At 42.4% G+C, this 121,041-nt stretch overlaps 6 protein-coding genes and 1 long non-coding RNA gene across 7 annotated transcripts; 6 read left to right on the top strand and 1 right to left on the bottom strand.

Moving 5' to 3' along the window:
• Positions 1–28,263: 28,263 nt before the first annotated feature.
• Positions 28,264–40,688, top strand: tex2 (testis expressed 2; the record flags this gene model as incomplete). Its single annotated transcript, XM_079233290.1, has 11 exons — positions 28,264–29,994; positions 31,465–31,665; positions 33,119–33,482; positions 34,194–34,486; positions 35,350–35,493; positions 35,664–35,763; positions 37,810–37,930; positions 38,518–38,634; positions 38,923–39,132; positions 39,693–39,813; positions 40,539–40,688. 11 exons carry the CDS (start codon positions 28,264–28,266, stop codon positions 40,686–40,688), a joined length of 3,552 nt encoding a protein of 1,183 aa, XP_079089416.1.
• A 2,026-nt stretch (positions 40,689–42,714) lies between these two features.
• On the bottom strand, positions 42,715–43,693 carry LOC306749924. The gene is made up of 4 exons (XR_013771187.1): positions 43,510–43,693; positions 43,316–43,422; positions 43,011–43,054; positions 42,715–42,842 (listed from the first exon to the last, which is right to left on the bottom strand). It is a non-coding gene; the product is annotated as an uncharacterized lncRNA (long non-coding RNA).
• Positions 43,694–44,036: 343 nt separating this feature from the next.
• On the top strand, positions 44,037–61,794 carry ern1 (endoplasmic reticulum to nucleus signaling 1; the record flags this gene model as incomplete). Its single annotated transcript, XM_079232974.1, has 22 exons — positions 44,037–44,114; positions 48,727–48,847; positions 50,999–51,032; positions 51,182–51,254; positions 51,461–51,533; positions 52,205–52,327; positions 52,866–52,967; positions 53,053–53,314; positions 53,816–53,894; positions 54,213–54,363; positions 55,061–55,176; positions 55,298–55,492; positions 55,672–55,927; positions 56,016–56,106; positions 56,203–56,392; positions 56,747–56,846; positions 56,934–57,133; positions 58,389–58,536; positions 59,055–59,182; positions 59,748–59,871; positions 60,254–60,321; positions 60,403–61,794. The coding sequence occupies 22 exons, from the start codon at positions 44,037–44,039 to the stop codon at positions 60,949–60,951; spliced, it is 3,261 nt and encodes a 1,086-aa protein (XP_079089100.1). The 3' UTR covers positions 60,952–61,794.
• A 4,105-nt stretch (positions 61,795–65,899) lies between these two features.
• Positions 65,900–86,613, top strand: LOC306750232 (sterile alpha motif domain-containing protein 9-like; the record flags this gene model as incomplete). Its single annotated transcript, XM_079233627.1, has 3 exons — positions 65,900–65,903; positions 66,896–71,714; positions 85,433–86,613. The coding sequence occupies 2 exons, from the start codon at positions 65,900–65,902 to the stop codon at positions 71,509–71,511; spliced, it is 4,620 nt and encodes a 1,539-aa protein (XP_079089753.1). The 3' UTR covers positions 71,512–71,714; positions 85,433–86,613.
• Positions 74,320–85,434, top strand: LOC306750233 (sterile alpha motif domain-containing protein 9-like; the record flags this gene model as incomplete). The annotated part of the gene is made up of 2 exons (XM_079233628.1): positions 74,320–74,458; positions 80,613–85,434. 2 exons carry the CDS (start codon positions 74,320–74,322, stop codon positions 85,226–85,228), a joined length of 4,755 nt encoding a protein of 1,584 aa, XP_079089754.1. The 3' UTR covers positions 85,229–85,434.
• Positions 86,614–87,715: 1,102 nt separating the features above from the next.
• gaa (alpha glucosidase) lies at positions 87,716–96,029 on the top strand (the record flags this gene model as incomplete). The annotated part of the gene is made up of 19 exons (XM_079233454.1): positions 87,716–88,237; positions 88,750–88,901; positions 89,612–89,777; positions 90,029–90,125; positions 90,267–90,386; positions 90,556–90,674; positions 90,896–91,027; positions 91,271–91,381; positions 91,470–91,583; positions 91,773–91,857; positions 92,066–92,183; positions 92,621–92,754; positions 92,914–93,065; positions 93,265–93,413; positions 93,517–93,658; positions 93,792–93,890; positions 94,319–94,483; positions 94,641–94,793; positions 94,983–96,029. 19 exons carry the CDS (start codon positions 87,716–87,718, stop codon positions 95,046–95,048), a joined length of 2,796 nt encoding a protein of 931 aa, XP_079089580.1. The 3' UTR covers positions 95,049–96,029.
• Positions 96,030–96,363: 334 nt separating this feature from the next.
• tbc1d16 (TBC1 domain family, member 16) lies at positions 96,364–119,256 on the top strand (the record flags this gene model as incomplete). The annotated part of the gene is made up of 13 exons (XM_079233332.1): positions 96,364–96,456; positions 101,550–101,762; positions 102,599–102,761; positions 103,250–103,555; positions 110,656–110,847; positions 111,094–111,241; positions 111,390–111,554; positions 112,097–112,245; positions 114,611–114,745; positions 115,770–115,956; positions 117,161–117,340; positions 118,192–118,338; positions 118,969–119,256. Exons 2-13 carry the CDS (start codon positions 101,582–101,584, stop codon positions 119,254–119,256), a joined length of 2,241 nt encoding a protein of 746 aa, XP_079089458.1. The 5' UTR covers positions 96,364–96,456; positions 101,550–101,581.
• Positions 119,257–121,041: the final 1,785 nt, after the last annotated feature.

Here is a 121,041-nt window from a genome sequence, read left to right on the forward strand (position 1 = left end):
ACAGATGCTCAGACAGGCACACAGGAATGGCAGAGCAGTGGATGCAGGAAAACAGGCAGAAAGTAGACTTATCAGCCGGCTGACTTGTCAGTCAGCCGGCTGATAAGTCAGGCAGCCAGACAAACATTTAGTACGGCTGTCAGTCAACCAGCAAACCAGCAAACCAGACACTGCCTGGAAAACATAGAATTGAAAAGACAAGCGAAACCAAAGACAGTGTCCGATGGCGGCTCCAACTTTGAGATGCCAAAGGAAACGACACTCTGTCACCCAACACTTTAATTACCAGTGCGTGTGCTGTGTGTGCCGCCACGTTATGTCTGTCTGTTTGTGTGTGTGTGTGTGTGTGTGTGTGTGTGTGTGTGTGTGTGTGTGTGTGTGTGTGTGTGTGTGTGTGTGTGTGTGTGTGTGTGTGTGTGTTGTTGGTCTGTCTGCAACAGTGCCAGACCTGTTTGGCCAGTTTGGACTGTCACCTCTCATCTTCTCAAATTAGTCCCCGTCTCCAAACACATTTCAGTGCAGCTTAAACTGACATTTGGCCCTTTTTTTGTTTGCAGGATTGTAAACATATCCTCTTTATCTTTAAAAAAACATATCTTTCTTCCATCTTTCACAAACACATTCTATAAAGGAACAAATGACAATCACATTCCATAAATGAATATATAACAATAACATTCTTTAAAGCATGCCAAAATCACATTTTATAAACGAACATAGAACAATCACATTCTATAAAGGAACATAGAACAATCACGTTCTATAAAGGAACAAACAACAATCACTTTCTTTAAAGGAACAAACAACAATCACATTCTATAAAGGAACAAACAACAATCACGTTCTATAAAGGAACATGGAACAATCACATTCTATAAAGGAACAAACAACAATCACGTTCTATAAAGGAACAAATAACAATCACTTTCTTTAAAGGAACACAGAAATAGCAATTTTTGATATGCGTGCAGTCTTCCGTGCACGGATTGTGCACGGATTGTGCACGGATCGTGCACGAGCGGGAGCTCCACCCTCTCTACGCACTTACAACTGCTCAACACTCGCTCATTTGTCATTTTGACTTTTAAGACTTTGGAGGCGGGGATGGAATAGACAGTAGCGGATGCCACCACTCCATAATGATCATCACGCACTAGCATGAACGCGACCACCTGAAATTATATTTCACACACTCACAAAAAATGGTCGCATAATGTTTTTTGGAGTTTGGGGAATGACTTCATGAATGAAACAGTTGCACTCCTCATTGTGTGTACTTTTTTTTGTACAGATACATTCTGAATATTATAAGTAAAGTGTTGACAATATTGTTGCTTACTTTTGGGTTTACCTCGATTTATTTAACAGTGTTTTAGAAACATCTTGCTTGACTCTTTGGATATCATTTCTCTGATCATCTAAACAATCTAGTTGTGTTCAGGACGTCCCAATGTTCCCAGATCTCCCATGCAATTACTTTTGTGAGTAGTTGTGATACCGCTATAGAAACACAGCCCAAATCTTCACTCCACTAATACTTCACTGGCTTCCTATAGTCTATATTGTTTATTTATTACACATCAGAAATATGCTTCCATCATCCCATCTCCAGTGGTCCCGTCGGTTTTCTCCAGCCATCGCTGCCCTCCTGACCCCTCACCTGCACATGCTGACTCAAGGTGTTCACTTACCCTCCTCGCTTTGCTCCCTTCCCCTCTGCCAAGTACAACTGATATGCACAAACACACACCTGCAGCCAACAATAGAGGCCTTATTCTGGGTGGGCACACTGCTGATTCAGCCGGCCCTCTATCAAGGACTGTGATCTGGACATGGACGGCTGCTATGCAAAGACCAAAGTGCCTCTGAGAGTTACTTAAATGTACTCCAGTACATTTTTTCCAGTTTTTCTTTTATCTGCGGCTTTAACAATGATCTCATCAGACAAAATAAGGATATTATATAAAGTGTGTCATGGCTTTGTCATGTTAACTGATGGTTTTCTCCAGCACTCTTCGAGCGAAAAAGGCTCAGTCTATGATATAACCGTCGACTGTCATTATATGTTGGATGTTCAAGCCAGGTTTAACCACTCCAAAGCCTGTGTTTCTCCCTCCTGGTGCTGCTCGGCCTCAGACATAACACAACATCCCCATGGCCATGACATCACTGTCTAAATAACATGCTTGTTAGGAATCTCCCTTGATGTCGGTTGCTGCACAGAGGGATGAAAGCGAGCCAATGAAAGAGAGGGCAAAAGCCATCAGATGCATCTTCACGAGCAGCCGCTGGCTTCAAAGGCAAACCTCAGGCGCCGTGACACAGAACAACAGCTGATGACGTCACAGAGGGCACAGGACATTTAACCAGACATCCTTGCTGCCCCAATGCGATTCTCGGAGCACAAAAGGAGAGGAAAAACAAAGATGCAGAAGAGGTTTGAGGTTTAATGAGGAAGAGAGAGAAAAACATAGAGATCCAGAGAGCACGAGGGTTCACAGGGGTCGGTGTGTGCACACATCAGGGTGGCAGGCGAGATCAGAGCCGCGGGGAGCGTTCCCGTGTTTGGGATAGGAGGGAAAGATAAATAAGCCATGATGGCTGCACAAAGAGAGGCAAGGAGAACATGGGAATGTTGAGATTCCAAAAAGGAAAATCTGTGTCTCTCTCCCTTACAAACACACACACATATGGGTTCAGATGGAGTGAACTTGTAAACAGACGTGTGTGTGTGTGTGTGTGTGTGTGTGTGTGTGTGTGTGTGTGTGTGTGTGTGTGTGTGTGTGTGTGTGTGTATGTGTTTTGTAACCATGGAACATGAGTTTTAGAAGTTTGTTATGGATTTGTTTTCAAAATGACAAGCTTTCACAACAACTCCCTTCCACTGATGCATGCCAGTAGGGAGCGTATGTTTTGCATCATGACTCTTAGTCTGCTGCCGCTGAGTAAAAAAATATGCTAACAGCAAAAGATCTGGCCATAATATATATATTTTAATACCCTTTCTTCCACAGGAATGCTTGGATGCCTGATGTTATCCTAAGGCTTACGTCTCGTTCCAGGAACTATGTCCATAGAAGTTGTTGCACTGTCCAATGCCAATTTATATTTTTATAGTTTCCAATGCGCTATTCGCCATTTAATTTTTTGCGTCGTCTGCCCTTTTACAATTTTTTTTAAATGTCCTCCTATTACCAACAAATCCCAGAATGCCTTGTAACATAACATTGCACAGTAAGAGAACCTGTGTGTGTGTATGATGTCTGCTCATAACCGCTGGATGCAAAGTGACTCTTCTAACGAGGTGTTGGATGTAAAAGGCGTCCTTGATCCTCCCGTTCAGTGATTTTGACACCTTCCCACTAACGGCTGATGTCGTCCGCTTCCGGATGGTCTCCGATGCCACGAAGGCCATGAGATAGAAACATCTAAAAGTAAGCTTGAGATTAGTTGAAGTGTGTTCCCCGGGTCAATAATGAACCTCCATGCTCAGCACCCATATGTTTATGATCTGATATCTTAGCTCCATACACAAACACGCGACATTCCTGTCAGCGCCAACAGAAATAGAAATCATCCTTTTTTTTGTGTGGAAAAATGTTAATTAGCACCTGCAGAAACCCCATTTACTTGAGCTGGGAGCCAGAAAGTAAAGAGAAGATATTGGAACCACACAATGGCCGTAAAAATCCAAAGTATCCCAAACAAACCTCATCACTCCCCTGCCGGCCTGTCCTCCCCTCTGATCTCTCCTCTTTCATCCTCCTCTGGTAAGGCCCCCCTCTTCCTCTCTCTCCGTTGTCCCAATTCTCACTCGCTTTTTCGTCTCTAGGCAACAAGGCAATGGAGGTCTGACTAGAGAGAGAGAGAGAGAAAAAAAAGTGAGAGAGACCGGCACACAGATAGTGAGCTGCTCTTGAAACTTTGGAGACAGCTATGCCAGGAATGCAGGTGCCTGCTGTGAGGACAACAAAGTGAGGAGGACCTCCGTAGGAGCGCAGCGTGGGCAAGCAGCACGTCGGTGTGAGGGAACCCAGCCCACATTTCAACTCTGCTCGCCTGCTTCTTATGCAAAGCAGTTGTTCAAAGTTGAGTTTCAAAGGTATGTCTGTCACTGTGTGAGGCTCAACATACTACGTGACAGCAGGACTGAAACCCCGGAGAAATAATTACATTGGTACCTATAATCATCCAGTAAGATAAGCATATTTACTGTGGAAAACATACTGCTTCGAACTGCAACGTCCTGTAAATGACATGCCCTCCTCGGACATGGTTGAGAGTGAGACATATTTTTGAAGCAAAGAACAGCAGGACGGGCTGCGTTGAGGCAAAGAAAAGGTAGAAACTGATTTTACCGCATTAAAAAGAAGTCTTGACTTTCTGTTTCTCTCACTGTCCACCTCTCTCTTTCTTAGTCTTTCTTTCTCTTAGCTGTCAACACTCTCCTTCTCTCTTTTTCTAGTCTGTGCTCAGCAGAAACAGAGAAGCCACATCACAGGGGGAGGACAGAAGAGAAGAAAAGAAGAGTTAAAAACAAAGTGTAGGACAGAGCTTGAGAGAGTGTCTGATGTGGCTGAGTAAAAGGACACAGATGACAGAGAATACTTGAGACACAGATATAAAAGAACATTATTTATTTAGTGGTGTTGTGTGTATGTGGGGAAAATATGTGTGTCCCTGCAAGTGCATGAAAGCAAGACTGTAAGAAAGGTGTATTGGCCTGTATGTGTTTTTTTTAGTGTGTATCCTATATGTGAAAACATGGTTGTATACTGAGTATGGTGTATCAGTGTTTGTGTCAAGAGTAGTGCACAAATGTGTGTGTGTGTGTGTGTGTGTGTGTGTGTGTGTGTGTGTGTGTGTGTGTGTGTGTGTGTGTGTGTGTATGTGTGTCTGTGTGTGTGTGTATGTGGGTGTGGGCAGCTGCCCATCTGCCTGGTGGAGTCTCGGGACCCCATGGCCCTCACAGCCATCGAATGATGTGATTTAGTGGTGGAGGTCAAAGGTCAAGAGCCCCTAGTCTCCATCTGCGCTTGAAGAAAAGGCCATCAGGAAGGAATTAGGTTGGAGTCAATGGTCCTGGTGACATGTCTGCCATCAGTTCTTTCACACACACACACACACACACACACACACACATGCACAAAATAGTGTTTTAGTAATACAATTAATATAGAAAATAGAATCCTACTGATTTTTATGAGAATTACATAAACTTGCTGGTGGTGCAACGGATCATAAAACTCACGATTCAGCTCGTATTCTGGATCGGAGTCACGGATCGGATCAGCACAAAAGAAGAAAGGGAGCAAATATTACTTTTAAAAATCCCTGATCAGGTTTTTTGCCACCGATGCTCATTGCCAATCATTGATGATCTATCCTTTTACTTTATTATAGTCATCTATAGTGTTTTTTTCTTCATAAAAACACACAATTCAAATGATAACGAAATAAAAGATTCCATTTGTATTGATTAAATCTGTTATTCAAATTATTTGTAGTTTTATTGAGCTGAGTGTAAACGGGTCATAATTCAAGTCTAATATATATGTATGTTGTTTTGAAAAGACCCCCTTTTTATTCATCCTACAGTCAGCGCATTGCTAGCAAGTTAGCTAGGTAACGGTAATGTGAGCTGCAAATCCTGCCGCTCGCCTCGGCTGGCAGGTTGTACACCTCCTCTTCTATTCTTCTTCGCTCATCCCTTCCTTTCTGTACATGTCGGAAAACTATGGTAGCTTTCAGGCAACATAAAAACGTGAAAGGCCTTCTTTAGAGCCCGTTTGGTTTGTCCGTTCTGGGACACTGTAGAAACATGGCAGACAAGTCCGTGAAGAAGAACTGCTCCGTATGTAGAAAACAAAATGAAAACTCAACAATTCTTTGTTTATACACATATGAAAACATAGTTATGAATATTATATTACATTTCTGCCAGTAAATCCCCATAAATCCGAAAGACTGGTTCTTCCATGTTAGTTTTGTATTAGCATGAGTGGTTCTGTATTAGCATTAAGAGATTGTAAGCCATATTTTTTTGAGAATTCAACAGTAAACTTGTATAGGCCTCATTTAATATCTCCATTTCAGTAGACAGCAGTGGCAACCTGAGCAAGGTGCTATTTATGAGGAGCTGTTTGACTGACAGACAGGCCTGCAATGGCTGAAGACAAGTGTGTTTGATGAAACATGGCAGGAGCCAAATCCCAGTCAGCCCTCGTATTGAACCTACTGAAGGAGGACTGTGTTGTGGAAAAGTTCCCCAAAGTGGCTCAGAAGAAGAGCCCATTTTTTTCCGCAGGTGAAGGGAAAACTGGCGAGTCGGGGGAATAATGTTTATGTATTAGATTTCAAACACTTCCTTCCCGTGAGGAAATCCAGATGTAACGGTATGTTCTTCTGCCTCAAGGATCTGACGGATTGCTTCTTCTGTTTTTTCAAGTATTTTCTTCTTCTTCTTGGTGTTGTGATGGAGTGACAGAGTTTGGCTCTCCATCATTCTCAGCACACAGAGGATGTTTGAGCTAAATATGCATGCAGGTCGCTACTGAATCTGTTGCCTGGCATTCTTTTTAAATGTGTCATGTGGGCAAAGTGTGTTTGCTCACAGAGCCTCAGACACCTTTAAGTTTGTGCGGTGGAATGTTAAAAAGAAATACCTACCATTAAAGGCAATATCAGTTAAAGGCGCTCCCTATAGACAAACCAATTGCTGGGTCTTTCAAGAAAAGAAGCCGGTTCTATGATGACGACAGAACTTTAGTCTTCAAACAAACCTTATCCAGCTCTAGTGGGTTTTTCTCACTGTCTTATCTTCTTGTGAGCCTTGTCGGTAGAGTGAATTTCTATATATTCTTACTTTCTTTGTCAGCATATATAAACAAACCCAAGACCTTCACAAATACGCACCTCCCCGCTTCCAAAAGTTCGATAAAGTCCTTTTCATTCTCTCTCCCGCTACTCAGAGAGGAAAAAAAAAACGGGTTGTTAGCTCTTTGAGCCGGCTATCAGAAAATCCGGGGGAAATTACGCTGAGCGCAGCAGCCGTACAGCAAAGGGTGATTACAAATTCAAATGGATGCTTTTACATCAATGGAAGGCTTTGAAGAACTCTTAATGAGCAGATAGCTGGAGTTAAACATTTGTGGAAGTGCCATCTTCGAAAGAGAAAAGGGGGGCAGAAGGAGAGAATAGGGGGAGACGGGGAAGGGTTTTTGATCCTGGCAGATATCTGCAGGGCAGCGCTGAGCTAACGTCTGTCTCGGACCAGTGGTTGTCTTTTGAGAGCGTGCTGTTCAAGGCTCTGTCTGGATCCAGGCTTTCTGAACAAACTTACACCAGGACAGCATCCCCGCTGCTGCGTACTGATCAATGTCCGTCACATGTGCGAGACTGGCATGTGTGATGAAAGCTGGATTGAGATGCAAAGCGGGTGAATGCAAGAACAAAAGGGCTGCAGAGAGCCGAATATACCGCCGGATCAAATATTGAAACTAGAATAAGACAAGGTGACAGGGCAAGAACAGGCAAAGAAGGAGAAGTTGAGGCGAAGGCTAAATACAAGTGAGGGGGTCTTCTCAAAGGAAAAGGGGGAGGAAGAATGAAGGAGGGATGCAATGAAAGGGAGATGGAAGCAGGAAGAGAAGAGATGGTGGAAAGAGAGCATAGCGAAGGATAAACAAACACAGGGAGGGAGAGAGAGCCGAAATTGTTGTTCCTCCGTCTCAGCAAAGCTGCGGGAGTCTAGTGGAGCTTTGAACTTGGCCCCCATTAGAGCCCTGATGACGGTTTGAAGTGAACGGTTGAAACGAACCGGAGCATTTTAGATGTTAATTTGTTTTTGTTGTGTGTGTGTGGGTGTATTTTTTCATCCTTTTCAGAACCTCCGAATCGTTCGTAGTCACACCCAATTTAACATAGCAGGATAAAATGCATCTTTTAGCTTTGTTGTTTTCTGCTCTTTGCCTTTTGTCTCTTTTCCTCTTACCTTTTTTTGGGGGGGTTTCAGGAAGGGAGAAAATGATTCATGGTTGTTCCAGCAGAACTTTCAGTTGATGTCAGCTGTTTTATGGAGTCTGTGGAGATGTTATCTTCATACTTGGATTATATTTTACCTTTTCCTCCTGTTTTTCCTCTGTCATCACTTTTAAAGCTGTACCTCCTTGTCCAAATCCTTATTGTGCTCACATTCTTCTGTTAACCATCCATAGCCAATAGTTTATCGTGTGGCGCTCTGAGAGGTTTGTAATTTGATGATGGTAATGATGTGAAAGTGCTTTATGAAAGATTACTCTCGCCCATGAAAGCACACGCTGGTGCTGGAATAATGATGCTTCTTAGTGGCGTGACTTCTGTAAGATTGAGCTCAGTAACCATGTAAGGTTCAGTGACTTAACATTCAATTCGCTGTAATTATACAACATTAAATCAAGCGTGTGTTTGGGGGGAGGGCGGCTGAGATGGTGCCAAGAGGAGGTCAGCTGACATATTTATGGCTTCTTTGACCTCCGACCTCTGGACGGATCTCCCATCAGGTCTGCGGCAGTCGGTCAGATCAGAGAGCCAGTCTGGCACCACCACCTCCAGGTTGACTCCCAGCCTTTTGTCCCCGAGCCTCCCCAGCCAGGGGGACAGATTCTGGGGGACACGGCTGGGGCAGAAGGGGAGTCTGGTTGTGTGTCTGGATGGGTCTGGTGTGTAAACACTGAGCGGTCTGTGATCTGATGACACATGAAAGGGGTCTGCCTGTGGGGTTGCCGGCCCATCGTCTATATGTCAACATCCCCCACAACGCGCGCGCACACACACACACACACACACACACACACACACACACACACACACACACACACACACACACACACACACTAATGCCTACACTGACACCAGATTTATGTATTTATGCATTGCGGCGGCAGAGCTCAAAGGGATATGGCTGGAGGGGGGTGGGAGGGACTAGATGGGGAGCGAGGCTGTTTGGGCTGCAGACAGAGACTGATGGGGTAGTGGGAGGGGGGTCTATAGGTGACAGGAGAGATTGAAGGGCAGGAGGAGACATCTGGTGAGCGATGGTGCTGATTCATAAATTGCTGCTTCAGTTCATCCAGAAGTTGTAGTAGTGTTGACGGATTACACATATTTATAACACCTAATTAAGTGAAATGTCATCATCATAATTTCACAAGTTATTTCTATTATTTCCTCTGTTTTGCTCTCTTAAGCTACGAGTCACCACTGAAGACGCGGTATGCTTAATATGTAGATTTCAGAAGATGTCAGTGTGTTTTCATTAGCACACTGTAGTCTGTGGCCTTTGATTTTACTCATTATTTACTCTAGTTTTCTGTACTTAAAATTGGACATTGCATCTTAAAATGTTTTAAATACAAATTGCTACTTGTTTCTGTGAAAAGAAACTTATTTATGTTGCTGTAGTTCAGATGAGTTAATGTGTAGTACCAAACGTCCAACACTAGAGGGTAGAGATATGTGCCTCTCCTTTGTTAAAAGAGGGTGAATACAAAAAAAGTTGAATTTTTATTTTTATGAACCAAACCTGGTTATACTTATTGTACTGTCTTGTTATTAGTAGTCAAGCATTCAAGTATGCTATCTTAATTTGTACTAGCTGGTATGAAAGGTGCTACGGATTGATTGGTTGACTATGTCAATCACAACCGCTGACTTTGCAGACAATATGTAAAAAGAAAAACAAGTAAACAAACCAAACACACATATATGAGTGTGTATATTGAGAGATGTTTTAGAGATGTCTGCTATATGCATCCTAGGGAGTTCACATAACACGTTTTATGATGATTTAGAAGAGCTGACGTGCCAGTCGTAATGCCTTTTTAAAAATTTCTCCTGTATTTGTCTGAGTTCTCGTGTTTAGAAATTAGAGCAATAACAACAACAAGTTTATCAAGAGTTTCCACATTCTCCCAAAACACATCAGAATGAATTGCATATTGCTTAATTAAAGGCTTCTGTTGGTGGTGACGTTGGTATTTTGACAACAAAAATAAACCTTGCTTGTGCATGAGTTGGATGTGACCTTAAACCTTTGACACCACTTGATGGGATTTCAGCCCAGACCAGATTTTGATGCTTTTGATGTATCACAAATATGTTTGCTATCGAAATATAATTTAGAGAGCGGTTTAGTTTTATTTTGGTGGAGACAAGGTTGGAGCTTTAGCACCAAGTTTAGGAATCACATTTTTTCTTTCCACAAAAATGATCATGTTATGACTCCAGCATCTGATCACACATTACATTATGATGCAGCTTCAAAGGCCTCCGCAGAGTCCCGCGGGTCCTTCTCATCCTCTTTCTCTCTTACTAAGATCGTCTTTCTTTCTTGTGTCCTTTTCTTATCGAGTCCTTTTTTTGCTGAAATGTTGCATTCTGATATTGTCTTTTTTTGAAGTGCTCAATGGATCAAAACAAGCACAACATGCTTAAATGTAATTTAAGTAAACTCCAAAAATATGAAAAGATGATTTCACACAACAAATCCCAGCTTAATTCAACTGAAATATTTCAAGGGAATCTCAGAGCCGTGGCTTCAATGTCAGACATTAAGGCTGAAAGGGACGTGAAGCGTCTAACAGTCATATCGTATTATGTTTGCCCAAAATCACAGATGGTATTTTCATCATAAAAATGAACACAAGATTCATTTCAGCCCCCAGAACAGTCTTTTACTCTTTTCTTGACTGGCAAACAGCTAAGCCTTCGAGAGTAAAGAGAGAGAGGGAGAGAAAAGGAGAGAAATAAAGGGGGGATGTCTGGGTAACTTCAATAGCCTCTCTGTGTCCATCTAATATGGAGGGCTAGCATGCTGGGAGTTGGCCCTTTCCATTCAGACAGACCACAAACTCATAAAGACCTCTTCTATGGCCCCCAACCTGAAACCCACCCACCAAAGCCCTCGCTGGTATAGGCCCCTTCCATGGGAACTTGCAATCTGCAACGTAATCCCACTTTGGCCCCTGGAGAAGCCTTTCCAAACAAACCATGTGAGTCCTAATACCCAGGGCTTCACAAGTGGCTCCTAGCTAGGCCTGAGTTCCACCACCACCAACAACTTGGCCCTCCTTCTTCTTTTTTTCTCATTCTCTCGCTTTTCTTCTTTCCACGGATAGACGACAAAAGAAAGGGATCTCCTTCTAATTGCTTCGAAGATTGAAAAGCTGAGAGGGGTGGTGGGCGGCTTCAGAGGGAAATGAGACGGAGGCTCTGGAGGCAGCGGGGGACTGTCAGTCTGGCTTTGCCCGCCCTGGGTGTGCGGTAGCTGGGATAAAGGAGCTGGCAGGACAGCCTCTGCTGCAGAGCCGGGCTGAGTGGATCAGAGCGGAGGCGGGCGACTCCCAGGGCCCGGCTTTACAACTCCGGCCAAACGGAGGACTCGGAGAATGTGGAGGAGCTGAAGCAGCTCTGCTGGAGGCCCTCTTCACTCATGGGAAAGGACGTCTGGTCTTCACAACTGGGATTCAGAAAAACATAGGCTGCTGAGAACACAGTGTTCAAGCCAAGAAGGAGTTTCTGACAGGGAGAAGGCAGAAACATTGTGTATTGGTCGCCATCCAAACCCTCCGCCCCGGATGAACAGTCCAGCCACTATTGATCAGTGTGGTGGTGGATGATGAAGTGTGTGAACACACAGTTGGGGTGGTCCGTGACCTTTGGATCTGTTGCTATGACATGCAGAGTTGCTAATAACACTCATATACACACACACACACACACACACACACACACACACACACACACACACACTCACACACACACACCTTGACCCCTGCAGCAAGCATACCATGCCTGGTTCTGTCGCTATGCCATCACCCAGCAGCAGCTCTGAAGCTGGGCGGAGGGGTTTTGCTCATCTGTTATTGTGAACCCTGAATGGTACAAAAAGGAAAGAAGTTGCATTGGTAATGATGAAAATCAAGATGACATTTCATTGCCAATTCCTTGCCTTTCAATGAGAGTAAAATTAATTTTGAGGAACACATGTCATCATCGTGTTGGGGTCAGAGTACTTAGCGCATCATGTTTAAGTTCAGAGATTGAATACAAAAGGGCTCCGCTCATCTGAATGTGCGGTGACATGAGATCCAAAGGATTTTGACCTTACGAGCTCCTGAAAGTTCCCTCAGTCTCCCCTCTCTGGCCTCCTTTCATCCCTCCATCCCTCCGCCTTTCTTCTTTTTAATACAAATCAGCCACTCGATGCCATGCACATGTTTTAGTGTTATTTGAACTCTGGCAGAGAACTTCAAACAGCTTTCAAAGTGAACTGAGTTTTTTCTTTTTTCTCTCACCTTGCTCTCTATCTTTTTCTCTTTTTGAGAGAACACAGCCGTGCTTCCAAGTACACCTGATCAGAAGGTCGAGAGATGGGGATTATGATATGCAAATGAGGCTTTGTTATCAGAGTTGACATTCATTAGAAAGCTGAACAGAGGAGAGGTTACATAAAAAGGTGGCAACTCACCCCCTTCTGCCCCTTTTAGCATAACCTCCCCTCTCAAACACATCGGCCTACCTAAGCCCCCTTTTTCATTTAGATCAAAAGGTTACACACAACAAAGAAAGGCCTGTGTCGAGAAGAAACACAAATACTTCTGTGTACTTTTACACAGTCAAGACTATTGATTGGTCAACTGCCCCAAAGGTGTGTGTGCACATCTGAACAGTATATATGTTTTAATGTCTGGATTGGACCGTGTCCTGATGAGGCTGTCATCTCTTGTGCTGTTTAGGCAGAACGGCGGTCTTTGCAATTACCAAACACTGTAGAAAGCCTTTCATGTCTCACCCCTGCTGTGACAGGGTAAGGACGAGGACACACTTACACACACATATGCACACACACATATACACGGAGAGATGGAGTCTTCCTCCTTTCAAATACACACAGAAACATGCATATGTTGGCCCCCCTGTATAATCTGCATACGGTTCAGTTCAAAGGAGTCCAAGCGAGGTGGCGGTCTGTGCTACTTTTCCAGCTATTAGCCGGGCCCGCCATATGCAGTGATCTATTGAGGAGTGGCTTTCATGAACTTCATAAAGGGATGGTTATTAGAGCTTCAGAGTGGAGATGGGCCGTCTGGCCTTTGAGTTGAGCAGCAGGGGTCCTGAGTGCTTTGATGTGAATCATACTGTTAGATAACTTTTGAGAGGTAGAGGGAGCTACTGAATCCTTACAAAAGACCAAGCCCGTTATATAAGTGATAATTGACCCAGTTTTCTTCTTTTTATTTATTTGTCTTTGACTTTTTACACCTCAACTACACAACAAAGACACTGAGACAGTCGAGGATGAATGAAGACGTACCCATTATGTAGACATCCTCATCACACTCTTATCTTTATTTGAGTATGACTTGTTTGCTCTCTCTCATAGAAACATAAAACACAAACGACATGATACAACTGTCACAATGTGTTTGATTATTTATTAATTTGAATGACAGGGACAGTGCACTGCGTCTGGGTGTACCAGTGTTAGCTATCAGCTCATTTACATCTGTCGTCCCTGAGCAGAAAACAGAATAACGTCTCTGTTAAGTAAATTCACACTGTAGTATAAAAACACAATGACAAGACACATATTCACAATACAACAACAACATCAGCAGCACCACAATAAACAACATAAGGGCAGCACAACAACAACCGATTTCACCACATTAAGACACATCATCATATAATACAGATGGAGTTGGCTCAGTTTCCAAGGTTTGAACATCAATATATCTCCTCAATAATCAATGATTTATGAATCAAGTAATACGGATTTCTGTGTCGTGTGATGTGATCGTGACCTCTTCAAGGTGCGAGGGGAGGATAGAAAGTTTCCGTTCACAACAGGGAAGTATCCTGCTCACACCAGGGTTGACTGCCAGCTCAGACAACAAATTGTGAAAGCTTCCTTCCCTAAAAAAACCTCCCAAAACGTGATACTTGATATTCACTCTCCCTTTCCATAGTCCATAAATCACATATAAAACACAACTGTGCTCAGTGTGTCCTGGAGGTGGTGCTGCTAATCCACATCCCAGACATGAATGGCCTCCCCAATGTCAGCAGCTCCTGCAGGTATTCAGGTGCTTTGCAATGCATCACTGCCTGTTACATGGATTTAGAAAGTCTCACCTGCTTGGTATTTTTCTACACAGTTGTAATACTACTGAAATGAAGGTTCCGCACATTCACTGGAACAAGAAGCTGAGAAAGTCAAAGTCAAAGTCAGCTTTATTGCCAATTCTTCAACATGTGCAAGCATACGGAAGATTTGAAAAAACGTTTCTCTCCTGTCCAACATAAAGTGAATACAGATGATAATAATAATAATAATAATAAAGTGCAAATAGATTTTTTTTAAAGAACATTGAGATAACATATATATTAAGAAAACTATCAGTCTGTATTATAGCAGCAGTCAGACAGATGAGTCTAAAAGAGGAGGGAGTGGGAGAGTGCAGGGAGATGATGATGATGATACAAGCAGAAATAAACCTTTTAGGTAAAAATACACAATAGTGTGCTACTATACTGCATGTGATTATCAAACAGCGCTATATATATATATATATATATATATATATATATATATATATATATATATATATAGAAATAGATAGAAAAGGCTCTATTTAAAGATTTGTAATAGAGCCTATAGAGAAATAGGAAACATTGTGAATACGGTCTACATGGAGAAAAGAGTAAGGCAAGCTTTATTTATAGCACATTTTATTCAAAGGGTCTAGAAACGAGGTGCTTTATGTGAAGAATCAGAAGAAAAATGTCTGTTCAGCAAATGTGAATGTTTTATGTTTCCTGTGTTAGTTGTGGCTGAAGCACCAATGTCCAGGAGATGGATCCCCTCACCACTCAGATGTGAAGATAATAAACCAGATCTTACAGGTGGCTGCTCCAGACGCCTCTGAGCTCTCTATGCAACAACCCCCTCAGCCCGCTAGGGGGCAGCCTGTTCAAGCTAATATTGTCAGAATAAACCGGACGGGTTTCGGATCTCCTGGCCACAGTAACACGGTGCTGCTGGTGGATCTGATCCAGGGGTAGGTTGTGTCTACAGTTTTTGCTTTAAAGTTGTTGTTTTTTTAAATGGCATCCATCTACAAAATGATAGCCTGTTTTTTTATTTGAGCAGTGGTGTTTTTTTTTTTACCTGCTGCTAATTGTCTCGGAGCCGTTATTAAAGATGCTGTTGGTGGAGGGGGATCCGCGTCTCACATATGCTGCAACGCCGTGACGCAATTCCCACTCTCCTGCTGCAACCCAACATAAACTATGAATCACCCGAGTGCCGACGATGGGACGCTTTCTCCGGGTGTAAATCTCGTTTAAATGTTGAGGAGGAGGGGGTGTGGCGCTGACGATCACCCATTCACCAAAATAACACGCGCGCAGAGCTCGTGCGTGTGCGGCGTGAAAAAAAAGAAGAAGAAAAAAAGAAGCCGCGCGGGGGATCGGGCTTGATCAGTGTCTGTCTGCTCCGGACTCTCTGCTGGGCGCACAGGCCAGCATCCCCTCGGCAGGGATCCTCATCGCATTACGCAGCTTCACAGCCTGGATGCAGAGCCTGCACCCGAAGATGCGATAACTACGGAAAGATTAAAGGTGCGTTTGCCCTCTTTTTTTTACCCCCCTCCCCTCGGTTTGTTTTGACTATCAGCTGTTAGTTATTGCATTTGCAGCCATAAACCAGCGCAGTCTGCGAGGAGGACAAAGGGGCGGATGGAGCCACAGGAGCCGCAGCTTTAAATGTTTTGGGATTCTTAGTGTTAATAATAGAAAAGCGTGAGCAGCGACCACACGAATTGAAGCTGTCAGGGAGCTACAGTTTGGCCCGGTGCGCTATTAAAGCACATGTCTGTGTCAGATGTAAAATCCTCAGGGTTTGCATAATGTTGTCTATCACAGCTGTGTGGACTTGTATAGGATCTGTGGCTCATGATAGCCTGCTGTGAACTGTAGAGGTCTTCCTTCACTCAACCCTCTCCTCTTGGTCCCCCTTCCAGTAGCAGGCCACAGCATCACAGCATCACAGCCACACCAGACATCATCGATCAGCCCAGACTTTTATCTGTGTGTCACCTAATTACGCCAAATCCCCTCTTTATTTCTAGGGATATGACCACCGTAGGCCTGGATAAGGTTGCTTAGCCTTCGGATCATTTAGAGGGAATTTCATGCTCAGTGTCCTCTAGCGAACTGGTTTCTTGAAGGAGTTGTAATGTGGCTTTTATTACAGGTGTGTAAATACATATGTTCTACTACATTATAGAAAAGTAATTGTACGATTTTCCTCTTATCGCCTACAACTTGTATGTCTCACTCACATCTGAAGTTGTGGCTGGTTCATGCGAGACACAAGTTCACAACATTAGCTAACATGTTGGTAATTCACAGTGAAACACCTTATTTGAAAGCAGTTAACCGTTAAATAAATGTGTCTGTCTCTGTTTTTCTAGGCATGTTAGCACCATGATGGCAGGTTGTGCTGCAAGAGGAGATTGAATGCCTCTAAAATCTCAAGGTGAGACTTCTCCTCTCCTGCTTTGACCGTGTGTGTGTGTGTGCATGTGTGCATGTGTGTGTGCGTGTGTGTGTGCAGGTGTGTGTGTGTGTGAGGTTGTAGTATTGCTGGAATTGATCCAAGGCCTTGAACAGCAGCTCCCTGCCTCACTTACGTCACCCTAATTATCCCTTCTTCATTTTGACTCAACCCCAAACCTCATTTACATCTGTAAATATGCACTGGGCTCTGTCTGAATGTCTGAGTGCAAAGACGTATGTCTGTATACATTTTCAAATTCTGATTTCATGACTTTTGTTTTTTCTTAAATTATAATATTTCTCACACTGATGGTGTGCTGGTAGATGAAGGGGGAGTCGAAAGGAAGAAAACAATTCTTCGGCTTAGTTACACAAATCGCTGTGAAGGAAAAAGCAAACAGTGGCAGCTAAAATAGTTTAGCTTGAGGGCGTCTGGAGAGCTAACTCTGAATCAGCGGCCGTCCCCTCTTTGTGGTTTGAACCAGTCCATCCCAACAGCAATCAATAAATCAAATTTGATGACATCAGAAACAAGGGACACAAGTGTGGTCAGAGCCAGACCGTCAAGCAAAGGGCTTGTATTGAAGGGAAGTGCACCCTTAGTAGAAGATGGGGGAATGAGAAGAATTGGTGACCAATATAGTGATATGTTTGAGAGGAAGGTACAAGAAGCTCTCTATCAGATTTCTACAATAGTAATAGTAATCACCAGGGGTATTCCTCCTACTCCGGTAGGATGTCCACTGATACAAAGCAGAGGCAGATAAAACACTTTGTGTGTGGACTCTGAGAGATACCCTGCAGGATGAATTAGACTAAAGAATGGGATAGATGTGCTCCTGTTTCGAGACGTGAATTGAGAGAATCTAGTGCGTTCATCTGCCTCTCTCAGAGAAAGCAGATCATTACACGATAAGACGAAGGGCGGAGCCGGCCGATAGCAATGTGGTGAGGAGACGTAGCACCACCAGCTTTGACTTGATGCGTTTTAACTGCTCTGACCCAAAGGTATGACGAGACATCTTTTCCGGATCCGTTTTTTATGGTTTGGTTTGTCCTCAGTCCCAATTAAATTGTAGTGGTGCAACATGTAGTGATATTTCAGCAAATTCAGAACTGCTCTCAGAACTTTGTGGCAATAGTTTTGGGAAGGCCGATCCTGTTTCAACATGACAATGTGTCAATGCACAAAGCATGACAAAGCACACTGTGACTGATATCAGTCTGATAGACACAAAGCTGCATCGGGTATCGGTGACTTTGGACCGATCTGGTATCGGATACCACAATAAATGATACATTTAGTACATTTATATTTATGTTCTTATTTGTTACACTTTCTTTCACAAAGTTAGGGGAGACATTTTAAGTCAAGCCTGATGTGGCCTTCCACATAAAGGAAGTATACTAGTCACTTCCACACAGTGAGGCATACAGCTTATTAATTAAGCTCTGGTATTGGATCGGTTCTCGTTATCGGTCAATACACAAAGCACTTATGGGTGTTCACATTCTTTTGGCCATGTGTGGTCTGAGTTGTGGTGAAAATGCAAACATGATCTGCAAAAGCCAAATGATGGTAGATGTGATACTGAGGCTGCAAGAATCGTGACTTTGCTTATGGATTGTGTGCAAGATAACTGACACACACAGCACTATTTTGACATGAAATGACTCACACACACACATGTACGAATGCATTCACACTGCATTCCAATGCTCCATAACCACACGCTCGGTGTTAAAAAGAAAAGGCCACTGGTGCTTGTCACTCTGACAAGCGGCCTCGGGGGTCACACAGCTAATGGATTCTGACGCTGCCATGGCTGTGTGTGTGTGTGTGTGTTGACCAGGATATGAATTCAATAAAGGCACACTGACGAAAGCACATGGTCGACTCAACAGAGAGAGAGAGAGAGAGAGAGAGAGAGAGAGAGAGAGAGTATTGCGGCTATCTTGTCAAACAGGAAGTTAACGTTAAATAGAAAGGAGGAAGTCTTTATTGACTAGATCACAAACAGATCTACACACTGAATACACACTTGTGCAAGCCATAGGTGTACTTGACCCGTGCCAAACCAAAACCAACAATTAATTGTACCGACAATATTGTTATTGTTATGTCTATGTAGCCAAAGGCGGATATATCTTATTCTGAAAGGCCGAAGAGCTCCATTGTTGTTCAAAAACTGTCAAATACATCGTAGAGTTGGGGTGTAATGACATTGATATATCAACTCAATGATCAACGGTCCAACATCCTCTGTGCAAAGTAAATACATTGACACATATTATCAACTTTAAGATATGCCTTTACTTTGACATTCCCATGGCAAGCTACTTCCTACACAGCCCAGTGATACAATTATGTGATATCACAGCGTTGCCAAGAGTCTAATTAACATCGTTTCGTGATGAAACTTGAGATTTCCACCGTGCTGGGCGACGGGTTCATTCATTACCACAAACAAGGGTTCTGTAGTTTATTTTTTAAGATTTACATCTTCAGTAGGAACTAATGGACTTGCAGCTGAGTGCCACAGACCGGTTAGTCAGAAAGACACATTGTAGGTTGTCGTCGTCTTTTCATGGGATCTTTTTAATATGACATTGTTGTGTCAACAATACTGTCTCCATCAGCCTGTTTTTAACACAGAGGATTCAAATATGATCTTTGAATATCCTGAGAATATACATTTATCATACACAGACACTAGAGGTATGGAAGGTGTCACTGCCTCCTAGTTATATACACTTATTGACAGCTAAAGTGCACGCTAACATAATGCTGTTGCATCTATTTCAGTTTAGTTTCCGTGAGATTCTGCGTGAGCAGCCTTATCTTGAAGGACCTAAGATGCTATCCGACACCTGTTTGATGGTTGTGCTCCTCTTAAGACGGAGAAAAGGATCCGTCTCTTACTTACCACCAGTACTGCTGCCTTTTGAGATCACAGACAGGGAAAGTTTGATACAGCAAAGATTACGGGTTTAGAAACACACCCTTTGTTATGTCATGTATCTCATACGCTAATTGTGCTCAGTGTCTGTGCTGATGCGTCTATTGTGTGGCAAATCACTGTTAAAAACGAGGGTGGAAATGAATGGATAGGATATTTTGAGCTGCTTTCGGTGGCCTTGAATCTTCTCATGATGCGCTCTCGAATGGCAGTGCTGCTTCTGGAAATTTAGCAGGAAGTACTTGTGGTAAATAAAGCATAAATGCACATATCATTTAACAATTTCTTTGTGGTTACACCATGATCGCTTGCAACAACTTTACGCAGTGATCCATGAATACTAATTTCAAATAAGATCATTTTACTTTATTCTCTTATTAGCCTCAGGCTATTATCTCTATATCCTCAATTTCACAGTCTGTCTTCGATGGCTTTCGATTACTGCACAGTATTCCCTGCACCCTCACAATTCTGAGAAACAGCACCACTAACAGTGACATGGCCCACTTATTCCTGGTGTTCAAAGAGGATGAAAGCATAAAAACATGTCTCATGTTAATACACTTGCTGTTGATTTTTCTCCTCTCTGTCTCTGCCCTCCACTCCGCCCTCCCTCCATCACTCCATTCATGATGTAAAAGGCGGGATTATGACTAATACCAAACCCTCCGGCTGTTTGCGGGCTGTCAAGCAGCTTTTACACAGATTATAAATTGCTTAATATGTTTGGATGCCTGTGTGTTTGTGTGTGTGTTCGGTCAGGACTTCACGTTCCTCCACCTTTTGATCTCTAAAGTGTCAAATTGGGGTTAGGCCGCACCAGACATCGATGTTCGATGGAAATCCGCTAATTATCGAGGCAAAGAGTTAAACCCGTATGGCATCAGTTGGGCAATTCAGCAGCTTGTGATGAAACAAGTGCATTTATGTCCTTCCCAGAGAAGAAGAGCCAACAGCTGATGATTTCAGGAGAAAGTGTATTGATGTCGACAACCATAATTACATAATTAGAGGTTATGGCGTCTCTGTGAAGGCGTTCCCAGGACGGCGATATGAGGAAAAAACACACTTTCTCTGTCTTTCACTCGCCTCAAAAAGGTAGATCTAAGCTTCTTACATTCTCTTTGGTGCTTTGGTTTAGCGCCTACGCATCCTACACACACACACACACACACACACACACACACACACACACACACAGAACCGTTCACTGAAGATTTGAACAAACACTGCACACGCTCCGAGGAGACCAGGTTTATAGAGTGAGGAGGAGCTGCCTTGACAAACAAAAGGACGCGGGGATAAGTGCGGAGCAAGATGAAAGCTTCGCTGTTGGCATGGCAACCACCAGACTATCTGCATGGCAAGGTTTGATGTTTGACGTGTTGACGGTGGATTCTGGGTTAGAGACAGAGAGGTGAAGAAAACCGGTTTGATCCAGCGAAACTGCGTGAGTGCTCTTTATCTCGCCGGCTGTTGTTTTATTGTTGTTTTCCTTCTCCGTTCGTTCCGAGATTCGGAGCCGCGGCGCTCTCCATCAAACCGCTGCTCAGTGCTGCCTCTGATGCTGCTCATGATGCTGTCAGTCGATGTGCACAGTTCGCGTGTTCATGTGTGCACTTGGAGGTTTGAGGTCTGTTGTTGTTACGCAAATCTATTGTTCCAACAGCATATTGACACATCACACAGCAACAGTGTCTATATGGAGTGATGGAGTGAGGGCTCCATCACAAACAGCCTGTAAAGCCTGCTGTGATTCTGATGTTAGTTTGTTTTTCCGTTGTTGTTGTTTTTCACTCTGGCGGAAATGTTGCTTTTGCTTATGTTGATATTAAATTATATTGAATGGAGCTGATACGACAAGTCAATTGGCAATTAGTAGGAAATGAATAGGAAATCATTTTAGAAGCAGACAATCTATTTTATTCCAAAAGAACAGTTCACTGGTTCCAGTTTCTCATATGTAAATATTTCTCGATTTTCGTCTTCTTTTGTTAGTTAAATTAATATATTTTGGGTTTTGGACTGAAAAAAAAACTATTTGAAAAGGTCCGAAATTGAGATCACTTTTTCACTATTTCCTGACATCTTATAGTACACTGGCTTGTGTGCGGCAGATACCGCTGTAGAAAGAGCAGTCCGGCTCAAAACGTTGTGCTTGCATCCCCTTTTCATCTGTTCCTAGAAAGTCAGTCATCTCCCTTGAGGCTCTGTCCTTTCCTCACGGTTTCTCTTCTCCATGCACATCCCTTTATTCCTCCATCTCTCTGTCCTTCAGCGAGAGCTTTAAGTGGCCAGCCAGATGTTATGGGACTAACCCCCCCTGACAGCCTCACAGAGCTTTTTTAAGAACTGCTGCTTGTGTTTGCTTCCTCGCCGTCAATCACGCCTGAGTTTCTGTGACTTCTGTGGCAAGTTAAAAGAGGACCTTAGATTATGGGGCAATGAACCTGAAATCCATGTTTAGCTCTTCTTTCTCAAGTGCCCCTTGTCTTGTCTCATTGTTTCTTTTTTTAGAAGATGTGAATAACCAGTAAAACTCTTATTGTCCTTCATAACAGCATACGGTGCATTCACAAATATAAGTGCTGCATATGGATGTGCTATAACCATGGTGCTGGTGATGACGGGGGCCAGTGTTCTCTGGAGAGAGCAGTGGAGCATGACAAAAGAGCCTGTGGTGTGTTAACCTGCATGCTCTCTGCTGTGTGTAGTGTGCTGAAAGACATGGGACCGTCCTCAGCCTTTGTGTCTTTTTCTCTCTCTCTTTCCTGCTTTAGGTGCTCTCTGCTCGTTACCTGGCTCCCCCCCCGGCTCCACCCTCCCTTTTGTGTCCCTTTTTGTTTGCATTCATACACATCCAGGCAGCTGCACACGTCATGTGACTATGGTGTGTGTGTGTGTGTGCTTGTTAGTGAGCTCATGTGGGTGTGTGTCTCTAGGCTGTTAGTGACAATCGACTGCTCCATCAGCCTCTCTCTTTTTGTGTGTGTGTGTGTGTGTGTGTGTGTGTGTGTGTGTGTGCATCCTGTGTTCATCTTGAATCTCTCTGTCTCACCCGATCCATCTCCCTGCTGTCACCCACCCCTTTTAATGCCTCGCCGACTCGTTCCTCACTTGACTCGCTCTCCATTTTCCTCCTGCCCCATTTCTCACACGGTCATCTGCTCAGTATGCTCCTGACGTCGGCCTTCACTTCTTTTTCCTCATTTTACTTTTCTGTTTGATCTTCCTTCTGTGGAAACTTGGCACGCTGACGTAACATCCTTCATTCTTCATCCTGTTACTTAAAGAGAATTATTCAGTAGTTTGGCACAGATTACGACGGCCTGAACTGGACATAATGTTGAAGTTCTCAATTGAACAAATACAGTAAGCAGGAATCCAACATAAACACCCGCAAAACATATTATAATGAGCAGCCCACATCGTTCTTTTCATTGCAAAGATGTGGATGTGTTATTTCCATCAGAGGCTTGAAAGCCAAGAAGCTTAGCACCTGCTGAAGTAACTGTTGAGTCATTTGTATTGATCCATGACTTACAATAAACCCCATGCATACAGATATATTGCAGCTATTTTGTACTAAAAGCCTAAAAGCGAAATGTCACAGATGATACACATCAATGTCTGTCTACAGGTGTTCAGGATTACCTCATATGTGGGAAAATAAGTTGTATGAAGCCTTTCGTGGCTCCAGAAGAAGCTGCATGATGTCTGATGAATATCCTCAGCTGGTGTGGTAAGCTTCGGTTTGAAAATGATAAAGAAACTTCTGCTGTGGAGTTAAAAAGAAGTGAGTGATGTATGTTGCTCGCTCCTCATCTCTGCTTGAGGCTAGCAGCTTGAGGCTACAATAGCTGCTACTGCCACAACACACCCAACATTTCAAACCAACTGGTTTTATTGTAGCCGATGTCGGCACCAAACTTAGACATGGAAGAGTAACGGAGATAGAATTGCTGCTTCTGCATCGTTTTTCTTTCGTTGTTTCTTTTACATCATGAGTCAGACTATGTGAGGAGCTCAATACTGCAGGACTCTTTTAATGCACCTTTAACTTATTTGGACATTTTTATTTTGATAATGTTCTTTAGTCTCCCATTTCTTCTCTTTCTCTCACTCCTTTCACCTCCTTCTCTCTATTAACTCAGTGAGGTCAACCTGTTTTTCACACAAAAGGAAACAGTCTCTACAATTTACTCATAATCAATAGACATGACCTCTTTTGCAGGTATTGAGCATGAACTATTGATCATAGAGACACTCACCGCACGGGAACAACCATTGGCACCACAATTTGCAACCAAGGACTAAAACAAACAAACTAAATAACTGTAGCAGCTAAAAACCTCAGATTTCAAAACAGTTACACTTGAACGGGAATATTAGTTTTAGAGACCAAATTATTTTCCAAAACTGTAAACATGTTAATTTCTGCTGTAAAGTTGTGCATTTGAACATGGAGATGAACTCGATTTTGGAGCCAAACTCATGCGGCCTTTTGAAGAAGTTTTTGGCACTTCTGCATACTTTCAAATTGCTTTAGCTTAACTTACAGAAAGAGTTGGCCTAAAACTGAAGTTTGGACAAAATGTTTGTTGCACACTTTGTTATAATACATGTCAGGACACACAGTTTTCCCATTCTTCAAATAAAAACATAGTTAGCTAACTGTAGCTTCCTACTTTACTGCACAGTATCAAGTATTCAGCTTCTCATCCAACTCTCCACCAGAAAGTGAAGCATATTTTCAAAAAATATCAAACTTTTGCTTTAAGTTCAATGCACCTCTCCCTCGCCACACGCCTCCTCAGGGCTTGATATTTGTCAGTGTCCAGAAGTATCTACCCATCCATCAAAAGCAGAGAGAGGAGAGGGAAACCCGGTGATACTCTGTCAAAAAAAAAGGGAAGAAAGAGAGACTGAAAAGAATGAATTTGCTGCTGCATCTTTCACACCCAGTGTATCAGCTAGCAGGCAGAAAATAAAGAAATGCACAGCTGGAATCTGTTAAATCAATTAAGAGTGCTTCTTGGCTCTTCAAAAATGGAGTAAATTGGTGGCTTTTCAGTGGTTCATTCAGCTGAGAGACACATTATGCTGAAGGCGGCACAAACTATTGACCATAAATACATCTCCATCTCTCTTTCAGCACCCACTCTGTCCCTCCCTCCTCTTCACTACTCATCCTCATCCTTTTCCCCTTCTGTGCCCAGTAATAAAGACGCATGTACATTTAAAAGGTGTCAATGTATTTTGAGTTGAAGCAGGAATGAATTACAGATTGTGGATAAGGAAATGCATACATTTTTAAATACCAAATATTACAACAAAATTCATTCATGTGGAAGTAGTTCACTGCACTATTTCTTCTATACTATTTACTGCTCTCCTCTCCAGTCCCCTTTGGTTACTTTGCATCCCCGTTATTTTTCTACTGTCTGTTCACCCTCTTATATCATTCTCACTCTACTGCTTTTAACCCCCTTCCCTTCTCTTTTCTCCCGGGGGGCGGGCCTTAGCTGATTAGAGTGGCCCTGCTTGCCTTGATTAATTGAATGAGTCTTGTCTCCGTGCCAGACTCCTCATCCTCATCCAGAAGCGACGAAAACAAACACAGGACTTTTTAATGGCAGTGGTGCACTGAGGAGAGAAAATAACTAAACTGTGGGTGTGTCAGCAAACATTGTGCAGGCTGCACTTTATTCTACCGGAAACTAGACATGTTTCCAATATGCCATCTATGTTTCAGCTCTTGTATAGCCTACGATTTGTTGGGCTGCATATGAGCCAAATTCATTCAAATTAATACAAATGGCTACATGTAACTTTTAAATGGTTATGAAAAAGTTTCAGATGGAAGTTAATGCCTCTATATGACCCACATAAGCACACAAGGCCATCCGTGAGAGGACTGGCTATTTCTATATTCTTAATGCTTGTCGGTGGGCCGGATGAAATCAGATGAAACTATTTACTGCACGCAGTCCAGACTCCTCCAGCGGGGCCACTGGCAGCAATCAGCCCACTGCAGTGCAGGCAGACCCTGATCCGGCTTTGTTGCCACCTTTGACCTGCAGTTGGAGCTGTGGTCGCTCCTCTTCCAACCGGGAGCAGAGCTTCCCCCGACACCATGCTGCTGGAGACCCATTATTGCTGGGCCTGCTGAAAGGTATGAGGTACGGGAGAACCAGGACTGACCGAGGTAGACTGATCGGCCCTTTTGCAGTAAAATGAGAGGTTCTCTAAACTTCTCTCTTTTCTGGTGCGCGAAAACACTCCTGCTTTTGTCCACTGGGCCCAAATCAACCCCACATGAAAGTGCCCCAAAGTAGCTTTCACTGTATTGAAATGTACAATGAAATAACAAGAAGTATCTCCAAATGTAGCGTAATGTAGAGAGCTAAGACAATTTAAAATGAACAATTATTTTCACTATTAATCTGGCAATTACTGTGTAATTATGTGATTTGATAGTTTCTTCACCTGCCACTCTGATGAGGGTCCTTTAGGCCGCAAGCTAAAATAAAGTGTACTCTGCATAGGTTTAACTGTGTGGATATTTATTCTATCAGTTTGCGATTTCGGGTACTTCCAGCACCTTATTTAAGACAAAGCCAGGTGGAGCGGTGGTTATCCTGGCGTTGACCAAATTTCTGCATTAAACAAACTGGAATCAGTGAATATTTGGCAGTTGTATGATCAAATATGATTTTTGAAAAATATGATCAAATATGATTTTTGTTTTCAATCAAAATCATTGTCTTGCCTTTTCAGTAGTGCATGCATGTGGATATTAAGGACACAACCAGAACAGTTTAAGAATATGAGGTGTATTCATCAGTGGTATGGGATGTGCATGATTCGGTGTCTTTTGGCTGCCTCCAGGAAAACTGGGAGCCATCCTTCTCTGCTCACCCTGCCGACCTTCACAATGCTTTAATCCGTCCTTCAGGCTCTGATGACGACAACACCCACTCTGTCTCCCCATTCATTTGTCTCCTCCCTCCTCTCGCCTGTTCCCCCAAGTCTGTGTCATCCTCCCCATTTTCTTTCTCTGTCTCTGCTTTCTTTAAAGTGAATCCCACTTCAGAAAAGCTTGTCTCTGAAAGGTCGTCTGCGGCCTCTACAGACCCCCCATGGGTCTCCAGCTTTCTTCCTTTTTGTTGCTCTCTTTTCTGTCCCTCTCTTTCCTTGTTTTTATTTCGATCTGCTGTGGCCCCGAGCACAGCCATGGCAGAAGCAACACACACGCAGAGCCCACTGTAGCACAGCCAACTGAAAGGCTGGCTGGGAAAGTTAAATGCTCTGTTATTTCATCCCAGCAAATACAATCTCTGGAGATGCAGCGCCAACCGGAGAGCCCCGAGGGACATTGGGGCTTTCTCAGAAATGCGGACAATCGTACAAGCTAACTGCTCTGTAGTTTCCCTCCTCCCCTCCTCTTTTCATTACCGGACATTTCTATCAACTATGCAGAGTGACTGTGTGTGTGTGTGTGTGTGTGTGTGTGTGTGTGTGTGTGTGTGTGCAAACAGTATGTGTGTGTGTCTTTCTTCTGTGTGTGCTTGTTTTGCCCTGCCTGTTTGATAACGCTAACCAGGGATGATGGACTCAATGCGATGTGGAAGAACAATTAGGCACAATAACTCAATAACAACTTGAGGCCTCATTCAGTGAAATCATTGCATGATGAATGACTTTGGTTCCGCTGTGTTGAGACTCAACAATTAACGACTTGTTCCTGTGATCACTAGAGCCCAACAGATGCTTTGTTGTGTGATTATGTCCTGCATATTGTGATGTGTGGGAGGGGGTGGAGGGTTTTGTTATATTTATGTGTATGTTTATGCTTTTTACGATCAGAAATAATGCAATACATGACAGTTATAGCCTCAGTAAATGATTCTATTTGAGGACTAAATGACGGACACGAGAAATTAAATGAGCAGTATCAGAACTCAGAAGCAGCACTCAATGAAAACTCATAGCTACATGCATAGCATCAAATAGCAGACAAAGTGGATATATTGGACTTCAATTATCCAGGTGGCCAGAAACATGACTGTTAATATTTCTCTAGACAAAATAATCAACTTTATGTTGTTTTCAGTTGTAATAACAATTTAATAATATGTTTTGCGTCAGAGAAGCAGCCTTCCTTTTGTTTTCTCCGGTCTCGTCTTCACCACCTCACAGCATTTAGCCAGCTGCAGTCTGCCTCCCGTGGAGGGGGGAGTTAAATACAGCTGAAATGCTGAAGACCCATCTCCTCCAGGCTCATGTGTTCTGAAGCCCATTAATCATGTTTCCATAGCGGGGGTTAGTGAGTAAGTAGGCTGCTGGTAAAACAGAGAGGCCAGGCCCGAGAGCAACTCTGTCTGTCAGCTAAAGCCTTGCATAATGAGGGCTAATGGATCATGGAGCATGGACATATACCTGTCCGGTCGACTCACATTAGGAACACTAGAAAGCTGCACGGCTGTTTTCTTCTGTCTGTATTTGTATGTGTGTGTTTGTGTGTGTGCATGGAGAGTGTGTAGTGGGAATCTCTGAAGTTATTTAATCATATTGCTGATTCGCACTGCAATTTTTCAACTTGCACCGATGTTTCATACCGATGTTTGTGTGCTTATTAACAGTGCACTGCTTCTGTCTCTGTGTCTATCGCAGGCTGTGAGCCTTGTGCAGGGTGGTGATGAGCACTCAGGGCAGCAGCAGCAGAGGAGGTGGCCAGCATGCTGACACTCCTCCCCTTCGTCACGCCCCTGGACCAAAGCTGCAGGTGCAGCGCTCCCTCTCGCGTGACACCATCACCATCCACTTCTCTGCTCTGGGGAAGGAGGAAGACGACGAGGAAGAGGAGCTCTACGGCGTACCTCTTGGATCTGCCGGGGCTGAATCTGAGCATGACGGCGCAGGGGGACTTCAAGGTCTGGAAGCTTCAGGGGCTGAGGAGCAGTCGGTCGCCACGGGCTTGGAGGCAAATGAGGAGCTGCTGTTTGAATCTGCTGGTGGTGAGACCTCCTCTGGAGCTGCTGTGCTCCCTGTTTCATCCACCATTTTGTCTGTGCAGCCCTCAGACGCACACGTACCCTCTCCAGCCATGACTATTATCCCCAGCGCCACGCAGCCCCAACTGAGCTGCACCCCTCCTGCCAGCTCCTCCTGGCCCTCTGAACGACCCTCAGCCAATCCTCCATCCTCCTCCCCTTGCAAGTCCACAGCGATGTCCTCCTCCAAGCCTTTCCTCAGCCTGGTTAGGTCATTGTCCAACGACGTTGAGTCTCGAGAAGCCACTCCTGCTGCCACAACTGTTGCGCCATCGCACGCACGGCACCGTCACTTAATGAAATCTTTTGTTAAGTCTCTTTCCACGGACACTTCGAAGGCGGAACATCAGGAAGGGCCTCTTCACCACTATCTCCATCACCCCCCTCATCAACAGCAGCAGGCGCAGACATCCCAGCGGCCTCCACCTCGCAACATGCAGCTGTTTAAACAGTTCTCCCAGCCCCGCTTATGCTCCAGCCCCGTCATTGTCACACAAGCAGGCGGAGACTCCAAAACAGCGCCCTCTTCCCCCATCATGTCCCCAGATGGCAGGTCTTTCTTCAAGGTCCAAGAGGTGGAGGCCAGGATAGAGGATACCAAGCGACGGCTGTCAGAGGTGATGTCAGACCCCCTGCAGCTTTTTAGTAAGATCATGGGGGATGAGTCTGGCGTGGGAGCGGTTGCCACTCATCGTGCCAAATCGCTGTCGTCCAGTGCGTCAGAGCTCAGCGGAGGGACAGCGGTAAACGGACACACAGAAGGTAACCACAAATATAGTATCAAGGAGGAGGAATGGGCAGAAGAGGAGAAAACTCCCACGGGGAAGGGCCCTGACTCTGTTTTTTTCTCCTTTCCGTCACTGGCACCAGCCCCAAGCCTCACCCACGCCTCCTCATTCACTTTCCCCAAGTCCCCATCCCTCACTCTGGGCCGCTGCTCTATGTCGGCCCTGGTAGCTCGACAGGAAGACGAGGACTTCTGTGAACTGTACAGTGAAGACTTTGAGTTATGTACCGATACAGAAACACCAGATGGGGACTGTCTCGTGTCCCGGCAGCCCCATACTGGTAGCACTGGGCTGTGTAGTGAACTTGACTCAGAGGAGGAGGAGAAAGAGGAGGAGGAGGAGTTGGAGTCTGTGCCAGTGACTGGCCTCATCCTCCTGACTCAGTTGGTCTACTGGTATATAGTCCTTCCAGTGCCACCATATGTATGTGCGGTGGTGCATGGGATAGTAGCTGGGTTCATGTTGGCCTTGCTGGTCCTCTGGCTGTCCTCTCCTCGACGCTCCCCATCAGTGAAGAGAAGAGGGACGCGAAGGATAAAGCCCTGGAATGTGGCCCAGCTGGATATCAAAGAACCCGGAACCTTCAAGGTGAGACAAAGCACCGCATAGTTTGTACCTGTCGCTCTATGACTTCAAAATGTAAACTCCTCAAAGATCATCGCTTTTGTAGATTCACTGGCTCTCGGACTCCTATCAAGGTTTCGCTCTGCAGCAACATAGTCATTTGCATATTTAAGAAGCATTCTTTGCACATATTTAAAGGAGAGTCACCAATTTGAAGGCAAACTTGCAAAAACACTGTGTTTTCTGACCAAGAGTCAAGATAACCAATAATAAAGTAAGATGTATGCTGCAGTCACACGGAAAGGTAGACTGCACACGTCATATCAATTTATTGGACAAGAGCAAGAAAGTAAAATTGTACACAGAACATAGCGACGTTCGTTCACTATCAAGCAGAAGTTGTTGTTGGTAGGATTGCTGTCCCAGTGAGCTTTTGTTTTGTATCTTTACACTACATTCACTTTTTGCACACATTTCCCCTGTTGTTTCAATTAAATTGGCTTTGCTCACAGAGCCTCCTCTGGGACTGATAAGGAGGGAGGTTGGATGAGAATTTAAGTCTGCACAGCCTCATGGGGACCAGCAGCAACATATTGGGGTTTTATTACATCTTTTCTCCAGTGGTGGTTACAGTTCTGCTTTGAACCAAACATTTGAATGAGAACAGCCACTGCGTTTGCCCTCTGTCCCCAGTTAACCTCACTCAGTGCTGCAGATACTCTGCTCCAAGAGAAATGTTTAGTAGTTGGAGGGAGTTATGTAAGCATGTGCACTTGTGTATGAGTGTGTGCTCGTGGGTACCACGCTGTTGCACACTCGTGCCTTATAGCTGAAGGGCACAGCTGTTCCAAAGAGGAGCTCTTCAGTTGTGCAGAACATGATACACACATTTGAATGATGGACCCCAGAGCACACACGTGCAGGGCAACAGCATCTTCCTCTTCCTCCGAGGATCAACAACAAGACAGTGTTTCAGTGCCCCACTTTATCTTTTGTTGTTTTGTGTGAACTTTGTGGCACCACAGCTCTGAGGGAGGGTTTGTTTTGAAATATACTGCTGTGTGATTTGATTAAGATTCTAGAGAAAATACTGCAAGGAGTGATGTTTATTAACAGTTGGCAGACAAAATCATTGTGTCCCTATTTTGTGAACCTAACAATACGTTGTGATATTAGGTAATCATAGATACATATTGGTTTGTGATTAATCCCAGCCTTAAACATCCAGTATCATTCAGGTTATATTTGTGAGTGGGGAGTTCAAAACAGCCAGCTCAGTTTTCTTTCCCTTCACACTTTCCTGCCTCTCACTTTTTGAATCCTCGAGGCAGGTTAAAGGATGCATTCTTCTGTCATCCCTCAGACAACATATGCACAATAAACATTTGACAAAGAACATTTAAATCTTCTGTGTTTGGCTAGAAGTCTGATGTGCGTATCTGAGTCACTGTCAACTAACACTCGTTCCCCTCTCCCCCACCTTCAATCTCTCAGGGCTGGATGAATGAGATCCACAGTTACGACCCGGAGATGTACCACGCCACCCTGACCCACTCCGTTTACGTCCGTCTAGAGGGTTCCGTCCTGCGTCTGTCTAAGCCCAACCGGAACATTTCCCGCCGTGCCACACACAACGAGCCTAAACCTGATGTCACCTACATCAGCCAGAAGATCTATGACCTGACGGACAGCAAGGTGTGTGCTGGTTGTGAGTGTACGTGGCTAATGAGAAATGCAAAAGAGGATCTGAAATGTGTGTGTGCGTGTGTGTGTGTGTGTGTGTGTGTCTCTGTCTTTGATGATAAGCCTAGCAGATAGTGACATCAAGCACACGTCCCCTCATATTTGGCTTTGCCTGAGTGCGTGTTTGCTAATAGGTCAAGTTCAGTGACAAAGCGACTCAATTTCAGTGTCACACAGTGTGTGTAAACATAGAGTGAATATCACAGGTCACTGACCCTGTACACACAACATTGCGTCTTGTGTGGTAGTGTGCTGACTCGGTGGTTTTGTACTTTTGATATCGTGGAGCAAAGGAGTCATTATGGCTGTCCTCATCATACAGCAACACTTCTCTCCTTCTCCTGCAACTGAATGGCTCCCGAAAGGGTCATTTCTCCATCATTATTGTGGATGTTTAGTCTGTCTTGAATGTTACCTGCATTTACAGAAGCTGGATTTCTTTTAACAGCGTCCCCAAACATGCATTTTTCTTCTCATAGTAAAGGTCTTATTTATTTACCCATTCTGAGATACAATACCTCCCCCATACCATAATACCACATGGCTACACCCTCCGGTTCTGAAAAGTGAAGCCATTGCTGTAAACATTGTAAACATGAGTTTATATTCTCCATCGATAGTTTCAAGTCTTCTTCAATACAGCATGATATTCATTTAGTAAATATTGGTCCCATTTACAGTAAAATAGACGATAGAGTGGGGTATGCTTTAGGGTGGGCTACCTTGTGATTGACGAGATGTATATGGCGTCTCAACGTTACTCCTCCACAGTCCAAACATGATCACTTCCGTTCACTGGTTGCAAAAATCCAAGATGGCGACGGACAAAATGCCAATCTCGAGGCTTCGAAACTGCCAAACAAACCTATCTCCACTTCTTATAGACTGTTTATGGGTTATCCCACCACCCACACCCCCAGATAGCATAACCATGCAGTGCTAACATTTTAGCAATGTTAATATATGTGTGAGAGTTGTGTTAAGCTGGAGCAGGTATTTCTTTTCCTTGAATAAATGTAAAACAAATATTAAAACATACTGTACAACACTGAATGATGGCAAATGCTAATTATTATGCAAGCTACTTTCATCATTAACAAAACAAAGGACATGATCTTACATTGCTGGTCAAAGGCAAATTGAACTTTGGGTTATACAAATATAAATACAGTACATAATAGATGAGTCATTTGTAAAGTTTCACGCCCCAGCTGCTGCCACTCACACCCTGGGGCAAGTCTGTCACATAATATTTATAGTTTCTACGTGCTCTACTAAGTTTTTTTTTGTTTGTCCTCATTTCAATGTGGGCATTCTACTGGCCCCCAAAACAACAACAACACACCATGACGTCATGGTCTTCATGTCTTTAATTGTATGAACTCAATCTATTTGCCCCTCACAGATCAACCTGGTGCCTCAAAGCCTGGCCAGGAAGAGAGTTTGGAACAAAAAGTACCCCATTTGCATTGAGTTGGCCAAGCAGGAGGACTTCATGTCTAAGACCCAGGGAGAGAAGCCCGAAGCTGGCGAGGAGAAACTAACGGGGCTGTGTGAGAAGCTGGAACGAACAGACAAATGCGAGAAAGTTGAGGTGTCAGGATCAGCAGAGGAACCCAAAAGGCCAACCTCTGGAGTGGGGGATCTGACAATCTACTTGTTTGGGAGGACGGGTCGGGAAAAGGAAGAGTGGTTCCGGAGATTTCTTCTGGCGTCCCGAATGAAGTCAGAGGGCAAAAGTGGAAGTCTGCCCGGCATCTGCAAGAGTGGTGAGTTTGACACTGAGCTATGTACAGTAGCACGCACCAAGCAAACCAAACAGCCATGCACAATATGTGAGTTTATCTGTCTCGAGCACCCTTTCCACGTACTGTATTTGCATCAACACTTCCAACAGTCCGAAGAACCATTCTCTTGAGTAACTGCACAGCCATCAGATCTGTGCATAAGCCCCGGCTTAGGGACTGACAATCCCCTCAACTAGCGAACAGATGAGTGTGAATGGGTCAGCAGGATTACATGCACAGAGAAGCTGCATATTACAGCGTTGGTCTCCACTGTGGGATATAAGCCGGTAAGGATAAGGCCCAATTCAAAGGGAAACACTAGCAGTGTGTAGGTCTAGTGATAAAAGGCAATGCAGGGTGAACAGGATTACTGGAAAGATGATTCAAATATCAAGCCTGTCTTGTGGATAAACATAGCAATTATGTTGAAAATGACTATTTCAGTGCTAAAATGAGTCAGAGAGAAGATCTCTCTGACTCATCTGTGTCATCTGTGAAAAGCACGCTGAGAGTGTTGCAGAAATGAATGAACAAATAGCTGCACACTATCCAAGGGCATGAGCATGCATTATGTATATGGAATATGATGCATTGATTTGTTTCACGAAAAATGTTGGTCATGCATAATTGTATCACATTAACCTCCCCTTATTCATCATATCCTGTACCCCCCCCACCCCCCTCCACTTTTAGCAGTCTTGTCCTCCCACAGCCGCAGTAGCAGCACCCAATCTGCTGGAGGCCTGGAGGCTGACAGCAGGAGCAGCAGCCGGGGAAGCCTGGAGGAGCTGTCTCAGGCTCGCCACAGAGAGAGCTCCTCTGCTCCCTCGTGTGGCTCCGCTGGAGGGATGAAGCAGAAGATGCTGTTGGACTATAGCATCTACATGGCCAAATATATCAACCCCCAGGCCACACAGAGAATCCCAACTGCCACTGACAGCCCTGGTCCACAAAGCCCCGAGAGCAGCCCCAAAACTACAAAAAAGGTAAGAGGTAGATGGACACAAGGCTGGAAAGAAATACACAACAACCAGGCCAAATAGTCTTTTGGGACTCTTGGTCATGTCACTTGATCATAGATCGTTTATAAATATTAGTAATTGTAGATTTTTTAGTGAAATAATAGCAATTAACTGTATTTCCCCTCAAGGTACCCTGTTTATTCTTTGACCACTAGTAGTACTATGGAGCAATGCTTTTTGAGTGGGCCCCGTTTTGTTTGTCTCGTTATCCTGCTGATTTGACAGTTGATGGTGGTAGCATACAAATGTAAACCCCTTGTGTTCACACTTGATCTGTATCTGGATATATTATCTGGATTGTGACATAACATCTTTGGTATCTGGCACGTCTCAGGTCAAGGAAAGCAATGCCATGGACGGGCCTCATTTTGCAAGGAAGAGTATAGCTACAACTATTATTTGAAGCTTTTGCCGGGATTGTTTTATTTATCATTCAACATTCTGGTCCTTTTTTCCCTTAAGAATGGGTTCACTCTGTAATAGATTGCATTGACACTTTGCATTAACATGCTCTTTTTTTCTTATCGGGGACAATTTATATATTTTTTTTATATTTCAGATGTAAACAAGACCTTTGATCCTGTGGCCATGTCATGTAGTGTGGTCTATCTAGTTTTCAGACCTTAATTATCTGAGTTAATATTGTGAATTTGTACCAGGTAGCTCATAAGGGCCCACCAACAGACTAATCCAGCCATGGAAATTCACGAGTATGCATCAACCCCAGGCTTCATATAGACTGTTATTTTACTTGACCAGAACCTTTTAGCTTAACGTTAGCTCAAGAAGATTAAAGCTACAGTACATACCTGTAATGTGCCCTTCAGGTACGCAGGACATCAGAGGAGCCTGTGGAGCCTGAGGCCTGGGTCAACGCTTTTGTGGGAAGGATATTCTGGGACTTCCTGGGAGAGAAATACTGGGCCAATGTAGTCTCCAAAAAGATCCAGATGAAGCTCAGTAAGATCAGGGTGGGTGCTGGTGCTCGTTTGCACAAACATACATCTACTATCAGAAAAAAATGTTGTCCAATGTGATCAGTTCAAGAGACAACTTGTGTCCCTCATGGTTGTATTTCATGTCTGTGTTTTGTCTAAGCTGTGAAGTAAAACATTTTTTTGAACTGTCTTCTGTGTTTCAGCTGCCATATGTTATGAACGAGCTGACTTTGACCGAGCTAGACATGGGCTTCTCCATTCCTAAGATCCTCCAGGCCTCCAAACCCTCTGTGGACCACCAAGGTAGGAAGAGAATGTTTTCCACACAGCTGGGGTCTGCTGCATTTTCTTATTTGCCTGCCATCCATCTTCTTCCTCTTTCTCTGCTGTCCTCCATCCTTCATCATAACCCAGGCTGTTCATCAGTTCTCCCTCTTGCCTTTGCGACAGAATAGTGAGACATGCTTTCATTTTTCTTTTCCCCTCAATTTATCAATTTGCTTCACCTCCCTCTCCCACCGTTCCTCCATCTTCCCTCAGCCTTGCTCCTCTTCTCTCTGGATTAAGACATTTCTCCTTCCCTCCAACCCTCTCTCCTCTGGATTCAAGCCCCTCTGCTTGCCTCGCTCTATTAATCCACAGTAATTAAACTTCACGTCTTCAGTCCCCCTCATCCATTACTGAGACACTGACTCACCCTGCCCGCCTGCCTTGAACCCTAGCAAAAGGATTGGCAAAATCAGAGACAAATCAGAGATGTAAGGCATGTTAGTTCCTACCGAGGTGGCAGGATTGGGGAGAAAATGAGAAAAGAGGATCTTAAGAAGGGGAAAAGAAGGGATGATGTTGTTGGAGTTGAGATTCACTCATCAGTGTTGCGTTAGCAGAGCGCAGAACAAAAGTGGACTTTTTTTCCCGAAAGAATGATATGTATGTAATGCGTAGATATGAAATCATCAGGTTTTGTCCAAAGACGGTTTGGTCTAATTTGATCTTTCGTGTAAAGATAACAATTCTCTTCATCATTCTCTTGTCAGCCACATTTCCACGGCTGAGTCTGCAATGCTCATTAATGTGTTGTGTCTGAACCTAAACACCCACAGAAGTCTACTCACGAGGCATAATCAGTTGATCCCGCCACATAATTAGTCCGTCAGAAGTGCTGCGCTGTAAACCTGCATGAACAGAACAGGATGCATTTGCTTGGATAGTAACATTCCTAATTTCATATCCTGTTGATATTTCTTTTCTCTTGTGATGATGATAAAAGGAGAGTGAGTGAGTGCTTCCTGACTCCTTAACGTTGAGAGGACATGATTTGATTTACAGTGTTTTCACTCTGCTCCCAGAACTACTAAATGATGCACACAAGCTTGTGTAGAACTTGGCATTTCTGATGTAATTAAATATATATGTGTTCAGTAACTAGATATTGATTAATCAGCTCTACTGAGCGACCCAATGGGGTTGGGTTGCTGTACAGCATGAACATCATCATGTTCAAGCACTATTACCATCTACGGTTAGCATGTCAACATTTGCTAGTTCACATTGTAGGAATGTCATTAGTTTTATATATTAGATATTTGGTCGTAAACCAAAGCATTGGACAGATTGACATTCATTTGATAATTGTGCTAGGTGAGAAGTCAGGGGATCACCAAAGTCCACAAAGACTCTGAATGTCTGCACCACACTGCATCCATCCGACAGTCAAGACCTTTCACTCTGATTGTAAGGCAGTCCCTACAATAGATCAGCTGTGTATGGCAATGACTTAGATTCAAGGCCATATATTGTCACTGTCATAGTGTCTTATAGTGTTACAGTCTCTCCCTCTTGTGTGTCTCGTTCCAGACAGAGACAATGTTCAACGTGTTCTGACTTCATGCTGTCATTTAGCTTCTCCTTGACACTGCTGCCACACTCGTACAGATCAATGAGCAGTTATGGGGGAAATAAAGAGGCGGAAGGAGCGAGGCAGAGGATTAATAAACAACACTTATAGGCGTTAGTAGTACTTATTGAGCAAACAGCGTCTAAATCGTCTCTCGAGAAGTGTAATGTGTAAACAGGAAGTAGCCTGATACATTAAGCCAATAAGGAGGCACCACTGCCCCAGCGCTGACCTTTTCAGTGTCTGCTAGAGGACGGGACTTCCTCCTGGCGGCTCTGCGGGGGACCTCACGACAATTAGACACCAGGCAGGAGGCTCATGTTTATTCACAGAAATAGCATTTAGGGTTGGTCACTTATTATGTTATGCTGCTGTGGTATCGTTGGGGATGTAAAGGGATTTTAATATGGAAACATACTATGTCTGTGTGGTTTCCCTCACTATCTGTCCAGGTCTGTGGTTTGATCTGGAGGTCTCCTACACGGGCTCCTTCCTCATGACACTGCAGACCAAGATGAACCTGGCCCGTCTGGGGAAGGAGGGCGAGGGTCTCGGGGAGCACGGGAAGGAGGGGTGAGGCTTTCAATCGCATTTAGCAGTGAAGCTGATTTTAAAATATCTTACAGAGTTGTTGTTTGTGTTTGTTTTTGTCATTGTCTTATAATACATTCTCAGTAACTATAGGCCAACATAGGATGATTGAAGGATTAGTTTTTTTTGCTACCAGTTCTGTGTTGGACGTTAACTGAGTAGATTTGCATTTATTAGTTGTCAAATCTGTTTTTTCATAATTCCCTACCATGTTTCTGTTGGATTTATTTTCCTTCCTTCTCTTGATATATGAATCCTCTCCCTGGACGCATACCACTGTGGATTTGTCCATTGGCTGGTGAGTTTGGGAGTATTTGCCCATAGATCTGGATTATAGTTTCCTTTCTTGAGTGAATCAATTGAGATTAAATTCCTGTGATTTAAATCAGTCGGTAAGCATTTAATAGGAATTAGTTCTAACAGTTAATAGTCCTGTGCAAAGCCAATACAGCCTATGTGTGTATGTGTGTGTGTTAATGTGTGTGTGTGTGTGTGTGTGTGTGTGTGTGTGTGTGTGTGTGTGTGTGTGTGTGTGTGTGTGTGTGTGTGTGTGTGTGTGATAGGCGCAGGCCACGGACATACTGTCTGGCAGACAGCGATGAGGAGTCGTCTAGCGCCGGTTCGTCGGATGAGGAGGACACCCCAGAACTTTTCAGTGACAAAGCCATTCTTCCTGGAGCCGAGGGGTGAGCGAATGTCTCTTTACAACAAGATCAGCACGTATCTGAGTTGAAAATGAGCAGAAACAGATTTGCACTGATGTGTTGAAGCAGACTGTTCTGCCCTTTCAGTCCACCCACCCACTCAGTCCCACACGTTGGAAAGCTGGCTGCTGATTTAACGTAGCACCCGGTCACTCCCCTCCGTCGTGGGCGCTGAGTAGCAAGAGATGCTGTTATGAATAAATAATGAACCTGACTCACTCCTTGCCTCCCCTCCTCCTCCTCCTCCGTTCCCATCCTCTGCTCACGTAGCTACGTGGGAGGCCACAGGCCGAGCAAGATTATGCGCTTTGTGGACAAGATAGCCAAGTCGAAATACTTCCAGAAAGCCACCGAGACGGAGTTCATCAAGAAGAAGATGGAGGAGGTGTCCAACACGCCGCTGCTGCTCACCGTGGAGGTGCAAGAGTTTCGAGGGACACTGGCTGTCAACATCCCGCCTCCCCCCACGGACAGGATATGGTACGTTCAGGTCCAGGGAGGAGTGCATTGAAGACTCAGCGCCCTCTGCTGGGCAAATACAGACATGAATACAATGAAAGAATAGACATGTTGAATCACTATTAAACTAAATATAGTTAATATTTACAATGAGGGCACAGAGGTGTGTATTTTTTTCATAACATCCTTGTGTGCTTTATAAGCTGAATTATAATGACCTCATAATGATGACCTTCATCAGCCGTGGTTTTCAACCTGCGAGTTGGAATCCTTGAAGGAGTACCAAGGTCAATCTGATAGGTCACCTGATGAGTAAAAGAATAAAAGAGCAAATCTATATTTCTGGTACACAAAATGATATATGTACTTTTTTTCTTGTGAATAATGGATACTTTCACCTCTTTAAGCCTCTAAAAATCTTTCTAATGAATGGTCAGAAGTTTACCACTGATCTACAGCATCACCCTGATCTTAATTTGTGTCACACATTTCCTCGATGTATTGAATTTAGTAAAATGCAGACTGCTATTCAGCTTGAGTGATGTAAGTTTTCAACATTAATGTTTCCTCTTGGCTGTCAGGTATGGTTTCCGGAGTCCGCCTCACCTAGAGCTGAAAGCACGGCCTAAACTCGGCGAGAGGGAGGTCACTTTAGTTCATGTGACAGACTGGATTGAGAAGAAACTGGACCAGGAATTCCAGGTAAACGCTGAGAAAAAGATCCAAATGCTTAGTCATGAATATAATTACTTAACATTGTTTATTTAATGAATCAGTGATGTCAAAAACCTCAGCTGCCTGGTGGAGAGGCTGAAAGTTCACTCCAGGGCAAAGACAATGTGCTAAACTTTAGAGGGAGAATTTAGGTAATAAAAGCCATAATTTATGGCTGGCCACCTACATGTACTTCAAATCAGTGTGCCTGTGGCTTTTCCACCTCTCATATGCCTGTATATAAATACACATATCCAAAGTAATGATACGCCTGCCTCTAGATAACTGCCCTGAGGTACACCTGCAAGCTACTGTCCCTGGCAGGTCTACCACACATCTACATTTATCCCTGCCAGACTCCTCTGGCGGTTATTATTATGTCCCATCCCACTAAACCATTCCTCCAGTAAAATACAGTGCTGGAGCGCTCACTGTTGTCATTTGTGAGTGAGTGTATTCATCTGGCTTTCAACAAATACCGAACTCCGACCTCAATGGTTTCCAGACAAAACATTGCGGTGTTGGATCCATGTGGGACGATGTATTCCAGGTCTTTTCTTGGAGGCAGATATACTCTAATGCCAATGTATTAATTTGGTTTATATTTTAGTTACAAAAGTATATTAATTTGTAGTCTTTGCTCCACTCGCTTTGCTTTGGTCTTATTATTTAAATTAAGACTTTGCTTTGTTGCTGTGCTTGTCCTCCCACAGAAAATATTTGTGATGCCAAACATGGATGATATATGGCTACCCATAATGCACTCTGCCATGGACGCACGTTCAAATGCCAACTCGGTTACTGTGACAAATGATGCCTTGAAGGACCCAGAACCCGAGGAGTCTGAGGTCTCTGACATGTGAAGACTGCTGTTCAAAGTGCATAATGGCGGACATTTTATCATCACGGTAATATGACAAGTCCCCACCCCGCTCAGAGACCCACGGGTGCAGCAACTCTTAAATATTTGTACCCATGTTCCAGTCCCAGTGTTGCACCACCGGTGAAGTGCTGGCGAGCTCGTCGTGATCATCTGTGGCAACTAAAAGCAGGAAAACGAATTGTCATCCAATCACACAGCTTTATTTATGTGACATCAAATGTTACGATTCATTCTGACAAAATACAATACAGAGACCGTTTAACGAATGTGTGTGGTGGCGGATCGACAAACAGCCATCGGATTCAACCAGAAGAACCATAATACCTGTGATGTACAGCTGCACCAAACATTTGCAGAGTGTAAATTCCTCAGCGACCTCTATAAGCGAGTGGTTTATCGTCGCTGTAACTCTACGAAAGCTTCGAGGCCACTGAGCGTGTGTGTCTGAGTGAGGAATAATCCTCAAATTTGGAGACGATCTTGCTTACAGCCCCTGCATCTATTGACACACATTTCACAGGGATATCAACTCACTGGTCAACCATCCACACTGCTGCCTGTGCCAGTCGCCCGGCACCTTTATGCAAACAGATCAATGGCACTGTGTCCATCGGAGACACTTGGTCAGTTTGAATCCACTATGGACACCGTCATAACATATGTGTGCTTTTAACCATGTGGTCGGGATTAGAGCTGAATCTGACTTTCGAGGGGCGAGTTAAAACATATCTGCAAACACAGCAGCTGAACGTGGCCTCAGTCTGATGAATGTATAAAGTAGGACTCGTTCATTCACTGACGACGTGCTTCTACTCAACATGCTTCAAGACTTCTTTTCGTGTTATATTCAGAGCTGAAGTAATAACTTTCTGTTTTTATTGCCAAAGCAATCTTTCAGCCTGAAGGCTACTGTATGATGGAAACAGTGAGAACTAAGCAATCGGTTGATTATCTATCCTGTGCTCCTATTGAGGCAACTCCAGTGATGTGCAGCACGAGACTGAAACCCTTTTAAGAATACAGTTACACATGCAACTAGTATGTGTGTAGAGTGGGACACACACCTACTCTTCCTGTTTTATTTGAATAAACATACTGGATATTAGCCATATTATTTAATGTTGTCAGAAGACATCCAGCTAATGAATGCTCTCTCGTTGAATTATTCATTGTTTGCTGTTTCTTTCTGTACGGTACACATTCAAGAGGAATAACGTTAAACTAGAACAGTAACTTTGTAATTGGCCAAGACGCCCAGCTGCTTTAAGGGGCGACTATTTTTTTTACATGTTTTATGTTCAAACGTGTGTGTTGGCAAAGTGTATGAGGCAGAAAGTGCCTTTAAAATAAACATTCCTCCGTAGTGAGCCGCCACATTTCAGTCGAGGATAGAAAGTGTTTGTGCCATTACTGTGTCTGTCAAGACATGCCCTTTGTTTCACAAGTTTCAGTGTTGTTCATTTGCACAGTGATGAAAATATCAAACATTGCTGTTGTGTTCAGTGATGTCACAGAATGTTACGGTTCTGATCGTTGTGGATCAATAAAACCTTTTGCTTGGAAAGAGAAGGCATCTATGGGTGTTCATCAAAATGCTTTACTTTGTTTAGATCTTTATTGGCCAATAAATAGCTACTTCTCAGAAACTTGCATGCCGTTATAAAAACACCATTATTTCATCAGGCTATAATTATAAAAGTCAGTCAACAGGGACTATTAATTCCTCAGCTGCATATTGATACAAAACAAATCTTTCATATAAGCAATTTCCTACATCTATGCATTGTTGCACTCAAAGTTATTGCTCGGAAGGTTCTGTGCCCTGCTTAAAAAGAGAACCGTGGGAAATTTGCCACGAAACCCCAGTTATAACATGACATCATTTGCTCTAGCACTACGCGTCACCTGTGTGAATGGCCAAGGGAAAGGCCATTCAGGTAGAAAGTAGTGCCCAAATTATATTTACAAAAATAACATGAAAAGTGGAATGAAAGAAACTGCAAGAATGTGCTTGTTGAATTTTTATTTATTGAAAACTGTTAAACACATAAGAAACCAAAAACATGTTAATTCTTGAGTCCTGGTGTCGCCTTGTAACTTACAGCAGCTTGTCCATTTCTTGAGCGTCAGAGAGCTGCAGAAGAAAACTACCATTAGTAAGCTTGGTTATTGAAACACCATCCATTAAATAACTTGTGAGTTAGGTCAGCTCAAGTTTGTCTTCAGGAAATCAGAAGTCTAACGCATGAGGATCATCATTCATAACTCTTAAAATCCACTTTGTGATGACTTAGACACTTACCATGTTGCTATTGAAGAGATTCATCCACACCAAACGCCATTGTCCTGTACATAGAACATACCAAGGTGAAAATGATATTTGAAACACAAATACACACGACTGCCGATTGTGGTTCAAGTCAGATAGAGTAGCCTTTGTGGGTTATGTCAGCTCAAGATTGTCTTCAGGAAATCAGAAGTCTAACGCATGAGGATTATCATTCATAACTTTTAAAATCCACTTTGTGAGGACTAAAGACACTGACCACGTTGCTATTGAAGAGATTCATCATTCATGAGCCAAACTGAAATGGTAGAATTACTCACCGTCATAAAGGGCCTCCTTCTGAAAGCACGCAACGTAGCTAGGCCGGCCACGTGTGGCGGTCCAAGCACCTCAGAAGGACCGCATGAATCCACGTTTATCCCCGGCCCTGATGAAAAACACAGGACATTGTAAGTTATATATACACACATATCAAATGTTCACTTAAACTTTGTAAAAAAACTTTTTTTTTTACCACATGTCCACGGCGTTGCGGCCTAGTCACCGCTCCAAAGGCACCATAATGCGATCAAATTGGGAGCAATTACTTCTGCAGATTTACGTCACCTATCATTATAAAGACTCAAAAATATAAAGGTGAATAAGCTTTTCTTAGCCATGCTGCATGCACCTATTTCCAGTCTGCCCGGTCGGACTGGCAAAAGCATGTTCTCAAGGAGTGGATATCCGCAGAAAATGTCGACCCGGATCTGATTTATAGCACATCCGGGTCCTCTGGGTCTTTTCTCATTGGCTCACAGCAACCCAACGTCTCCCCCTCCTCCACTCGTGTGGATATCTATCCCAAAGTCCAACCCCCATGCTTTTCATTTCAGGAAGAAGCGGATCCAACGTTGTATATTCTCCGCAGCTGGCTCTCACGTTACAGCTTTTAGATTCAAATATAATTTCATAACATCTGGTCGTGAGCCAAAACACGTTTTTCTATGTAGTCAACGGCCGTCAGGACCAACTGTCTACCCCGGTTTGAGACCAGAGACCATGGACTGGACAGTGAGCAGTCGGGCCCTGTTGTGGTGCATTTCGGCGTTGCTTTGCTGCGCCGGTCTCCCACAAAAGGTAAGAGAGGCTAACTGGATAAGCTAGCTTAAGTTGGATGACATTAGCTCGGAGTTAACCCACCAAACTACACTTTTCCCTTCAATGTTAGGCAGGTTTTCACTCATTCTGACTTGTGTGTCCTTCAGTGGAGCTTTAATTACGTCTCCATGTGATGCAAGTGAGCCAACATTAACGCTAGCTTGCTGGCTAAAAGCACTTTTTTAAATATTAATTTGCGGAAGCCCTAAAATGGACTTAAACCACCGTTATATTATGCACACCAGACTATTTCTATTGAACTTGTCCAGTGTCACAAATGAAGGAAACCTTCAGAGCATGAACATTAGATCTGTATCTGCTTTCAGATACACTTCATCGTGAAAGTTAAAGTAAGATCTCTCTATTAGGGTACAATGAGAATTTGCTATGTGTATTTTTTATTGTTTTGTTCTAAAGCTAGGATCTCCCCAAACTTAATTATCATGTCAGCATCTCCCCCCAAGTACCTCAAAATCATATTAGCAAATAAATGTCTCCAGACAGAGACCTTAGCTACCAAGCTAGTAAACCACTTGGGCTAAGAAGCAGATTAAATAAGGTTTATAATCCCCCATCATGTCTCAGGTTCTTCTTAGCCTGGTAGGATGTATGGTTGTGTAGCAAGGGTGACAAATGATGATGGCTATCTATAGATGGTGGCGTTTGTGTGTGTGCGTGTGAGAGAGGGAGTCAGAGAGAAAGAGATACAAATGATAGAAGGTGCGTTTGCGTCTAAAATGTAGCTCAATGTTTCGTTTTTTTGCGTTTTTACAATTCAGATTGAACGAAAAGAGGTTGATTTGCTCCAACAAGTAGTGATCTTATACTATCGTATCACAATCGGCTGTGCCTGGACGACAGCCAACACGTGACATCCGTCCCCACTGCAGCAACACCACTCAGAGAGCAGTTGTTATACTTTGTTGACAGAGGGTTGCTAAAAAGTGATCTCCAATATATTCTTAAATGTGAAACACAATGACTTTTGAACAGTCGTCGCCCCACGGCATATCTCCTCACCTGTCCTATTCTAATATAATTCAACTTTCTTACAAGTGCCTGTGACTGTTTAGGAAATCAAACACCCCCAAGCCTGTGTCGTCTTCATACAGCCGGAGGGAAAACTGAACCTCTAATTACTTTCATGGATGACTGATGGATCATCAGGATGTTCTTAATGCTGCCTCTGCCTCCATGTACACAAAGGGGTTTCTTAATTGACTTTCAAAAAGTATGCTTGTGTCGTCTTTTTGCACTACACCTCCCATGATAAGTTAAAAGGTGAGATAAGTATTTCTTGGTTCCTGTGGGGGTTTTTTTTTCTGCACCCAAGCAAGCTGCAAACAGACTGCTTATTACTGCAGACACGTCTGTGGTAGGAGTGTTCTACTTTTCAACAGAAAAACTGTGACTCAATAAACTTGTTTATATGTCAGACACCAATGACCAAGTTATTGTTTCCTTGTTAAAAACATTTCACAGAAGCCTCCTACATAATTGATCCTGCAAAAGCCGCTTCTTTAGAGCACATCTTATACCAATGTTATTTTTAGTCAAGTTTCCTTGCAACTGCTAATTTGAAAACTGACTAAATACATTCTCCGTTGTTTCTGGGTTTGCTTGCATCTTTAAATGATCGCATAAAAGCCTGAGTCAGAGGATACAAGAAAATCTTTGTTCGGCCACACAATTGTTGCTTGTGGAGCCATGCCATTAATGTCGCCTGTCTGTTTGTGGCAGGCACAGACCTTTTTAAGAGAGGCTGTAAGCAGCTGCCCAATGTAGCTTTCTGACATGTTACACTGTCGTATAATGCTGATGCATCCTAAAAGTGACACTCAGAAAGACTCTTTTCTTTCAGGACTCAGGGCAGCTATGATGGGATGACACTGGGTGCTCTACATTTGTTTGCCTCTTGTGTTTTTTTCCGAAGAAGTTTACCACACAACAATTCGTAGCGATGAACATAAGCTAATATAGATGGCTGCATGATTAGCTGGAGCATCTTCACCTACCTCTGCTCCTTGAGTTGTCCCCTCCCATTATGTGTCCTAGATGTGTCCAGTGTTTCTCCTATAAAGAAGCCATGTGTCTGTCTGACGCTTTGTCTTCTAAAATGAGTGATTGCATTTTTGCAGCTTTTGCCCAGGTGCTCTGGTTTTAAAACTTCAAGCAATTGGTTGGTGATGTAATACTTCACCATCTTGACTAGATGATAGGTCACAATGCAGGTGTGCTACTAAATGGCTGGTGGGAAAGCTGCCAATTACAGCGTGTCCTGTGTTCGGTTTGGTCTGCAATGCGAGAGGCTGTGAAGCACAGTGACAATCCTGTCCGCTACCAGTGATATCATGTGCAGTGTAGTCGGTGTCCCTTTTTAAGCGATGCCTGGTTCATTGAAGAGGAGAAAGTGAAGACATCAGAACCTGCCAAGACGTTGGTTTCGCCAGATTCTGTCGTTTTATGTAACTCGCTTATGCATCCGTCACCCTGAGCAGCCAGTAAACCCGATGCTCCCGAAACACTGTAGAATATTCAACACTCGCTGAATATCAGTGTCCGTCCAAAACGAGAGAGCAAAACAGATGTTAAGATGTTATTTGCTTGCGAAACCGAGAACCCTGAAAGAGATCACGGGGGGGCCCAAAAACAAGTTGGTTATGATTCTCCCAGTACAGTTGTGTGATGCTTGTGAGTTTGCAGCAGCTCAGTGGGAACCGTCACAGGTGCACAGTATTGACACACATGCCTGTATAGGATGTGAGACTACAGCAGGCGACCAGAAGGCAAATGTGGAGGAGGGCCCAGAACTCTCAGTCTATGGGGTTGTTTTGGCCTTGGTTTCTGTTTTGGACAGTTATAACTGAAGAAGAAGCTGAAGAATGCACAGGGTGAAAGTGATTATCATGCACTGGTCTTTTTTTTATAACGTTGGTTTTTGTGAGGAAATGCAAGCTTTGACCAAGGGGAATAACCTGTTAGTTTAATTTGCTCTCCATACCACAGCTCCTACCACTCAGGCCTGACTTACTGGTGGGTTGTTTGTGTCAAACGTCAAAGCACTTCAATCCCCACCATATCTTTTTGATAATCAGCTATTTGCACTGCCTTCAGGGAGCTGTTAAAGGGGATTAGTCAGGTGTTGATCAATGCTGCTTCTGTTCAGTAGAATGAGGTTTGTCTGCTCAGCTTTTCTCAGACTCTTGTGGTAAAGATGGTTAAGTGACATTCCCAGTTTGACCCTGATGACTGAAAAGTGCTGATAAACTGTCATGTAATAAGTCAATACAAGAAGTACATTTAAAAAGTGTGCCTGGCAGGACATTTGTCATGTCAGTAATCGGCTGAAATGTGAAACTTATTTGTTTAAAAAGAAAAGAAGAAGAAAAAGACTGAAATGTTGAGAAAGCTCATGTGTACAGAGACTGGTCGGTCGTGCTGAGTTCATACAGTCTACTCGGGTTTGGCAGGCAGTCCGAGCTCTAAAACGCCTCCACTGGACCTCTTCCTTCGCATTGGTGCCAAAAAACATAAGAAGCCCACGGCTTTATTAAGAGTGGCGTTTTTGAGAATTCCATAGTGGGTGAGGTGAGCACATGTCGCCCACAGCGCGGTTAATTCTGGCATAAGCCAAGTTATGAGGCCAGGTCATTCAGCTGCTGGTTATTGGTTTAATTGTTTTCACTGGATTTGCTGCATCTTTTTGTTTTCTCTTTCTTTATTGCCCTTTTTTTGGCCACCATGTCTACTTTCATCGTGCAATGAACCAAGTGTTGCCACGTCTGTTCATGTCGCCCATATTTCTGAGTGGGAGAAAAATATTCTGGTAAGAAGACTTCCCGTATGGCCCGTCAGCCCACTAGTCATCTGTGCAGAGAGAAGTTAAAGCAAGATCTTCACTCAGTTGATTGTTTAAAATCTATGAAAAAAAAGTCCAGTCAACTGTTTACGGTATGCTGGGAGGTTTAGAACGTGCACTTACCCACCCAGTTTGTTTACCTTTCTCCACGTTGCAACCCTCGGCTCCGGCTGTTACTTTGAACCCTCGGCAACGTGCCCTCAGTTACCTCTCTAGGCAGCCCCCTCCTAGTTTGCTCTTCAGCTGTCATTGTGCGGTATTGATTTGAAGTTCATTGATTTTGTCGAGTAGGTCAAGCTGCCACACTGCCTGGGGCAACCCGACCCCCTAACCCCCTCCAGCAAAACGCTACTAAACCGCAGTGATGAGGAAAACAGGCCCTATGCTGTAATGTTCGTCAGACAATGGACCATCTTCTGCCACCTTTCTTCATATTAGTGTGTGAATAAATTAACATTAGCATACGGTAATTTAATCAATGATGTTTGGTCCAGGTGTGTGTGAGGATGAGTAATATCAGAGTGATTAGTGAAGTCATTATTCACAAGCTCAATGCATAGGGCACTCATTTTGACCTAACCCGTGGGTCAAAAGTGGGAGCAGGCATGTTTATACATGCCTGCGTGATAATGTCTTAGTTTGATACGCTATGACTTTGACTCATTTGCATTATAAATGAACAGATGTGTTTCTTTAGGACATCACCTTGATTTTTGTGTCTGGTTTCTGTAGGGGTTTTGCAGCGCCAGCACCGTTTCCCTTCCTGAAAGCCTGCTCTTTGTGTCCACGCTGGATGGAAACCTGCACGCTGTCAGCAAGAAATCCGGCTCCATCAAATGGACTCTGAAGGAAGGTAAGAAAAGAGGACAAGAGTGAAGTGGATTTTTTATTTTATTTTATGCGTATCTCAGACAGTAGTTTACATTTGCATTAACAAAGTGCTCTTGTGGTGTTGCCACAGAGAAAACAATGAGATCCCACTGATGGGGCTTTTGTTTTTTTCAGTGTGAGAATATAGAAAAATATAACAAAAATGGGTTTAATCATCAAAATAATGTGAGACTTTGATGTCATATCAATGCTGTGCCACTTTTTATTTTATTTTATTGTTAGCTTAATTTGTCTTAATTAATTTAATTTAAAAGTATTCTCTGTGATCTTAATGTGAACATTTATTTGAATGCATACACCCAAAAAAGAAGAAGAAATCCTGAAAGGGCTTTTTTAAATTTGTATTGTTGACTTTTGGAAATGTTTACTGGGATTAAGCTGAGGAAACGCTGTTCCGTTAGGCATGGAAACAGGGTAATTATTAACAGAGAGGGGCAGAAATAGCCTGTAATCAAGGTCAGCATGGGCAACGGTAAGCAACTTTGCTGTAGTGTCACCTGCACACACAGCGTGCACTATGGTTACCATGTTAATGCAGGCACTCTACACCTGGGAATTACATTAGATAAGGTGCACTGATGGGTTACCGGAGAACTTGTGCTGAAGACCAAGTAGTCTATCTTGCTTAGAATAAGAGACAATTTAAGACTCTTACAGACGGAGATATATTGTCTCACAATTATTTAGGATCACAAGATTTTACGAGATATTGAATCGACTGTGGTTTGAACCCACATGTCCTGGTTAGGTCCACCTAATACCCAAGTCATTAATAACCGCAGCCACTGGCTGCTTCCTCCGCACCATCTGTTTTTTCTGGAAGAGCTGTTGAATATAGATTCGACCAGTTCTCTACCGGGCTCAGAACACACCTGTTGTTGTGCTCCAGACAGGTAACGGTACACCCACAAAATGAGGGAGAAGCAGAAATCTTTTCCTCAGACCGAGACAGTACACTGCAGCCCACGTGCTCGTCCTCTCACTGTTTGCTTGTCCCTCCCTGTTCAGCCTTGCAAACATGCATTTGTATATCAGCCAACGGAAGTTATCTTATTTTCCTAAAACACGTTTCTCACCACCTTCTGCAATTACACAAATGCTGATGCTTCTTGAGCACAAGAGTCAATGACCACCTTCAGGTAATCCCCCTCTATTGTTGACCCCTTCAGGCACCTCCGCAGAGATCCGCGCCATCTGGTCTACGCCCTGTATGTTCACACTGTAGGGAGGTGTGTGTTTGTCTAGTAACAATAGAGTTTAGGGCCTCACACTATTGTAATGTTTTAACCAACCACATTATTGCTGATCATGTTTTAAATCGATAGATTATTACAAACTAATTAAATATAACATATAAATATACTATATCGTATTATAGATGATAATACATTATTCACTTGCAGTGACTTTAAACTGCACTTTTCTTAGTCTACACTACAACACAACAGTAATATAACTTTGACAGAAAGGTAGACATGACTTTCAATGTGATGGATCACATTCAGATTTGTATTCTCTGCTGAATGGAAGCTAATAGCCCAGAAGGTATGACAAATGTATGAAACTTGTCGTAGATGCATGCATAAACTTATCCCTGGGAGGCATTTGGGCGAGAAAAACATTTTTTTTTTACCCATTTATTTCCACTATTTAAAAACAGTGAAAATGTTTTTTTTTTTTTTTTTTACCTGTACCAGAGTAAATGCCTTTACACACCAGGAGTGTGATGAATAAACAAACCGTAAAATGCCCGCTGCTTTAATCAGTCTGCTGGATGGATACTTGGTCGAGGCTCGACAGGTTAATATGTTCTGGAACCTTTTTAGAGGATATGATCTAATGAGTTCATTAAATAATCATATTTTTTGGGGTGTTACATTCTTGACTGCTATGGAGAAAGCTGTTGGCAAACCGTCATGTCTGACGGTTTTCGTTTCATGTTTTCTCGAGGGGAATCTGTTTTCATTTGGACTTTGTGTTCCGTGCGGTTGTTTTGTCACCAAAGTTCCGATCATTCTCTTTTTCTCAACAGCTTTGAGCCACAATCTCCGCTGTGGCTTGATATTCCTGTCGGTCTTGACTTTGTGTGTTGTCTCCTTTTCTCTCCTCACAGATCCAGTTCTTCAGGTCCCCACACATGTGGCAGAGTAAGTATCTTTTGAGTCTGTGTACTCCACCTGTCTATAACAAAAGACGATGTATGCAAATGGTTCTGGTAACCCGTTGAGCTTGTCTTGCGTGTCACTCCTTTTACTGCTCTCGAGATGTGATGCTTCTTCTTCAATCTTTACTCCAGACCAGCCTTTCTGCCCGACCCCAACGATGGCAGCCTGTACTCTCTGGGAGGAAAGAACAAGGAAGGCCTTACAGTAAGAGGAAATACGTTTTTATCACAAACCATAATCTCCCCTACAGTGTGAAACGCACTGTTCACTTCCATATTCTACAGAAGATGTGTATACAACTAATGCGACCTCATTCTGAAGTTGCAACTGTGGTGGTGAATGAATGTCCTGTCACAGGACACGCAGCGTGTTATTCCTCTAATGTGCATTCGTTCATTTTGATCAAACAGAAGTTACCGTTCACTATCCCCGAGTTGGTCCAAGCTTCTCCCTGTCGCAGCTCTGATGGTGTCCTTTACATGGGTAAGGCTAGTTCTCAGATGGGAATCACATTTTGTCTTTTGATTCAAGACATTGTTGTGTAGTTTTCTTATTCATAATTGTGTGCGGTCTGTGTCTCCTCACCTACATTTTCTGGATATCTTCCAGCGCCTTTCAGTTCCACTCAACCACAGGTCGTAGTTCACACAGGGATGGTGCTAATCTGCCAGAGTGACTGTGTCATTGTTGAAAGGGAAACGGTTGACATTATCCTCCCACAGACCTCATCAGTGACTCTTTTGTTTTCATTCAACCGAAGCTGCTGCTGGAACAAAAAATTATTGATATTATTTATTGGCAAAGATGCCGGTACAAAGAGGCCATGATGGGTTGGTCGTTTAATGACAATGGTGACACCCATCATTGGGAAGGTTAATAGGCTGCATGCTATTCTGCTTGTCTAGACTTGCACAGGCAATTTCCTGTACATGATCAATTCAGTTTTCCTGAAAAAAGGCTCAAATCCAAAATGAGTGTTTGATACTTTTAGAATTGGACCCTTGATTTGGACAAAAAATAAAATAAATTACAGAACATACTCTTGAAGTAACTATTAAATACAATAAGGGAAGTAGTTGTTAGACATGATTTATGATTTGAACGATGTAATCAGGTAATTAATGTTGTCCGTCTGTGTATGTGCCTATGTACAGGTAAGAAGCAGGACTTGTGGTATGTGGTGGACCTGCTGACTGGTGAGAAGCAGCAGACTCTGACTTCCTCCTTTGCTGAGATGCTGTGTCCCTCTTCATCGCTTCTCTATCTGGGACGCACAGGTAAAACAAAAAAAGCATCACAAGTTTAGCTATTTGTTTTCCCCTAAATTGGCTAGCATTATCTTAGTTATATTATCATTGCAGCCCATCCCATTTAGTTGTTGATTTTAATCTGGCTAATCAACAGGCCTATTTGTTTTGGACGCTCTAATCCCAAAGTTGTTGTTCAAATCCTTATTTACCATCTCTGCTGCTATCCCCACCCTCACCTCCACAACACCAACTATCCCTGACCTGCTAATTGTAGACAAGAGCTGAGAGCATCTGATCCCTGCAAATTGAATACTTGCTATCAATCCATCCGTAACTTGGTGTCGAGTCAAAGCTCACTTTGTCACTAAACAACGTGTATGCAGGATTTTGTTTCGGTGTGTCTCAACATTTCCCTTTTTTTTTTTTTTTTTTAAACAAATGAAATTCAACACCACTTTGCTTTTACACCCAGAAATTGATACTCAAAGCCTGGCTTTTGTGTATCAGAAGAAAAGAAAAGCAATACAAATGTTTTTTTTTCCTATGTTGTTCATCTCCCTGTTAGAGTACACCATCACCATGTATGACACCAAGAGCAGAGAGTTGCGCTGGAATGCCACTTATTCTGACTACGCCTCCACCCTTCCTGATGATGAAACCAAATACAGTAAGTCTCTCGGACGCGAAGGCTCTTTTTATTTAGTTTCTGACAGACGGTGCTAACCACTCGTCCGCTCTCTGGTTCCCCACAGAGGTGGCTCATTTTGTGTCCAACGGTGACGGCCTCGTGGTGACCGTGGACAGCGAATCGGGAGACGTTCAGTGGGTGCAGAACTACAACTCTCCGGTGGTGGCCATGTACATCTGGCAGCGCGAAGGTCTCCGCAAAGTTCCCCATACTAATGTAGCTGTGGAAACCCTGCGTTACCTCACTTTCATGTCGGGAGAGGTTGGCCGCATCACACAGTGGAAATACCCATTTCCCAAAGAGAATAAGCCCAAGAACAAGTTCATGTAAGCAGACTGAAAGTAATGATTCCTGCGATTGTTACGTCTTTGACATTTCCATTTGGATACTTTTTTAAGAAAAGATGTCTTACTCTGTTTATAAACATGCTGGAACCTTTAGTTTCTATCAATCATAGGGACATAACTTAATTAAATGTTCATCATGTTCTTTTGTAAAATGTGCAATTGATTAATGTTGAGATGTCTAAAAATGTTATATCTAGCAAGTGTGTGCTGCTGAGCCTAGTTTCAGCTTTGGTTTCACTGCAGCCCTGTTTTTATTTTTGTATTATGGTCACACCTGCTTCTGCTGGAAAGGACAAGCAGGACTTTCAGTGGTTAAGACGCTGTGAAGCCTGTTTAGGGAGATGATGGAGAACTCTTCTTCTCCACTTTGAACCTGTAAATACACTCCAGATGTTTTCTTCAAGATCGTATTCTGTCGCACCTATTTAGCATGAAATGGACACTGCATTTGTTTTGACTTTGCTCTTTTTCCTTCTTCAGGGCCACTTTGTATGTGGGTAAATACTCCTCCAGTCTCTATGCCTCTCCCTCCCTGGTGCACGATGGAGTCACTGTGGTGGTGAGTGACCGTTACGTGTGATCTACATCTTTTCATTTAGGCAAAACGCAATCCTTATCGGTGAGACATGAAATATGTAAATTTACCATATCCATTTATCCAAGCAGTGGTTTAGTTTTCATAGTCAGTCTTAATTTTTGGTTAATGGTTTCCAGGTATGCAGGGGGAAGGGTTGTATGAGTACATCCTGTTCCAGTTGTGTCTTAGCTTGCCCCAGCTGAAGTCACTTTGCCCCACTGCTTTTCTTGTGCAATCATGTGAGGTATTTGATGGGAAATTCATCTGAATCCCTCACATGTTTTTTGTGTGTACGCACAGCCTCGTGGCAGCACCTTCCCTATGCTGGAGGGTCCTGACAGTCAGGAGACCGACGAGTGTGTCATCACACCAAGCACCAGTGTCAAGTTCAACGCTGCGCTTCGGGAGCGAAACCGCATCAACTTCATGAGGAACTACCTGCTCCTCATAGGTACTACGTCAGTGCACAAATCACAAAGTCATATGTTCGTCTATAGCCACTCTGGTTAATCTGACTTCCTGGTCCAGTGAGAGAGAGGGTTTCAGCACCACCACCTGATAAGGAATGAAATCTTAGTTTCACTAACAGTTTATGGACTAGGGCTAGGAGTTCTGGAAGATAAAAATACGTTCAGTTGAGATCGACTGAGAAAAATCTTAATTGGTTAAACAATACATACATTTTTAGGCAAATCAGTTCCGTCAGACTGGGACCTGAGTTGCAACTTGTACTTTTTGACAATGTCAATTTGTGACATATTGTGTAAAAAACTTGTGTAAAAAAAGGAGGGAGTTGCGAGACTAAATTTTGAACAAGGTAGAGATTTATACACAGATGTGTATAGACTGTATGGTCATGAAAGTCATGTGGTCATGGAAATGTATTTGTTAGAAATGCTTATGAACCCTGCTGTAGGTTGAAAGGTTTCACTTGTAGTATTGTTCACCACATTTTGAAGTCCAAGGCCTTGAATGGTTCACTGCGCTTTGAGTGACTATTGCACTGAGAGTGCCCTCTACTGGATGATAAAATGAATAACCTTATATTGTGTTTTCTTACCTATACTAACTATAAATACTATTATCATCACAACTGCAATCAGTGTTTTTTGATAATGATGATTAAACAGATCACTCTGGCTTTTCAGGTCATCATGAGACTCCTCCTGAAGCTCACAACAAGATCCTCGAGAAGTTCCCAGACAGCTTTCCTCGCAACCAAGGCAACGTCATCCCACCTACTACTGACAAGAAAGTTGAGGAGGTGTGTGTGTCAGTGTGTGAACCAAGAGATATTTTGTTTTGAAGATTTTTATGATATCAAAACATTCATGCAGATTTTCTCACTCTCTTCGCCTCTGTCCTCACCTCCCACATTCCCCTAGAAGGTGAATGATAGTGGTATGGATGATGGCCCCACTGCTCCTCCGCCTGAAACATCTATCCAAGAACCTGGGATCAGTGGTCGCACTGCACGTCCAGAGGCCCCAGTGGACTCTATGCTCAAAGACATGGCCACCATCATCTTCTCCACTTTCCTCTTGGCCGGCTGGGTGGCCTTTGTGATTACCTACCCCAAAGTAAGTCAAACAACACCACCTAGTGGACGGTTGAGTGCCTGCAACTAAGTAGTGATGACAGAAAATCTTTCATATGTAAAAAGAGCACTGATAGGTCTCGAATCCGCCAGTGGACAGAAGTGCTGAATACACTTTTGTTTTCCTTAGAGCCTCAAACATAGTCTCCTCTCTCCCCACAGAGTGTCCACAAGCAACAGCAGCTGCAGCACCAGGAGTTCCAGAGACAGATGGAGGAGAAGTTGGAGCAGCTCCAGAGACAGCACCCGTTCCCCCCTGCGGACGTGGGCCTGGGCTTGGCCCCAGACAGCGACTATCTGGAGGTGGCCCACACATGCTCGGACCACAGCAGCCCCAATGTCACCCCCCGCGCCTCCAACCACTCCAACCTGTCTGTGTCTGAGCTGGGAAGCTCAGCCAATGAGCACGAAGATGGAGGTAAGGGCTGAGGATTTAGGATTGATTGCAAACGGTTTGTATCAGAGTTTTCATTGTCTGAAATGAAATGATGTATTTGTCTTTTCAGAGGAGGACTCTAATGTTGTCAGAGTGGGCAACATAACTTTCCGCCCCAAAGAGGTCCTGGGTCATGGCGCTGAGGGCACCATTGTGTACAAGTAAGTCTAAACAACCAGTCAACAATTATTCATGATAACCTTTTGTTTAATTTTTTTAAATATATCAACATTGCATTTCCATTGTTTCTCCACAAGGGGTCAGTTTGACAACCGTGCAGTGGCGGTTAAGAGAATTCTCCCAGAGTGCTTCAGCTTTGCAGACCGGGAAGTCCAGCTGCTCAGGGAGTCCGACGAGCACCCAAATGTCATCCGCTACTTCTGCACCGAGCGAGACCGTCAGTTCCAGTACATCGCAATCGAGCTGTGTGCTGCCTCACTTCAGGAGGTAATTAATGGCATAAAGATCACTTGAGCACTCAAGTTAACTTTGTGTTGTTCCTTAGGAACACTTATCAAGTATTTTGCTCATAACGACCCAGTTTTAGCTTAATTTTCCTGAATAATGCACTACTTTTTGTGTCATTACGATGCAACTCCTATTGGGAGTGTCAGTGTACTATATGATAAAGTTTGGCAGTAAGTGGAGGAAAAAAACAGGCTTCTTTGTCTCTGTCATTATTCATAGAGCACGAAAAGAAATGCTAAAATGAATTTGTTGCCTTACACATCTTCAAGCTATGAGAAAATGAGACATCTTGTTCTAATTATTGGACCACACTGACTGTGGTCATCTCTCTAGTATGTGGAGAAGAAGGATTTTGACCGCCGTGGACTGGAGCCAGTGATTCTTCTTCAGCAGACCATGTCAGGACTGGCCCATCTGCACTCTCTCAACATAGGTATCCACTCTTATTACAGCCCGTTTTGTTTTCCAAAACAACATTTACATCACTAAAGTAACTGACATCTTCATACTTTTCCTTTAGTTCACAGAGACCTGAAACCTCACAACATCCTGGTGTCCATGCCCAACGCCCATGGTCGGGTCCGGGCCATGATCTCAGACTTTGGCTTGTGTAAGAAGCTGGCGGTGGGCCGCCACAGTTTCAGTAGAAGGTCTGGGGTACCAGGCACTGAGGGCTGGATCGCCCCCGAGATTCTCAGTGAGGACTGCAAAGACAACCCGGTGAGTCGGGGAGAAAAGCAGTGTCTCTCTCATGGTGGTTCGAAGTAATGTTTGTTGTCAGAATTCACAAAATAGATTATTTAAAGAAAAAACGATGGGAGCCCGACCCAAAAGTTCAAATTTTGACGGAACCAAACACTAAAAACTGTCAAAAGGGTGAATGTGAGACCCAAAGGTGCATTAATTAAGCAATAAGGTACTCGAGGCAGTACTGTGTTGTGCAATAATGTACTGTTCAAGGGAGTTGTTAGGCCCTCCGCTGCGCGTCGGGCCTAACAACTCCCTTGAACAGTACATTATTGTAGACACAGTACTGCCTCGAGTACCTTATTGCTTTTATAATACGGGTACCTGCGACTTTATAAATAGTAATACTAAGCTCCCTTTCAGCACAAAATAGTTGTAGCCACCAAACGTTGTGTATCGCATTTCAGCGACAGAGAAAATAGTCCCAGTACGGGACGCAAATACGGGACTATAAAACCTACTGAATCGCAGATTTACTGACCAGGCCGGTTGGAAGCAGGTGGAGGATGACACGCAGCCACCGATGTAAAGAAGTGCTCTCGCTGCTTCTGTCCGTCTTTTCGCCGTCATTTTTCTTCTCCATGATGTTTAGAGAACTTGCCTCGCGTCGGGAAATTACCGACGTAATTATCTCTCACTGGAAATCATCACGATTTTGTGGTCAAACCCTTTTCATTCCTCATCTCATTTTAGGGAGGAAGTGACGTGTGTGTTGTCATTCGTTATGCTAGTGTGGGGGATGCTACGTGAGCTTGTTAGCTTTTCCGTTTGAGCTAACGTTACTGTTAGCGAAGAGCCCCGTTGCAATACTGTGAACACTCAAGCAATACACCTGCAAGTTAAGGAAACCAACGTCTGAGTCGTTACTGCGGACGTTACAATATCAAAGTTTACACCACCATGTTTGGTAACTGTCAAGCTTGAAATGACAACTAACGGTCGCGCAATTTAAATCTACCTGTTGTTTTTAAGTGCGCACTGATATGGAACGCTCTAAATGTAAACAGGCTGTACAGTACTTTATGGCTGAATAAACTACACCTCGTGACTCACTCTCAACCAATCAGAATGCTTGATTTGATCTACCCGTTTTATAAATATCCTATATAAACCAACACAAGCATACATACCTTGATACTGCATACAAATATTGTTGGTGGTACATGAGTGTTTCACTCCATGCCACATTGTGACCTCCTCTATTCTTCCCTTCTCTCGTCTCCTGCAGACCTGCGCTGTCGATATCTTCTCTGCTGGTTGTGTGTTTTTCTACGTGGTGTCTCAGGGAAGCCACCCTTTTGGCAAGTCTCTGCAGCGGCAAGCAAACATCCTACTGGGCACATACAGCCTCGACCATCTGCAAACTGACAAACACGGTGAGTACTATAGTAATAACAGTAGTTATGTGGTTGGTGGTTAATGTAGATTAGTAAGGGCAGGTAGGGGTGGTTGGTTGGAGGATTTAGGTGATATAAGTGTATAGTACAGACATGGGGATTGTTATTTGGAGGCAAAAATGTATGATATGAAAAATTAGAAAAAAGTACAGTTTGTTAAAGATACTGTGAGGAACTTGTAACTGCTCATTAAACAGTTTAATTTAAACTTGATGCCTTTTTAGATGACCAACATATATATTTCTATATAGTTATTCTCAATGCTTGTCATTGGTGGAGGGAAGGGAGACATAGGTGAACCAGCATTGGGTTTAGCAGACTGTCAGCAACTGCTGCAGTAAAATGATTGGCTTTCTAAAGAGACTCTGGTGTTTGAAAACACTTGTCAGCCAAAATCAACACAAAATGAAAATTCATTGTAACTTTAAGTAAAAAAAACAACAACTTGTTTTTAACAATGTATGCCGTGTAATCACACCCTTGTGTCGTTATTTCAGAGGACATAGTAGCCAGAGGGCTAATAGAGCAGATGTTGAGCATGGAGCCCCATCACAGGCCTTCAGCTGAGAGCGTTCTCAAACACCCGTTCTTCTGGAGCCTGGAGAAGGAGCTGCAGTTCTTTCAGGTCAGCTGTTTACTTATCTCTGCTTATTGTAAAGATTACATGTATTAGGCTGTTTACTGTGTATTAATGTATTACAGCCTCAGGTGTCTTCAAAGTTGTATAAATCCTCATGCATGTTGTGTGTGGATTCATTAATAATATACTTCTTCGTAAATGCAAACATGCGGGCTACTTTAATGTGATTTGGGCAGTAATGGCAGGTTATCTGTATTTGACTGCATAAAGAGCTTATTATATTTTTTCTTATATATATTTTATTTTATTTTTTTTTCTCTTCTCCACGTGCTTGTAGGATGTATGAAAGCACTGTATGAAAGCACTTCTCCACATGCTTGTAGGATGTATGAAAACTAGCCTTTTCAGTTAACCAAGTCCTTACGTTCACATATCAACCATCAGAACTTCATTAATGTGCAATATAATATTTGTCTTTTTTGGTCACTCATTGAAAAACAATAACCAAAGCCTGTCCCAGGCAGCTAAAACACACTTTGTCTAATCAGGGCCCAAAGCTGCCTGCTATATTAGTTAATATTACTGACCGTTTTTCTGTGGTTGCTTGCAGGATGTGAGCGACAGAATAGAAAAGGAACCGCTGGACGGACCAATCGTGAGACAGCTGGAGAGAGGAGGGAGGGCTGTTGTCAAGAGTGACTGGCGAGAGCATATCACAGTGCCACTGCAAACTGGTATGAAACTGGCTTTACACGTTTCAAATATAAGCTCCTGGTGCCCCCTGTGGTAAAGGAGCCTTTTTGTTTCTGGTCTAGCTTCAAACGAAGGCTTAAAGTGTCGCACTATCTACTTGGGTAGTACTTCAGTTCAGAGCTAGTTGACGTGCATGATATAAATGTTCATAGTTACACTAAATGCTGTTTCCTGTCACCGCATAATATTTTAGTGGGTGGTAAATTAAGAGAGTGTGCCTTCCTGTCAGCATTGTCCCCCGCTCTGTATCAAAACCCACAAATGTATCATTTCCTGTTTCCGGTTCTTTGTTGTATAATGATCAGGGATTCCTTCTGTGCTTGATGCATGTTTTTTTGTTTTTTTCCTCTTCTCCTTTGGCAGATCTGCGGAAATTTCGCTCCTATAAGGGCGGGTCAGTCAGAGACCTGCTGCGTGCAATGAGAAACAAGGTAGGAATGTATTCTCATGCTTTTGTATTTAAAAGAAACCGTTTCTACTGTCTGACTTAACGCTTGGCCATCCTTCAACAGAAACATCATTACCGAGAGTTGCCTGCTGAGGTGCAGGAGACTCTGGGCTCCATCCCTGATGAGTTTGTCTCCTACTTCACCTCCCGCTTCCCCCACCTGCTAATGCACATATACCTGGCCATGTGGACCTGTGCGTCAGAGAGGCCATTCCTGCCTTACTACACTGCAGAGCAGCTTGCAAAAACACAGGCCCAGTACACACACCTCGGGCCACATAGACTAAATGAGCCATGCACTCAAAACCTGCGGACACACGCATCATCACAGTCCTCACAGCCGGTGCAGGTCCCTCACGCAACACCTGCGGATTCAGCGCCCGCCACTTCACCAGATGAGCCTGCAAATGTACCTCCACATTTGCCAGTTCAGACAGTGCAGCCAGCAGAGCCAGCACAGTCCACACAAACTGACTTGCACAGTCAAACATTGAACCCCACACTTGCCTCGGAATCGCCTCCAGATCCTCTCGGGCAAAGAGAATCCAGTCCAATCCAACCTGAGATGCACACACCGCCAGGTCCTCCCACACTGGATAATGAACCAGTGTGAGCTGAACCAGAGTCGGGCGGACCAAGCACCGATGGGAGCACTGCCTTCAAGAGTGGACACCAAGTGGGAGTTAGTTGCTGCACCGTGAGCTGGTGAGGACCAGGCCTGCAGTGCCTGGGATCCACTGCTCGGCGCAGCGGCTGCACCCATAATTAAGTGCCTTCTGCTCACCTGAGTAAAATTGTTCCTAAACAGAACCGTCCACAAATCCGTCTCTGCCTTGAGGAAGTCAGATAACCAACAGGCGGCTGTTGGTCATTATCTTGTAGCTGGACTGAGCAAAGAGAATATTTTATTTTATAACAGCATGTCCAAAAAAAGTGTTTGTCCCAAAAACATCTGGCCTCTATTGCGGGAAAAATGTCTGGATGTTGTTTTTGAGGTGGTTTTATAGTGCAATGTTGTATTTCTGAGTGAGCCTGTTCACTGCACAGATACGGTATGTATATTTTTGTATAGACTGATTCAGAAATTGGATCATTGATGATTAATCATTTAATGTGGCCAATGTGCCTTTTCTTTCTTTTCTTTTTTTATATCACTGTGCTGCATTGGTACAGATCTTTAAAATTGACCGTGCTAAATGTGCTTGATTCCAGTTAATGCTGCTAAACTGCTTCTCTTTTGTCAATCAAGACTATTGACTCAGTTAGAGTGGACTGTTCCAAAGGGTGTTCAGGGTGGCTTCTGAATACAGTAGGTCATTTTATTCTCATGTGATTATGTAGTAAAATCAATCAAATGAGTTTTAGAAGTCAGGCTGCAGAACTAGCATAAATAACTTTTCCAGGATGTCAAAGTGAAGTTAATGACTTGCACATTAAATTCTATTTTTTTTTAATACTAAGATTGTTCTTGTTGATTGATCTTGCTGTATCTCAAGATGGCTATCAGGGAAAATATATATATTTAACAACGATCGGTGCCTAAAAGAAGCTTGACACATTTGTATTCAGGTACTCCACTGCACTGAATTGTCAGTCGGCTATCGCTACAGTTTACATTCTTTAGCGTAGCCTCCGGTGTAACTTTCCTCTGTCTCAGCATTTACGCAGCAGATATTTAACTGTAAGCAAATTAAGCATGCCTCTTCCAAAAAGGAGTAATACAGTAACACAGAGCGAGTACTGAGCCGCTGAGTGACTCACCGAGACCAAATCACACCCTTATGTATTGACATAGGAGTGTGTATAAGTGGTCCAGTTACCTGGCGAGGATGTCCCACTGCTCTTTCACGCTCAAGCACATGGGGCTGGTTTGTCCTGGTGAAATATTATATTGAAATAATATATCATACCACACCATTTATCATCACATTAAATAACTTGTGTTGAGTCACACCCCGACATTAACCTTTCCATTGTTAATGCGGGGTGTGACTCAACACAGTTATTTAATGTGATGTTAAATGCTGCAGCTCCGTTCAAACAGGTGATCTTTGCCTTTTTTTAAATTGGGCACATTTACAGTATATCTGCCGTTATTGTACATACATTAATTATTTCTTCACAAACCCATTTCACTATTGGGACCAGAGTTGTTCTGCTATTGAATACATACTGCCGGAGCTTAAACCAGAGCAGAAACGGCTTGTAGCTATTTTAAAACAAGTTCGTCTTTTTTTCCCCGTCTGCCTCCTTCTTGAGGAGGGGCGGAGGGGGTTTAATGTGTTTTACTGGGAAACGAAACCTGGTGATCTGCGCAGACGCAGTGGGTGCAGCCCAGTAGAAAGAGGGCGATAGATCACGTTACAGCAAGTCCTCCTGCGCACGTCTTAAAAACCTCCCGGAGAATAAAATGTTTTCTGTCAGTATCGATCCAAGGTAAGAACCCTGGTCGGCTTCATTTACTTAGTTGCTTGTGTTTAGATTTTTTTTCTTTTCAATATTCATGGGTGTGCTGCGTATTTCATACATGCTCATAGTATAATGCTGGCGTACAAAAAGTTATGATCTGGTATCTCCATATGTGGCTCGAGGTTAACCAGCGATGTGCACGCGGGCTGTTGGGTGTCGTGGAGGTCCAGGTCAGTTTAGACGGGTACCGATTGAGAAAAAGCGGAAACAAAATCTGGGGATGCTCTTTTCTTCTTTTTCTCATGCACTTTTACGCAGTTTATTGCGCTTTCTCTGGTCTATTAACAGTATATTTCTGTAGACAATTAGGCCTCTATTTTCACAAGATTCATGTTAAAAACGTCACTTTTTCCGCCGTTTAAAAGCAGTATAAAGCGCCATTTTTATGACGTTTTTCTTATGGTCATGAGCCAACTTCCTTTGTTTTGCAGAGTCAGTGAGCCCAACGTTTCTGTAACCAATCGGTCACGAGCAAAGCCAAACCAAAGCAATGCAAGTGTCTGCCATTGTTAGGACGGGCTCTGAAGTCTTTGTGAATTTCACAGTATTCAGATAATGAAATGGTAATTTGCCTGATAATATCATCTCCTTGGCACGTTCATTGTCTTTTAAAGTGATTCATTGTGGTATATATAGGGTTGTGTCACTGCAAAAGGTTGGCACTCAGGCTATAACATTGTCTTCATTCACTGCCAGATGATTGAGGATTGTACAGTTCGGTCTATCAAATGTTGATTTGCCTGAGAATATGATCACAAATTACGTATATTAATCTTTTGAATTTAATGAAGTAACTTTTCACAACTGTCTTTTTAATTAAATTTAAGAAAGCGTAATGGCTATTACAATAGGTTAGCGAGTTCAGGACTGACTTTTACAATTATAACTTTTTTTTTTTTGCTCTAGAAACGCTTTTGATTAATTGTAAGGTTGATTATTCCACAAGATGAAACTATATGGAGTGTAAGTGTAAGTACATTTTATTTGACAATATCTGTTTATGTAAATCTGACTCACCTCTTGCAGTGACAGAACCCACAAGTTATATTTACACTACAATTATTGGAAAAATAACTGTTTTCAGTAGGGCTGAATGTTTAACATTTATGGTCTGAGAGGGCACCGGGGAGTATTCCTCTCCAAACACAGATAACCACAGGAACCTCTATATCCTATGAACCTATGGCTCTTCCGGTGACGGCATATGGCTCACGAGCCATATATGGCTCTTCCGGTGACGGTATATGGCTCGCGAGCCATATATGGCTCTTCCGGTGACGGCATATGGCTCTTCCGGTGACGGCATATGGCTCCCAGACAATTTTGAGTTGGAAAAAAAATAATCAGTTTGGAACTGATTTTAAAATACTAGTTTTGAAGATAAATTTCACGGGTCACGGGCAGTGTTCCCTCTAAACTGCGCGCGTGCGCCAGTCGAAGTGGCCGCGCAAACAATTTTTTTTCAGGAGTTAATCTTTTTTGCGCCAGTGTTTCTGAGATAGGAGTGAGCCATCTTCACAATAATAAGATATTTGACGTGTCGAGTTTTCTTGGCCAATCAGCGTCCTGTTTCTCGACATGCGCTCTCTGTACCTCTGCTAGCGCTCTGCCTCCGTTAGCACCCCTCACCCCCCGCTGTCCTCCTCCGGGCGCCAGGAGTGAAGCTCGCCTAGAGCGCCACATGAGCTAGGGCCGGCACTGTTTAGGCTCCTCTTGGCGGGCCCTGCTCCAGCAGTTATAGGCTACCATGGCGAAAAGAAAGGCAGAGCAGGCGCCCCAGAAAAAGGTCTGCCTAATGGTCAAACATGAGTGGCTAGATGAAATAGTCCAAACTGACACAGGTAGGATGAAACTTTCAGACATTTAAATATGAAGAATATGAAGTTATTAAATTGTTTATATAGGCTACCTTTAGGAAAAATGACACCATGTCAATTTAATAGGCCTATAATTATTGTTAAGCACTGCATTAGCATTTTTCTTTAAATGTTGTACCTGCTGAGAAATGACTAAACACCTTTGATGCTTTTATTTTTTATATATATCTATCAGTCATAGCCAGTGAACCAGTCATAACCTCCCCTTATTGAAGTTCAACAAAGATCCTTTAAGTTCAACTAAACTGACTGGTAAAACACCATCATTAAAATGTTCCCAAAGTCCAGCCATTATAAAGGATATTGAATAAATATCAACCTTGTATACATATTGATGCATTTGCTGTCATCTCAAAGCACCCTCAAAGTGCTCAACCTCACCACGTATGAACCAGACTACAAGGACATCAGCAAAACCATGCAGCACCAGAAGTCGCATTAAAAGTAAGACATATTTAATTTATTTTATGGCTCTCAATGAAATATATTTGGCCTTTATGGCTCTCCCAGTCAAAAAGGTTCCTGACCCCTGCTCTATATGAAGAATAACACATCTGCACATCTACAGAAAGACAGTCAAGATTTAGCAAAATAAGAAGGGAGCTGGGTCAAGTCGGGCCAAACCTCCACCACCCCCTCCTGGCATGAAGTGTTTAAAGGACCGAAGCAGAGACAACACCTTTGAGTAGAAACTTAGAAACATGTGTGATTTCAACTCTGCTCCTTCTTACAAGAATACATTACCTGATTAATGATTTCACACTTGGTGTAGAGTAGAATTTTTCTAACAACAATGATACAAAATTACCATTTTAAAAGAAAATGAAGGCCGGCAATGTGATTATTTTATCAGGCAAATAACTGTAATTCTCAAATATTCACAAAGACATCGTGGATCCCGTCCTACAATGGCAGACAGTTGCAGCACTTGCATTGCTTTGGTCTGGCTTTACTCTTGACCGATTGGTTACAGAAACTTTGGGCTTATTGACTATTAAATGCTATTAAACGGCGTAAAAAGCGATGTTTTTAAACATAAATTGTGTGGAAATAGAGCCGTTCACAACAATACTAGTGGAAACAAGATTCCAAACTGAAGCAGACCACCAGATTTCATCTACACATGTCAAGATGATAATGGATTTAAAGTAACTGTAAATGTTTTCTCATGCAGATGGAAGGTGATAATGTGTTGAAGTAAGGCGAAAGAAAATCATGGGTGAGTGGAAAGATGAGTCCTTTTTTCTGAGCTGTCCTTCCTTTTTATTGTACAAGGGTGTGCAGTATTTTGTTCTGTTTATAGTGAAATGTATCTTTTCCTATTTTGCTTTTAAAGTGTTAATACCTAAAATATTACCGTGGCACCACAGTTTGGCTCTACCATCTACTGTTATGTATATATTATTAACATTATAACATTAATATATATTTTCATAATAACGAGTCAAATTATGTGTAAAATGGTGGCCAACCCACATTTATTATTCAACTCTGCCGTTCGCCTCATCTCTATAGGGCATTTAGGACTTTTTCAGCACATTGTTTTGGTTCTACAGAGCACAAAGATGTCTTGGTTCAATTGCATTGCTTCGTTTTATTGACCTTATTCTCAGCCGTTGTCGCCAAAAAAAAACATTTATATTACAGAGTTCCAGACTAATGTTTTACATTGGTGCAATCATACATTTTAAGCATTACCATTTTTGTCAGTTCTCATACACATTGATAATTTCTTAGCACATTTTGCAAATAGGATCAAAATAGTTTCCCGAACTGGAAATTCATTCTCAGTGTGACTCATACTTGAGTAAGTAATGAATCAGCCGACGCTGGAAAGCAGATTGATTAAGTCGTGAGACTGTGTCAGGAAGGGAAACAGTCCATTCATATTCAAACATACAAGTGATTGGCGTAGAGTGATACCATATGATCAATGGTCAATATGCCCTGGCCGCCACGTAGGGCAATCCCCAAAGGTTCAATGGCTAAGTCGAAAAGCTACATTTTGTAAACAGATGTTTCCGCTGCTATAAAGAGCCCCCCAAAAAATTGTATTACTGGATTAAAGATATCAAGTTGGAAAATAAAAAATATTATTGACCACGCTTCTCTAAATTAGCAAATCGCATGTGCCTGAAGTGTGGCAGAGAAACGAAGTGCTTCTGATTCATAATCAAAACTATTTTTTTTTTCTCTCTTCCCACTATACAGCTGACAAACTTGAGCAGCCACCCAAGGGTTGGACTGAATCTCAAGTAAGCGACTGGCTAAGATTAATTGGAGTGAAGGAGCAGTACATAGAAAAGATCTATGAGGAAGAGGTAGATGGACAAATCCTTCTGTCACTGAATGAAGACTTTTTGAAGTCAAAGATTGGCATGAAATTAGGGCCTGCTCATTTGATTATTCAAAAGAGAGATGAGCTCATCAACTCCAAGAAAAAGCCTCAAGAGAAGAAAAAGACATCCAGTGGCAAAAAAAAACAGTTGGAACAAGAAAACATTGATAAAAACACAACAAGTGAAGGTACACCGGCACAGATTCCTGAGAAAGATCAAGCTGTCGTAAAGGACAGAGAAGCAGCTCAGGAACAAAATGTGTTCACTTCAAAGGAAGACTGCAGACCACGACCATTTGATCAAGAAGGGATTGATTTCATATATGTAAAGCACAGAGTCCTGCAACCTGAATCGGGTGCTTTTAATCTGATATCTCCATGCCATGAATTCAAGTCTTTAGCTGTAGCTGCTGCGTTGGATCGCACAAGACTCCAAGCTAAATTTGCCAAAGAGGTCTTTAAATTTGCAACTGGCTGTATGAATATCAGATCAAATGGCACAATACACTTTGGTGTGATGGACAGCAAGGAGGATACAGGAAATGTGCATGGTGAGATAATTGGTATCCCTATTCAAGAGAAAGACATTTATGTAGATGCTTTGGACCACATTGAAAAAAGTTTCTCTTCTGCCAAAGAGCATGTACGCCAGTGTGTGCGGCCACCGAGGTTCATTGAGGTTATGGATCGCGAAAGTACAGAAAAGAGGTATGTGGTTGAGGTTGACATTGTGCCTTCAATAAGTATTGTGAAGAACAAAGTGTATAAAGTTGGTCTGCCAAACTTCAAAGAGTCATCAAACAAAGTAGAATTTGAGAAAGAAACAATTCTGCGGCGGGTGGGTTCAAAGACAGAACCGGTGCTTGACAAAGACATAAGTGATTTTTACGAGCGAGTCAAAGATCGGGACGCTCAAAGAGAAGAAGCAGAAAAAAATATGTTCCTCGGTGCCCCCGACTTCTGCCAAGACTTGGGAAGGAAACTGAAAATGCTAATGGCTTGTGGGAAGAAATTCATCGACAAGGAGAAATGGTTCATACTTGTCACTAACAAATTCAACCCTGATGACCTTTGCAACCTTGACTGGCTGCTTAACATGACCATGTTCTGTGTGTTTGACTTTGACCCAGACTCAAAGATATCAGGTCTTTGCAGTAAGTACCTTGAGCATCACGTTGCAAACATTCATTCATTGCAGAGCTATAGGATATCCGGTGACATGAGCATCAAAGAATTCACGAGCCAATTGCATCTGTTTGAGCAAACTAGCTGGATCTTTTGTCACGGCCGCACTGACTTCAAAGGAAATGACAGTCCATGTGATGAAATGACTTGGATCAAGACAAAAATGACTGTCCTGCGGGAATCTGTGTCTTTGATCTGTAAACAGATCTTGCCAAAAGGGACATTCCAAGTCGTTTTTCTTCTCACATCACCAGTTGAGAAACCACTCTTGCACACCTTTAATGAGTTCTTCACAGACATGGAAGGCCATGAAGACATCATCTGCATTTGTGAATCACAGAAAAACTTCCAGAAGTGGCAAAGCTTTGCAGAGGGGTCATGTGGAACAGAAACTGTGAACAATTCCAGTGTGGTTGGGATGAAAATGAGTCACATTAATGCAACTCTACAGCAAATACAATCTGTCAACGCATGCGCCAAAAAACACCTGCCAGTCTTCGTGAAGGGGACATGTCTTCTTGAAACACACGAAGAGGAAAAGATGTATTCTCTGGAAATTCTGACGGTCGATCATTGTGACGAAACAAGCAAAGACTTCATTGACGAAGAGAAAGAAAACATTGACCAGCAGTTCTACCGTGGTGGTAGAATTAACTGGTTGAATTTCTGGCTTGCTGAGCACAATTATGTTGGAGAGGTAATTGAAAGAGATGCTTATCAGGAGGTCTCCAATTCTGTCAATGACACTTTGAAGTGGAATGCAGATCAAACTCCAGTGAACAGTATAAACATCTACCATCATCCAGGAAGTGGTGGAAGCACAGTGGCAAGACAAGTGCTGTGGAACAACAGGAAAAGTCTCAGGTGTGCAGTTGTGAAGCCTTCATACTCTGCTGCTGGTGTTGCGCAACATGCAGTTGAACTGAGAGAATATGAGGAAAAAGATCCACAGAGGTGTCTTACTGTGCTGCTCCTCATTGAAGACTCAGACAAAGAGTACCTTGATGATCTCAGAAACGAACTGGAGGTTGCCACGAACACCAAAAGAATCCTGAATGGAACTCTATGTTTCATTTTGTTGAGCTGCAGACGATCCCATGATCCAGAGAAAAAATGCAAGGAGTCTCCGTTACAGAACGTGTCCGTCACTCACAAACTGTCTGCTCAAGAGAAGAGAAAGTTTGCTGGAAAACGAAAGGTGCTTGAGGCACAATATGAACCTGAATTCCTCCTGACATTTGTTCTGATGAGTGAAGGATTCGATGAGAAGTATGTTCAACAGTTCGTGGAACATTTGCTCCAAGGCATTGACAGTAAATCTGTTGTCACTAGCCTCATTCTCTATGTGGCACTGCTGAACACTTATGTTCAAAACTCTTTCATCTCTCAGTCCCATTGTCAAGCGTTGCTTGCCTTAACCATTCTCTTTGAAAGGTTTCGCCAACATGAGTTTGAGAAATCCCTCGGTGAACAGGCTAAACTAGTCTTCTTGCACCTTAGAGATGATAAGACGCACATTGAATCAATCAGAATCATCCACCCGCTCATTGCAAAGGAAATTCTCCAACAACTTTTGGGGGACAAACAGACCCAAAGCAGTTTGGCAATGGATTTGCTCTGCAACAGCGTGCTTTTTGAGCACAGATTTGGAAGGGATGAATATCTGTCATTTTTGAAAGCACTGTTGATAAGGCGATCCAGAATAAACAAAGGTGACAAATATGACAGTTTTTTCTCTCCTCTGATTGAGCATGTGTGTGAAAAGGAAAAAAGTCCAGACAAAGCAATTGAGTTACTCAAGGAAGCGTTCCAGCGTTTCCATAACAATGCATTCTTTGCACAACACCTTGCTCGTCTTCATTACACTTACGAAAAGTTCGAAGAGGCCAAATACTGGGCAGAGACAGCAGCCAAACAGCAGCCCAACAACTCGTACATTCTCGACACAAAAGGGCAGGTGTACAAGAAATGGTTCCAAGCTAAGTGCAAAGTTATTGAGAATGCCAATGTACCAAAGACACCCCAGAATATAGCAGATGCTGTGGAGACTGCACTGAAAGCCCTGGATTGCTTTCAAGAATGTGAGAAAGCCGCTGAAGCAGATACGGAACACAGTAATAGCTCAGGGTTTTTCTCTGAAGTTGAGGTTGGATGCAGCCTGCTCAAACTGATCTCTTCAACGCAAGTGTTTGCACACAGAGCCAATGGCCATTCAGAGTGCATGAAGTACCTGTCAACACCTGAGTATATTCCCAAGGAAGTTGAAGACGCCTGGGCACCATTTCATGGCCGTTTGAAAAAACTCAACAAGACAATGCAAGATGCCCTCGAATGGATTTCAGAAGACCTCAGTTACTTCCAGACAGACATTGGTTTCGATGAAGAGACCCCTGAAAGACCTGAGGAGAAGATAAGCCATCCACTGAAATGGTTGGCAAAAAAATCTTCAGAGTATGGGAAATATTTCAGTGAAACTTATTTTAATGAGCTTCAAGGGGCATCAATCCCAACAAATCTGACTCCTTTCCAAAAACGCATGATCATCTATCATCTTGGTGGGGGAAACATGACATCTATCCTCTTCAACCTAACTGACCAGAAGGATGCAGTGCCTCTCCTCGAGACCATCCTTTCTCTCTACCCCAGCAATCCAAAAATGGCCAAATTTGGTCAAAAGGATATTGTCAATTACATAATGGCCCACCTTACTCTGAACTGCCTGTCACCACAGATCAAAAAGGTCGCTCCTCTGAAAGAGCTGCAGGACCTTTGTTATCAGTTCCCAACTGACAAAAGGAAATGTTTACCAAGTGCCCTGTTTTTGCTTACCTTGCTATTCTGGCCAGAGGATCATGACACAAATAATGAGAAAGAAACCAAATATGAAATTGTGCAAGCGGCTGTTGAACAGCTAAAAAAAGACTACTTGACCAAGATGAAGGACATTCCTCAGAGGAAAAGAAGGCTATACACCCATTTCTTTCTGGGCAGTGGGAACGGACTGGATAAATTTGTCCACAAGAGAAAGTTTGAAAGAGTCATAAAGGTGTTCTCAATTTCCGAGAAACGCATGAAGTGGTTCAGGGGTGAGGCATGGAAAAAGCCTGAGATTGCCACGATGCTGAATCGCGTTTCTGGATGGACTGAAGATGGAGTGGTGTACCTTGAAGGCCCTCGAAAAAAGAAGTTCAATATCCTGCCTCTTCATGTACCATCAGTGCCTCATAGTAATGAAAACATCACGTTCTACCTGGGGTTCACATTCAGAGGGCCCGTTGCCTGCAACATCCTTGTGAAACCATAGTTTGTCTTTGAACAATGATCCTGTCACGTATGGATGTACGCCATCTTCCTGAAGCATGGGTTTAATATCCACCTCAATTCCAAGAGCAAGGACCGATATAAAAAGAAGAAAGATCTCGTCAAAACAAAACAAAAAGAGTCTATCTGCAATTTGTCAAGTATATTGAAGCATATGGTACAAATTGCAATTCTTTTTTTCAGATAGTTTGAGATCTATAATTTTCATTTGTCTCCTTTTATACTTGTTTTATACTAGATGTAGAGGCTCAAACCTTTATTCATTTAAGTATTGGAGCCACTAGAGGGGCAAACGGGAGAACATGTTCGGACGCGTGTTCTGCCACAAACAAATCCCCTGTCCAGTGCGCTGTGTCTCTTTGATCCATTTATTAATCAGCAATGTCCAATATACTTGAATTAAATTAGTCTTACATGTTGCAGCACAAGATACCACAAGACAGGATACAGCACTACCACGTTGACACGACCACGGTCAAAAACTATTTTGCTTCCCATCCACACACACACACCTGTTCCCATTACCTGGCACTTCCCTATATGCCCTTTTGAAGTTAATGTGCCACTCTGTGTTCAAATGAAGGAACTACATGTCCCCATTCACCCTGTGTTTCCCTCAAACAATAAACACCATTTTGGCTCCAACAATAGATATATAAGTGTACTGAAAAATAGAGCAGTGTCCAGTTTTGTATGTATATAAACATGTACTATGATGACATGATTGGCTCTGGATTCCCAGGGTAATAACAATGTAAACTGAAATTCCTACTCTACAGTTCAATGCTTCTCAAATAAGAACTTAAAGTCCCTGTTTAGACCTTAATCTAGTATCCTGTTATTGTCATATTGTTTGTAGATCCAGTTCAGAAGGACTGCAGTTCACACCTGGCATCAAAATGCATTTTGAATGCATCTCAAGTGAGCATGTGTGCCTGGATTTTTCTAACTAGTTCACGTTTGGTGTTATCCTTTGGAAACTGAATTAGACCGCTGTTAGACAGAAAAGAAACTGAGTAGATGAATTGTGGTTCATAGCTTGAACCGTTCCTAAACATCTGGGCTTCTAGTAGATCATGATAGCTACGAACTCTTCTATATCTTCCATGATACAATGTAGAAAGCAGTGGAATTAAATGCAACTACATTCATTGGAATTGTAGCAGCAGCATTATGTACATTTGGAGAAGAACGTGTTGATCATATATTAATGTGCAACAGAAAAATAAGTGTCATAAAATGTAAAATTATGGAACATTTCAAATTGAACTACAAATTATGTCAGTACCTGTGGCTATACTTTTCTATTTTATACACTTATACTGAATTAATTGTTTTCTATAGTAACATGAATAAATACTTGACTCTGTAAACATTAGTGTTCTGAAATATATAAAACATGTCTTGATACAATAAACTGTTTTCTTCAATTTGAGTTTGTTTTATGTTGTCAATCCTACTACAATGACCTTTGCAGTTCAACTCATAGTGATAGACCTTTTAGAATATATTAATTCATATTATAAGAGCTTAGCCTGTTAATATCGTCATTGTGATCCCCACTACACATGTTGGCGCTAAGCCATGTACCTTTTAGAAATGATAAAATGTTTTATAAAATAACCCAACACCAACTTTTCCGACATGGTGCGAAGACGAGAATAATACATGTTTACCAAGTTACCAGTTGTGGTTTTGATAGTTGCACACAATTATTTAATTAATGTGTAGTCATCATATTTACAGGTACTCACAAACATGTTTTTGACATATCACATAGTTTTAATTGGTAAATGGCACATATTTCTGCAATATATGCACTTTCTTTTTAATTGGGACTTGATCATCAGAGTTTTTTTATTTTTAAAGGGACCCTTCTCAAAAATAAATCAATTACACATTGTTTCTTTTACCTGTAGTGCTATGAATAAATCTAGATTGTTTTGGTGTCAGTTACCTTGTTATGGGCAGTTTACTTCCATATAGTCACATTATATTCGACACAAAGCTGAAAAATATACTTTTGATGTGGACTGTCCCTTAAAGTCTGAAGCGATGAAAATCTAACTACATTATTGTGATTAGGAAACAACATGTTAAGAATCTTGATTTAAATAACTTTTGACAGCAGTTGGTTTACAATATATTTTATTTCCTTTAGTGAAACTTTTATGACTGACATGACATTGCTGTTTTCATTCATTCACAACAGATAGAAGAGGCGGAGGAGCACCAGTGGTAGTTTTGAACACTTTTGTCCCACTGCGCTTGCCCTAGTTCAGTGTTAGCCTGCACTTCGCTTCCTCCTCTACACACATAGCATTTCTTCGTAGATAACTTATACTCGTCGAATTTTGCGTGTCCGCTCCTTTGCAACACAAGTTGTTTTCTGCCACTACTCGCACGTTACTTGTTTGGAGAGAAATGTTAAATAATAGCTCTGACCGAACTGACGCGCTTCTCCAGTGAGGGTTATGGGTCTGCTGTCTCACCTCACGGCAGCTGTGCTCCTCGTCTTTACGCTGTCAGCATGTTTGTTCATCAACCACTTGTGTGTTCACCAGACCACGCTGGTGAGATCAGACTATGCAAAGCGAAATACAACAAAAGCACATGATAGACTTGGTGGTAATCCAATAAAACTTGGCCCCAGAGAGCCGGTTTGATTGTGCCAGAGACAGGTTTCTGAGCCAGAGGAGGTGTGAAGAGAGGGGATGCTGCTACGAGCCTCTGCCTCACTCTGCAGGACCTCCTTGGTGCTTCTGTAGCCAGTTTGTACCCTGGCTACAGAATGGGTGCCCTCTCTCCCACCCTGCGAGGCCAGGAGGCCACCCTGACCTGTGCCACCCACTCGCATCTCCCCAGGGAGATCCCCATTGCACACCTAGAAGTCACAGGAGAGACTGCAGGCTGCTTCCATCTCACTGTGAGTAACGCTGTGTGCAGGAGGCCCATCTTGATTTCCCTGTTGATTTCAATGACTGTGATGTAGTTTGAAGGGAACATGTATTTAAAGAGTAAAATGTGTGTCTTTTGGCCATTGAGGTTGTTAAAAACATTGAGGAAAACAGATTGTGTGAACTGTGTGATTTGGGAGGACGTGGAAAGTGATTCCCATTTTCTTTTGTATTGTACGTATTATGAGGATTCAGGAGAGTTTATTTTTCATGAAACAAAAATCCTGAAATATGGTGCAGAGGTAATCAACTTTACAGTGGCCGTTATGTTTATTTTGACTAACTGTCTCAAAAGAAGGCAAGATGGACTATTTAATTAGTATTTACTCATATTTTGTAGTTGGGTTGTCAGTAGAAGATCTCATTGTCAATGTTGCTGGAGTTGATTTTTCTGAATAGTTTTGTTTGAAAATATATTTGCAGCACTCTGAATCTGACTCATACTAATGTGTGGTGTGTTGTAAGCCACAGTGGGCTGGACATTGTTGTGTGACTACCTCAATAATTAAAAACACAAATCTTGACTTCATAAATATGAATAAATAAAGAGATTAGACCTTCTGATATCCTATACACGGCTTATTACTGTGTGCTGCTAAAACTGAACGGATGCTTATTTTATCTCAAGTTAAAGGACCCGTCATCTCAGAGATATGAAGTCAAACTTCTAGCTGGTGGTTCCTCAGAGCAAAGCTGATACTCAAGATGCCCTCCTTCTCCATTCAGGGCGGAAAATGTCCGCTCGACAGTGGCAGTCAATATTAGGATCGTCACCGCCAAACATGCCTGTACTGTTCTCCCTATGTGTTTTACTTCCAAAGTGTTAACATAAATAAACAGCCAGCCAAATTCCTTTTCAAGAGCCAGGAATGCGAGCGTACTTGCTCCTTTATTGACTTCCAACATCAAATCATCTTGACAACGTTGAATCGGAGTAAAACTAGAAAAGAAAATACAAAACATCTTAATTGAATAGCAGATAAATATTAACAGCTTTATGTTCACAATTCACCTTGACATGCTAACAAAAGTCACTATTCCTAATTGTACAATACATGAAGAATATAAAACACTTACAGTCATTGCTTTCTGAGGAATACAGGCGAAGGATTACTGTGGATTAAACATGGGGTGCCACACAGCCATGACCATGCTCCCTGCAGTTTACGGCACTTAACTTCCTACTTCCTGTTTCTCACTTCCTGCTTCATTACAGGTGTCAAAATAAAAGCGCTACACCCAATTATACATGAAACAATGAAAACGCATAACAGTTAACTTAAACACTTCTTTAACATATGCAGGGCAGAACAATGCCCGTAAACCTCTGTGCGAAAGGCGTCATCAGTAAATCCACTAGCAAGGCCGTTTCTCCTCCTCCTTCAGTCATTGAGTGTTAAAAAACAAACTAACAATGTCTTAACTTCTCTGACTACTACTGAGTTTTGCTAGCACCTAGGTAGCTTTCTGTTGACAGAAGTCACGCTGGCCCACTGACCAATCATACATAAAGAATACGCCCAGCATGTCAAACTAAAGATCTGATTTGTTGAAGACTATGACAATCAACAATAACGTTCACTCTCCGTGTACTTTAACCTGCAAAGGCCAGCTTGAAACGCTCTGCTTCCATAGAGACATTGAGGTGAAATCTGATTGGATAAAAGCTCTCCTTAAAAAAAGCTTCAGGTGCTGCAGGCTGGATGCAGAGCAACAGAGGAAGACAGGAGCTGTGCAATGAGAAAATAAGCTAATAGGGAAACATAATTATAATACATGTAGTGTATTTGTGAAAAACTATTAAATGATATAGCTATAACTTTGTGATTCTGTTTAGTCCAGAAGAGAAGGCTTAGCTGGCCCTGACGACCCATCACTGTATAAATGTCATCATAGCAACACTCTGTTTAGTTATACTTATCCTTCAATTCAATTCAGTTTATTTTGTATAACCCAGAATCACAAATTACAAATTTGCCTCGGAGGGATTTACAATCTGTACACATACGACATCCCTGTCCCCCCAAAAAACAGAAGAAAAAAACTTTCACAGGGAAAAAAACGAAGAAACCTTCAGGAGAACAACAGAGGAGGATCCCTCTCCTCGGATAGACAGAAACAATAGATGTCATGTGTACAGAATGAACAATGTAACAGAGTTACAGCACATTCAATGAATATGACAGAAATTATTCTTATAATGAGTAGTAGAAGGTTTATAAGGAGAAACCGTTGAAGACAATTGGTCGAGGCTGATGGGAGGAACAGGGCCCACAGCCGCCTCCAAGGCTGCTTCACCTGAGGATAGACCGGCAGTGGCTGAGGGCAGGAGATCACCAATCCTGCCTCTAATAGCCAGCTATCGCTAGTTTAATTTTTTTAGCATACAGCAACAGCAGAAAATTGACGGCAAGCAAATGAAGCATGCCTCTTCTAAAAAGGAGTAATATAATAACACAGAGCGAGTACTGAGCCGGTGTGTGAATCACTGAGACCACATCACACACTTATTTATCAGTGTGTGTAAAACTTTGCTCCAAGACACAGTAGTGAGTATAAGAGGTCCAGGTACCTGGCGAGGATGCTCCCTTCATGTGGTATCTGGAACAGGTTCATAAAATGTATTTATCATTAAAACTAATAACCTACTGGGCTGGTTTGTTCTGGTGTAATATTATGTCTGGAACTCCCACGCCACACCCCGGCATTAACAATGGAAAGGGGTGTGACTCAACCAAGGTATTTGTTTAAACGAAACCTGATGATCTGCGCGCAGACGCAGTGGGTGCAGCCCAGTAGACTGAGGGAGATAGTTCACGTTACAGCAGTCCTCCTGCGCACGTCCAAAAAAACCTCCCAGAGAATAAAAGGTTAACTGTGAATTTCTGTCAGTATCAATCGAAGGTAAGAACCCTGGTCGGCTTTATTTACTTAGTTACTTGTGTTCAGGTTTTTTTGTGTGCATATTCATGGGTGTGCTGCGTATTACATACATGTTCATAGTATAATGCTGACGTACAAAAAGTTATGATCTGCTATCTCCATATGTGGCTCGAGGTTAATCCGCGATGTGCACGCGGGCTATTGGGTGTCGTGGAGGTCCAGGTCAGTTTAGACGGTTACCATGTGAGAAAAAGCGGAAACAAAATCTGGGGATTCTTTTTTTTTTTTTTTTTCATGCACTTTTACGCAGTTTATTGTGCTTTCTCTGGTCTATTAACAACATATTTCTGTAGACAATTATACCTTTATTTTCACATGATTCATGTTAAGAATGACACTTTTTTCACCGTTTAAAAGCAGTATAAAGCACCATTTTTATGAGGTTTTTCTTATGGTCATTCCTGGACTTCCTTTGTTTTGCAGAATCAGTGAGTCCAAAGTTCACTGACTCTGATCGGTCACGAGCAAAGCCAGACCAAAGCAATGCAAGTGTCTGCCATTCTTAGGACGGGCTTTGTGAAGTCTTTGTGAATTTCACAGTATTCAGATAATTAAATGGTCATTTGCCTGATAATATCATCACCTTGGCGGTGTTCATTGTCTTTTAAAGTGAACTCTTGTTATTCATTGTGGTGTAAATATAGGGTTGTGTCACTGCCAAAGGTTTGCACTCAGGGTATAAACATCACGTTACAGCAGTCCTCCTGCGCATGTCCTCCTGCGCACGTCCAAAAACACGTCATTTTTGGGGGGATTATTCCACAAGATAAAACTATATGGAGTGTAATTTTGGGTACATTTTATTTGCCAATAATATCTGTTTATGGAAATCTGACATTAATGGAAATGAATAGTTTTCAATTCTCAATCATCAGTGAATGAAGACAAGTACATGGCCTAAGTACCCACCGCTTGCAGTAAGAGAACCCAAGTTATATTTACATTACAATTTTTGGAAAAACAACAGTTTTTAGGGCTGAATGTTTAACATTTATGGTCTGAGGGGGACACCAGGGAGTATTCCGCTCCAAACGCAGATAAGAGGTGGATTACAGGAACTTAGGTGAAGGATAACACATTGGCTTCTCTGGAATGCTGGAGAAAGAAGAAGCCCCCACAGAAAGACAGTCAAGCAAGATTTTAGCAAGATTAGGAGGAAGCTGGGCCAAGTCGGGCCAAACCCCCAGCAAGGCCGACCTCCTCCTTGTGGCACTGGCATCACAATGGCAAGCGTTTGGCAGACGTCAGTCAAGTGTCAGGACTGTGTCTCTGACTACTGGTGACAAGTCTCTGACTAGTCATGGCTCTCCTGTGACAACGACTGGCACTGGCAGCTCGTGGCACCTACCGACTACATATAAGGAGAGGACAAGTGGAGATATTATTCAACTTGTATTTAAAAACGTTTTGATAAGTAGCTTTAAATTATATTAAAAAGGATGATTTATTTTTATTATTTTAGCCAATTGTTGTAAATGACTATACAAGTAATTATTTGGAAAGAGTATATTTTGTTCCTTTTTGTTTCAAAACCAGCGAAATCGTACATGAATAAAATTAATGATGAACAAAAAAGGACAACGAGGTTGCTTGCAGGATGTATGCAGAGAACGGGGGTTCAGTTGACTGAACTAAAATCATAAATAGGATTTACGGCAGCTGACCTGTCTTAACAACAATGGGTGTTCCCAGGAAATGTGGTTCCACCCACTCAGCTTGGCAGCTTCTTTTTTTAATTTTTTTTATTCTTTATTCAACAATTGCACATGTACAATTTCATAAAATGTCAATAAGAGACGACAAAATAAATTTAAATAAATTTAAACTAACATGCCAGGGGTGCCGAACGAGTGACGTATGTTTGCCGCTGTCCTGGCACCTGACTGACGCCTGCCACAGACTTGCCACTATCAGTAAGGGCACTCGCTGTCTCTCCCAAACCTTACAACAATGCACTAGCGGAAACAAGATTCCAAACTGAAGCAGATCACCAGATTTCATCCACACATGTCAAGATGATAATGGGTTTAAAGTAACTGTAAATGTTTTCTCATGCAGATGCAAAGTGAAAATAGGAGAAGCCAAAGTTGATAATGTGACGAAGTAAGGAGAAAGAAAATCATGGGTGAGTGGAAAGAAGAGTCCTTTTTTCTGAGATGTCTTTCCTTTTTTCAGTACAAGGGTGTGCAGTATTTTCTTCTGTTTGTAGTGAAATGCATCTTCTTTTCCTTTTTAAAATGTTAATACCTCAAATATTACCGTAGCACAACAGGTTGGCTCTACTATCAGTTGACCATCTACTGTTATTTATATATTATTTACATTATGACATTAATATGTATTTTCATAATGAGTCAAATGAGTATGCGTAAAATCATGGCCAACCCACATTTATAAATTATATATCAACCAACTGCAGTTCCCCTCATCTCATTGGGGCATTTTGTACTCTTTCAGCACATTGTTTTGGTTATACAGAGCACAAATAAACTGTTTTGTTTCAATTGCATTCCTCAGTTTTATTGAACTTATTCTCAGCCACAGCAGACAGCTGTTTTCAGCAACAACACAAATTGATAGTACAGAGTTCCAGACTAATGTTTTACATTGGTTGCAATGATGCATTTTAAGCATTACCATTTTGCCAGTTCTCATTCATATTGATAATTTCTTCACACATTATGCAAACGGGATCCAAATCTTTTTCTGAACTGGAAAATAATTCTCATTGTGACTTTTTTGATAGTTGAGTAAGTAATAAATCACTCTCTGCTGGAAAGCAGATTGATTAAGTCGTGAGGTTATGTAGGGAAGGGAAACAGTCCATTCATATTCAAACATACAGGTCATTGGCATATAGTGATACCATATGATCAATGGTCAATATGCCCTGGCCGCCACGTAGGGCAATCCCTAGAAGTTCAAAGTCGAAAAGCTGCATTTAGTAAACGATTGTTTCCACTGCCACAAAGATCCCCCCTAAAAAATGTCTATTACTGGATTAAAGATTAAAGTCTTAGATATCAATTTATTGGTAAGGGAAATGAAGTTGGAAAATTATAAATAATATTGACCAACCTTCTCTAAATTAGCAAATTGCATGTGCCTGAAGTGTGGCAGAGAAACAAAGTGCTTCTCTGATTCATAATCAAAACTATTTTTTTTCTCTCTTCTCACTATACAGCTGACGAACTTGAGCAGTCACCCAAGGGTTGGACTGAATCTCAAGTAAGCGACTGGCTAAGATTAATTGGAGTGAAGGAGCAGTACATAGAAAAGCTCTATGAGGAAGAGGTAGATGGACAAATCCTTCTGTCACTGAATGAGAACTTTTTGAAGTCAAAGATTGGCATGAAATTAGGGCCTGCTCATTTGATTATTCAAAAGAGAGACGAGCTCATCAACACCAAGAAAAAGTCCCAAGAGAAGAAAAAGACATCCAGTGGCAAAAAAAAACAGTTGGAACAAGAAAACATTGATGAAAACACAACAAGTGAAGGTACACCGGCACAGATTCCTGAGAAAGATCAAGCTGTCGTAAAGGACAGAGAAGCAGCTCAGGAACAAAATGTGTTCACTTCAAAAGAAGACTGCAGACCACGACCATTTGATCAAGAAGGGATTGATTTCATATATGTAAAGCACAGAGTCCTGCAACCTGAGTCAGGTGCTTTTAATCTGATATCTCCATGCCATGAATTCAAGTCTTTAGCTGTAGCTGCTGCGTTGGATCGCACAAGACTCCAAGCTAAATTTGCCAAAGAGGTCCTTAAATTTGCAACTGGCTGTATGAATATCAGATCAAATGGCACAATACACTTTGGTGTGATGGACAGCAAGGAGGATACAGGGAATGTGCATGGTGAGATAATTGGTATCCCTATTCAAGAGAAAGACATTTATGTAGATGCTTTGGACCACATTGAAAGGAGTTTCTCTTCTGCCAAAGAGCATGTACGCCAGTGTGTGCGGCCACCGAGGTTCATTGAGGTTATGGATCGCGAAAGTACAGAAAAGAGGTATGTGGTTGAGGTTGACATTGTGCCTTCAATAAGTATTGTGAAGAACAAAGTGTATAAAGTTGGTCTGCCAAGCTTCATAGAGTCATCAAACAAAGTAGTATTTGAGAAAGAAACTATTCTGCGGCGGGTGGGTTCAAAGACAGAACCGGTGCTTGACAAAGACATAAGTGATTTTTACGAGCGAGTCAAAGATCGGGACGCTCAAAGAGAAGAAGCAGAAAAAAATCTGTTCTTCGGTGCCCCCGACTTCTGCCAAGACCTCGGAAAGAAACTGAAAATGCTAATGGCTTCTGGGAAGAAATTCATCGACAAGGACAAATGGTTCATACTCGTCACTAACAAATTCAACCCTGATGACCTTTGCAACCTTAACTGGCTGCTTAACATGACCATGTTCTGTGTGTTTGACTTTGACCCAGACTCAAAGATATCAGGTCTTTGCAGTAAGTACCTTCAGCATCACGTTGCAAACATTCATTCTCTGCAGAGCTATAGGATATCCGGTGACATGAGCATCAAAGAATTCACGAGCCAATTGCATCTGTTTGAGCAAACTAGCTGGATCTTTTGTCACGGCCGCACTGACTTCAAAGGAAATGACAGTCCATGTGATGAAATGACTTGGATCAAGACAAAAATGACTGTCCTGCGGGAATCTGTGTCTTTGATCTGTAAACAGATCTTGCCAAAAGGGACATTCCAAGTCGTTTTTCTTCTCACATCACCAGTTGAGAAACCACTCTTGCACACCTTTAATGAGTTTTTCACAGACATGGAAGGCCATGAAGACATCATCTGCATCTGTGAATCACAGAAAAACTTCCAGAAGTGGCAAAGCTTTGCAGAGGGGTCATGTGGAACAGAAACTGTGAACAATTCCAGTGTGGTTGGGATGAAAATGAGTCACATTAATGCAACTCTACAGCAAATACAATCTGTCAACGCATGCGCCAAAAAACACCTGCCAGTCTTCGTGAAGGGGACATGTCTTCTTGAAACACACGAAGAGGAAAAGATGTATTCTCTGGAAATTCTGACGGTCGATCATTGTGACGAAACAAGCAAAGACTTCATTGACGAGGAGAAAGAGAAGATTGACCAGCAGTTCTACCGTGGTGGTAGAATAAACTGGTTGAATTTCTGGCTTGCTGAGCACAATTATGTTGGAGAGGTAATTGAAAGAGATGCTTATCAGGAGGTCTCCAATTCTGTCAATGACACTTTGAAGTGGAATGCAGATCAAACTCCAGTGAACAGTATAAACATCTACCATCATCCAGGAAGTGGTGGAAGCACAGTGGCAAGACAAGTGCTGTGGAACAACAGGAAAAGTCTCAGGTGTGCAGTTGTGAAGCCTTCATACTCTGCTGCTGGTGTTGCGCAACATGCAGTTGAACTGAGAGAATATGAGGAAAAAGATCCACAGAGGTGTCTTACTGTGCTGCTCCTCATTGAAGACTCAGACAAAGAGTACCTTGATGATCTCAGGCACGAACTGGAGGTTGCCACGAACACCAAACGAATCCTGTATGGAACTCTATGTTTCATTTTGTTGAGCTGCAGACGATCCCATGATCCAGAGAAAAGATGCAGGGAGTCTCCTTTACAGAACGTGTCCGTCACTCACAAACTGTCTGATCAAGAGAAGAGAAAGTTTGCTGGAAAACGAAAGGTGCTTGAGGCACAATATGAACCTGAATTCCTCCTGACATTTGTTCTGATGAGTGAAGGATTCGATGAGAAGTATGTTCAACACTTTGTGGAACATTTGCTCCAAGGCATTGACAGTAAACCTGTTGTCACTAGCCTCATTCTCTATGTGGCACTGCTGAACACTTATGTTCAAAACTCTTTCATCTCTCGGTCCCATTGTCAAGCGTTGCTTGCCTTAACTATTCACCTGGAAAGGTTTCGCCAACATGAGTTTGAGAACTCACTCGGTGACCAGGCTAGACTAGTCTTCTTGCATCTTAGAGATGACAAGACACACATTGAATCAATCAGAATCATCCACCCGCTCATTGCAAGGGAAATTCTCCAACAACTTTTGGGGGGAAAACAAACCCAAAGCAGTTTGGCAATGGATTTGCTCTGCAACAGCGTGCTTTTTGAGCACAGATTTGGAAGGGATGAATATCTGTCATTTTTGAAAGCCCTGTTCATAAGGCGATCCAGAATAAGCAAAGGGGACAAATATGACAGTTTGTTCTCTCCTCTGATTGAGCATGTGTGTGAAAAGGAAAAAAGTCCAGACAAAGCAATTGAGTTACTCAAGGAAGCGTTCCAGCGTTTCCATAACAATGCATTCTTTGCACAACAACTTGCTCGTCTTCATTACACTTACGAAAAGTTTGAAGAGGCCAAATACTGGGCAGAGACAGCAGCCAAACAGCAGCCCAACAACTCGTACATTCTCGACACAAAAGGACAGGTGTACAGGAAATGGTTCCAAGCTAAGTGCAAAGCTATTGAGAATGCCAATGTACCAAAGACACCCCAGAATATAGCAGATGCTGTGGAGACTGCACTGACAGCCCTGGATTGCTTTCAAGAATGTGAGAAAGCCGCTGAAGCAGATATGGAAAACAGTAATAGCTCAGGGTTTTTCTCTGAAGTTGAGGTTGGATGCAGCCTGCTCAAACTGATCTCTTCAACGCAAGTGTTTGCAAACAGAGCCAATGGCCATTCAGAGTGTATGAAGTACCTGTCAACGCCTGAGTACATTCCCGAGGAAGTTGAAGACGCCTGGAGACCATTTCATGGCCGTTTAAAAAAACTCAACAAGACAATGCAAGATGCCCTCGAATGGATTTCAGAAGACCTCAGTTACTTCCAGACAGACATTGGTTTCGATGAAGAGACCCCTGAAAGTCCTGAGGAGAAGATAAGCCATCCACTGAAATGGTTGGCAAAAAAATCTTCAGAGTATGGGAAATATTTCAGTGAAACTTATTTTAATGCGCTTCAAGGGGAATCAATCCCAACCAATCTGACTCCTTTCAAAAAGCGCATGATCATCTATTATCTTGGTGGAGGAAACATGACATCCATCCTCTTCAACCTAACTGACCAAAAGGATGCAGTACCTCTCCTCGAGACCATCCTTTCTCTCTACCCCAGCAATCCAAAAATGGCCAAATTTGGTCAAAAGGATATTGTCAATTACATAATGGCCCACCTTACTCTGAACTGCTTGTCACCACAGATCAAAAAGGTCGCTCCTCTGAAAGAGCTGCAGGACCTTTGTTATCAGTTCCCAACTGACAAAAGGAAATGTTTACCAAGTGCCCTGTTCTTGCTTACCTTGCTATTCTGGCCAGAGGATCATGACACAAATAATGAGAAAGAAACCAAATATGAAATTGTGCAAGCGGCTGTTGAACACCTAAAAAAAGACTACTTGACCAAGATGAAGGACATTCCTCAGAGGAAAAGAAGGCTGTACACCCATTTCTTTCTGGGCAGTGGGAACGGACTGGATAAATTTGTCCACAAGAGAAAGTTTGAAAGTGTCACAAAGGTGTTCTCAATTACTGAGAAACGCATGAAGTGGTTCAGGGGTGAAGCATGGAAAAAGCCTGAGATTGCCACGATGCTGAATCGCGTTTCTGGATGGACTGAAGATGGAATGGTGTACCTTGAAGGCCCTCGGAAAAAGAAGTTCAATATCCTGCCTCTTCATGTACCATCAGTGCCTCATAGTAATGAAAACATCACGTTCTACCTGGGGTTCACATTCAGAGGGCCCGTTGCCTGCAACATCCTTGTGAAACAATAGTTTGTCTTTGAACAATGATCCTGTCACGTATGGCTGTACGCCATCTTCCTGAAGCATGGGTTTAATATCCACCTCAGTTCCGAGAGCAAGAACAGATATAAAAAGAAGAAGGATCTCATCAAAACAAAACAAAAATAGTCTATCTCCAATTTGTCAAGTATATTGAAGCATATGGTACAAATTGCAATTCTTTTTTTCAGATAGTTTGATATCTATAATTTTCATTTGTCTCCTTTTATACTTGTTTTATACTAGATGTAGAGGCTCAAACCTTAATCCATTTAAGTATTGGAGCCACTAGAGGGGCAAACGGGAGAACATGTTCGGACGCGTGTTCTGCCACAAACAAATCCCCTGTCCAGTGCGCTGTGTCTCTTTGATCCATTTATTAATCAGCAATGTCCAATATACTTGAATTAAATTAGTCTTACATGTTGCAGCACAAGATACCACAAGACAGGATACAGCACTACCACGTTGACACGACCACGGTCAAAAACTATTTTGCTTCCCATCCACACACACACACCTGTTACCATTACCTGGCACTTCCCTATATGCCCTTTTGAAGTTAATGTGCCACTCTGTGTTCAAATGAAGGAACTACATGTCCCCATTCACCCTGTGTTTCCCTCAAACAATAAACACCATTTTGGCTCCAACAATAGATATATAAGTGTACTGAAAAATAGAGTAGTGTTTTTTTTTAAAGTGTTTGTATGTATATACACATGTACTATGATAACATGATTGGCTCTGGATTCCCAGGGTAATAACAATGTAAACTGAAATTCCTACTCTACAGCTCAATGCTTCTCAAATAGGAACTTAAAGTCCCTGTTTAGACCTTAATCTAGTATCCTGTTATTGTCATATTGTTTGTAGATCCAGTTCAGAAGGACTGCAGTTCACAGCTGGCATCAAAATGCATTTTGAATGTATCTCAAGTGAGCATGTGTGCCTGGATTTTTCTAACTGGTTCACGTTTGGTGTTATCCTTTGGAAACTGAATTCTGTTAGACAGAAAAAAAGCTGAGTAGATGAATTGTGGTTCATAGCTTGAACCGTTCCTAAACATCTGGGCTTCTAGTAGATCATGATAGCTACAAACTCTTCTATATCTTCCAGGATACAATGTAGAAAGCAGTGGAATTAAATGCAACTACATTCATTGGAATTGTAGCAGCAGCATTATGTACATTTGGAGAAGAACGTGTCGATCATATATTAGTGTGCAACAGAAAAATAAGTGTCATAAAATGTAAAATTATGGAACATTTCAAATTGAACTACAAATTATGTCAGTACCTGTGGCTATACTTTTCTATTTTATACACGTATACTGAATTAATTGTTTTTGATAGTAACATGAAGAAATATTCTGTTCTGAAATATATAAAACATGTCTTGATACAATAAACTGTTTTCTTCAATTTGAGTTTGTTTTATGTTGTCAATCCTACTACAATGACCTTTGCAGTTCAACTCATAGTGATAGACCTTTTAGGAGATGCTCATTTATATTGTAAGAGCTTTGCCTGTTAATCTCTTCATTGCGATCCCCACTACACATGTTGGCGCTAAACCATGTACTGCAGAAATGATCAAATGTGTTATAATATAACCTGAACACCAACTTTTCCGATATGGTGCGAAGACGAGAATAAAAAATGTTTACCAAGTTACCAGTTGTGGTTTTGATAGTAGTTGCACACAAAGGTAAATGTATTATTTAATTAGTGTGTAGTCATCAGATGTACAGGTACTACAACATGTGTTTAACATATAAAATAGTTTTAATTGGTAAATGGCGCATATTTCTGCAATATATGCACTTTCTTTTTAACTAGGACTTGATCATCAGAGATATTTTTTTTAAAGGGACAGTTCACAAAAAAAATTACACATTGATTAATAGCACTACAGGTAAAATAAACAATCTTGATTGTTTTGGTGTCAGTTACCTTGTTATGGGCAGTTTATTTCCATATAGTCACATTATATTCGACACAAAGCTGAAATATTATTTTTGATTTTGAGGTGGACTGTCCCTTAAAGTCTGAAGCGATGAAAATCTAACTACATTATTGTGATTAGGAAACGAAACATATTAAGGGTCTTAATTTAAATCACTTTTGACAGCAGTTGGTTTACAATATGTTTTATTTGCTTTAGTGAAACTTTTATTTTATGACTGCCATGACATCGCTGTTGTTTTCGTTAATTCACCAGATAGAAGAGGCGAAGGCGCACCAGTGGTAGTTTTGAACACTTTTGTCCCACTGCGCTTGCCCTAGTTCAGTGCCTGCACTTCGCTTCCTCCTCTACACACATAGCATTTCTTCGTAGATAACTTATGCTCGTCAAGTTCTGCGTGTCCGCTCCTTTGCAACACAACTTGTTTTTCACTACTCGCACGTTACTTGTTTGGAGAGAAATGTTAAATAATAGCTCTGACCGAACTGACGCGCTTCTCCAGTGAGGGTTATGGGTCTGCTGTCTCACCTCACGGCAGCTGTGCTCCTCGTCTTTGCGCTGTCAGCATGTTTGTTCATCAACCACTTGTGTGTCCACCAGACCACGCTGGTGAGATCAGACTATGCAAAGCGAAATACAACAAAAGCACATGAAAGACTTGGTGGTAATCCAATACAACTGCGGAATAATACAACGGAAACGAGGGGAGTGCGCCCAGAAAGCTCGAAAGAGACCGATGATAAATGCACCATGGCCCCAGAGAGCCGGTTTGACTGTGCCAGGGACAGGCTTCTGAGCCAGAGGGGGTGTGAAGAGAGGGGATGCTGCTACGACCCTCTGCCTCACTCTGCAGGTCCTCCTTGGTGCTTCTACCCCAGTTTGTACCCTGGCTATAGAATGGGTCCCCTCACTCCCACCCTGCAAGGCCAGGAGGCCACCCTGACCCGTGCCACCCCGTCGCATCTCCCCAGGGAGATCCCCACTGCACACCTAGAAGTCACAGGAGAGGCTGCAGGCTGCTTCCATCTCACTGTGAGTAACGCTGTGGGCAGGAGGCCCATCTTGAATTCCTGTTATGTAGTTTGAAGGGAACATGTATTTATTAAAGAGTAAAATGTGTCTTTCTTTTGGCCATTGAGGTTGTTAAAAACATTGAGGAGGAAAACAGATTGTGTGAACTGTGTGATTTGGGAGGACGTGGAAAGTGATTCCCATTTTCTTTCATGTTACGTAGTATGAGGATTCAGGAGAGTTCATTTTTCATGAAACAAAAACCTGAAATATGGTGTAGAGGTAATCAACTTTAGAGTGGCTGTTATGTTTATTTTGACGAAGGCAAGATGGATTATTTAATTAATATTGACTATATTTTTTTGTAAATGTGTTGTCAGTAGAATATCTCATTGTCAATGTTGCTGAAGTTGATTTTTCTGAATAGTTTTGTCTGAAAATATATTTGCAGCAATCAAGAGATTATTCCTTCTGATAGCCTATTCACGGCTCATTACTGTGTGCTGCTAAAACTGAATTTATTGTCTCTCAAGTTAAAGGACCCGTCATCTCAGAGATATGAAGTCAAACTTCCAGCTGGTGTTCCTCAGAGCGAAGCTGATAATCAAGATGCCCTCTATTCCACTGAATACCAGTCTGACCCGTTTGGCTTCATATTGCGGCGCAAATCCAATGGAAGGGTGATGTGAGTAGCTTTGTTCAATTATTTACAATTGCAATTATATAAATGGCATCATAGCAACACTCTGAGTTATACTTATCGTTCTAATCCATCAACAAGTGAGATAGTGCCTTCTCCTTCTGTTATAATCCCATTATCTACTTGCACTGTGTTCACTTTCTTTTAATTTTACATTTATAATTATATTTAAATGCCTATAAGTTATATATACAGTGTGTGTGTGTATATATATATATATATATATATATATATATATTAAATTCTGCGCTTTGAAACTTTTTGTAGTTTTTTTTTTACTACTTTTACTTCCTTACTTATTTTATTTCGCTATTTATCTATAAACAGTATATTTTTTATATTTACAAAAACTATTTTATTAGCAACACATGCAAACTCTAATGCAATCCAATCCATCAGCTTTTACAAAGATAATAACGTTTTGAGTGACTATCAGAGTTGTGACTGTCAGAATGACTCAGAATGTTTTTGCATTAGATTGTATACAGTAGATGAGACACACTGAGACATGAGAGTGTATGTATTTCCCTATATTTATTGAGGTTTTTGTGCCCAAGATGCTCAAGCTCCGAGTTCATCTCACGAGGATAGATAAGACAACTGCATGAAAAGAGTGATGTGAGGATATTCTTTATCATTATCATCATGTAGTTTAATCATATGTGTGTTTGTTCCCTGTGTCCTGCCTTGTCCAGCATGAACACCACAGTCGCTCCTCTGCTGTTTGCTGACCAGTACCTGCAGCTGTCCACCGCACTAGCATCCTCCCTTGTGTCTGGTCTCGGGGAGCATTACACCTCCCTCCTCCTGGACCTTAACTGGACTTCTCTGACTCTCTGGAACAGAGACATGGCACCTCATGTGAGTCTTTTGCAGTGGCTCCAAATATCAGGGTCAGGAGCCCTAAAAGGGGTCACAAGAAAAATCTGAAGGGTTAAAAAGATAATCTGAAACAGGGGGAAAATGTATTCATGCTGCACAAAACATGTGGGATGTCCATCATGTCAATTATAATCATCCTCTCCTTTTAATTCATAGCACATTAAAACCTCTCAACTTAAAACCTTTAAATCTAAATTTAAATTCTATGCTCTCTCCGCTTGTCTCTGCAGGCTGATGCTAACCTCTATGGCTCCCACCCATTCTACATAGTACAGGAGGAGGATGGCTTGGCACATGGAGTTTTCCTTCTTAACAGCAATGCCATCGGTACCAAGCTATCTTTTCCTATAAGACACACACAGCATCCCACTGTCATGTTTTTGTCCTTACTTTCCATATGTAATCATTATTTTACTTTCATGTGAGAATACCTATTAACCCTGAATATATTTCCAAATGTTTCTACAGAAGTGATGTTGCAGCCGACCCCTGCTCTCACCTGGGTGGCCATCGGTGGAATCCTGGACCTTTACGTTTTCTTGGGTCCTGACCCTCAAAGTGTGATACGACAGTACCTTCAGGTCATTGGTATGTATTTATAGGTCGCAAGAGGAATAGGTGCATATACATGTGTGGTTTTTAAGTTTTGGAAAACCTGTGAATCCTTGTCTACTTACTATTTGAAGAAGCCCTAAGGCAACCTGATAAAGAGTGGATGTGTTTATATGTTTCTCTTTTGCACTGTCTTTATCCCCAGGCTATCCCATGATGCCTCCCTATTGGTCATTGGGTTTTCATCTGTGTCGCTGGGGTTACACAACCACTATTACTACCCGACATGTGGCACAGCGCATGCACAATGCAACGTTTCCCATGGTAAAGGAAGTACTCACAAAGCTCTATCAATGGTTTTTACAGCTCATATTTTTCCCTACATATGTGCATTTATTATGTACACATTTTTGTAGATGTGTGAAAATTGTCAGTATTAATTAAACACTTGGCAACACACAAAATGGTGTTGTTTCATCTTCAGATACTTTATGTTATCATTAACATTGCGCAATAATGAGATGAAATTGACTTTTTTTCACCAGGATGTGCAGTGGAATGATCTGGATTATGCAAATAAGGACAGAGTATTCACCTTTGACCCCTGGAGATTTGGAGACCTCCCAGAGATGGTGGAGGACTTCCATGAAAGAGGCATGAAGTACATCCTGATCCTGGTGTGACATCTTTTAGTTTTAATAGACCTCACAAACTGCTTATGCTGATTTAACGATCATTTTAGTAATTTAGCATTTAATTGAAAAAGTTAAGAACACAAGCATCAATTGTTTAAATTGTTTTATATAGAGTGTAGTTCTCTAAATTAGCACAAGTAATTATTGACAGTTACGATGTCTTTCCAGTAGATGGCAGCAGAACTTTCTTAACTTGTGACTGATGCCCTCTGGTTTGTGTCTAAGGACCCTGGGATCAGCGGCGCCAGTCCCCCTGGAACTTACTCGCCCTTTGATGATGGACTGAAACGAGACGTCTTCATTAAAAATGCTACAGGACAAATCCTGATAGGAAAGGTGAGACTTTTTTTCCCCGAGGGATGTATTTTTTTCTGTCTCACTGTGATGTGTGTATGTCATGCACATATCCGTGCTTTGTATCTAGGTTTGGCCGGGGCCAACTGCCTTCCCCGACTTCACCAACCCAGAGACCAGGCGCTGGTGGGAGGACTGCATCAGAGAGTTTCATTCTAAAGTTCCTGTGGATGGTCTGTGGATTGTGAGTATTTAAACACAGAGCACGGCTTATGTAACAACAGATACTATTATGAAGACATGAGACATCAGGTATGTCCGGTGTTTTTGTTCTGAGTTGTGTACATAACTTGTTGTATTTAGTTTGTGTGCACCTTAAAACCACATAAAGAGTAACTTATCCTCTGATGTCTTTCTCCCATGCACCCTCCAGGATATGAATGAACCAGCCAGTTTTGTGCAGGGCTCAGTGGAGGGCTGTCCTGACAGTGATCTTGAGAACCCGCCCTACACACCCAGTAAGCGTATTGGATTAGTGTTGCACGTTACTAGTCATACAAACATTATTGGTTTTACATTTGTTCTCAGTTTCTGCGTTAAAGTACAGATATGGAAATTGTACAAGATACTATGTAAGTGACTATAGATGCATAACTGATCTGTTCATCGCTACATATGTTGCACTCATGTGTAACCTTTGTGTGTGTCTGGCCGTCATACAAACAGAGGTGGTTGGAGGCAAGTTGAACTCGGGAACTCTTTGTATGTCGGCTCAGCAGAAGCTGTCCACCCACTACAACCTGCACAATATGTACGGACTGACTGAAGCCTATGCCACGCACAGGTTAGACCAAGCAGCGATGCAGATTTCAGATCATGTTTATTTTACTGTGAGCAGCAGAATTAAAAAAGTTAATAGCAGCAGGTAGCAAAAGAAAATGACCGGTGATAACACATGTAGCAAAGGCAAATCTTTTCCCTTTTTTTGACAGGAAATCCATGCATGTTCTCACCTAGTCTAGTTTAAAAGTGCATCAACAATGTGTCACATGAATAAAACATAGTAGTGGTATAATTCATTGAAATGTATGGTTGCCAGTGAACTATGTTAAGATGAAACAATAGAAAGACAGACTTTTTTTGAGGACATGCAGATTTACATTTTTTATTGCGTATACTGGAGGCCAATGTGACATCCCAGAATATACGGGCCGAGTTGTTTGGCTTTTTATTATTTTCATTGTATACTGCATTCCTCTCGGTGTTGGTTGCCATCTTCAGTGCTCTCGTGAAGGTACGAGGGAAGAGACCCTTCGTCCTGTCTCGCTCCTCCTTCCCTGGCATCGGACGCTTCTCTGGAGTGTGGACAGGAGACGTCAGGAGTGACTGGGAGCAGCTTCGATACTCCATCCCTGGTGAAGAAATATCATAACACTGTGTTTGGCTTGAGATGGCTCTAGTTTTTAACCGATCTACATGTATATGTGGTAGAATTTCCAAAAACATAATTTTTGAAATGGCCACAGACCATTTAATGTTTTTAAACTGACCTTTTGCACCCTTCTCACCTGCAGCGGTGCTGCAATTCGGCCTGTTCGGCGTGCCCCTTGTGGGGGCGGATATCTGTGGCTTCGGAGGGAACACTACCGAGGAACTGTGTGTGCGTTGGATGCAGCTTGGGGCCTTCTACCCGTTTATGAGAAACCACAACGACAAGTCGAACGCTGTGAGACAGAGACACTGTTTGTGTGTGTACTGCATGTGCTAATTTGTGTGATTAAATGAGTTACAGTAGTTTTTTAGGACGTCAGGGTCCTCCCTGTATGTTTTTTCCACTGCGCTTAGAGCAGCATCTGTTTAATGTATTATGAATAGAGGTAACTTTATATCTTGTCATTGTCTACGTGTTTCTCTGTGTCCTTCAGCCTCAGGAGCCCTATGTATTTGGGCAGAAGGCCCAGGCAGCCATGAGGAGTGCATTGAACCTCCGTTACTCCCTTCTTCCTTTCCTCTACACACTCTTCCATCATGCACACACTTCTGCTGCCACCGTGGCCAGGCCTCTCTTCATGGAGTATGTGTCTTCTCTATCCTCTATAGTCCTATGGAAATTAAATGACTTAGGCCACGTGTTTTACTTTCTATAACATAGACTTTTTCTGATCCATCCCTCTTAGATTTCCCACTGACGATAACTGTCAGGACATAGACCGACAGTTCCTGTGGGGGAGTTCGCTTCTCATCAGCCCCGCCTTAGAGCGAGGGGCAGTAGAGCTGGCTGCGTACCTGCCCTCTGGCACTTGGTATAGCCTGCACAATGTGAGCCAAACTCTAATCCATTTGTTTTGTCCCTGTTAAAGGCAGCCATGTTTGAGGCTTTTTGTAGTAACACATTACTGAAGTGTCCACCTGTTTCCCCTTGAGGTCGGCTCACCTGTGCTCTGCTCACTAGGGTCAGCCTTTCTACAGTAAGGGTCAGTACCTGCTCCTGCCAGCCCCTCTGGACGCCATCAACGTTCATGTGAGGGAAGGACATATTATCCCCCAGCAGGTGGGTGTCTGCTGCCAACATGCAGCTCATTTTACTGACGTTTGGTTCAGGGGGAGACAATACGTGGTAGATTAATTATTGATCAAATATTCGAAGGTGGAGAAATCCCCCCCATAAATCAATGCTGTTAAAACCCAGAATCAAATACTCAGAATTCCTATTGTAATATAATAGGAATTATAAATGATGGTATAAATAATATTATTAATTGCTACCTATCTCTACGCAGAAACGTTAGTTTTGAGTATAATGAAAGTGACGTTAACGTGTATGATCAAACGTTGTATCAGGTTGTTTTGAACTTTAACTATCATGAAATCCTGACTGACGTCTTACATCTGAAAACTAGCCGAAACACTGAAGGGAGGAGAGTGCATTTCATATCATTTCATCATCATGTTTTCTTTGATGTGCCTTTTCTTGTGAAGGAGCCTGCTTTGACAACCGCAGCCTCACGCAGAAACCCTTTCTTCCTGACCGTGGCACTGTCAGCGGGCGGCTGGGCCCGGGGCGACTTGTTCTGGGATGACGGGGAAAAACTTCAGACTTTCGAAATGGGAAATTATTGTTACGTTATCTTCACTGCTGGCCAGGTAAGAAAGAGATGAGTGATATATGCATTGGGAAAGCTGCAGAGACAATGTTTAGCATTTTACTGCACTACTACTTTTCTTTTCTGAATGATGCACTTGTGTTTAAATGCTTAAAACCCTTGATCTTGACCTCATAAATAGTCCCTTCATGCTTCAGTCTCAGGTGTTGAGTGATCCTCTCAGGATGAATGGGGCCCTGGACGGTCTGGTGCTGGGAGGGCTGCAGGTGTTCGGGGTGCCCTCACCACCTCGATATGTATTAGCCAATGGGGACAAAGTCAGGGATTTCACGTACCACAGTGACACCAAGGTGAGTTCTGTGTGATTCAGCACTACTTCATCAGCAAGATAATGATATCATTCTGCAGATAAGTGTCTGTATGTCTCCTCCTGTATATAAAATGTATTTTCCATGTATTAGTTTTTACTGCCACTTGTCTTTGTGACAAAGAATATAACCATTAACTCAAACTCTGTTGGTGTCTTTCTCTTGCCGCAGGTTTTGACAGTGACCAGCCTGGCCTTGCCAATGTCAGAGGTGTTTACAGTCCAATGGGCTCTCTGATGCACTGAACCGTATTATCCCAGAACTATAGGCAGCCAATGCATTTACTGCTGTGAAGATCAGCTGCATTTTCCTGCACTCACACAAGCTGATTTCTTTGAGCCATCCCGATCATCCTGGGGCTCGAGATGCACGTTATGCTGGCTTTGCCTCTTTTTCCAAATGAGATGCTCTGTAAGCATATTTTTTAAAACAAAGGGAGCCATCATCTTGATGTGTCTGATTTTCTTGGGGACGTCATTCTTTCTGCTAATGGCTACACTGAATCAAGACCATGTTATGTTTTGTATATGTATATAACATCTAAGACTGTTTTATTAATATTAAATCGTGTTTATATGTATTTGTGTGTGTGCACTATACAAAAAATATGTCTGCAGCGCTGCATGTGAGGGCTTATCAGAAAGTTTAATTTGCATATTGTTAACTATGATTCTCTTAAGATGTTGCATACACTGTTTCATGCTGTCTCTGAAATGAGACCCACAATACCAACTTTGTCATTACTTTTTCTCTTCATAGTACAACATGAAAATGCAGCAGCATTTGCGTGTACCGCCATAATTGTACATGTTTTTGGTATATATAAACAATGTATTGTACATGATGTACACATTTACAAAATGTATCAGTTGAAGGCACTACATTATGTATTATTTTAGCAAGGGGATAAATGATGCATTGCCTGAACTAAAAACGTGTTTGAATGGACAAGTGACGCCTCCAGCAGTGGTGTGAAGAGATGCTCTGGCTCCATCTCTGGTCCTGATGGTGAACCAACTGCATTCAAGCTTTTGCCAGTGACCTTTAAAACGTCACTTGTGATGAAAGAGTATCAGATCTTTTAAGGAGGGTTGGTCGGATGATGACTTTGGTGAATGTAAATTACATTTAATTTTCATTTTAAAGTGCAGACATGCCGCGGTGAACCTCCGTGATTTCAATCTAATGTCTAAACGTAACGGTTTTTCGTAACTGATTAATAAAGCCTTCACGTCCCGGAAGCAGTGGAATTTGGGAGATTGGTCTGGAGCTGTGGAGTCAAGTTAGACATTCATGACCAAGTATATACCGGAAGTAAGACCCCTTTAGCTCACAAATTAAAGCGTCACAAATTGCCCTGAAGCGTCAGCACCGTGTTCTTTAAAAAAGCCGATTTTACTTTGAAAGTTACAACCGGAAGTGGATTTTATTTTTTTGTTACTGTAGAAAGAGCAGCAGTTAAACGTGTGGTGTCACTGTCGGAAAACACGGGGATACAAACAAACGTTAAGACTCCGTTAACAGCAGAGCTAAATCCGGAAGAAAAAGGCGGAGAAGAGACGCCGGTACGTGCTGCTCGGTCCCCGGCTGCCCCGGAGAGATGGACGTCCGACGTGGGGTGTAGACTTCTGCGGCGGGACTGAAGGTGAGCGCTCAGCCGCCTGCTGGCCCCGGTTCTGCCGCTCGGTCATTTCTCCTGCTGGAACAGGTGCACATTCAGACTTGCAAAGCAAGGACACACGTTGTCTTTGGCTTAAAACAAACTTTAAAGTTGCCTGTAAACGCAGGGCGCCGTGACATGCAAAGTAGCAGGATACCGGCCATGGTCGAGGCAGCTGGAATAAAATATTCATGCTCAAGATGGTACCGTTACAGATAGCCGTTAGGGCAATAAAATACACCGATGTATGTTTATTGCGGGCCTGTTTGTTAGTGCTGTGCTGGTCCTATCCTCCTGTCAGGCGGATGCTGCCTGTCAGTGTTATCATAGCTGATGAAGCCCTCGACATCACGGCACGCCTCTGCTACACCGGCTGTTACACACGGAGGCTTTCCCACTCCGTCTGGCCCCAGTCCGGACAGGGAGAGGCCACCGACCGTCAACCGGCGTGTTTATCACGGTAGACAGGAGTCACACCACTGTGGGTCTCACGCAAACGCCTTTAACCGAAATTCACCTTATTCAGAGACTGAGCAGTGAAAGATAAATCCCTGTAAATCAGTAGATCATAAACACTTATAATGGCATGTAGTAGGATTTGTTTTATTCAGTTATACATACAATACAATAAGTAAAGCCACAATCTAATATACAAAAAAATAAAGACTGAAGAAGGTATAGGTAGAAGCATATTCATATCCCAAATTCTTATACATTTAGATCAAATAAGATAATGAATTTGATTCAAAGAAAACATATGTGTGTGTATGTATGTGTATGTGTGTGTGTGTGTGTGTGTGTGTGTATGTATGTATATATATATATATATATATATATATATATATATATATATATATACATACACACACATTTTACTTGTAACCCTCAAAAATAGTTTTTATAAACAATCCTTTTGAAAACCAAAAATGAGTTGATCGTTCTTACATTCATATTAGCGTTGTTCCATAATTGAACTAGTTTGTGGTGTTTTTGTGTTGGATTTTGTATTTTATTTTTTACCTCTTCTCATGTTTCTCTACTACATATGAAAAATAAGAGGACAATTATTGAAAACACCCTTCAGTAAAATGCAGTTTTAAACTAGAGAGGTGCAGCTCTCCACTAGGTGTGTCTGCAATGACCACTGCCGTATTGTGTAATTGGATGAAAACTACCCACAATTGGCTAACCACTAATTAGACACTAATAGGTTTTAGGGCAAGCAGGGTTGAATGCAGGCAATCTGGTCAAGTCTTTGTATAAGACGCGTCATACAATGCCAGCTTATCAGCGGCTAAGTTTTGGTGAGGCACAGCAAGGTGTGTACTGGTAGTTATGGTAATTAGCCAAACACACTGCAAACTAATACCCCCTTACTGTACGCACATAACAGACGATGCACTTAGATGGGTTATCACTTGAGGCCCCAACCAGCTGGGGGCCAGTTACGAGTAGTGATAGAGGAGTCAGCAGGCGGTCGATGGATATATAATGAAATGGGCAATAAAAGGTCTTTTGAGAAAGTATGTGGCCTAATTTTTTAAAGCGGATAAAGATATTAATTTTTGAGAGTTTTAAAAATGCTACTGCCTGATATTCTTTATATTTTCTTTTGACATTAACGATGTGTACTGAGTAGGACATTTTATGGTTGTAAATAAACTTGCCAGGGCTGTCTGCTATGCAATTTATGTCATGTGGTGCCGTTTCTAAACTACGTCAATCATCTATTGAATTTCTATACTGCCATTCCTTGTTGCTTATCTGTTGAGTAATATGCTGATATCAATATATCTGAGATAAGCTAATATCGGCCGACATATCCGCCCGGTAAATTCATCCACCAGGAAGCTGTGTAAAAATATTATTGCGTGATGTTCAATCACAACTTTAAGCACAATTTAACGGTTTTCCGAGTACCGAAGTAAGTAATCACTTTTCTTTACTGATTAAAATCAATAAAGTCTAGCCGTAAGGTTTAGCTCGTGATTGCCGAGGTTATGTTTTTTTTAAGACTTATTTCTTATAAAGTGTGACCCCTTTCAAAATGAGTGCATTTACATTTTTAGGGCACACACGTTGTAATACTTTACATGAAACTCATTAAAACACTTTTCCTGAAAGAGAAAAGAGCTTCCCATGCTCCCACTGAGTCACCCATAAAGTTCTCTCATAATTTACCCAGCCCTTTCAGAGTCCACAAGAACCTTGTTTTTCCGGCCTTGTGGTCTCCTTTCAATGGCTGCAGGCATGTTGGTATACAGCGCCGATGTAAAGGGGTTTTCAGAATTGGCGCCGCTATTCAAAAGTCAGCGTGACAACTTAATTAATGTAGCCCAGAGGTGAGAAGCTGAGACCCAGGCTGCTTCTTTTCCCGCAGCTGAATTTCCATGGTGTCGGTTTCAAGTTCTTATTAAAAGCTCTATTTTTAGAAAGCAATCTGCTAAAAGTTTGTAAAAAAAGTACTCTGCAGGTGAGAATGGGACTAGACAAGAGCTTAGAGTGTCCCCAGGATGTGAATCATTTGATAAAACAGGGAAAGGTCAGAGAGGAGAGGCCTCGTGTGAGCGCACTGAGGTGTTGAAGGGCATAAAAGAGCAGCGTGAGAGGACTAGACTGAACATGCACTATCAAACTGACCTGAGTGGCCCTGTAATCACACACAGACCAAAATAACCAACGGAGAGCTGCACATTATTGCTGCTGTTATGAGGCCACCGGGAACCGCTGTGTGTGTGGCATGTTTGAGATCGCAGCCTGTCATTATGTTCAGGTAGCATGTTTTTCAGGAGTGTGTGTCTTGCAGGAATGCAGAGATAGATTATGTTGACACTTCTTTGGTCCATTGGTGTAGTTGTACTATTTGAAGCAGTTATCATGTAAATATTCAGTGGTCTACTATTGTGGCTGGCAAATAGAGGAATGCTGACTTGCCAAGTGGATATTTGGTCCTCCTGTTTTAGATTATTATCCAGCATATTAGAGTCCTACTTCTATGAAATGTGCAATATAAATAAAAGGTTATCATGCTTTACTTTTTCTCAGGCTGCATACATATAAAACTAGAAAGGAGCCCTCAGTAAAGGCAAGTGTCTCTGCAAATACCTCTGCTGTAATGTTTGATTCATTGAATACAACGCATAATTTACTAACCCCCCTACCCCCCTTTTCTAGATTGCCAGTGTGTCTGAGGTGTTTTTTACTCCCACAACAGATGCGATGTCAGACCGTTTCTGTGCCACAGGCATAACTGCGACTTAATGCGTTTATTTAGGCTTCACACACACACACGCACACGCACACGCACACACACACACACACACACACACACACACACACACACACACACACACACACACACACACACACACACACACACAGTGTGTACTGCTAGTTCCGTTAGCGGTTAGCTGTTCAAATACAATGAAAGTGAGCAAACATTTCCCCCCCACTGTGGCTGTGTTCAAAATGGCAAACTAAGAATACTTTTCATACTAAGTATGATGTCAAATTGAGCATACTGCGTTCACACTGCATTAGTATGGATATGTTGTGTATGCAAGATAGGCCTGTAGACTACATTACTGCACATACTGCTCCACAATGCATTGCTTGTGGGGGCCTTGAGTCAGTCTAGTGAGATTTTGAGCAATGGCAGGCTAAAACCTGTTGATATGTCACTTTACTGTATTACATTTTTAATATGTTTTAATGCAAGAAAATAACCGTTTAGATTCCCAACCTGTGGTTAGTTTATAATAACACCTGTTCGGAAATTTGCTGCTGTTGTTTTTGTAGACGTGAGAGCTGCTGGCGAGGTCCGTTGAAACCGGCCCGGCTGTCTGTTGAGCATACATCCGTCTGCTGGTAAATTCATACTTAATCATTCGTTTAGTAGGAAGTATGCAGTTAATTTTTTGTGTATCTTTTAGATAAAATTAGATTATTATCCGAAAGAAATAGCGGCACCTTTTTTTATTTTTTTATTTTTACAGGATGTACTGGTATATACAAATGGTAAAATGCCCCACGTACCTCACACTCCACATTTTTAAAATGTAAACCAAATAATGCCCAACAGTAAGCCTCCTCTCGGAGGTCATGCCTGGATTTCGTGCCAGTAGACTTCCTGTCTGGGCCCTGGCATCAGGAAGTGGGGTGCTTGCCTAATCAGGCAGAGGTAAACATGCCCTCTGAGGAAAAAGAAGGGAACATTCCTCAGATGGAGCTCGGAGCATATGTCAATGTTCAGCCAACAAGAAAACAAGGTTGCACTCTTGAAGTGGGTCCAAAGATACACATCCACATGTCAAAGCAAAGAGAAAACAAATGAATCAATGAGTTCTGTGTGGTGATCAAACAGGAGCAAAAAAACAGAAGAGTTAGATTTTATTTCCTTTGAGCCTGAAAAGTAAGATTACTTCAAGTATTTTTAAAGAATGAAGCCTTCCACAACAACACACCATCCTGCAACATCAAAAAAGCTGTGTCACTTTTTGCTGGACTCAATGTTTGTCTCATCTATCGAGACTTTCTGTCTGAAGCAGACAAGTGAAACACTGGTGGAGTGGCACGCTGATCCCGCTTCAGTGCTTCTGTTGATGACATCTGTTGGATACTGATATCTGCTAGGAATTTCACACGGCTGGAGTGAAGTGTGTTTGCACACTTCTTTGTGTGTGTGTGTGTGTGTGTTGTTTACAGAAGGTGGGACCTGTTTGGTTACACACTGTATCCACAGATCCTGTGAATGTATTTGTGTTAGTAGGCGCAGGCAGCTGCAAAGAAAATGCTGAACAGGTACAGAGGGGAAAGGGGCATGTGGGGTTGAGCGCTGCAGAGAGGACACTGCAGTAAATGCAGGGACACGTGTGACGGAGGAGGTGAAGTGTAGGTGAGGAGGATGTGTGCAGTCCTCTCCTATAGTGCCACGCTGTGTCACACTGTCCTTAAAATGCATTTTCTTTCCTTCTCTCATGCCTTTTGATTTTCCCGCTCTTCACCACTCACACATGTCTATCATGGACTGACCTCCCCTCCTTTGCCTAAAACTCCCCTTTCTTCTCCCAAATATCCAGACGATGGGCCCAGTGTCTCTGTGCTTCAGGAGATGTCTCTGGGTCGGCTCCTGCGACGTGCCTCCTCCAAGGCCTCCGACTTCCTGACCTTTAACCCCGGGGCGGGGGGCTCATCGCTGCGCTCGGGCTTGGACGGCGAGATCATCTTCTCCAAAAATAATGTTTGCGTGCACCCTGCAGAGCCCCTGCCTGGCCTGGCAGAGCATCACCCAGGTGAGGCTTCTGACCGACTTTCCTATCCGCTGTTATTAATGCAGCGACCCTGCGGATCCTTGAAAAGTCTGAAAAAGTACTTCATTTGATTTTAAAGTGCAGCAGCCCTTTTAATGGGACATGAAGTAAGGGGAGGAATCATTCGATGTCTCGAATTTTAAATTCGTAGTGCAGTGATAATGTCACAATCCCTCAGTGTCTCACCCGCCTTTTTATATACAGAATTACTAATCCATTTCAACTGGCATATATTGTACACAATACACGTGTATTATACACAAGCCATGGGAAGTTTAAATGTATAGTGTCTTTAAACAACGAGGTCATTCAGACTGCTTACCATTAGATATAAAAAGGCATTAAGACGAGATAGAAAAGAAACACAAGGCAATATAAAAAGACTAATACAATAGGTTTAAAACCAGTAAAATGGAACATAAATATAGACTTAATAAAAGGCACAGAAGTTGGCACTAGGCCTCTCACTGCAAATATACAGGAGAATGGGTTTGCTTATTATTTGACCATAAAATACCAGTCGAGCTTTCTTAAAGCAAGGAGTCTAAAACGCATTGCATATTTACAGCTGTTGACCAGATGTCCTTCTGTCAGCACTACACAGGCTTTTATAGAGCTGTTCACTTTTACTACTGGCGTCTCAGGGTGTGTCCTTATCTCTTTGTGTGTTTTATCTCCTCTCAGGTTTCATGTTTGTCTTTTGTGTTGCAGCTTCCTGCAACTTATCAAAAAGGTTTTGTCATTTTCTCTTTATGTTACCCGGATTTGTTTCCAAACGTTAATATATTTTTGTCTGTGGTTTATGTTGCCCCCTTCAGGCTACCTGTGCGTCCACACGGAGAAGGATGAGAGCCTCGGCACCACTCTGATTCTGACCTGGGTGCCCAACTCCCGCATCCAGAGGCAGGACGAGGAGGCGTTGCGCTACATCACACCCGAGAGCTCCCCAGTACGCAGGAATGCACGGCGTCGAGGCCGACGGTAAAGTCACTTCTTAAAATGTGTGTCCTTAAGGCCTTTAAAAAGTCTTGGTGTGTTATTATAACATAGTCTGTTTAGAAGAAGTGGACTATCGTTTTGAAGCCTTGAGTTTGTCATTCTGGACGTCGCCATCTTGTTTTTTTGCAACCAGAAGTGACACGTGAGGGTAGAGTTAGTACAACTGAACCCTGAATATGATTTTTTTTTTTTAGCCAACCAAATGTTACAATTCATTCATGTTAGATTGAGACTATAAACTCATGTTTTACAATGTTGTGCTGAGGTAATAAATCAGGAGAGAGGAGTCGCCCCCTGCTGGATGTTAGAAAGTATAAATTGCTTCTGCTATGGCTTCACTGAAAATAAAAGTTAGATCTATTAAAGAACAACTTAAGATATTCAATTAGTTAAAGTATTACGCAGAGATTTAGAAACATTATCAGTATTACACATGCTATTGATAATTTTAAACCACCCTTCCCCTCCAGACCCCACTCCCGTCACCCAGCAGCCCAGGAGGAAGATGAGGATGAGGAGCGGAACATCACCAGCAGCACCTCCGCAGAGAGCCACAGCCTGGTGGTGGAGGCCTCGCACCAGCAACAGCTGCCCTCGACAGGGGAGGAGGGCGACGAGGGCTCCTGCGAGCTGTCGGACGAAGTGAGTCGGGACAGCACCATGGGGTCGGACTCGGACACTTTCTCCTCCCCGTTCTGCCTGTCGCCCGTCAGCGAGGCCCTCTGCGAGGCCCTCTGCGAAAGCAGCGGCTCCGTCTTCCTGGACAGTGAAAGCAGGTTAGTTAGTTAGGTTGAATTGGGCTTCGTTCATGATCTGTATTGTTATTTTTACGTTTATTCTTTGTCATTCAGCAGTGTGAAAATAAGTATTTGTTATGGTCATGTCCCACTATCAAAAATTGGGTGTTTTAGGCACCCTGGTAGCCGAATAGTAAAGGTGCTTGGTAAATTACCGGAATACCACCTGGGACATTTTTTGTCACATCCTTCTCTCTCAAACCTCAATTCCTGCCCACCTTTAAAGCTTTTCAGTGAGTTAGTGTTTTTATTGCTCTGAAATGGTCAGAAAAGTCTTTTTGTTGGTTAATTCTACTATGTGGTACTTTTCTAACTTGTATTTAGTGGTATTGTTTAATAAACATCCAGTAGATGGTGCTTGTGAGAGTTTACCTTTGTGACTGCTATTCCTCTTTGCCTGTGAGATTTTCCTATGCTTTTTTTTTTCTTACATTATAATTTCTATAACAACATCTCATAATTTGACAATTTTTGTAAGTGATGACCAGCATCTGAGGCTATCTGGTGTCTGCACCTCTTTATGTTGCTTTGGAGATTCGTTAAAGTGCCACATTAGTTCTGGTGGAGCTAAAAAAGGATGCTGTCAGCAGTATTTTGTGATGGCATCGTATTGCCTTCAGTATTACGTGTATTTAATATCCAGGGATCTCTCTGTTGGGATCTGCTCTGTGGCCTTTTGGGGTTTAATTGTGTTCAATGCCACCTACGGTTAAAGAGCAGATAAAATTCAAAGTCTACCGTCCTGATGTTTAATCGGACCGGCAGAGATAAGAGCATGTGTAGGACAGAGTAGTTTAATATAATTTACTGTTTGTAATTGTTTAAAAAAAAAAGTAATTTACAAGCCTTTGTTAAAGATTACTTAAAAAAAAAAAAAAAAATGTATTCAGGTAACACCCACTTTTCAGTCCCAATACCGATACCTGGTCTTTGGGTATTTGATTGACATCAAGTGTCGATCCAATACCAATATTTAATGAATAAGTAGTAAAGCATGTTGGCGAACTACAGGGATTTTATGGTGCATTCAGGTGTTCCTCGTAAACTCTGAGCAACTTAAGCTGTCGTTGTAAAGTACCCTCCTGTCATCTACTAGTCGATCTTCTTTGTGTTGTGTTGGAATTGTTTGTTCCCAATTCACTGGTAAAATAAATTATTACATATTAAATACATTATTTAAATTTGACGTTATGGCTAATTATAGTCTAAAAATGTCATAGCCGTCAGTGCTGAAAAAAATAAAATTTAATCATGACCTTTTATAAAAAGTCAACCAATCATGAATTTGGAGACCCATATAAACAAGTACATGGATATAAAATTTACTGAATTGTTTAAAATAATTGTATTGTCTTTTATCACTGATACCCGATCCATCTATTTGAGTTGGTATCAGGCCAATATAAATATTTGTTTCTCTATGCATTATTTAAACATATTTCTACATTATTAAAATCAATTTATTTTGTACAGCCCAAAATCATAAATAACAAATTTGCTTAAGAGGGTTTTACAATCTGTACAACATACGACGTCCTCTGTTCCATGACCCTCACTTAGGCACAGGGAAACCTCCCCCAAAAAACCTTTAATGGGGAGAAAAAAAGGAAGAAAACCTTCTGGAGAGCAACAGAGGATGGACAGAAGTACAATATATGTCATGTGTACAAAATGAACAACACAGAGTTACAACACATTCAATGAATATGACATAAATTATTCATATAATGACAGTAGTAGGCAGAATAATGATGGACAATTTGTGACTAATAACGGCAGCAGTGGATATAATAATGATCATAAAAGCAGTAATGGTATCGGCAATAGTAAATAGCAATGCGACTAATAATAATAATAATAATAATAATAATAATAATAATAATAATAATAATAATAATAATAGTAGTGGGTCACCCTGCATTTAGGGAGCGCAGCCTTCTAGTGGGGTAATATGGTACTTTAAGATCCTTCAGATATGATGGTGCCTCACCAATTAAGGATTTTAAATTCAGGGAGCCAGTTCAGAGAAGCTACTACAGGAGTAATATGATCTCCTTTCCTTGTGTATATAAACACACAAACAAACAATTTAGTTCACATTCAGTAAGATTTGATCCAAAACTTCAACCGTCTCTCATTAAGCTGTTTAGTTGTTTTTGTTGGTCTGAATGCAATGCAATGTAACTATGTTGTGTTAAAAACATGGAATCAGTCAGCAAAATGCTCTATATACTTACTGCATGTAAGTTGTTATGTAAAATTGTAAACCCAATTAATAATCCAGAGGACATGGCCTCATGCAAAGCTATACAGTAGTGCTCTCTATGAGGACAGAGCCAATCTGTGAAAATGATTTAGGGGCTATGGAAGAAAAATAAATCCTCAGTGTGCTGTAGAATAATTTAAGGATGTGTGTGTTTGAGTGTCTGTCTGTGTGTTATTCCTGCAGTCCCTTCATTCCTACACTTATTATATAATAATTATACTCCATACTACTCTCTCAGTTGATATTTTTATGTGGAATTTATCAATCAGAATCAGCTTTATTGGCCATGTGTGTGTACACATACATGGAATTTGACTCCGGTTACACATTGCTCTCGCCATACATATGATATACAAATAAACAAGAGAAATCTAAAAAAAGACATTAAAGATAACAGAGTAGAACACAGAAACTAAGCATCAACATTAACAAACGGTCACATAAGTTTGTATTTACATCTGCTCTGAGCTGCATCGCTCTGAGGACAGGATGTTTAGACACGAAATGTCAGCAGTTTCCATCTGAGGAACTCTGAATGACGAGCTGTTGACAAGCTGTCATAGCGAATGTATTGCACAGTAATGCAGATGGCCATTTGTTACACATGCAGTTACCCTGAACTACCACAAGGTGGAGCCAAAAAATAAAATAATAGTGATAATTTACCTTCGGTGGCCACATGGTGGCTTCCTGTATGTGCCATTGAGGGTTAAATCAGGTATGACTTCTATCAGGGGGCATGACATGTTTACAACGTTTAAGATGGGCTCCTTCTCTTGAAGCTGCTGTCAATCTGAATGCCTTATAATGTCACAGATGGCCCAAAATAGTTCCCCAAATCCTAAAAACCTCCAACCTCAGTGCTTGCAGACACTGCTATCTAATCAAGAGAGCCATCTGGACAGTGATCGTGTTGCTGTTCGGACCTCACGGCCGCTTGACTTCACCATTCCCTCCGTGCTCGTTTCCTCAAGCAGCTATTTGGCCCGACTTGTTGCCCAGAATGTGTGCGCCTGTGTCAGTGTGTGTGTTTAGGCCTTTTTAACCACTCTCAGACCCCAGCTTGCTGTAAGTGCAGTCAGTGTGTGACTTGGCAGCGCGCTCCGTTTCACAGCTTCTAACCTTCACGCTGTCCTTCTCTTCCTCTGTGCTGTTAGTGTGTCTCCTCTGCTCTCTGGCACTCCATCCTCTTCGCTGCCTGTTTTTTTTTTTTCCTGCTCCAGGGCTTCTCCTCCCTCCGTCCATTCCTTCCACTCTTTATTTTGCATCCTGTCCTCTTGCTCATTCTCTCTCTGTTTTTCTCAATATTGTTTCTTTCTGTATTGCCCACCTCTCAAATATCTTGCCCCCCCCCACCCCCCACCCCTCTCTTACTCCCCTTCCCTTACCAAAGTCTGTGTGAAGCCCTTTGATTCCCAGTGCTCCCGGGGTTGTTGTGCTGGGCTGAATGTCAGCTCTCCGGATTAGAGGACTGAAGAGAGTGCAGCAGCAGCCAAAACCTTGGAACCCACTCAATCTTTCTTTCTCTCTCTCTTGCTTTAATTGACACTGTTAAGGGGCCAGGAACTGGAAACATGTCACTTGGAATCATTCAAAGAGAAAGAGCCGTGTATGGGAGAGCGAGAGCGGATGAAAGGGGGGAGGGAGGGGGGAGAGGGGAAAAAGAGAAATCCACAGCAATCTCTGTCAAGCCGCATAACAAGTTCCTTTAAAGTTTAACAGTAGTTTATGAAACCGCTGTTGACTGTCGATGTACAGGGCTTTAGCATGAGATTATGTCTGATAAGTGGTTTCCAATGTGTTTTGGCTTGTGGTGCCTGAAGCAACAATCATTTATATATATTTATATATATTTATATGTACGTGTTGCAGTCGTGACCACAGTTTTATTCCAATTTAATAATGTTTAGGGTACTGAACACATAAATGTCTCCCATTTAAAGACATTGAATAATTAATTAAAAACATTATTATGTATTAAATATGGCTTTGTATTTCCTTTTTTATTATTTACTAGACCTATCCTTGGAAGTGTTCATCTAGTTGTTTTACAACATTACAGTTCAGCCCCCCCCAAAAAAAGAAATACACATTTTGCCTCTTACCATTGCTATTTATCAGTCTAGATTGTTTTGGTGTGAGTTCCCTTGTTTTGGAGTTATTGGCTGTAGACAAGTCTGCCTTCATTCCAATATAATCAAACTATATGGCACTCGGCTTGTGGCGCTGAAATCGGCAAAAAAAAAAATTACATTTGTAAAAACTCAAAAGCAATGTTACTTTCCAGAAAGAAAAAAAAACTCACAACAAACTCTGTTGGGTTATCTTGAGTAACTGGGTCATTATTTTTGGAAAGAGACATTGCTTTTAAAGTTTTTCAGATGGTTTTTTTGGGCTGCTTTGGTAAAAGGAGGGAAAATATGTATTTTAGATTTTGCGCTAAACTGTCACTTTGAATTATAGGAGACACGGATGAACAGAATAAGACACTTAAATGTCTAAGTGAAAACAGATCTCTGCCGTAGATCTAAATAATTTATAAATAGAACACACTACATTAGTCAAGGAGTTTGAACTGATTGCAGGTATCTGGAATCAATGTTGTAAAGAGTGAACACTGATAATCTCAGGGCCGTCACATTATGCTTGCAGCCCCCTTTCTATGTAGAAGGTCCTACATCTGACTTGAATGTGAGCTGTGCTGGGATTAATAGAATACCACATAATTCATAAATAAGACAAACGTCAGATGTTTTGCTCCGAACTTCAAACCGTGCTGACCACTTTCCAGTGTTGGCACTGCAGAGATCCCCCCTCCCCCTTCACCCTCCCTCATCTCTCCGGGGATTAGCTGAAGGGCCTGGGAGTCCCTGCAGGCTTGAAGCACTTGGTCCTGGTTCTCAGGGTGACCTGGCAGCACCTTCCCCCAGGGTACAGTTTTGTGTATGTGGAGAGAGGTGTTATGGAGGGCCTCAGGGCAGTTTTGATCTCGCCCCGGCCTGGTGGGACATGCTGCTGCAGCAGCCTGATACCATCAAAACATCTTGTTTACATAATGTACTCTCTGTACAGTTTACGGCCTGGCTGCTGCCTGCATTCGCGGCCTGCAGCACATGAACTGAATCCGGCCGTTGACACTGACAGACGTTGTTAATCAGTCGCTGAGTTCCCGCTTGAATGCAGCACTGTGGAGGATCCGGGCTATAATGCCAAGAATCATGTGCTTTCTCGCCACATTTTCCATGGTTTTTGCACTTTTATTCATATTATAGTGTATTGTACTGAAAGCGTGCAAGAAGACTGAAGGAAACGTTGGCTGTAAATGGGCTTGTATGCCTTGTTAACAACTTGAGCTTGACAGCCATCAGACTTATGAAGAAGCGAGGACAGTAGTCCTTTAAAGTATATTTCTGATGGCTTCACTTCCTTACTAGAGCTGCCTGTGTTTCCCAGTCTCCTTGTATTCCACAGGCTGGTTAGTGGCATGATACATGAGACAGAGAGCAGTAAATCACTAGATAGCAGAGGAAACTGTGCAGCTTGGATTGATCAGCCTTGTTATTTTCCCATCTGCTTACGGGGAAATGATTAGCCGGACATGATTGATTCAGGGAGTACTAGATTAGACTCGGCCCACCTCCCTCGTCTTTTCAAAGAACTACCAACATGCCACTTGTTGGTAGTACTGTACCTGTAACAATGGTGTAAATAGATAGTAGTTTTCTTTGTAATTGTTTACTTAATTTATAACAAAAAGATACTTTTAAATTCACACATGCATTCAAACAAAAAAGATAAACAGTTATTGTTGCATTTTATTTATAGTCACATTCTTTCAATTCTTTTAATTCTTTCAATAAATATGTATGAGTGTTTTTGATAGCTAGTGGTCAGAAAATAACTTCATGTAGATGACTACTTCTCAAATGTCAGTGGGTTTAACACATTTCTGTTTCTCAGCATTAGCATGTGTCGAGACGTGTTTGAGAGTGCATTAAGGTCATTAGCTTGTGTGTGTGTGTGTGTGTGTGCGTGTGTGTGTGTGTGTGTGTGCGTGTGTGCGTGTGTAGCCGAAATAAATGCATCAAGTCGCAGTTATGCCTGTGGCACAGAACCGGTCTGACATCGCATCTGTTGTGGGAGTAAAAAACACCTCAGACACACTGGCAATCTAGAAAGGGGGGGTAGGGGGTTTAGTAAATTATGCGTTGTATTCAATGAATCAAACATTACAGCAGAGGTATTTGCAGAGACACATTGAGAACACATTGAACATGCTAGCAGCCACCGATTTTTAGTATTAAAACACGTGTGTGTTTGCTGTGGTGCAGGATGAGGATTTGTGTTTGTCACATACACAGCTGTGTGTGTGTGTGTGTCCGTGTGTCCGTGTGTCCGTGTGTCCTCCTGCAGCAGAGGAACCCTCGGCTCAGGTTTCAGTGCCAGGAACAACATGCTGGCCAAGGGGGAATGACAGGGGAAATTGGACGGCAGACAGTGTGATTCGTGTCCGTGTGTAGATTTTCCTATGTGTGTGTGTGTGTGTGTGTGTGTGTGTGTGTGTGTGTGTCTCCTCAGAAGCCTCCATGCATTCCTCCCATTCTCAGCCTCTTGGTTGAACCATACTGAGACACAAACATCAGGGCTGCACTATATGTCTGCACAATTATTGCGGGGCTAAACACTGCTGGCAGCTGTCTGCACAATATGTATTATTAATGTTCCTCGTAGAAGAATGGCTCCGTTTCTGAATAAGAAGCACAAGAATGGCGAGATTTTTTTAATTATTTGTTCTTTATTTATTTTTTGCCAGGGAGCTATGTGAGGAGTCGATGACCCACTCCGCGAGCTCCGCCTCCAGCCTGGACAGCCACGCCCCCTCTGAGAGCAGTGGCCAGTTCCATGGCGTGCGGTGGGAGGAGCAGAAGGTGCTGGTTCTGGAGCAGTTGTGTGGCGTTTTCAGGGTGGACCTGGGTCACATGCGGTCGCTGAGACTCTTCTTCTGGTCAGTGGGGAGTGCCAAGTTTACAGGGATGAAGGTCATGAAGGGGTCACCTTGTGCACGATGTGTTGTAGGTTCCAGGACCGAGTCGATTTGTTTTAATATAAGAAATGAACAATGTGTTTTGAGATATAATTAGAGATAAGTAAGGAGCGAAAAGTGGTTTACGCCTGCTTTAATAAATACATTATCTATTCATCTTAATTTTGTGTTTTTATCTTCTATTTATTCTTTTTTTATGTCGTTTAGCGATGAGGCGTGTACCAGTGGCCAGCTGGTGATTGCCAGCCGAGAGAGCCAATATAAGATTCTCCACTTCCATCATGCTGGCCTAGACAAGCTGGCTGAGGTCTTCCAACAGTGGAAGTGCTGCAGGGAAACGCAGCTTAAAGACCAGGTCGGGTTGCAATCCAAAATCCGGTTTGGCATCTATTGTTTATAGAAACAAAGACATTTTTCAGCTTCCCCCTCCCCCCACACTTTTCTACCCAAATATTGGTTCTGTGTCCCACAATTTCCAGCTCAATTTATTCTCTTTCCGTCAGGTATCTGATGAGAAATCCTGCATGCAGTTTTCCATCCAGAGGCCCACCCTGCCGTCCGCTGAGACTCACCCAGAGGAGAAGCTTTATCGGCGGCTTGATGTCACCACCTGGCTACGTCACCTCAACCACAACGGGCAGGTGGAGGAGGAGTACAAGCTACGCAAGGTATGTCTGTGCATGTTTTTACAATCCCGTTTTGAAAAGTCTCACCTGCTGCTTTGCACACAGTCAAGCTTTACATTTTCTTGCATTTGTTTATCTCAACCACACATACCAAAAGTCATTTTGAAAGCAAAACCCACAGAGTATAACTCTCAGTTTGAATCAGCTGAGAGGACTGGACTTGGCCAATATCCCCGCGTGAGTCATTTGAGTTCTCTTAGTTGACTCGGATGAAGGTTTAGCATCTTACTTAAATGAGTCAGTGGCAGTTAGAATGTGACCAAAAACATTTCCTCTGTCAACATGCAACTGCAGGAACAGAAGAGCACTGTTATGCTGGACGCACAGATTATACAGTGTTTGTTTTTTTGGGGAGTTTTTCAGTGTGTCTTGCAACACCCGTGACTACTGTAGTCCAGTCAGATGATGGTTGAGTGCAAGCTTTGTTATCACAACTGTCTGAATGCAGTTTGATATCTTCTTATAACGGAAGTGATCCTGCACTGTGTGCTCACTGTGTTTATTCACCTCCCACTTTCTGCCAGGCCATCTTCTTCGGCGGTATCGACCCATCCATCCGCGGCGAGGTGTGGCCCTTCCTGCTGCACTATTACAGCTATGACTCCACCTCTCAGGAGAGGGAGGCCTGGAGACTGCAAAAACGCTCCCTCTATCATGACATCCAGCAGAGGAGGTGGGGAACAGAGATATGTGTGTTTGTTTGATTTCCTGGCCGCTGATAACATCCGAGCTACAAAATGAAAAGTTACTTCACGTTACGGAAATGAAATCGTTCTTAAAAAGTCTGACCGAGACACACGCGGCAGATCAGCCGTCACGCAGCTGCAGTATCGGCTGCCAAAGCGCTCAGTCAGTCAAACATTAAACCGCATGCGAGTCTGTCGTGGATCCGCATCGCAGGCGCTGAGCAATCAATAGGCACAATCAGGGAAGTGTTAAGGGGAGGTGCCGGGTGTGAAATAAAAGCTCTCTGGAGAGAAAACATGTCAGCAGTTATCAGATCATACTCGCTCCACAGAAGGAAAAACACAAGCGCACACACAAGCACACCCCCTCTTCATTTGTTTTCCAACCCTGAACCAAAAGGTTGAGTGTGCACATATTTCCACACGTTCTACCGCTTTGTCTGTAATTAATATGATAATTAGACAGGTTTCTTCTGGATGGCCTCTTAACATTCTGAGTGCGTCAGAAGGTCTTATCGAAGTCAGGTAATTAGAGACCTTGTTCTGACTCTGATGTGGATTCCTTTCAAGAACATTTGACTTGAGCAGCCTCCGGGGCCACTGGTTGATCATTAGGAGCAAGGATACACGTCTGTGGTTACTTGTTTCCTTGCCTCGTGTCCTTCCCTCAGCTGTTATAACTAAGCAGCTGCAAAGGGAAGCAATGCAGCTGTAACAACTGCAGATGTAGATCATCAGTGAACAGAATGAGAAGAAAAAGTGCTAGAAGAATATTTAGGATATTGTCATCGTGGAAAAACTGCTTCAAAATCACTGAGATTACTTTTCTTTTTTCTTTACCTCAATATATTTATTTGTTTTGCACACAAAAGCTAAACAAAACATACAAACAACATACACATACAAACCCATCTATTTAGTTTATACTGTCATACATAAGCTACATTTCATCATCACATAGTACAGAGTTAGTTGGGTAATCTTTCTTCAGGTATTACAGAGATTTTTTTTGCATTCAAATGCTGCTTGTTATGTTTATGGTTTCTTTGCAAGTCAAGTTTTTGTTAGTAAAACATTTTGAAGTTGTCACGTAACATTAATATGGTTTTAAGAGGAAGTGCTTATAACACATTTTCGGTGCCCCGCTGACTAGATTTAAATACGTTCTATTTTTGATTCGGGTTTGTGGAAGAGAAAAGGAAGTTCACTTCTCTCCGTCAGTAACGATGTCTTTGTTCATAGATGTACATTCAGTTATCTTTGGAGTTTTTTTGCTTGAAAAATACCTTTAAATTATCTATGAATTATCATTACATTTTCGGTTAATCGACTAATTGCTGTCTCAGGTTTCAACATATTTCATGTGAATGAAATGGAACTTGTTTTACGTTAGAAACATTGTCATTGTTTGTATTTTGTTCTCTTTTGTTTTTATTTCCTCGTTGGAGATTTGTGTATTTTCAGACTAACTAAGTCTATGAATGCTGTGAATGCAGTGGTATGTGGTATGTTGGTCCTTCCTTTAGATTTGTCCCTATAAGAGTAAACATGAATCAAAATGAATAGATATTAGTCCAGGGCAGAGGAAGTGTTTAAACATTTAAAGTTATGAAAACATCTACTGAACTCGAGAGAGAGAGAGAGAGAGAGAGAGAGAGAGAGAGAGAGAGAGAGAGAGAGAGAGAGAGAGAGAGAGAGAGAGAGAGAGAGAGAGAGAGAGAGAGAGAGAGAGAGAGAGAGAGAGAGAGAGAGAGAGAGAGAGAGAGAGAGAGAGAGAGAGAGAGAGAGAGAGAGAGAGAGAGAGAGAGAGAGAGAGACTAAAAAAAACTAAACAGTTGCGTGGCGTTGCATCAGGTGTGAGCTCACTATTCCTGGTGGGGCCACATGGAAAACAAACAGTGTTAATTAAATCCCCTCTGCTTGTTAGGACTTGGGTACATTAGTGCCACACACAGAGTACATTGCTAATATAGTCCCTAACATTTCGAGGGATAGATGGTGGTTTTATGGTTGTGGTATTATCCTCAGCGGAGCACTTGATGGTGAAATACCCCGTCAGTCCACTGCTTGCCCACCCCCACATTGTTTCATTCATTTGCAGCTAACCATTAGCGTTTTACACCAGAGTAACATTTGACGTTAAGAATATTTTATAACATAATGTTGTTGTTTTTTTATTTCGCCCTAATTACCTTAATTTCCTTTGAGATTGTGAAGAAAAGCTTTCTTAAACATTCTTTTAAATCTATCATGATTGACTCTGGAAACTTAAGAAAACCACTGTTGTCTCTTTTTTTGTGTGCTTGTATCTAATTTTTCCGATTCCGCCTGGTGTTTGTGTGTATTACTCAGATTGTCCATGAGCCCAGAGGAGCACAGCGAGTTCTGGAGAAAGGTCCAGTTCACCGTGGATAAAGACGTGGTGAGAACAGACCGCAGCAACAACTTCTTCAGAGGAGAGAACAACCCAAATGTGGAGATCATGAGGTCAGACTACTTTCTTTCTCTCCAGATCTCTGTCTCCTTCACCCTCACCTCCTCTCAATCCATCCTTATCATTCCCATTCCTCAGCCCAACGCACAGGCGTACCTACTCATTTCATATTCTGAACCCTCGGGGAGCCGCAAATGAGTTTCATGCTTTATTGACTCTGACTAAGCCGTCGGAGCACTTTTGATGCATACTCACAGCTAATGGCTTTCTAAACGAGGAGCGAGAGGATTTAAATAGCATATTAGTTTAGTGGCTCTCATCGAGGCTTCTGCTGTTTGTCAAGGTATTATGTCTTACGCTGCGTCTGGGGCGATCCCAGCGCTGCAGATGTCCAGATGCACAGCACTCATCTCGGGCTCCTCGGTTATCTCTCATCTATTGTACTGATGTGTCACAAATCACTTTCTGTGGGTCATTCGGTTCAAGCATGCAATTTTAGTTTAAGACACTTATTATTATTTGTATTTTTCATTTTCCAAACGCATAAACACTGCAAAGTCTGCATCCCCAAAAAAATAAAACTACAGCCTCATAGTCTTTCCAAATTACATCTATTTTTGCTGTTTTAATATTTCACTGATGACAATAAAAAAAAGTCCTGAGGGTTTTCCCTTTGTTTTACAACCCTCAGTGATGCACGAGGACTGCCAGGGAAGTTTACTTCAAAGTAGTAGCCATATACGAAAAAAAGGGAAAAAACAAGAAAGATCATTAATTAGCTCCCTGGTTACCAGAGGGGTTGGCATAGCAACTGCTTAAGCAGGGCTTGTCATGTTTTTCTGGGCATCACCAGCGATGCTAAAACACACGTTGGATCATTCAGTGTTTGGGCGGGACCATACTTTTTAAGTGGTTTTGGCTGGGCTGCAGAGTCGTGAACAAGAGACATAAAAAAAGGAAGCTGTTTCTGACACTAGTTTGCTGTATGATATTAGACTGATACAAAAAAAGCTGTTTATGACACTACTTTGCTGTTTATGATATTAGACGCTCTGTTTGTTGCTGTTCTTGACTCAGGCGGACTCTGCTCAACTATGCAGTGTTTAATCCAGATATGGGCTACTGCCAGGGCATGTCCGACCTGGTGGCCCCCCTGCTCACTGAGATCCAGGACGAAAGCGACACCTTTTGGTGCTTCGTCGGCCTCATGGAGAACACCATCTTCATCAGCTCCCCGCGTGATGAAGACATGGAGAGGCAGCTGGTAGGATGTTTGTGTGTTTGTCTTTGAGTCAGACAAATGTCAGATTGTATCGTAAAAGTGGATAAAAAGCTGGAATTATGCTTCTACGGCGATGCACATAAAGGAGGTAGTATACTCCGAAGGTCAAATAGCTTCCACACACACACACACACATAGTTTTTCCTCCATCAGAAATGCAGGGGCTGTGTCTAACAATCCAACATTCATCTACTTCACTCTGTGATTGGTCAGATGTGAGAAAATAAGCTTTTATACTATATGTTTTTTTAAAATGTTTTTTCTTAAATGACATCACTTTCATGTAATGTAGCCTCAAAAAACAATACTTATGCCATCTTACAATATTCCAATATCTCTATCTGGTCTCAGATAGATACAGTAGGTAGGTAGATAGATAGCAGAGCAGAACATATACAATTTAAGAAAATTGTAATGATAAAGAAAATGCAAAGTGTATATAAAGTATACAGTGAAATAGAAGTATATACAGTGAAATAGAAAAGGTATTAAATTAACTCACTAAATGACAAAAGTGGTGCTAGGGTTATTGATATTCAAGATATTTGTATTGTCATATGCACAGATAGCAGGCAGTTACTCTGTACAATGAAAAGCTTATTTTGCTGGGTCCTCCTGACACAGAATTGCAATAAATTTAAGGCAAAAAATAAAGGCACAAAATATAGTGACAGCATTGCACAAAAATATGTATAAAGTGCACTATGCATTGCTACAATATCCAAAGTATGGCCGTGACATGAAGTCACAGCAGCAGCTGTTTACTGTTCAGTAGTGTGTGTGTGTGTGTATGTGTGGGTGTGTGGAGCTGTTCACCAGCCTGATGGCCTGGAGGTAGAAACTGTTTGTCAGTCTTGTGGTTCTGGACTTCAGACTCCTGTAGCGTTTACCTGATGGAGAAGAGTCTGTGCTGGGGGGTGTGTTGGGTCCCTGATGATGTGGTGTGCTCTCCTGGTTACTCTGGTGGAGTAAATGTTGAAGGAGGATCTGGCCAGAGGTGATTTTATTATAATGCCAATACATCACAATATTTATATGATGTCTATATATTGTCCAGCCCTATGTGTACGTTGGCTTGCGTGCCGCCCGGAGAAGCATAATCCCATCCTGAGAATACAAAAATCTCACTAGAAAAAGCTTGATAGTGTTTGTAAGACAGTGTGTACCCCCTCTGAACCGCCTCCAGATGTACCTGCGGGAGCTGCTGCGCCTCATGCTGCCCCGCTTCCACCAGCACCTGACCAGGCTGGGGGAGGACGGCCTGCAGCTGCTCTTCTGCCATCGCTGGATCCTGCTCTGCTTCAAGCGAGAGTTCCCCGACACCGAGGCTCTGCGCATGTGGGAGGCCTGCTGGGCCCACTATCAGGTCAGGGCAAAGTCTGAACGGCTCCTTTGCATGCACAAGTTTGTATGAAAAACTTTGAATAAACGAGTCCGACTGCGTTCTGTTTCACTACGGCACGACATTTATGATGATTTAACATTGTCCATGTTATCCCTATAAAGCTTGTCACCACAGACTGTTGTAATCCTCCTAAGTACCTTTTTAATATGTCATATTACATCTTGGTTTTTGAAGGGGTTTAATGGTTTTTATTAGTCGGTGATCCTTTTCGTTAAGATTCAACATGTAATAAAATCCTACATTTGGATTTCGTTCACTTTGAATTGATGCGTTTAAATACTTAATGAAAGCATCACAGCTTTACACCGTAGACTGTACAGAGTAAGAGAACTGTTAAGGCTTTACATCGGCACTAGTTCAAGACCTTCAGACTCCCTGCTAGATGCTCTGATCTTCATCTACAGATGAAACCTTATTTTGAATGTCACATACATACCAGATGGACCAGAAGGAATAATTTCTGATTGATATATGATTTTTCTGTGAATGGCCGACTTCAAGTAATAATGTGTCACAATAGATTTGTTTTTGACTGCATCTGAAATTAAATTGATACACACACAGTCATACTCCTTGACATCAAGTTTTTTAACTTTTTATTTTGCCTTTAATTCACTTCCCTCTTTGAGCTTCAATTTCCAGATACTATACCCTCATAATTAGCATTTCCCTTGACCTGGAGTTCACTGTAAATATGCATTTTGTGCATATCTTTTTTTTTCCTGGTTTTTCCATCAGGTCCTAAAAAAACCTTGCTAATTTGTCTTGTCAAGTAAAAACCTGCTCACCGGCCTCTTTCCCTCTCTGCATAGACGGACTACTTCCACCTGTTCCTGTGTGTGTCCATCATTGTTCTCTACGGGGAGGATGTGACGGAACAGCAGCTCGCCACGGACCAAATGTTGCAACACTTCAGCAACCTCTCCATGCACATGAATGGAGAACTGGTGCTACGCAAGGTGCGCAGCAGTATGTTCTCTGGGTTTTCTTGCCTTTTATGTCACCTGTGTACACCCAAAGTGAATGGGTATCCATTCATCCATAAATATTTGAATAATCGTTGGTTTATGATCATGCTCGCAGCAATTCCTCGACAGACTGCCTCAGTACATTTAATTCAAATCGGTTTGCATTAAGTAGCCCTGCCCGATGCCGCAGCTCTGACATACAGTAACCTGCCCACAGAGGCCTTGAGGTGCTAAATGGGATGCTGCCATGCCCTGCAGAGGATTTATGATCTGCATCCCTGTTCCTGTGTTTGTGCCCGAGTCCTCATGTTTATGTATGCTGTGTTAGTGCTGCTGCAACCACAGGCAGGGAGTTCATTTTAGCATGCCGCAGACGCTACTCCTTTTGTTGTTGCTAGAGATTTTGTATCCGATGCACGCCGGCGTTTTAGCTTCAGGTACCACAATGCAATGCTGACCTTGACATTGTTTTGTTACCTGAGCCAAAGGTGTTTATTTATTTCAATGTTTGTATCCACTATATTTGATATCTGCAACAAACTCTTTTTTTGTCAATTCAAAGTTCCCTTCACTCTTTCATATATTTTAGTTCATCTTGCCACTTTTGCCCTGCTCTTACAGGCCCGCAGCCTTCTCTACCAGTTCCGCCTGCTACCCAGAATCCCCTGCAGCCTACATGACCTTTGTAAACTGTGTGGCCCGGGGATGTGGGACAGCCGCTACATCCCCACTGTGGAGTGTTCTGGTGAACACCCGGACTCACAGAGCTGCCCCTATGGAGGCACCGCCACCCCCCAGCCCTCCTCACCCTCCCTGGCATCCTCACCAAACTCCACCCCCACGCCTCCACCAGAGGGCAAGAAAGGCTCCAAAACCCGGGATATTTTCACCTTCCGGAAACAGTCCTGAGGAGAAGGCTCTGGGTAGCTTTGCTGGTCTTGGCTCACATTGGCACCGGTTTTGAATCCATCTCCTGGATTCCTGAACTACTCACCGCCCTCTGACTCCTTTCCCCAAAGTCCCTGCATCTTACTGAGGATGTTTGTCACTTGGTCCTTTCATGAGGTGCAATGAGGAACACTGCCTTACCAGAATGATATTTGCAACGTACAGCATCGCATGAATCCGCGACGAGGATGGGTTTTGCTGCTGGATGAGCCAGAAGTCAAAAAGCTAAAAGCTGCTTTCCTCTTGGGGCAGAATGGACAATCACCAGGCGCTGCTGTGTCGGCCTGGAGCCACTTCAGGTTCGAGTCTGCTGCTGGCTTGGCACACTTCCAGGGGCTTTGTGGGCAGGGATCACATCAGGGTCTGAGGCAACCGGCCCGAAGTCATGCAGACTATGACCGAAGGTCAAATGAAACTGGAGATTCATTCAAAGGACTTGAACTTGAACTTTTTGAAAATGTTGCCGTGTTCTCATAATGGAATATGTGTGTGAATATCAAATGACATGTCTGAGCAGGACATTTTCTTAAATGAAATCCAAACCTTCTGCGATAACATAGAAGGGTTAACCTACAAATAGGATTATAACGAGTTACTGGTACTTTTAAGTTTTGTTTAGTTTAATTTTCAAACAAGTGAATGTTTGCGTTTATATCAGCAGTTACAAATATTTAGCAATACTATATCCTTGCATGAACGACTCTTGACATATAGAGGGCACGACTAAAGCCCACAACCGAAGTAAGAATGTGTGTACACAACAAACACATCGTGATAGGGCTCTGCTTATTTCCTCATCAGATTGTGGAAGGGAACATTTTGGTAATTTGTCTCTGTTATAATGGGGTTTCCCGACAGGCGGTAGGAAGCCAGGCATATGTTTCCCTCTGATAAAAGTCAGACGCAAACGTTAATTTTGCCTGTCGAGCAATAGGAGCGTAACCATTTACACATTACCATCGTGTGAAGCATTGGATTGATATGACAGCGCTGTCTGCCAAAGAAAGCATAAATCATGTTTTATCCTGATAGAAACATTGACAGCCTGGTGTTTTACTTGAAGTTTTGTCTTTTGTGTTGAACCATGTTTACACAGGGTTGTGCACAGTGGGGGGCTGAGGGGGGGTTCTTCTCTCTGCAGCGGTCTCTCCACTTTCACCTTAAAATGGCAACGCACTATCAACACTAAGAATCAGTCCACATGAATGTATTTTTATTTAATTTTTTTTGCTTCTTTTCACTCCACTGTGTGTGTGTGTGTGTGTGTGTGTGTGTGTGTGTGTGTGTGTGTGTGTGTGTGTGTGTGTATATAAACTGGAGTGACCTCTCAACATCTGGTAATGAGTTGGAGAACAGCCATCAAGGGCCTCCCTCCCTGACCATTCTCTTTAATTATAGCAGTCATCATGGGGAGAAAAAGAGAAGGAAAGTAAAGCTGGCTCTTGAGAGAAGAACATAAATAAAGGAGAGAAAAGTGTGATTTAAGCTTTTCTGGGATTTACCTGTCCCAAAGGCAAAGACAGTCTCCACTCTGACTCGACTTTCTCTGAGAGCTTTTGAGTGACACTCCTGGGGCTGAAACCGTCTTCAAATTGCTGCTAAAATGTAACATGTGACCTTCAATCAGCCCTGCCCCTCTGCTCTCTCTCTCTCTCTCTCTCTCTGCTCTCTCTCTCTCTCTTTCTCTCTCTCTCTCTTACTCAGCAAGCAGTTTCTCCAAATGCCATTCATAACTGCTCATTTTCC

The sequence above is a fragment of the Taurulus bubalis genome, assembly GCF_910589615.1.
Source record: "Taurulus bubalis genome assembly, chromosome: 17".
Taxonomy (NCBI): Eukaryota; Metazoa; Chordata; class Actinopteri; order Perciformes; family Cottidae; genus Taurulus; species Taurulus bubalis.